This window comes from Rhea pennata, chromosome 13 (assembly GCF_028389875.1).
Source record: "Rhea pennata isolate bPtePen1 chromosome 13, bPtePen1.pri, whole genome shotgun sequence".
NCBI classification, from domain to species: Eukaryota; Metazoa; Chordata; class Aves; order Rheiformes; family Rheidae; genus Rhea; species Rhea pennata.
In genome coordinates, this window is record NC_084675.1 from 2,302,443 (window position 1) to 2,403,375 (window position 100,933).

Genomic DNA, 100,933 nt, shown 5'->3' on the forward strand with positions numbered 1-100,933 from the left:
GGCAACACCAACTCACACCTTTTCTGGTGGTCTAAAACTGTCCTGAGATCAGAGTAGAGCTTTGAATGAAACTTCCCCCTGGAGATAACCAGCACAACCCACCCAAACTCCTCAAACTTGGCATTTATTGTGTTGCTCCCCTGCACCTTTGCTGCCGCCCATGTCATCTCACCCACGGAGCAGATGAGAGACCTCCACCTACCTCCCAAATGTGTAGTGAGGCCTCTGGGTGTGTGGAAAGCCCCTTCAGCACCTGGAGCCTCTGAGAGACCAGAACTCTGCAAAGGAGTCAGTGTTTCTCCTGCCCAGCTCTCCCTCACTTTCCCTTGCTCTTAAAACCCTTCTCTCCCCTCCTCATAACCACAACCTCGTGCAACTTTGCTTCCCTCCCCACTACTCCTGATGGCCCCTAGCCAGCCCCCCAGTCAGGAAAGGCCTCGGAAGCACACATGCTGCTAATGCTCATGGAGACCTGGCTCCTGCCTTGGGCCACCAGCTCTGCTCACCACGCAACCCTGCGGTGCTGGAGTTGGGTGGCCCAGCTGAGGTGCTAGCGTGGAGCTCCCCTAGGTCTCCCTCTGGCTCTCGAGGCAGGTCTAGCCGATCCGTGCCCTTGCCATTGCCTTCTCTCCTAGCTCTTCTCCATGTGAAACTGCCGAGGACTTGTGCCAGGAACGCTCCACCTGGTCGCTCTGAGAGGTGGCCGTGTGCCGGTGCATGGGGCTGGTGCGTGGTCCGCTGACGTTCTCCAGGGCTTGGTGCCCGTCTCCTGCTGCTCCGGTGCAAAGCCCTGCCGGCGGCGATGCCGCGGTAGCTGCGAAGCTGCCGGCAGCGGCGATCCCAGCCCTCGGCGAGCCGGGCTGCTGCCGCTCGCAGACGGCCCCCTGCCTTTTGGCTCTCCAGCGGTCACGAGAAGCCCTGCGGGCGGGCTGACGTCACCTGCTAGAGCAATCTGATCCTCAGGGCTCCGTCGCCGAAAAACACAAAGCTCTTTCGCCGCCGCGGCGCGCTGCCGTTGCTGCCGGCGGAGTGGGAGGCGCGTCTCCCTTTGCACGAGTTTCCTTCCCAGGTGCGGCAGCCCGTCGGCAGCCCTGCGCCGCCAGGGGCGGACGGGGCCTCCCCGCTCCTGCCCGCGGTCTCCCAGGTGGGCTCCCCGGCGCGGCGTTCCCCACGGGGCCGCGGCGCCGTCTCCCTCCTCCCTCGCCCGGCTCGCGATCGCTGCTCAACGCCGGGGCGGCGACCTGGCGATGATTTTATCGGGGACGTGTTGAGCCCGCTGCCTGCCTGCCTCCTCCTTTTTCCACGCTTGGTTTTCTCTGCTCCCTTTCCCCCGGTGCTCGTCACCTGCTCCCGTAAGCGGGAGCACTTAGTGCATCCCAAAGGCACGGTCCCGGCTGAAGCGCCGGGCAGGATGCAGGCGATTACCCAAACAGCCTCGTTTCTCCACCAAGAGGTTGCAACTTTTCTCCGCGACTCTTTAAAACACGCGCAGCAGGTGGTTTACCACCGACTGCAAGTACCCAGAGACGGTCAGCAGCAGCGGCGCGGGGGCTTTTAGGAACTACCTTGAGCAATAAACTCTTATCAGACAGACTGGCTGCTGCTGGGCTGGTGCCAAAGGCCAAGTTCCCTGGTGAAGGACAACGCAAGGATTTCCTCCCCCCCTGTCCCCCCCCCCCACTCAGCCAGGGCCTTTGAAGCAAGGCCTTAAAGATAATCTGATAATATCAAAAAGTGCAGACGGCAATCTAAAAATAACTCTGCCAACCTCCTGATAACATTGCCTGCAGACAAAAGTCTCTTTGTTCCCCAAACAGCCGTGAGGGGACAGCCTGAAATGGCCTTTTCTCATCACAAGGATGATCTCAAGCGCAGGAAAACCCAGCAGAGACGGTAAGACATGGGGAAGACACCTGATCTGCCAGGAGGGGCCCGATCCTGCTCCCCCCAGTGCAGCCTCCGGGTGAGCAGGTCTCCGCTGGAAAAGGCAAGGAACGTGAAAACCTTTGGGAAGTGCAAGCACAAGGAGATGGGAAGCGAAAGAGAGAGCACGAGGCTTTTTCTTGCTCATTTTTTGTGTCATTTCTTCCCTGCAGGCAGATTTACAGCGTTTCCCAAAGAAGGGCAGCGAGCTGGTCACGATGACCGCAGCCGAAGGCTTGGCTGGAGGCAGCGACGCTGAGGGAACGTGCTGCAGCACGCCGGAGCCCGCACCGCGGCGGCTCCCGTCCGGAGCCGCTGGTGCCCAGCGCGCCGCGGGGCTCGGCTCCGGATGCCGCGGCGCTGCTCTCCAAAGGGAACCTCATGCATCGTCCGGCTGCGTGACCGGCCGCGTGAGCACCCAGCCCCGCCGGCGAGCTGTGGGGCGACGGGCTGCCCCGGCTTCCCGTGGGAACGGGAGCGCTGCCGGCAGCACGCGGCCAGCGGCCGCAAGCCTGCGGCAGCTTTGAGCTCGGGCCTCAGGATTTGCAATAAATTTGGGATAAGCTCGCCGGCAAAGCCCACGGAGGCACGAGAGGCCCCGCAGGAGCTTCCCGCGGCGCAGCACACAGGCGGGAGGGCTGAGACCACGGGGACACGGAGGGATGGCGTTGGGGCCGCCGGGGCCTCATCCAAGCACTGCCTGCTAGGAAACAGCACCAAGGATGGAGCCCGTTGCCCAGCGCCCGTCACCTTCGCTAGGCTCGCGGGAGGTTCTTTTCTACCCTTCCCCCAAGGAGAAAGAAAAGTCCTATTCAACCAGTTGCAAATATCTGCAAGTGTGACTATTTACTCGGGGCACTTCCTGGAAACCTCCCAACTCACTTCTCCTCCCCTCCACATCTCCTTGGAGCCTTTTCTTTTCCTTTTCTTTTTTTTTTTTTTTTTTGGTTTCATTTCATCCTGGCGGCTTCTTTTCAGCGCTCACAAAAGGCTGGTTTTGGTGGAAGCTGGCAGCGCTCTCCCGCTGCTCCGCAGCCGCTTTGTTCCCTCTGCTCTCCCAGACTTCATCGCTCCCAGCCTCGGCTCCTGTGGCGCAGGGCAGCTGGCAGGCGGGGGACCCTGCCCTGGCACCGAGCGCGGGGCTCAGATTTGCTGTCCCCCTCGTGCTGCGAAGGCCCCGGGACCCCTCTGCTCCCGGCTCTCTGCGTGGTTCAGCCCCGGAGCGAACCGGCCTGGCGGCACAGGTTGCTGCTCTTTGCCCTGCTGCTCTGTCTCCTTCATTTCCTTCAGGGGACAAGGATAATGTTCGCGGGGACACACTGTTCTGGCTCCTTTTCTATTAACTTATTTTTAAGCCTTTTTTTGCAGCCAGGCCGTGCAGCTTGCCAACCAAACAACTCCTTTCCTGCCCTGAACGCTTGCCAGGCTCCTGCGCGGTATCAACTGAACTGGAAATACCCTGGAGCTGGCCCTCGCTCTCAGCCCGTCCTTCCCTGGTCCCGGATTTCTGTGCCACCTCCTGTTACCGTTCCCCCTTGCGGCCGTCGCCCCTGCAGCCCCCTCAGGCTCAGCGGGACTGGACAGAACCGAGCCGAGCCGGGCTGGGCAGGGCCGGGCCGGGCCGAGCCGAGCCGAGCCGAGCCGAGCCGAGCCGGGCAGGTGCAAGAGCCGGGGACCGGGGACCGGGGAGGGCGGTGCCGCCGCCGCCGGCCGCGGGGCCGGAGGGTCTCGGCGGAGCCGGTGCGGCGCTGCCCGCTCGGGTCCCGCCCCGCTGAGTCACCGCCTGCCGGGGGGCGGGGGCGAAGCAGTCGGTGCCGAGCCGAGCCGAGCCGAGCCGCGTCGAGCCGTGCTGCGCCGCGCCCCGCCGCAGCGAGCCCCGTCGAGCCCCGGTCGAGCCCCGCCGCAGCGAGCCCCGTCGAGCCCCGCCGAGCCCCGCCGCGCCGCTCGGAGCCGCCCCGCTGCGGGCTCCGCTCCGCTGCGCGGCCGCAGCCCGGCGCAGGTACCCGAGGAGCGCGGAGCGGCGCGGCGGGGAAGGGCCCGGGGGGGCGGCGGAGCCGGAGCAGCTCTGGGGAGGCTGCGGAGCAGCAGCGATGGGGCACGGCGGCATCGCGAGCGGGTGGGGGCGGTGGGCAGGCCGGCGGGATGGGGCCGGCGCAGCAGGTGCCGGCGGGGCTTGGACAGCGGGGAGGGCCCCTCGCTTTCGGGGATCCGGGGTGGGGGGTCACGATGGCGGGGTGCTCTCTCCTTACTGGGAATACGGGGAGGGGGTGCTGCGGGGTCCCTGGCCCTCTACGCGCCTGGGGCGTGGGCAGGGGGCCGGTGCTGCGTGCGCAGAGAGGGCCCGCCTGCCCCTGCAGCGGCGCTGCCCGGCCGCAGGCCAGCGGGACCCCGGGAGCCCGTCACCCACTGGGACTGGGGCCACTGGGGAAGCACCTCCAGGTGACAGGTTGCCTGGTGGGCAGGTTGCCTGTCCAGCCCGCCCGGCCAGAGCTAAGCGAGGACTGATGGGAGGCTTTGGGGTGTACGGCGATGCAGGCTTGTGACGGGACGTTTGTCGCGCACACGTTTGAGCTGGGTGCGTGGCACGTCTCGACGCGGGCAGAGACAGGGCCGCTGGGCTGCGCAAGTCGAGACTGGGGCGCAACCTCTGCACTGAAGCCTCCATCCCTGTGGGCCATTCCTCTCCTTGCTAAATCGGGCTCTCCCTCGCCTGCCCCGGCACCCGTCTCCTCTGCCCCCGGAGTCAGGCTGAATTCCTGGGCTGGGAAATCGCGAATCCCCCCTGTGCCTGACCGGGGCCAGCTGCTCCCGGCTGCTCCCTCCGGCACAGCTGAGCGCTGCAAAGCGCCCCGGCGCAGCGCAGCGCGTGTGGCCGCCGCTTCCCACCCCAACCAGCCCCGGGGCAGCCGTGAGCGCGCTCAGCCATTCCTTCCACGCAGAGGGTGCAGCGTGCGCCCAGGACGACAGACTTGTCTCGACAGGGTGATTTCTCTCCCCGAAAGTGCCTGCCGGGGGATTCCTCATGAAAAATTTTGATTTGCTTCTGCTGGTTCTGGCACGTTGCCAGAGTCTGCAGGGCTCGGAGCTGGTTTAGGGCGCTCGCCATCTCCAAGCTGGCTGAACTACCCCCGTGAAGCCAGCGAGACCCAGCTGAAACCCAGAGAGACCAACCAGGGAACTGGAATTAAGTCTCCTAGAATAACCCCTTGGCAGCGAGTCTGAATCGCTGTTCGGCAGGGAACACGGCCAGAGCTCATTTCATGGTCTGAGGCCTTCGGTACCCTGCTTCAGTCTCTACCGGGAGCTGGCACCTAGACGTAGTTTTGGAGAACGAGCCCAGGAGAGAGAGGCTGGACCTTGAGCAATCCTTGAAGCGTGGTCCGGACCGGGATCCCAGGCACGACAGGTTTTGCTGTGCCGCTGCACCGTTTGCAGCTCCCCACATGAGTCAGGCCAAAGCCTAAAAAAACCCGTTGCACAGTTGATTGAGATCCAGCTCTTAATCCTGCAAGCCGGGGGCTGCTCTCTGCGCAGCAACAGGTTTGCAAACAACCGCACGCTGCTGCGGCAGGACCCCGGGGCTGGCAGCGTCCGCACCTTTCGGCAGCACCGGCGGGTGTTTGAGCAACCCGGCTCTGCAGGGCTGGGAGACAAACTCGCGCGGGCCGTGGCCCCATGGAGGGCAGACGGCCACGTCGAGCCTGTGCCAACGCGGTACCAGCTGGGCAGCAGCCTGCCAGCACCTGTTTTTCGGGAGGGCTTGGACCCGCCAACTCTTTTCCCACCAGCTCCCCGACAGCTGGGGTTTGGCAGGGACCTGGCGGGGATTTGGCCCCCAGGGCCTCCTACCTGGCTCCTCAAACCCAACGGGAGGCAAACGCGGAGCGGGGAGGGCAAGGCACGCCGAGACGCTGACCCACGCAGGAGTGAGTGTTCAGCGAGGGCACACGCTGGCCCTCTCCAGGCTGGGCTGTAATATTTAACGGAGGTATTAATCAGTGACAGACTCCCCCAGCACCCGACTAGTGAAAGGCCCTGGAGCAGGAGGAAGCTTGCAGAAGGATCAGGGAGATGGGGCACGTAAAACCCTGGCAGGGGCTGGTTACCCCACTCAGACGCTTTGCTGCTCGGGGCTGCGCAGGTTTTGCTGCTCCCCGGCGCTTTGCTTTCGCGGAGACGCTGCAGCCTCCCCGCAGATGTGCCTGCTCTTTTTGCAGCGGGAAAGCCCAGCAGGCCTGGTCTAACCCAGCCTCTGCAAACCTTGCACAGCGCCAGTTTTGCTGCCACCCTCAAAGCTTCCAGAGCCCAAAATGAAAAGCCTCGGAGCCTGATCCAGAGTCGTTTGGGCTGCTCTGCTTTGTGCTAACCTAAATCTCCCTTCACTGGCACCCACGAGACTGGGAAGCGATGCAGAGCTGCTTCGTGTGGCCGAGGAAGAGACCTGGAGGAACTGCCAGAACTTTGCCCAGACCTACAGATCCCCTGACCTGGACGCGTTCAGGCGGGATCTGGTGTAGGCAGGAATGTACACCTGGTTGCATATAAAAGACCTTTTTTTTCCAGCCCGCTGACCTGCGCCTGCACCCCAGTGAGCCAGCGCTGCTGCTGGGAGCCTGCCCCTTCTCGCGAGGTCCCAGGGATGTGGGTGTCCACCTCGGTGGCACCGCAGCGCGGCTGCAGAGCGGGCGGCAAGCACGGAGGCACCGGTGCTTCCTCCGACTCTTGCCAGTCCCACTGTGCCTGCTCTGGTGACCACTGTCACCCGATGGTCTCGGGCACGGACCTGCAGCCCCTGGTGTTAGTTCCCCCTTCCTCTGCACCACGTGCTCCCACGGGAAGCAGAGCAGCAGCATCCAATTGCACTGGAGCTTCACAGCTGTCTGGGATAGGACACAATGGAAGCTGTGAGACCAGAAGGGTTTTTTGGGTGGAGAAAAGATGCAAGCTGTCCCAAGAGGAGGAGAAGGCAGCCAAGTGATTTCTCATGATGAAGAACAGCAGCTTCAAGAACAGGCTAGCACGGAACAGACACAGGTGGCTTTGGTGGGTGCTACCCCATGACTGCGACCTGCCTTGTAAAGGCCAGGATGGTGCAGTGGGTGCTGGCAAACACCGATTTGGGATGTTCTTCCTGGACCACCTCACTGTTGTGGTCAGTGCTTGGCCAGGGGGAGGCTGAAGATGTCTAGGAGGATCTGCCCTATTTATGGGTCCAGTCTAGGCCACCACAGGACAAGGCCCTCAGCAGATCCCTTGCACTCGCAGCTGTTGTCAATTATCCGGGGTGGAGGAGGACGGAACATTTTTCTTGACCATTTTGGTGTCTGAAGGAAGGACACAGATCCGACCATCTTAGGTGCCGTGTGTTCCCCTTTCACTATGGACGAAGTGAGATCGCACTGGTTGGTTGAGTTAGCTGAGGTGTTCATGACCCTGGCGTTTTTTTAGGAAATGGAAATTTTGTAATTTTGAACATTTGAGATAAAGCCCTAAGCAAAGCCGCTGCCTCCCGAGCCTACGATAGCAGCCGTCCATCTGCGCCCTCCTCCCCCGGCGTCCTCCCCGTCAGCTATCGGGTGAGACTCCCTCGTCTTTCTGCGGAGGAGATGTTTCCTAGCAGCCCGTGAAGGACAGGAGATCTGGAAAGAACCTAGGCTGGACCCGTGGGAGTTTTTATCTTTTTTTTTTTATTATTTCTTTTTTTTATTTTATTTTTTGGTCCCGTCTGCAAAATTCAGCCCGTGCCCACCGAAGCGAAGCACTGCGTGCAGTCCCCAGCGGAGCCCCGAGCCGGCTGCAAACGGGCACGCCGAATCGCAGCCCCGCGGCCGGGCGGGGGGACACCCGGCGCTGGCTGTCATCTCGGAGACGGGAGCGCCGAGGCGCGCAGCCCCGGCGTATGTCCTCCTGAAAAAAAACCCTCGAGGCAAAAGCGAGAGGAAAAACCCCTGGGTCTCCTTGTTTCCGGTGTTTGTTTAAGATATGAGAACATCTTCCTTTCTCCTTGGAAAAGAAAAATAAATAAAAAAAAGGCGCGGGAGAAGCCTGAGCCGCTGCCAAGCGTCCAAATACCTGGCGCTAAGTGACCCGGACGGATTTCTCCGTAGTAATAAATACTGCCTTTTTTTCCAGGTTGAGCGGACCTAGGGGTTTCGTAGGATGGGAACGCTCCCGCGAGAGCGGGCGGCCTCGTCGGCGCCGCTGGGGCCGCTGGCCGGCGCGAGGCAGAGGAGGGGCTTCGCCCGAGGAAGGCTCCCGGGGAGTGCCGGGCTGCGGAAAACCGGAGGTACCGGAGCGCATCATCGTCCCGGCTTTGGGTAGGGAAGGGAACTGCTGCGGGCGCTCGCTCCGGGAGCCGGCAGGGAGCAGCCCCCGGCTCGCCACGGCCCGGGCTCTTCCGGCCGTGCCTTTTGTGGGCGCAGATAGGAACGGAGTTGTCCCGTCGAAACGCCCTTCCAGGGGATTTTATCTCGGCTATTGTTTCGGCTCCGGAAGCAGCAATAAAGCGAACATGACGTTGCATCTGGGCGAGCGTCACATCGGGGTGAGCCGGGCCGTTCGGTCCGGAGGGGAAATGCCAGCTGCCCTTCCTCGGGGGTTTTGGCTCTGGGGTGAGCTTTCGGTAATGGTTGGTGCTAAAAGGGGCCGACCCCTTTCCGCGCAGCTGGGAAGCCTGGACGGGGAGAGCGCAGCAGGATGGGCTGAAGCCCGTTCCTGCCGCTGGCCCCCGAGCTGGGATTCCCGCCTGGAGAGGCTCCGGAGGATGGGCACAGCTTGGCTGAGCCCGGGTGTCGGGGTCTCGTGCTTCGCACCCCCGGTGCGTTGGCTCCGCACTGCGTTCTGCATTCCCAGACCTGCCGCTCCCGGCTTTAACATCGGCATTGGCACTGCGTTGGCACTGCGTTGGCACTGCGCTGCGTTGGCACTGCATTGGCGTTGCATTGGCACTGCGTCGGCACTGAGCTGCATTGGCACTGCATTGGCGCTGCGTCGGCACTGCGCTGCATTGGCACTGCGCTGCATTGGCGCTGCATTGGCACTGCGCTGCATTGGCACTGCGTCGGCACTGCGCTGCATTGGCACTGCACTGCATTGGCGCTGCATTGGCACTGCGCTGCATTGGCACTGCATTGGCGTCGCATTGGCACTGCGCTGCATTGGCACTACACTGCATTGGCGCTGCATCAGCACTGCATCGGCACTGCACTGCATTGGCACTGCATTGGCGTCGCATTGGCACTGCATCGCATTGGCGGGGGGTGGCTTTCAAGCAGCCCCGGTGCTTCCCTTCGCTTCCCGTGCGGTTATCAGCCCCTCGCGCGCCTCCTCCCACGGCGTCTTTGGGATCGGCTCGGCAGCCAGCCTCGCTCCGCGGCTGGGTGCGTTTGCCTTCTGATCCTCGTGCCGTTCCCTGCCGGGCTGATTTGCTGCAAACCGCCTTTGTTTCGCCCTCCTCCTTCCGTGCTCCCCACGGCAGCCGGCTGATTTACAACCCGATGCCCCCGTTTTCCTGGGATGGCAAATTGCTACCTGGAGCAGACGGGGAGAGAAGATAAGCGACGTCTGCCTAGGGCTGGGCTGCCGCGGAGCGGCTCCGGCAGGCGATGTGCAGGCGCAGGATGTGGCCACGGAGCTGAGCTGGCCGGCGAAGCTTCCTCCTCCTCCTCTCACCATGGCAAGGCGGTGAGCAGCTGCAGTGCGCGCGCCCGGGGATGAGGACGCTGCTTTCGACGGGGCTGTAAGCCGCTTTCTAACGCTGTGGACGCGCGCAGCCGGGACGATTTTGAGAGCGATGCTGGAGCGCGCCTCGGCTTTGGGCGTCGCTGAGCACCGCGGGGTGCAGGGACAGCCCTCGTGTGATGCTTTTCTGCTCCCAGGAGGCTCCGTTGGAGGCTTTCACGGGTTGCATTAGGCTGTTTGCAGCTGATGGGGTCCTGCGGGAGTGGGTTTTTACGTGATCCGCTCCGGTTTGCAGATGTGGGCTGTTTTCAGACCGGGCTTTCCCCACCTAGAGTTTGCAGCAAAGCGCATTTCCTTGGTGCCAGCGCTGTCAAGACCAACACGAGTGAGGTTTCTCGTCAGGCAGCTCCTCCGAAGCGTTGCTCGGCGGCCGGGCTCGGGGCCAGGGGCTACTGGGGTGAGGCTGGCTCACGGGCCCTGCCCCAGTGCTGTTGCTGCGGCGTAGGAGGCTGAACCCGTGGCGAGGAAAGGGCGAGAAGTTTCCAGAGCAAGCGGCGTAGCCGAGACGGAGCTGTGGTTACTGGTGTGGCCCCGAGGCCTGGGGCGAAGCGAGATGGGAGGGCCCGAGAGCGAGAAGCGTGTGGTTAGCGAGGGCACGTGGGTCCATTAGCACCTCTGGGCTCCCACCGCCGCGTGAAGCTCCGGGCTGGTGTGACACCGCCTGCCCGGGCGGTCCCATCCCTGAGGTCCCCCATGCCCGCCCTGTCCCCCGGGGCCACCCCGCCTGCGGCGGCTCCCCCGCTCGCCCGTGCGGGGTACCGCAGGCCGTGCCGTCCCCTCCTGGTGCCCGCATCCTTCCAGGCATCCGCTTTGCACCTCTTGCAAGGGGGCGGCGGGGGACGACGTTGCCAGGCTGGTCGGAGAAAGGCGACGAGGAGCTCGCAAGGGCCGACGGACGGACGCGGTGAATTCAGAGCGGCGGCTCCGGCTCCCCGGGACGGCAGGCGGAGCAGCTCCCCGTGGACCTCGGACCCTGGCGCCGCTCCGCAGGGAGAGCACGGCTTGCTATAAGCATCCACGCAAAGGCGGCGGGTGCAGCCGAGCCGCGGGCAGCTTTTGGCAGCTGCGCTTGCTGCATTGGCACCGGCGAGGCCGCGGCAGGGCAGCATCGCGCGAACTGGCACCCAGGGCAGGGAGAGCCGGCGTCCGCGTGGCTGGAATGACTTTGGCCGTAAGAATGAACATCAGGTCCGGCCCCCCCTCCCCCCCCTCCCCGCCAGCGGCGTTGGGGGATGCTATTTAGGGAGAGCACATGTGCCTGGCCGATTTCCGCCGAGCGTTTCCCTCGTACCGCCCCGCACCCCGCATTGCTGGGCGGGCGACGGCCGCGGGTGCATCCTTTCCGCATCTGTTCATGGACCTGCTCTCCGCGAATGCGCCTGGTCCCTTTTTGACCCTCGCCTCCACCGCCTCCGGGGATTGCCGGAATTCCCTGTCTGCGTGCAGAAGTCGCTATTTTATTCAGTTTAAACCCATCTCGTAGTACTTTTGTCTTAGTTTTGCTGCGAAAGCCGCACTGCGACCCAGCGACTGCGGTTCTGGGCCGTGAGCGGGAAGTGGAGAAAGGCTGCCTTCCTCAGATGAGGGCAGAGCCCCATCCGCCCCAGGTGCTCGGGGCCGGGCGAGGAGGCACGTTGGGTGGAAGTGGCTGTCGCTCGTGGCAGCAGGCGCTGCAATAAGGCCACCAGTCCCTTCGAGCTTGGCCAGGGGCATGTTCCCATCTGCAGGACCCGTGTGGCAGCTGTAGCGTTCCCACGCTCTGCTTTCCTCTCCTGAACCGGAGCGGGTTGCACTCAGCTCTGCTGAGCGTCGCCGGTGGTGGCCCACACGCTCCGCTGTCCCTGCCGGCGTGGCCCCGTGGGGCAGACCCCCGGGCGTGTGGGACGCGTGGCCCCAGGTGGGCACTGCAGCTCTGCGATGCATAGGTTGCTTTTTATTTTCTTTCTTAAAGACTGTGAAGGGACCATTCGCTCAGGCCACCTGGTTCGTGCGAGGCAGCCACAGGGCTACCTCTTCCATAACACTTGTGTCCAGGCAGCTCCTTTCGCCTGCAGTCCCGACCAGACCTGGCAGTGACCCGCAGGCGATAATGTCTGAGGCGAACCCAGCTGGCTCGGGCCATGTTCTCAGCAGCTTTACTTCTATGATGCAGGAGAAATCTGCTGCCTTTGCAAATGGGAGACCCCGAGCGGGTTATTGCTCTGGACCTTGCTCCATCTTCATCTCCGCTGGCCTGGCTGCTCAGGATTTATCTGTCAGCGCAGCTCTGTTTGCTGGCCACAATGTGACCAGCCCTTCAGCTAATCTCTAGGAGCTGAAAGCATCAGTGAACATAAATCTAGACCTGGCGAAGTAGGAAACCGCCGTTTCCTTCTGTTCCTATCGCCCATGTTAACAAGCCAGCAAATGAACTGAGAGCTGAAGCAGCAAGAGGAACAGGAATCCCTTGCGGCGCTGAGCTGTTGGCAGTTGTGGTGCATGAAGAGCGTGATGAGGCACCATCTCCATGCTAAGGGCACAAGGACAGGGCCTCCTCACACCTGAAGTCCTTTCAGCTGTGCTGAGTGTCCTGGTACCCATGGCTCTTCCGGGTGGCGATGGCACCAGGGAGCTCTTCCTGCAGGGCCTGGCCGATAGCCCCTTCTAAGGCCTGAAAGGCGAGCAAGGAACTCCTGCTTTCCCACCCAAGCAGCAGCTCGCTTTACTCTCCATCCCCTGACCCTGCACTGTGGCTATGGGCGATACTCCTGGCATCCCAAACTAATCAATTTTCTTTGTGACCTTCTAGGTGATGCTTTCTCCTCAGAGGCACCTGAAGCGAAGAGAGCCATCCATGATGCAACTCTTCCTTCTACTTTTTCTCTTCCCACTCCCAGGTAGGCTGCCTCAAGCCATGTCCTGCCCTGGGCTGGCCAGATTTGGGCTCCTGGAAGGAATCAGCAGCCCCAAAATGGGAGGGCTAAGGGGTACCTAGAGATATTTGCAGTGTGGTTTCTAGAAATGTTTCGCGGGCTTGTATGAAAGCTTGACTTCCCCTCTTGCTTCTGGTCCATTGGGGTCTTCAGGGCAGGGATCTGGAGGTGGTCTGATACTTTCCAGAAACACTTTGGAGACGGAGAACTCCTTTGCTTTATCAGGCTCTATCAGCCCCAGGGACCTGCATCTGGGAGAGGCCGGGGCCCAGAAAGGGAGGGGAGGTCCAATGTCCTGAAGAGCCTGAGCTCACTGTTGAAACCTCCAAGCGTAACCGTAGACAAGTCACAGAGCTGGCTTAAGTCACTCACATCAGCCAAGGATGAGGTCATGCATGTTTTGGAGACAGCCTGGGCCAGGGGAGTGGCAGAGTTGAAACACACCTGACTGCTGATGTCGCAGCAGTTGGTTTGCCGGGGGTGGCTGTCCCGGACCCTGGAGCCCCTCTGGCTGAGGCGAACATTTCCCTGTGTTTGTGCAATGCAGGGTTGGGGGAGAGAAGCCGCCAAGAAGAGGACTTCCGCTTCTGCGGTGAACGAAACCAAACTGAGAACAGCTCTGTCATCTACGAGCATGGCCCTGCCATCATCTCCATTGAGAACACGGCCCAGGCGCTGATAATAAAAAGGCCCTTTTTGCCAAACCAGAGAAACTCTTATTACAAGTACAGTTTGCCTCCGACTTTGGGCAGATACCGCTTCTGTGTCTACTGGTTCAAGCCCAACAAGACTCTCAAACTTGCGTATGGAAAACAGAACTTTCTCCTGGGAAAAGACCTGTCTGGTAACATCATCTGGGGCAAAGAAAATCAGAAGACTGAAAAGAACAACAGCTCTATCTTCAATGTGTCCTATATTTTGAAGGGCCAGAAGAACACCTCCCTTGACAGTTCACCCTATTACTTCTTCCCTGGTAAAGGCAACTCAATGTTATTTTAACGAAAGAAGAGTTAATTTTATCCCCAGCCCACTCTTCAGCACAGCAACTGTGTAGCACTGATAATTTGTTGTAACACAGTGTTCTAAGGACACAGCTCAGGGTTGATAAGTAGTAGAAGTAGTTTTGCTTGAAGCAGCCTAGAGGCAGCCCCTGATACCCACGTTTCCCTAAGGTAAGCAGGTTCCTAAAGATGAAAGCAGAAGATCCCTCAGATTTTCAGAAGTGCCTCGGCCCACCAAAATCCGTGGGACTCATGTGCCTTGCAGAGATCTCCAAGGCTCCCATCTGCACTGCTAGACACCTAGCTAAGCTTAGACAGCCTGGCCTTGATATCCTCTGCTGCAGCTGAGCTCCAGCTGCTTGTTCTGGCTGCCCAAGGCAACCAGGAGAAACCCACTGGGTCCTAGTCTCTGGTTGCTCTTCCAGGTACAAATCCTGAGGGCCTCCTCTGCTTTCTGCTCCCCATGGTCTGCTAGAGCTTAGTCAAGGGGGGAGTCAGCCCACAGCCCAAGGGTGGCTCGAGGCATGGAGGAAGCTGGCTCTGGTTGCTTTTCCCACAGTGTTTCCTTTTGTGTCCCCACCAGCTTCTCCAGAAAACATGCCTGTCTGGGAGCAAGATGTGGAAAAAGAGCTAACCGACCTAGACAGCCTCATGGTGCAGTCCCCCACAGTGGCTGCGGGAGTCCCGGTGCACAGGACCTTTCGCAAGTGAGTTCCTAGCTTGAGCCATTCCCAGGCTCTCATCAGGCTCACGACTTCTTACTGGCCAGCCCAGTGCAGCCCACTGGGCCCCTCCTGGTGAAGGCCAGGCAATGACTTTATTAAAGCAGAGGATATTTATTGAGCCTGCCCACGGTGCCAGAGCATTTGCAAGTCTTTTTCTGGCTGGACGATGGAGGCTTTCAGAGCAGAGCTTGTGCCTTCTGTCTCCCACTCACTCTGCACCCTGCTTTTCCCCAACAGCAAACTGCAGGAATTTGAGAAGAAGCTGGCCAAGGTGGAGTTTGAAGGCCAGAATCGGACCTTTGGGCAGGCTGCCATGCATGCAACTGTCCTGAAGATCGAACCCAGTCAAGCTCCTCAAGACGTGGCCTTTGCTTCCCAGAGAGAGGTGAGTTCAGGCTGGGAGCTGAGCAGCAGAGCATGCAAGGATGAGGGCTGAGGAGAAGAGTCCTGTCAGCGAGAGCTCTTGCAGGCAAGGATGCGTGGCTGTGACCCTGTGGCCCAGAACAGCCATTGTGGGAGCTTTGATGGAGGCACTTGCCAGAGCCCTCCTTGTTCTTGGTCCTTTACGGAAGGTGGCGAGGGACTGCAGTGATGCTCTGACTTCCTGACTTGTAACCTCTGGGAAACACCTTGCATCACCTCCCGGGGCCTTGGTGGGAAGGAGTTAGCAGAAGAGAGAGGCAGAGAGGAGTAGGGAAGTGTCCCCTCTTCTCAAGTGCCTGTGAGGGGCTGTGACTGGGACAGGAGGAAGAGCTACAGAATCACAGAATGGGTATGGTTGGAAGGGACCTCGGGAGATCATCTAGTCCAACCTCCCTGCTCAAGCAGGATCACCTAGAGCATGTTAGACAGGGTATCATCCAGGTGGGCTTTGAACATCTCCAGAGAAGAAGGCTCCACAGCTTCTCTGGGCAACCTGTTCCAGGGCTCTGTCACTCGCACAGTGAACAAATTCCTCCTCATATTCAGGCAGAACTTCTTGTGGTTCAGTTTTTGCCCGTTGCCTCTAATCCTTTCTCATGGGACAACTGAAAAGAGTTTGTCCCCATCCCCTTGACACCCTCCCTTCAGGTACTTACACACATTGATAAGATCCCCTCAGGCTTCTCTTCTCCAGGATAAAGAGGCCCAGCTCTCACAGCCGTTCCTCACAGGGCAGGTGCTCCAGCCCTCTGATCATCCTCATAGCCCTACGCTGCACTCTCTCCAGTAGCTCCATGTCTCTCTTGTACTGGAGAACCCAGAACTGGACACAGTACTCGAGATGAGGCCTCACCAGGGCTGAGGAGAGGGGCAGGATCACCTCCCTCGACCTGCTGGCAACACTCTTCCTAATGCAGCCCAGGATCCCATTGGCCTTCCTGGCTACAAGGGCACATTGCTGGCTCATAGTCAACTTGTCCAAGACTCACAGCTCCTTCTCTGCAGAGCTGCTCTCCAGCAGGTCAGCCCCCAGCCTGTACTGGTGCATGGAATCATTCCTCCCTAAGTGCACGACTCTGCCATTTCAGAGGACAGAACTGTAGTCTGGAGATACCTTCTCCTTCACTCTGCAGCCTCTGTGTGGACTGCGCAGGGGGCCAGGAGATGCGATCAGGCACTGTCGGGCTCCCCAGCTGACATGAGGCTGCAGGAACTCCCTAGCCACGCTATATCAGCTGATGTCCCGAGCTCCTGACAATCTCAGTCCTCCAGCATCCTTAGACAACTTCCCAACTGATCTTCTCCAATGGGTTTCTTGTTGCAGGAGGATAGAGAGGTCCATGGATTTTCAGTGGAACTGCCAAGAAGCCTGTTCACGAAGGTGAAGGACACGGAGGAGAAAGTGGAGCACAGGGTGCTCCTCATGGACATCAACAGCCAGACCATGTTCCAGGTAATGGCCAGGTATGGCACGGTGAGGTGCCTTTGCTGTGCAAGGAGGGGCTGGTTGTACAGGACTGCGCAGAGCCAACTGGAGCAGGAACTTGTCTTACTAATAAGTGCCAAGCATCCACCTGGGCTCTTTGATAGCCTTGCCTGGTCACTCTTGGCAGAGCTGCACCCTGTAACATCACCTTCAATTCAACCAGGCTTTGCTTTTACCTCTGCTCCTCCTGCAGCCCTCTGTGATCCTCAGCCAGCCCCAAACAGATTAAGCCTGTGGCACCTAGGCCAATGGGCAGCTGCTCACTTGGAGAAGGTGCTGCAAAGATGCTGAGCTGAACACAACCACAGGGCACCATGGGGGCATGAGAGTTAGAACAAACTGCTCATTGGGATGTGCTTGACTGCAGCCAGTCTCTGAGTCATGGAGAAATAGTGCAGGGAAAAGAAGACATGAAGCCGGGTTCAGTTGCCAGGGTGGCATTCATCTTGCTTTGTTTTATAGTTGGCAGAAAGGACCTAGCATGTGTCGGGAGAGGGTTTGTGGTGTGTTTTAAACATTTGCCCACTGTGGTTGAGGTAGATGATCACAATGTGGAAGTGCTTTTGCCTCTACTTGAACTGGAAGGAATGAGCAGGAGTGCAGACATCTATGCTCAATAGATACTGCTGACAGGAGAACCTCAGTCCCGGTGTGTGAGCCATTGATCCAGGAAAGAGGCCTGGGCGTTGCGAGCGTGAGGTGGAGACATGACAAGGAAAGAGGCACGGGACCTCTCTCGTTGGGTTTCTGGGAACTCTCAGCACCTTTATGCCTGGCAGCTCTCTTTTCCTATGTTGTCACTGTCTCCTCTTTCTCCACAGGATAAAAACAGCAGTCGTGTCCTGGGAGACAAGGTGGTCGGCATCTCCCTGGTGGACACAGTAGTGGCCAACCTCTCCGAGCCCGTGGTCCTCACTTTCTTCCACAGCCAGCTGCCGGTAGGTGGAGGAAATAGCCTCATTAAACCTGACCCCTCCGGGAATAGAGAGGCAAGAAGGGCTCAGACCCTGCCAGCTCAGAACATAGTCACAATTCAGCAGGTCCATGTCCATGCCCTCAGCCTGCTAGTAAAATCTGCTAGGTGTTCTGAGGCTGTACTACAACCACATTTGCATCTTGTGCTCTCTCTGTGGCTCTTCCTGCTCCTGTCCAGGAGATGCTGCTTTGCAGATGCGTCAGAGAATGGTGTCTGTCTTGAGCCCACACTCATGATATGGCCCAGTTTGTCTCCTGAAAACTTCTAATCTCCTGCCCCATCTTTCCCTCTACCAACCTTGCCATCCTTGTGTCAAACCCAGAGATGTGTCCTGATCAGGGACCATGCTTTTTTTGTTTCAGAAGAATGTGACCCGTCTGTGTGTCTTCTGGCAAGAAGACATCACCAGTGAGTATTTGAGTGTGGGAGCTTCTGCATCTGGGTGTGAAGTAGAACATTGTCTTTGCTCATTCTGCTGTTTCAGGTACTAGCAAAGGGGAACCAGCAGGGCTGACCCAGCTGGCATGTAGCAGTGAGAAAAATATCCTCCTCACCTTCACACACCCCCTGTTAGCGATCTCTCTCATTTGCATCTCTCTTCCCTTCTCTAATTCCAGGGAGCTCTCTATAAAGTTGTCCCAGAGGGTTGTTTCAGGCTTTTCCCTCCATAGTGCCCCAACAGCTGTTACTTGCTCCCCAGGGGTGGGGGCTGATGCCTCTGAGGGTGGCAGTCCTACATATATGTATGTTCTTGCTGTGTGCTCTGTATGGGGCCAGCTAGGACCTCCACCTTTGTCCTCTCCCCTGCCATGGACACTTTGCTCTGAAGGTCAGAAAACTTTTCCGTTGCATTCCCACTGCTCACCAGGCTCTCTCCCTTGCAGCACACTTCGGTAACTGGAATAACTACGGTTGTACAACAGTGAAGGGGGATAACCAGACAGATTGCAGATGCAACCACCTCACCTACTTTGCTGTACTGATGGTGGGTATTGCTTTCCTGGAGCTCTCTGCATCCTTCCCCTCTGCAGAACTTCTCCCTCACTACAGTTCTTGTTCCTCCTTCTCCTCAGGTATCCTCCCCGGAGATCACCTATATACACAGGGATTACCTGAGTATCATAACATACATTGGCTGTCTTATCTCAGCTTTGGCATCCATTTGCACCATCTTCTTCCTCTACTTCAGGTACAGCCCTGGAGTCTGGGTGCAGAGATGAGTTAGCAGTCTGACAGGTCACCCCAGGCTCAGTGTGTGCATCGTTCTGTAGGTGCATCCTTTCCTTTGCTATTAGACCTACATGGGCTCAAGCTTTCCAAATGCAGTTGAGAAGCATGATGAGGGAGCCAGGTTTGCAGAAAGCACTGAACCCTTCCCTCCAGAAATCAACCCCTTTCGTCAGGTCTCCTGGAGTGCTCTCTAAAACATCTACTTTTCAGTGATTTTGGAACAACAGTTTGGTTATTATCATGGATCCAGCAAGCAGAGGCTTGCAAAGATCTTTTCAAGGGTCCAGTGGAGAACAGAAGGGTGTTCTCTCAAGTAGTGTCATTGATCCTACATGTATGACAGGCAGAAAATATGTCACTCTATTCCCCTCCGTGATCTGGATTTGCAATACAGAGCTAACTGAAGGGATCTGGATTTGTATGTATAACAGTCGTTCCCATGTGCGGGATTAGCGACTTAGCCCCCCTGACACTAACAGATTATGGTGAGTTACTCCAGCTGGAGTCTTGGGGTGTTGTGGGGCACCAAGCTGAGGGAAGTGGCCAGGTGTGGTGGTGAGACCTCTCCCTCTCACTTTTCCAGAAGCAAGCAACGAGACCAAATCACAAGCATGCACATTCACATGAACCTACTGGGCGCCATCTTTCTCCTGGATGTCAACTTCCTCATCTCAGAGCACTTGGCTTCCAGCAGTGAGGCAATCTGCAGAGCTGGGGGGCTATTTCTGCACTTCTCTCTCCTGAGCTGCCTGACGTGGATGGGCATCGAGGGTTACAATCTCTACCGGCTTGTGATTGAAGTCTTCAATGCCTACCACAATCACTTCCTCCTCAAGCTCTGCTTAGTGGGCTGGGGTGAGTTTGGGAGAGGCAGAAACATCCCCAGGGTAGAGGCAACAGGATATAGGAGACACACAGGTAGACTCAGATTCTTCTCCTAGAATTCTTTCTTACTGTATGTGGTACCTGGATGGGGATGTAGATGTAAATATGGAGGAGCAGATTCTGAGAGCAGAGGGGTCTTTCTGTCAAGGTGGAAGACAGTGATGGAGAGCAGAAGCTGGAGCCATAGCTTCAAGGGCAGTTCACCCTTGGGGTGGCACAGCAAGGGAAGCATGTGGCAGCCACTAGTTGGAGTCTTTAAGTAGCGATGGGATGTTCTCTTTCTAAAAGAAACATTCAGGACAGCCAGGAGAAATAGCTTTGGTGAAGGAAATCCCTGCCTCGCTTTGCACAGGAGGCTGCAATAGCAAGATCTTATGATCTTTTGTGGCCTAAAAGTCTATGACCCTGGGAGACCCACCAGCTGTGGGCTGTGCAGTACAGCTCACTGCCCATCCAGGGCAAATGCCAGGCATCCTTGTTGCGTGCTCTATCCTTGATTCTCCCTGAGGAGAAACTGCTGTTTCATACTGCATACAAGGAGAAAGGGACAGTGAGTCCTTCCAGTAGGTGTGAGGGCCAGGAGATTATGGCTGCTGCTTCATTCTGTTCTTGATACCCAGGTCTCCCCTTCTTTTGCGTGACGCTGATCTTCTTTGCTAACTGGACGAACTATGGCCCATTCTCCATTCCAGTGTATGAATCCACTGGTGGCAAATACACCAACGCAACCATGTAAGTCATGGGAAATGTGTTACTTGGTCCCCGATCTTAGATAAAGTCAGCTGGTTGAACCACCAATGTGTCCTATAGACTTTCCATAGCTTGCCAGGCTGTGGTTTTACTGGCTTATTTGGGATTTTGCATAAGGTGGGGGGAATCCCTCTCCGTGTTTAGCCAAGCTGGGTGCTGAATTTGTCAGGCACCTTCCTGTCTGCTTCCCCAACCTGTCCTGCTTGTGCCCTTGTAGGACAACAAAGCATAACTCTCTACTCTTTCTCCACCCTCTAGATGCTGGATCACAAGCCCTCTGATCCACAACATAGTGAACCTGGGTTTCTTCAGCCTGGTGTTCCTCTTTAACTCGGTCATGTTGGGGGCCATGCTCCGGGAGCTCCTCAGGCAGAACAAGAAAGGCCACAAGTTCAAGCATGTCCTAGCCCTCTTTGGCCTGAGCATCCTGCTGGGCATCCCATGGGCACTGGTCTTCTTTTCCTTCACCTCCGGTGTTTTCCGCCTTGTCTCCCTCTACATCTTCACCATCATCAACTCTCTCCAAGGTGAGCCTGTGGTGATGGACTCCTCTGAAAGGCACAAGCTGCCCCAGGGCATTTGTGGGGTATTGACAGTGCCAGTGGTGATGGGTACAAGAGGAGCTGGCCTTGGCAAGCTGGCCGGCTCATTCTTGCATCCTATTTTTGCTGATCCCTCCAAGGGGTTTTCACTTACCCTTTCTTGCACCTCTCCTAGGTTTCCTCATCTTCCTCTGGTACTGGACAATGGTGCTGCAGGCGAAAAAGTCCCCTGACTCCCAGAGCAGTTCTGACAGTATGAAACTGCAGCCCAACAGCAGCCAAACCCATCCTGACTGAGCCCTCGTGCTGCCAGCACCACGGAGCTCCCTCGCCAGCCCAGTTCCAGGCTGGCACCAGGTCTCCCAGCAAGGAGGATGGCTATGGGGAGGGAGCTGAACCCATCACGCTTTGCTACCATACCTGCCCCACATGGCTACTAGGAATGCAGAGAAACCTGCACGAGGGTCTGGCCGTGCGGAGCCCAGCACCATCCGTGGCTGCACTCTCCTGCCCGCTTCCCGCTGCACCCATGCACCCTGGCTGCGGCAAGCACTGCCCCTCGCCCAGCACCCACTGATGCCGCCTTGCCTGTCCTTTGCTCTGTGCCATGGCCAAGGCTCCAGGGTCCCACCAAGGCAGCAGGTGCAGCTTTGATGGGGCAGCTGCCTCCCTGTGCCACGTGGGGCAGAGCCATGGGGGGACAGGGCTGGCTCCTGGATGGAAGGATGTGTACGGCATGGGCCAGGCCATCCTCACTCGTGCTGGGAACAAGGGCTGTGATGATAAGCGGAGGACAGAACTAGGGTCTCCAGTACCGCCTGATGTCTTCTCCATTGTGCCTGGGCTCATCCTCTGCATTTGTTGTGGGGCAGTGGGTGGGAAAGGCCCCATCTTCACCCCATGCAGCAGTGGTGGTTACCAAGAGGGTCCTTCCCCAGCAAAGACTGAATAACTCTGTCCCTGCAACACCCACTAGCAGCTGGAATAATCTATTTTTGTTATTTTGTTGAATGTTCTATATTTTTATATGGTATAGAAATTTAACGTTTGCGCTCATACATCAGAATTGTGCCCATTAAAAATGTTCCTGCTCTGTTGGTGGCTGTCCCGGGTCTCTCTCCCATAGGTGCGTGTGTAAGCTATCCATGCGGGTGAGCCTCCAAGAGCTCAGCTGGAGCCTGGGCTTACAAGTCTCCTTGGAGCCACAGACCCAACCGGAGTCTCTCAATGCCGTGCAGTTTCCCTTCAACCAGCCTGGCGCCGACCGAGGCGGCGGCGGCGGCCTCAGCGGGCCCGGGAGCGTGAGCAGCATCATCCTACAGCAAGAGAAACGGAGGCATGGAGGGATGGTGGCGTGGGTCGCTCAGAGCCATGCCCATTTGAGCACTGAATCTCTCCAAGGATGGAGGTTCCCCACCTCTCCGAGCCCCTTTTCCAATGTCTTACTGCCTTCAGGGTGAACTTTTTTTTTTTTTTCTAGTATCTAATGGGAATTTCCCAAGTTCCAGCTGGTCCTTGTTGCTTCTCGGCCCTCTACCATGCCCTTGCATGGGGGTTCTTCCACCCAGAGGCAGGTTTTGGTATTCGTCTTTGCTGAACTTCATGAGGTTTCTTGCAGCCCATTTCTCCAGCCTAGCGACGTCCCCGCATGCTAATGTAACCTTAACAGCCTATGATACCTTGCTGAGGCTGAGGCAGGTAACAGCACTATCAGCAAAGCACCACGAGCACAATTTTGATAAGATACGAAGTGACGAAGGAGGCAGGAGAATTTTTTTCAAAGGGGCAGGGAGCCGTTACGATCGCCTCCAGTGGCTATTGCTAGGCAGGCAAGGGGAAGGCCAGTCGAATGATTCATTTTGCAGCGTCCCACAGGGCCGGGATCTCTCCAGCGGGTCTCTTGCTCCCTCCTGTGCTGAGCACAGCCACGATGCAGGCCTGGGCTTGCGGCCAGAGCTCAGATCTAAATGTGCAGCTTGCAAATGCAGTTTTTAATCTCCTAACCCACCGGCTTCTTTGCAAAACTCTGCTCCTGCTTGTGGGTAATCCACCTCCGTCCTGGTCTGAGCTGTTTTGCCAACAGAAGCATTGCTTGCAGCCGTGGAGGCAGACCTTCTCGGTGACGGTATTATTTCTGCTCTGGGGTAAAGCCGGGCTTTCACCTCCCTGTGCCCGCTGGTGTTGAGGAATCCTAGTGGTTGGCTAAGTGGGAGAGAGTCTGTCCGGCCACAGACTTACGTCCCACCTCCTTGCCGCCCACAAGCTTGGGGTCGTCCGGCTGCCGGGCGCAGCCACTGTGCCTGCAAGACGCTCAGGAGACCAGGGCTTGGCTGGTGGCAGAGATACCCTGACCCCCGTCACCCCCCCTCCCTTTCCGGGATGGGGGGTCATCGGCAAAGTGGGCTTTGGTGCGGCAGGTCGTCCTCGCCACGGGAGAGCGGGGTGAGGGGCTCCGGCAGGGCGGGCAGGAGAAGTGCCTCTGGCCGTTATCGGCGTTGCTGCGAGGTCAGAGGAGCGGGGTGTTTGCCAATCCACAGGAAGGAGCGCAGTATTCGCGTAAGGGAAGTGAAGACACTGCCGTTGCCTCAGGAGAAGCCACAAACCCTGGGGGAACCTCCAAAAGAGCGACGTAGAGGGTGAGGGAGCAGAGAGCCGCTGGCGAGGGTCCCGGGCTGCCTGGAGACACAGAGCAGCAGCATGAAGCGCCTGCTCCTGAGCTCGGTCCTGCTGCTCCTGCTGCTGCCCGGTGAGTGCCTCCCTTGGGGCGATGGGTTGGTTTGTAGACCACAGCGGTGCTTCAGCCCACAGGGAGCGAGATGTGGACAGGGCTGGGCTGGAGGGTCCGCTCCTGGGATGCAACAGAGAGCTGGGAAAGAAAAGAGGGGAGCAGAAGGCTTTTGCTCTAAGCCCCTCTGATCTGTGTTGCCTGGGCTGTGTACTGCACTGCTGTGAGGTCTGCACCAGCAGGGTCCTGAGCAGAGTCTGGATGGGTCCCGGTTTTAATAGCCATCCCCAGCAGCATGGGATCACTCCTGCAATGGTGGCAGGAGGCTGGACAGGCTGCTGGAGGGCAGCTCACCAGCTAGACACGGTGTTCTTGCGTTTACCAGCCCGCACGTCTGCCCACTTGTTTTTTGAAAGCTTGCACATTTTTAGTATCTAAGCCAGCCTGCAGCCAAGATGGTCCCAGCTTAACTGAACGGATGAAGAAACCTCTCCTTTTGTTTCTTGTGAACCTGGCACCTGCCAGTTTCTCCCAGTTCCCTCCATTCGTCTGCAGGAAGGCAGCGCAGAAGGATCCCTATCTCCATGCCACCTCAGGACTGACCCTGTTTTTCTTTTTCTTTTCCCCTTTTCCCACACCCTTGCCTTCCAGATGCTGCCAGAGGACGGGAGAGCTGTGATGGTGAGTGGCTTCTCTACCCCCATGCCTGAGCCCAGTGTGCTCTGAACCACCCCAGGCGGTGGCCTCGATCTTGTAGCAAGGGAGAAGGTGCCCACTCCTGCCAGGGCCGGGGGGCTCCCATGGTGGCGAAGGGCTGGAGCCCAAGCAGGCAGAGGCGGAGCTGCCTCCAGCCATGCTCTTCTCGCTTGGCTCCCTGTACATTCCCTGCATCCCAGCAAGGTGGAGGCGGCTGGGGCATCCTGCGGGAATAAGCCGGGTTCCCTCCTCTCTCAGCCCTGAAAAGGGGGGACAACAGCTACAGCTGCTGTAACACCACCGTCAACCCAGAGGAAGAAGGCAGAGTGAACGTGATGCTGTTTGCCTGGTGCAAGGAGCTGCAGCAGGCCAGGAACCTGGCATGCAGGTGTCTGAGGGAGAAGACGCACAGGTAGGTGAACCCACAACAGTGCAAGAGGGGACCGGGCTTGGGGAATGTGGAGTGCCTCAGGCCACTCTTGCTATTCTGGCAGGGCGTACGGAGTCAGCCCAATATGCCCCTGCAGGAGGAGCCCGTCTGCTGGCTCTGGAGCACGTCCTCTCTGTCCCCTCTGCCCCAGGAGCAAGGGGTCCAGCCCACAGCCCTGCCCAGCAGCGCCTGCGTGGGAGAGAGGGAGGCAGCCCTGTGCTAGCTTGGGGCTACAGTACAGCTGACCCCACTGGGAAGAGCTGATCTGCCCCGTCAAACTTGCTGGCCTCGGTCCGGTATGCTGAGGCCACTGCGTCCCTACTGCTGTCCCCTGTGATGGCCCTCTTGGCACCACAGGTTTTTGCAATCTGCAAGCTTCTCCACCAGCAAGAAGATAGCAGGGGTGAAAGCGCTGCTGGTGAACATCAGCAGAGCCATCCTCCACAATGATGTCATCTTCTCCTTCTCCCCTTCAGAGGTGAGAAATACTTGTCTTTTCCTTCCGAATGGGCATTAATGAGCCTGACAACCAGGCAGCTCATGCCAGGAAGCCAGGCCTCTGCAGGAGGCGATAGGAGGTTTGCTACCCTAGGAGGCCAGTGCTGGCCCAATGTGCTTTCCAAGCTTTCCTTGGCCCTCTCCCTTACTGCTGGAGGCAGGGCTCAGTGTACCAGAGTGTGCTTTTCTCCCAGTCATCCGCACAGTTGCTTTCTGAATCCTTTAGAAACTTCAGCATCCCATGGCAACGAGTCCTCCAGATTAACAAGGAACTGCATGAAGTGCTTTGAAGAGTCCTGTCTCTTTGGCCCTTTCTTCCCAAAGAGCTGTCCCAGGTTCCTCAGGAGGAAAGTCGGTGGTGGGTAGGAGGGTGGCCACGTGAGGACAAGGTTGAGGAAGACGAGGAGTATGTGGGACCTCGTGCCTCCTGTCAGCCCTGAGGCTCTGCATTGTCTGGGCATGTCGAGGGACTATGTCCCCATGGGACGACAGTAGGTTGGCAGAGAGGTCCTAGAGTCTACTCCCAGCTCTGCCCCAGCACCTGCTGAGTGCCTGCGGACAAGGCTTTCCCCTTCTGCCTTCAGGCCTCCTGGCAATTTAACTCAGTAAAATCCACCTGGGGAGGGCTGAATTTGAGTCTAGAGCAACACTGGCAGGTCCCAAGAAGAGAAGTGACAGGGACAAATGGGACGCTATCAGCAAATGATCCCCCACCGTTGTTCTCCGGTGCAGGGCCCCAAGAGGATTAACTCAACGGAGAGGGGGAACACAAGCAAAATCCGACTCCCCAGGGAGCTATTTCAGTCCATGAGCAGCCAGACAGCCCAAGTGGTAGTAATGGTGCTCAACACCAAGCAGCTCTCCATGTTCATGGTAAGAACTGTCATTTCCAACTTTCCTCTGGCCCTGCTCCTGCCCTTGGCTGTCCAGGACACTATCCAGGAAGGCATTTGCTGCATCGGCCAGCGGCCAGCGATGAGGGCATGGGTCTGGTGGGCACCTCCTATGAGAGGACTGTGAGAGCCATGCGGGGCCCTCAGCTGGCTCAGTAGGGGCTGGAGGACTTCTCTTGCCTGATCACACCAGGGCTGGCCTGGCCACTGCTGGGAGAGGACTGCAGACTCTTGGCAGAGCAAGGAGAGCCAAGGCAGACCCGCTCACACAACACTTCCCCACTGAACAGGAGACCAACCGGACACAGCACATCCTGGACAACACAGTGGTGGGCATCACAGTGGTAGACGTGAGGGTCACTGGACTCCGGGACCCTGTGCAGCTCACCTTCACCCATAGGCAGTTGCCAAACGTAAGCCAAGCCCTCCATCCCTCACCCCTGGTGCTGTTGCTCTCCCCTCACCAAGGTCTCCCAGCTCACTGCTGCTCTCTCCCATTGCAGAGTGTGCGCCCCCAGTGTGTCTTCTGGGATCCCAGCAAAGGTAGCAGCCTCAGCGGGACTCAAGTGGGCTCCTGAAACTGTGGTGCCAAAGCCCATTGAGGGAAGGGAGAAAGGCTACTGGGGAAAAGCCATCAAAGCATGGCACTGAAAGACTCTAATGACTGCTGAAAAGCCTCTGGCCTAGGGATGAGGATGGGTCAGCTGCTCTGCCATGGTCTCAGCCTCCATGTATTGTCAGCTCAGGAACACCAAGGGCTTTGTGTGGACAGGGGATGGCTCGCACGGCTGGAGAACTCTGTCCTGGCTCCCAGGACTGAGACCATCCAAGGCCAAGGGGTTCTTCTGGGCATCATCTGTGGGACTTTGTGTGTGCTGTGACTATGCTTTGAAATTCAGAGAGATGGGTCCAGTTTAGGGGATTTTGATGAGGAAGAGCTGCTACACAGCAATTGTCTATACAAACAGAACAAGGTGGATCCCCAAAGGTCCTTTTAACCTCTTGATATCACTTGCATGTTCAGGCACCTAAATAAGAGAGCTCTTCTCTAACTACATCGTCCTTTACTCACTGCTGGTTAGGAGGATGCCATGACATGGTCATGGCTGTTTCATGGGCAGACATGCCACTCTTCAGATGTCCCCCATGCCCTTTGCAAGCCAAGGCAAACATAGCCTCCATCCTACCATCTCCTTCCTCCCCAAGAGGCTCTGTTGTATATCCTCAGCCAGGACTTGAGGCCTCTCTGGTGGCCACGCCAGGATGTGCTCACTGAGAGGGTGTTCTGCCTCATGTTCACTGTTTTCCCCACATATCTTTTGCAGGCCAGGGAGGAGGCTGGAACACCAGTGGATGTATCACTCAGCTTGGGGACAAGGGGACAGTCTGCTCCTGCAACCATCTGACCTTCTTCACTCTTCTCCTGGTGACAACCCTGCTCTATACAGCTCCTGCTTTTACCCTGGCTGTTGCTGCCTGCTCCCCCTTGGCTGTTTGGTGCCTTAAATGTCATAGTAGCTGCACTTCCAGGGATAAGCAATTGTATCTGCTTCCCAAAAAAGCCTAGCATCGCTTCACAAGCCATCATCCTAAAATCAAACCCCAAGCCAGCCTAGTGACCTGGAGGGCAGGAGTAGGTCAGCAGAGGATGTAAAGGATGGAAATGGTCTGCACTCTACCTGTCAAAGCAGTGAGAGTTAGAGATCTGTTCTCCTAGCTGGAGGTTTAGAGACTGCTTGTGATCCATCATAACTTTAATTCATCTCTCGTTCCTCCAATCCTAGAAAGAGGTTCGCTCTTCTCAGAGCCACTGTGTTCCCTGTTCCCTCTAGAGCCCTTCTCAGGGACAGTGGTCCCATTGCTCTAACCTGAGGGAGCCATAACTCTAGTAGATGCAGATGGGCTTTCTAGGCTGGTTCTAGGCCTATCTAACTCAATGTATGTGTGTGTTTGGCAGAGTTCAACTCTGGACAGGTCCACAGCACGGGCCTTGATGGTTATTGCAAATGTTGGCTGTGGGGTAGCCGTGGCTTCCTCAGTCTTCTCCATTGTCTTCTACATCTTCTTAAGGTAGGATGTGCCCAGCTGCATCCTTGGGCTCCACAGAGATTTGTCAGCCTGAGGGACAAGAGATATGTGGGACCTGATGCGCCCAAGCCTAGTGCCTCCGCATACTTAGATCCCACATGCTCTTGGGCGTGCTGGAACCTACTTGTCCTCCAGGAAAAGGGGTGATTTTTCAGGGCAGTGGAACTGGGTGCTCAGAGAGTAACGCTGCCATGTGGCTAGTGTCCAAGGCAAGGGACTTAGAATATCCCCTCTCTCCTCCCATCAGCATTTCCTGGTGTGATTCCCCTCTTGCCATATCATATGGCGCTCACCCCTCAGCACCAAAATCCATTTTCTCTCTTTCCTGTCATGCTCACCATCTGTGTCTTCTGCCTTTTCTGCTGCCTCTGACGACTCTCAGGTGTGTGTACAAAAAGTTCAAGTCAGACAAAACCATCCGGATCAACATGGCACTGCACATGAACCTCATCAGCAGCCTGTTTCTTTTCAACCTGACCTTCCTGTTCAACAATTGGATCCCTAGTATGAGCCTGCCAGGGCTGTGCAAAGGTCTGGGGGGCTTCACTCACTACTTCCTGCTCTGCTGTTTCACCTGGATGGCTCTGGAAGGCTGTCATCTCTACCTCCTCTTTGTCAAAGTGCTTGGCACCTACATCCGCCACTACCTGGTGAAGCTGTGCGTCATCGGCTGGGGTAAGCACCATCTGTCCCGGGTCATTCAAAGTGCATGGCCAGACCTGGGTCAGACCTGTGAGGGAATATGGCAGTGTCACTGCTCAAAGTGTGCTCTCAGTTTGCACCTAGTCCCAGCTGTTGCCTTTGCTCCTGCTCCTTCCCCCAGCTCTCCTCCCCACTGCTGGGGCAGTGCTGCCTGTGAGTCTCCTTCCTCCTGGAGAGTGATGCAGCGATGCCGTTCTCGGAGGAGGGCTGGAGCAGAGCACGTGGGGGATCAGGGAGGACTCTGCAGTCCAGGAGTGCTGTTGCTCCAATCAGAGGGCAAATAGGTCGATATAGTGAGAGGGAGAGAGAAAGAGCCCCATTCCTTCTATAGCTCTGAAATGCTGTGATTGGAGCTAGGAGGTGTCTCACACGGACTCAGTGATGCAAATGACACTGCCCAGAGAGGATTTGAGATGACTCCTACAGAGGATCTTCCATCCTGCTGAGGACCAAAATTACCTACCTTATTAAGCAGAGGAACTCCCTGGAGAGTCTGCTGGGATTTTCATTATCTTCCCTCTGCCAGAAACTCATGTTCCCCAGCACCACACCTGTTCGGGAACTGCTTGGCATCAACAAAGCAAATGATCCTGCAGAAAGTTTAGTGGACAGTGCTCTCAGCTCAAATCCTCCTACCAAAAGCTGTTACATCTTCTCCACATCATGTCCAAGCACCATCTGTTGTGCCTCCTACAACCAGTGTACTCTGAAGCTCTCTCTAAACTCCATCTTCCTAAAGAACAGCACATTCAGGAGTAGCAAGGAAAAAGCAGAGAACCCAAGCTGACCATCTTACCTTTCTCATGGATTTCTGTCGCCCTTCACACCCATCTCCTTTGTTTTTCCAGGTTTCCCTGCTCTTGTGGTCATTGTAGCAGGAAGCATTGGCAGCTATGGAAAATACAGCATTCAGGATATAGATAACCAGCCCATATTCTCCTTGTGAGTGACACTGTCTTATGTAATTGTCCACAGAGATTAGATGGCTATTTGGCATGCGGAAAGGTAACTCACTGACCACAGAGCTTTGTGTCTGTATCACTCAGCTTTATGCAATGCTTCTTCTTCCCTATTTTTGATTTAAAATGAGTGGCTTTCTATAGCCACACTAACAACCATTGCTTGTTCATGCTGGACTTCCGTGGTGCACGGCTGCCTGCACAGAGTGCCAGGACACTCAGCAGGGAAGAAAACCTTATGCTAGGCAGGACCAGCCCAGTCATCACCTCAGTCAGCCTCCTCTATCATGCCACAGGCCTCTAGATCATGGAAAACAGCTAAGGTCCGGTTAGATTTCTGTTGTGCACTCCTCCACTTTAGCTGAAGAACACATGAAAAACAGATTTGCACTCCTATCTCCAATGCTTCATTCTGGCCTTGGAAAAATCTGCCATGAGGGCATTTCCTGCATCACTGTCTCAATGGGAAGACTTGCATCCCAAAACTTATCCTCCTGAGGAGATGCTGGGAGGGTTTCCATGGATGCTACTCTGATAGTCTGGAGGAGCAGAGCAACTAGAGGTGTTGATGTTGTTTCTTCTCAGGTGCTGGATCAATTCTGAGCATGTCATGGTCCACTACATCACAAATTGTGGCTACTTTGGCCTCATCTTCCTCTTCAACACAGTGATCTTTGGGGTTGTGGCCTGGAAGAACTACCACCTGCAGAGCTCCAGGCCTGCGAAAGAGAATAAGGAGGCTTGGAAAACGGGCCTGATGGCAGTAGGACTTTTCTGCTTACTGGGAGCCACCTGGGCTTTGGCATTTCTCACCTATGGCAACACTTCTGTGCCCACACGCTACCTCTTCACCATCCTGAACTCCCTTCAAGGTGAGGGGCCAGCCTGATGCTTGGGAGCATGTTGGCAGCATGGGGCTCTCAACGGTTGGGCTATGAACACAGGGAGAAGCAGGAGCAAGCCTGGCAGTGCTTAGACCAGTGGTCCTAAGGCAGAGCCCCAGCACAAAGGTGCCCTTCCCTTTAACAAGGAGTGGAGTGACCCAGTCGAACTATAGGTCCCAACAATCAGTGTTGAGCCTTGAGCTGGCTGTAAAGGTGCTTGGAGGAAGAGGTGGTTGGCAGTAATGCAGTCAGGGCTGCCAACCCACATCCAATCTCTACTTGGGAGCATTTCCTCCAAGGAATCCATTCTTTAACAGAGGAACAACATGATCCATCTGGGGTCATAATTTATCACCTTAAAGATGGGAAGTCCTTACTGAAGATGCAGGAATGAGCTGGAGGAAGTGTGGGGACAAAATCCCTCCTGGAATTTACAGCAATGAGCTCAGAGTTGTTCTCTGCAGCTCTGTACTTGCAGGGAATGAGCTAGATCAGGGTCATGTACATCCCACAGGGGCCAGCAAGCTTCCCAGAAGGATGGTTTTTACCCTCTCTTGCTGCTGCTGGTCATTGGCTTTCTCCCTTTCTCTACAGGTCTCTTCATATTCATCTGGCTGGTTGTCCTGTACTATCCAAAGGAAGAAGAAACAGCTGGCTCCTCCTCCCATATCATCAGAAATGACAAAACCACAACCGTTTCCCAGGACTAGCTGGTTAGCTGGATGTCCCTCCCTGCCATTGAGTGTACCTACTGCAAGCAAGCTTCTGTTTTAAGGGATCTAGCTTCTGTCTGGAAAGCGTGAACTGGGAAAGCAGCTGGGGACCCTGGCAGAGAAGCATGGCTCCAGAGTCCTCACAAGTGCCTCAGTTTCCCTTTCAGTGGGGGCGAGCCCCCATAGCATGGCACTTTGCTTTGATTGCTTTTTCCAAGTAGTCTGCCTTGGGCAGCGTGAAGCACCTCATGCGAGGAGCTGTGGATACATCCTTTCTGCTCAAGTCAATCCGGGTAGCAACTTTCATATGACTTCAGAAGTGGCCCTCAGCTTTCATTTCCTAGGAATGCTGCCAGGAGAGCAGAGAACCTATGAGCTGTCTGCATTCAACCTGGATGGAGCAGTCTCAGTTTTAGCTCCTTACTGCCAGCAGAACAAATTTTGGCACTGGACAAGCCTAGAGATTGGTTTTACTGCTGTACCCAGACTCTGCAAATTATTTGAGTCAGGGGGAATTTACTTGCCCAGAGCCAGGAGATTCAGGTCTGGAGATTAGCAAAAAAGCTAAACCCCATAGACTTCTCATTAACAGCTTCCAAATGAATCATGACGGATTTTTTAGAGCAAGGGCTATGCTGTACTTCCAAGTCCAAGGGCTGCTGTACTTAAAATCATAGAATCATAGAATTGGTAAGCTTGGAAGGGACCTCTGGAGATCATCTAGTCCAACCTCCCTGCTCAAGCAGGATCATCTAGAGCATGTTAGACAGGGTTGCATCTGGGCGGGCTTTGAATATCTCCAGAGAAGGAGATTCCATAACCTCTCTGGGCATCCTGTTCCAGTGCTCTGTCACTCTCACAGTGAAGAAATCCTGCAAGACATTTTCTGCAACACGTAACGATCTCAGTGAGGATACTTTATTTCAGCACTTCGAGTGTTAGGCAGCTGCAATTCCCAAGAACTCAGCCAGCTGCACTGTGGCTCCTTAGAGCTGCACTGGGTCCTTCAACGTTTGCCTGAGTGTCTGCCCATAAATACGCAATCATCTTGCCAGAGAAAACAGTTGTCTCTTCTGTATTTGTGCCTTAGTATTAAATCTCTATCAGCTGTTTAAGCAGTACGAATTTAGTCTTTGATGGTTACAAGACAATATTTATTTTCTTTATTTTAAGGATGTGCAAAAATCTTTCTAGCAACAGGACCATTTGCCATCATTCAGAAGGAAGAAACACACACACATACACACGCTCAGAGCAGCACTTTTTCTGTGCTAAAGCTACATCATCTGTGTCACAAAGAACTAAGCAAAGTCAAGTTTTGGTGGGTAAATAGCTAACATGAACCCTTCAATCTCCCTGCATTTCTGTGTGATTCTTTCCAAGGAGGAAAAAGTAGGAAGGAAGAACTTCTCCTCTGCATTCAAGGTTTCTGGAAATTTGTTCTCTACAAATGAGATTATTTTAGAAATGTCTCATTCCCCACTACTTTGAAAACTCCCAATCCTCCCAGTATAAGAAAGACCCTGGGGAAAAACAGTTACTGCATTTGCTCCCTATAATTATTAGGCAAAGCCCAGAAGCAGGGCTAACTGCAGCTAGTATCCTGCAGCGCACATCCGCATGCCCAATATCCAGACGGATGGAGGCCTACAAGGCATCATCATGCCCTGCTTTTACTCCTGGTTCTGGCCTTGTACCTCAGCTTTTCCAGATACATATTTCAAGTCTAGTCATAGTGGGTCAGGAGAGGATGAGAAGCTGCTAGGGTTACTACAAGGAACAAAAACACCCTGACGTAGTTCATCCTTTGAGCACCATTTGAAAATAGCTATTGACTGCTTCCCCCAAATCCCTGCTAAGAAGCAGGCACGGAGGGCAACTTGCTATTGACATATTTATTTGGAAACAGCGATTTTCTACATCATTCGCCTCTTCGCAGTGATGGCTATAGCAGCCACAGTGAATACGCCGAGCACACACAGCAGGACTAGGGCCCCAGGAAGCCACATATTGGGTCCTGCCAAAGAGAAGAAAGGTTGGTTACACATCTGGATCTCCTGAGCAGACTCTGGGTGGCAATACAGCATCTCCCAGCTGGTGGGAGTTTTGAGACAGGAGGCAAGTGGAGGACATCATCACTTATGATGAGTAAGAGTCCCCAGGGCTGGAGGTCTGTCATGGTCCTGTGGGCACTAATAGGCCTTCACTGCCCTGACTGGCCTCACCTGGGGCCTCTACCCATACCCTTTACCAGTGACTCCATTCTAAGCTCAGGTCTGGGCCTTCACTCCTTTTCTGAGCTATGTTGTAGGTGGGCTTGTCCCCAATCCTGTCCCTGGATTGTTGTTTAGTTTTCCTGGATTGACTTTGGCTCTCAGGAGGAGCATGGCTTGCTGGGTTGATGCTAAAGTGAAAAAGCAGCCCTCATCACCCCTAGTGCAGTACCTCTAGCCTTCTGGCTCTTGATTCCTTCAAGCCCTGCTTTCATGCCCAGCCTGTTCTATGCCTCATCTGTCAGAAGTTCATGCAGTGCTAGTCTCTCTGTGTTTGTCAGGTTTCTGGAGCATGCAGTGCATGGCAGTAATATCTGAAAGACTCCACACTCTTGTGCAGGGCAGTGACTTTTAGCAGCCCTTTTAAATAATGTGGCATTACCTAGACAGTTGCAAGGGTCTTTGAGGTGTCCCCATCCTCTCTGGCAGGACATACATACCCTCCAAATCCTTCTGGTCATTCTTGGAGTGGAGAAAGGATAAGGCACTCCTCTGCTCCTCCTCTGTTCTTGAGGAAGGAGCAGCTAGTAGATGGATGGGCCCATAGGAGACAATCTTATTGTAGTCATCTGCCAGTGCTCGCTTGCTCTTTGAGTGCCTTGGGCATTGCTGTCAACAAAGCAAAGGGAAGGAAGATGGGACAAGAGGGCAGGGGAGAAACCTGCCCAATTAGCCCGCTAGCAGGAAGATTTGTCCTGATGCTCTCCTCTTGGCAGAGTCATGTTTGTGGCTTCTGCCTGGGAAGAGCTGATATCCCAGAGCACAAGAAAGGAGCTGTTTTCTAAAGGGACCTTAGCCTGGTGCTCCCCAAGTCCCAGTGTAAGAGTCTTCTCCCACTGGTACCCAAAGGACAGAAAGGAAAGGGGGAAAGGAGCTTCACAGTGTGTTCAAGCCCTTGTAACAGGGCTGTGGGGTGGGCCCTTGTTGTTGGGCAGTGTTTATTGTGCTGAGGTACTGGAGGCCAAGCCAGACCAGAGTCCTTTCTCCAAACTGCAGCCCAAGAGAAGGGAGGTTCCCCCTCCAGGCCAGGGCACAGTAGAGACAGCAGGGGGAGCTCACCTTGGCACAGGGCTCTGGGCTGTCTGGGAGACACAGCCGGACACGGCAGTGCAGAAACACCTCTGAGTAACCAACAAACTGAAACATCTGGAAGCTGAACTTGGCCATAGTGCTCTCTCCAATGGCATTGAGGTATGTCACTGTCTCATCGTGGGGACACCTGGTGTATGATGGCTGAGTTAGCAAGGGAAAAAGAAAGAAAGCCCCCAGCCTGGGATACCCAGCGGTTCTAATTTGCACCAGAGCACACAGGAACCAGGTACAGTCCTCAGGCAGAGTTCAACAGGAGTATTTCTGTCTCAGTGTCTGTGGGCATGGGCTTCTTTGGCTCCCTGTGTTGTATCCTGCACAGGGAGCAGCTGCCACCAGCACAGCGAGCTGGTAGTGTGGCCACAGCTGCTCTGTGAGGTGGGAGTGAGCCTGGCTGGGGGATTCATGTCCTGGATACTCACATTACTAGCTTTAGCTTGGCCACAGCCACCTGTAATGTGGACTTCTTCAGACCTCTGCATACTACAGCAATACCCACCCTTCCATCCCTGACCTTTGCCTTCCCAGTAGGCCTGGAGTGATGCTGCATGTGCTGTTGAGGGAAGATAGCCCAGCTGCAAACAGAGCAAGAATAGGAGAAAGGGGCTCAATTCAGAGCAGTTAGGGGATTCATCTGCTGGGCTCTTCTACCTATTCGAACCTAGGAGACACTTGACTGACCCACTGCTCACTGCCCTCTTACAACAACATGTCCACAGTGCCCAGCAAAGGTGTGTGACTGTGCTTGCAGTGTCTGTGGCAAGGAAACTAGGAACACTAGAGAGATATCACTCACCCGTTCTTGATGAGCTCGTGCCGCACGTCCTGGTAGGGATCTGAACTTGGCGTGGCCCAGCAGTCCTCAACACTCAGGAGGAAGTACTTGAGCTGGTGCTGCCCTTCTATCTTCAGCATGACATAGAGTGTGTCCGTGATGGGGATGGCTGCAGGCAGGTGGTGATAGGGCTGGAGGTAGGAGGGTGTCTTATACAGTCTCATGGTCACATTGAAGTGCCCTTCTTTGACCACAAACTGCACAAGCCTGAGAGGAGAGGGGCAGAGACCTCATGAATAAAATGAGAATAAGGCAAGATAGGCATGGCACAAGTCAAGCCACTAGTGTAAACGAAGGTCCTGCAGGCACTAACTCTTTGCACATGGAGTTCCTCTCCTCCTTTGCCTCCCAGGTGGGGGCCCGCTGTCTTACTGAGAGCCTGACCCTGAGCTGCCTCCCAGCCTGGTACATCTGTGTAGTGTGAGGACAAAGGCAAGAACTGCCCTGCGGTCTACTCTGCTCAGATTCTGCTTTACTCAAGGATTCCCACTGAAGTGCCAGGCGGTGAGAGCTAGGAGGAGGATGACCCAAGGAGTCCCCAACCTTCACCTCCACAAGGGTCATGTGGGGTTATTTTCCACACTCCTCCTCTTTTTTTTTCATTTCCACTAGCTTGTTTCCAGCAAAGAAAGTAAGAGGAACTCAGATTGCATGTGTATATTCCCCTCCTTGGGGATGTCCCTGGCCCAAGCCTTATCTTGAAATCTAATTTGGGGCCCCTTCTGGGATGAGAGGAGGTAGGAACCCTGATGTGATACTGCTCTTAGACCCCTTACTGCCCCCCCAGGGCCTTTGCAGATCATCTCAATGAAGACATCTGTTTTTCCACAGGCCAGAAGATACTATGTCAAGGTAAAACAAGCCACTCACTTGTCGATGGCAGTGAGAGCGAAGGGCACTTTCACCACCTGCTCATAGGCATAGACACAGCTGAAATGTACCTCCAGCTGAAAACTTCGGGAGATCACATCCCCCCGTGCTTTCTGCTCTGACTCAATGACGTTGGAGTATGACACATGGGAGCTGTTTTGCTGCAATGACAAAGAAAGTGAGTCCCCAGACCACTTCTAAAACCATACACAAGGCTCCAAACTCAAGTTCAGACAGGGGTGCAACTTTGGGGGGTTCACTGGCTACATTCAGTAGGAAATAGCTGAGTACTCTCTGCTCCAGGCCTTCTGGATGTCTGCTGGGGTTTTGCTTGCTCAAGCCATATGTCCAGGGGCTATTGGAAACCTTCATTGGAGTAGTCAGGATACAGGTTCCAGGTAAGACAGCTCTCCTATGCAGCACAGAGCTAGAGCATGGGTTTCCCTGCGTCTTCCCTGGCTCTTGAGAATGTGGTAAGTGATCTAGGGAGCCCTGAACTCAACAGGAAGCTTCACAGTGATTCACTACCCTGGCAAAGGGTACTTCGAAGACTCTCCCCACTGCATGACTGGCCATGTTAAACTCATCTCCTGGTTAGTGACAGATCCCACCATGGCAGTGGACTATAGCCAGGACTATAGAGTTCAGAGGATGGTACTACAAAGCTGTTACCTGCTGTTACCACATACTAAAGAGCACACTGAGGTTTCCATGCTCTGCTGAACAGGGCAAGATGTGTTGCCAGCAACAGTTCAACAGAGGTAGAAAAACCTTCTGATAGCCCTCATGGAAACCTTCCAAGGGCTCTACAGCCCCTGAGATAAAAGGAAAAGCCACCAGCATTTCCTATTGCTGTCACTACTCAGCGTGGTTGCTTGTCTCACACACTCTAATCCAGGGCTATGCAGACAGGCTCTGTGCTGCATTCTCACCTGAATCACTGATCCACAGGCAGTGTGGTTTTCACTTGTGAGAATGGCTGCAAAGAATAGCTCGCCCTCTTCTTTACTTTCTGAGACCTTGCATGCCTGGTTCTTCAAGTGGACAAGCTCCTGGGGGATTTTCAAGAGTTCAAACGCTTCTTTCCTCACCATCATCTTCATGTGCTCTTCTTCACAAGCCAACTTCAGTACCACATCTGGGGGAAAAAGCCATCTGCAATAGCAATAAGGAAGAGGCCTGAAGGAGCCCTAGGTCAGCTATGGAATGGTACAGATCCACCAAGCTCAACAGACCTTCATTCTGGCCTTGTTAGAGGCTGCTGTTAGGGGCCTTCAGAGATACTGGACAGAAGCAATAGACAAATCTTTGGGACCCTGCAGAAGTTAATGCAGTTCTCACATTTTCTACTGGTTGCCTAACACTGGCACAGGTCCACAGCTACTGCTATGCTGAATACACACTGTTCAAGACATCAAAGGCAGATGCTGTGGGTCTGATCCCCTCTGCATGGGCTTTCTACAGAATCACTGCAATCTGCCATGAGAACCAGGCAGGGACAGCAATACTCTGCATTGGATGAACAAAACAGTTTTTGACCAGTGTCTGGAAGCAGCCTTCACCATGCTTGTGCTGGAGTCCATTTAGTTGTGGTAAGCCTACAAGGCAGCTGTGCTCTGCAACACACCTTAGTGTCCTGACACAGCTCCAGCCCTGCACAACTGCTTGATTGACCAGGTTTCCTTCATTTAGAAATTAAAACTTTTGGGGAGCAGGAGAACTGCACATGGCTGGGACTTGTGCCAGCCTGCAGTCAGGACACAGTAGGGAGGCATGCACCTGAACCAGGAGCCAGATTGTGCTCGTGGGGCCCTCAGTGGAGACATAGACCCTTATTGACTAGGAATAGTGATAATATCAGTGCATCCTCCCTTCCACCCTTCCCTTTGCAGCTTATGAACAGACTACAAAGGGCTCACTGGCATCCCCAGGCCCTACCCTACCTTGGCAGAACGCCCCCGTGAAGCCTGGTTTGCAATTGCATATTGGTCTGTCTTCCATCACCTGGCAATCCCCCTGGTGCTGGCATGGGTTTGGTAGGCAGATGTCCAGGTTTCTCTTGAGGCGGATGGCAAACTGTTCGTTTCTGCCATGTGTGCTCACCAGTGCAGCTATAGCAAAAGCAATGTGAGGAAGTTGAAATGCAGCAAGAATATTCACCCTACAAGACGCACTAGGGTAAACTCCTTGCAGTGTGACCCCCCTGCCCCGCTCACAAGGGCTGAGATCCCTGCTTCTAGCCACAACAGGGGCACATTGCCACTATGCTATCACATCTGAGGAAGAACCTCCCACCTTGGCTTGCTCAGAAGGATGTTTGCATGACTGAGAGCCTGGCAGACTTTCTAAGTACAGCTAGATTTCCTTGTTGCTGTAATCTGGAGTGGATCAGAGCTATGGAGCTTGCCCTCAGTCACCATAGAGAGTGGTGGCATGTCATAGTGACCGTGCCCATCTCCGTGGATTTTAGACCATGTATGGCTGGGACGGAGTGCCTGAGGCTTCTGCTTATTTTGCCAGCTCTGGCTTCCCAGTTCCTGCCCTCCTGAGCATCACTCCACTGATCTCCTTTAGTAGCTTCAGTGGTGTCCTGAAGGATCAACCTGAATACAGATCAGGTAAGGATTTAACCTCTTTTTCCCACACTACTTGGCTGTAACCCAACAGGGACAGTATACAGGGAGACTCACTCTTGTTGCCTTCAGAGCCAGCCAGCCAGAGGGTAGTGAGCAGCAGCAAATATGTCACAGTCCCATCCTGTAAAAAGAAGCAGGTTACTCAGTTTTTTAGCGTGCTCACTGGGGATGTTTTAATCATTCAGAAAGAGCCAACCCTCAAGCATAGATGCAATGATTTCTGCACTGTCTTCTCTGTAATAACTACAACTTCAGTAGCATAAAGCCATTTTCTACCCCCCAGACCAGCAAACCCCCTCACTCGGTCCACCAGGCTAAGATAAGGGCCAAATATTGTCCAAAATTTAGATAGTGTAGAGCTGAACCCCAAAGGGCTACTCCAGAAATAAGGAGTGAGAGAAAACAGATCTCAGGTTAGCCCATCCCTGCTGACAATGATAAAGCTGTATTTCAGTAGGAAACAGCACTTTGAGCAAAACCACACAGTGAAGGCATCAGTCCAGGCTTCCAAAAGAGGAAATGAGTTTTCCACTCTCCTCACCACAGCCGTAGCTCTCTTCTGAAGAGTTAGAATCTGCAAGAGGATAGTTGCTTTTCCAGTGACCCTTTTCAATATCCAGAACAAGGGAGACAATGGGATAAAAAAACCTCCTTGAACACAACCAAAATATATGCCACAAAGCTTTAGATAAAGCCAATGAAATCACACTCCCTGCCCAGTAAATCTCCCCTGCTAGGTCAGATAATGAGTTTCTTTAGAAAAATTAACAGTGTGGTGCTGGATGAGCCCTCGAAACTGGAGTCTCTTTATCAGAAACATGGATATGAGTCAACTTGTGCTGGTGGCTAGAGAAATGCTCCGATCCGCCTTTGCCCTGCACTTTGCATGTGCACTTAGAATAAGGCAAAGTAAAGAATAAAACCTCCATTCTGGTCTGGCAGCAAACTGTATATTCCTGTAACCTATACCAAGCTGCAAAAATCTAGGCAAGGAGGATTTATTCCCAGCTCTGCTCCTTACTCATTGCAGCAAAGCAGTAGTACTACCTGCTTTGCAAAGCTCTGGAGACTCAAAACACTGAGCAGAAGCCCTTCTCTCAGTAGGGCATTACTCCCAAAGGACAACCCCTGGAATGCTAGTGGAAGACTGACTCCCCCTGCCAGGAAGGTTATGCAGCTGGGCGTGCTCCAGTCCAGACCCACCTGAGTCTTTGCACAGGTAGAAAGAACTAGACTAACAGCCCCTTCGATGGGATAATGACCTCTTTCATCTCCAGCTCAGCCTGAGGACCCAGACAGGTTTAGGATGCTCTGCCCACTACTTTAGTGAGACAGGAGGTGCTGTCTACTTGCAAATTACTTGCTAGGAAAAGAAATATGTGGCTTCAGCAGTAGTGATCCTGAGAGATCCCACCAGCATCCTCAACAGAAACCCATTGTCATACTACTTACCATTGCCAGATCAGTCTCAGCTCATCCATCCACAACTGCCCACGGGTCCTTCTCGCTCTCCCTGCTGCGTGCCTTATATCACCTTCCAGCAGCTCATCCTGCTCCCCCACGCAAACACGCTTCCTCCGTGATTGCACAAGAGCTGCCCTAGCATCCTCCTGCAGCGGCCGGGAGGAAAGAGCTCTCCGAACATCCATCCTCATACACAACCTTTCCTGTTAGCTTAGAGCTCATGAATGCTCACCCAATTTATGGCCCTGGTGGGACACCATATAGGAGAAGTGTTTGCAATATTCTCGAGAGTCTGAGTTTTTATGCATTCAAATGTTTTTTTGGTACCTGTTGTGGACTCAACAGTAACAATAGATACTGCAGTGGCCCAGAAGAATGCCAAATAACTGTATACTGAATGCATGTGGTTCAGCAAGCACATGCACATTTGCTTTGTCTGGTTTTTAGTAATGTCTGAAATACAAGATCTGGTGAGAGACACAGATAGATACTGTGAGAGACACAGGGATAAGGGCTTCCTCCTACTGCTCTTCATGTTTATTTGGGAAGTAACAACTGGCAAGGAACAGCAACCACTCAAAGCAACAATTCTTGACTTTTTAAATGAACTAGGATACTGCTAAATATAGCAAACATATTCAAATGCAAATACTTCAAAACAGCCTAACTGCAGCTTTGCCTGTATTCTCACTATTTTTATTGCATGGCTTGCCATATTCTGTGCGTCCTTAGAGCTTTCTAAGGGGCCATAGAGATGCTACAGTCATCCCAATAGAATAGAAACTACAAAAATATAGCCAGCTAGGTGCATTTTTTTTTCTAACCACAAAACAGTGTTTAGAACTTGATCCAGCTGAGGGTCTAATGAACTAATAATTAAAAACAAAGCAAAAGCATCCTGCAAGTCCTCGTTGCCAGATTTTGGGAGAGAAAGTCTGTTTTGCATTATATGTTTTACAAAGGAATTAGCCAGCACTGATGCTTGCATGCAATAACTTAAAGATGCAAAGCTAGTGCAGCTTGCAGGATTAGAAAGCAGCAAAGAAAAAGGATGATGAATGTGTTTTGTTTTGTTTTGTTTTGTTTTGAAAAAAAAAAAGAATAAAACTCATGAGATTTTATGGGGTTTCTTAAAGGCAGCCCCATAATTTTGGAGGGCCTGATGGCAAACCTGTACTGAGTGGGCATGGTCAGATCAGGGCTGATGCTCCCTTGCTTGGGGGTACATGCGCCCTGGTGCCCATGAGCTCTGCAAGGAGCATGTCCTTTCAGCCTGTTTCTGACTCATTTTGCACAAAAATTTGCAAGCCAGATGCTGGAGGAGGAAGAGGATCAGTGTGCGGAAAGAACCCCTCGGTCTGCCCAAATAATGAGGAGGAGGATGCAAGTGAGTAGTGCTCTTGGCAGACGGGAGATGCTCAAGTGGGCTGGGGGCCCAGGGTGCCCCAGAGCTGTGGGTGGTTGGTGGCCTGGCCAAGGGTGGCTGAGCCTGGGGTGGCTAAGCCCAAGGTGCCTTGAAGAGGCCCGAGAGCCGCGTGTGGCTGGTGGCCTGGCTGAGGGTGACCAAGTCTGAGGTGCCCCAAGGAGGCCCCAGAGCCGCGGGTGGGTGGTGGCCTGGCCAGGGGTGGCCGAGCGTGGGGTGGCTGAGCCCAAGGTGCCTCGAGGAGGCCCCAGAGCTGTGGGTGGGTGGTGGCCTGGCCAGGGGTGGCCGAGCGTGGGGTGGCCGAGCCCAAGGTGCCTCGAGGAGGCCCCAGAGCCGCGGGTGGCTGGTGGCCTGGCCAGGGGTGGCCGAGCGTGGGGTGGCTGAGCCCAAGGTGCCTCGAGGAGGCCCCAGAGCTGTGGGTGGGTGGTGGCCTGGCCAGGGGTGGCCGAGCGTGGGGTGGCTGAGCCCAAGGTGCCTCGAGGAGGCCCCAGAGCCGCGGGTGGCTGGTGGCCTGGCCAGGGGTGGCCGAGCGTTGGGTGGCTGAGCCCAAGGTGCCTCGAGGAGGCCCCAGAGCCGCGGGTGGCTGGTGGCCTGGCCAGGGGTGGCTGAGCGTTGGGTGGCTGAGCCCAAGGTGCCTCGAGGAGGCCCCAGAGCCGCGGGTGGCTGGTGGCCTGGCCAGGGGTGGCCGAGCGTTGGGTGGCTGAGCCCAAGGTGCCTCGAGGAGGCCCCAGAGCCGCGGGTGGCTGGTGGCCTGGCCAGGGGTGGCCGAGCGTTGGGTGGCTGAGCCCAAGGTGCCTCGAGGAGGCCCCAGAGCCGGGGGTGGCGGGGGCCTGGCCGAGGGCGGCCTGCCCAGGGCTGGTGGCGGCCCACGGCCTGGCCCGGATGGCTGATGGCCCGGCCGGGCGCGCAGGTCCGCGGCCCGCAGTCGCCACGCCAGCACCAGCGGCAGCTCGCAGGAGCTCGCGGGCCGTTGCCACAGCAGGGCTGTTGCCATGGCGCGCCGGGAGCAGGCGGCAGCGGCGGGTGAGGCCGTGGCGGTGGCAGCGGCGGCGGGTGAGGCCGTGGTGGCGGCAGGCCCCGGCCTGCGGGGAGGTGCGGGCGGGAGGACAGGGCCCGGGGGTGTTGGGGGGATGTGGTGAGGCGGCCGCGGCACTCGGGCCCCCTGCGACAACCCCTCCGTCCTTCGGGGGGGCCCCGCGGGGCCGTCCCGCCGCCCCCTCCCTACGCCCCGGGCATACGTCCCGCCCCAGCGCGGCCTGATAAAGGCAAGGTCTGCGTCTCCATTTGCAGGCGCTATCGCCTCCGCGCTGGGGTCAGTTTGACCGCAAGGTGGGGGTTGGGGGAAGCAACCCCAGCCCCCCTCAGCCCTCAAGCTCCCTGCAATATATAACCCTGTCCTTGGAGAGAGGCTGTGGCTCTTCTGCTGCTTATTTTACTGCTTTCCCCATCCCCTAAGGCCCCGGCAGCGCACTGGGCTGCTGGCCCGGCCTAGGACAGCCCGGCAGCGAGCAGGAGCAGCCAGGACCAGGTGCCCAGCTGATTTTCAGAGCCCCTTGTCATCTGGCACCACTGCCCTGGAGCAGGGGATGCACTGAGGTCTGAGACTGCAACCTGGGGACATGTCACATCCCACCACTCAAGGCTCTCCATTTTCTCCTGGACAGGAGGCCGGGGGTGAACAAGCCTTCCTTCTCCTGTGGCCAAGGTGGCCCAGGCATATGCAGAATTATCACAATAAAGGTAAAAGAGGTCAAGCGTTTTGGAAGGCATCTGAGCCCCTCATGGGACAACTTCTCTGAAGCAGCTGGCAGTGGTCCCAGTTTGAGGCAAGGCCTGGGTGAAAGGGTCCTTAGCCTGATGAAACCACCGGATTTCCAAAGCAGCACCTCTCAGCCACCTAGTCACTGGGCCCAGTCCAAATTCCCATTCAGTGTTTGACCTCTTCTGTTGCAGGACTTGGAATCGTTCTGGCTGCCTCAGCCATGCTCACACACTAAATCATTCAGCCCAGAGTGTGGAAGTGTTTTTGTGTTGCTGTATATCTGATCCCACTCCCAAATTTACCTTGCTGTGTGCTTTTCTCTAGTGCCCAAGAGGAGGCAGGATGGAGGTCCTGAAAGAGAATGAGGAAGAGGAGCAGAGAGAGGAAGAAGAGCTGAAAGCTTTGGAGATCAGTGGTAAACAATATGATGTGGGGAGAAAGTTGTCCGTAGACCAAGCCTGCACCCCAAATGATGTACCGTAAGTTGCATGTGTTTGTCCCTTATTGTGATGAGCAGGGGATGTCCCTTTGCAGTCTGTGGAGAGGAGAACATTTTGGGGGGATTGCACATTCTGTGGTCACCATGTGCAGGGGTGTGCATGTGAATGAGTTTGTGTGCCTGGTATCCCGAATGTGTTTATCTATAAGTGGGCCCATGTGTGAGTAAGAAGATAATACAAAATTTTTTCAACTGTTCACTGCTCTGTCAAAAATCCCCCTGAGTCTCTGGGTGTATGTCAACTTGCCATCACTCCTGAGAAGCTTGGCATCTTCATACTTCAAATTGTGCCTCTTTGCCTATGATTCCCCACTTTTCCCTGGGAATCAGGGAGTCCCTGCTGCATTTTGATAGCAGGTCATCCTGCCTGAATCACGCTCTGCTCATTACCTGTGTCTCTCTGTCTCCTCCTGCCCTTGAAGCGATTTTGACTGGAGCTCCATTGACACGTCTCAATTACCGTCTTCCTATAAGACAAATTCTCCAGAGGAAAAGAAGCTGCTATGCATTGCTGACAACTTCCTTCAGCAGTATGCTCACCTGTGCCCCGACCGTGAGCCACTTCTCCTTCATCCAGTCAATGAGTGTGGTGTAGAGGTATGGGATGGTGTGGGGCTGGGCCACAGCAGAGGGGGCAGGCGACTTACATTAGGGCTGAATAGTGGGGAAGGACAGTGGCCCTATCTGCCATCACTCCTGGCCAAAAGGAATGGGAACCCACTTGCTGTGCACACAGCACTCTGAGGAGACCCACAGCACCCCAGTAGCACCCTAGCTGTCCAGATCCACCAGCCCATCTGACCACTGACACAGCAGTGGTGTACACTCGGGCTGTGTGCAGCTCACAGCCCTGCAACATGACATGTGGGAAACAAGAGAGACAACAGAAACATAAAGAAGGAAAATAAAATAAACATGTGAAGCAGATGAGTTTCTATCTAGGCTGAAGCTCAGAGGTACAGAATTTGGATCCAGACTTAGATGTATTCCAAGTTTTCCAGAATTTATTGGGACAGATTTACATGTGAAGGTTTGTGGTTTGGATTTGTTGTAGGACTGGGTCCAAGCTGCATAGCTGCTGTCTAGTTCTGAATCTGATACTACCCTGGACATGTGGAATTGCTACTTTGGTTCAATCTCCCCCAACATTTATATCAATATCATATAAGGCAAAAAATGCCAGAGAGTGTAGAAGCTAGAAAGAGCAGTAGCTATTTGTCTTGCTTGAAAACTAAGAGTAGAAATCCCTTGCATCTGTAATATGACTGAGATGACTTTGAATATTTAGCCACAAACAAACAGAAGTGTCCTTTAGCAGATGGCTTCTCAACCCTAAGCATTTTCCATCTCAGGATGCGTGAAGAATGCTAACAGTCTAGGGACGTCTTGAATGTGAGCTGAAACATCCAGGGGTGGTCTGAGGATAGCTTTGGACAAGGGACAGGAATCTGTTAGCTAACCAAAGCCTTCTTGTTGTCCTACAGAAGTTTGTGAGCACAACGGTGAGACCAACCCTTCTGCCTTATACGGAGTTGTACCACTGGGAAGGCTGTGCCAGCTTCGTCTCTGATTACCTCACCATGGAGCTCCTCAAGTCCCCTATTGCACCGGTAAGAAAGAGGCTGCAGTTCTATCAGAAACAGCCCCATGGCCAAGGGCTTATAATGGGCTTTGACTTCTCCAACATCCCCTCCATTCTTAGGCCAACCCCCAACTCTCACAGGCCCTGTGTGCTCTATTTGGACCCGTATTCCCACTATGTGCACATCATTGTCCCGGTCAAGCAGTTAAGCAGCATTTCTATAAGACTGGGTCTGACCCTGCTCTCTGTCACCCCAGATGACCAACAGGTCTGCAGTGGGTTGCAATGACAGCCAAGCTTTCCCTCCATGACCTAGAGATCTTGGAGAGAAGGAGCATATGAAACCTAAGAGATTCTAGACTTCACTGAGCAGTTTTTAGGGGTTTTACACATTTCTCTCTCAATACCTGGAATATTTTGAGGTGGCTCAAGGGAGATTTCCAGAATGGGAAGAAGGGATGATGCCAGAATAGGGGCAAGTTTTTGGCTGGTGTGAATCAGCTAAAGCAAAGGGGCCACACTTTCAGCTAGCAAGGACTGCTGATGCCTTGCCTAGTGCCCCAGGCAATCTACACTAACTCCACATGGGCCAAGTGTGTCCCAAGAGTCCCAAGAGAAATTCTGGCATTTGGGACCACAGAAAACTTTTTCCTGTTTAGCAGACAGAGAATGTCTTGATCACCTGAAGTGTAGTCTGAGACCTGGGAGTAGACTCTATACGTAGAATTTCTATATGTGCACTATGTGCATATTGATCCCATGCTTTGCCTGGTCACCAGTAAGAGCCAAAAGGTAATATATTCCCTCCTTTAAACTATAATTTGGCTTGTGGGTGTTTTGCTTTGAAACTATGCAGTCTGACTAGCTAGAGACGGAGGTAAGCTCCACCCTGGAGTTGTGGTTGGCATTAGATTCTCAGCAGTGTGTCTAGTTTGTCCTGTCCATCTCTCCCTATGGTTAAATTTGTCAATAGATTTGGGGTGAGATGGGAATTTCCCCAGATTATTTTGGGAGGAACATTCATGATCTGTGGAAGTGGTCACTTCCATAGGCTGATACAGTTTTACATAACAGATTCCCTAAGAGTACAAAGCCCAGAGAAAAGGCCAGTGTTCCCTCCCTCTCCAGCTCTCTCCCCTGGGCAGGGTTCAGCTTCACAGTACAAGCATTGAGAACATATGTCCCTCTCTTTCAAGCCCAGTTCGCTGTATTCTCCAACCACTATCCTGAAGTACCAGCGAGGGAACTGCTTTGACTTCAGTGTGCTGCTGTGCTCCATGCTGATTGGAGCTGGATATGATGCCTACTGTGTGAATGGATATGCCACCCACAATATATGCACCATGGATGAGACTCTGGAAGTGTGCCCACTGCTCAGGAAGCCACAGGAGGTGAGAATCCTAGCAACAAACAGGTAGGGAGGAGCCCAGCTTGATGGTTCTGGTTAGTTAACCAGAACACTGGTAAGAAAGAGGAAGTACCTTGGAGGCCAGGGGAGCTGGCATCTCTGCTATGTCCATGCTGAAGTAAAGATGAGCCTGAGGGCAGGCTGCAGGGCCCCAAACCCCAGCATCCCATGTACTTCCCAGTCATGATGCTCATTTTGAGAGGGCAATAGCTTGTCGGTGTTTTGGCCATGTAATGTCCACAATGTGCTTAGGAAAACAAGAGCCTGGGAGCATGGTATCTCCCCTGTTTCCTTGCTGCAGGAGGGAATGAAAGTCTTCTGTGAGTGCTTACTGGCCTTCTGGGATATCTGTTGGTTTACTAGGCCCATCCATGCTTGATCTATGCGGAGTGATCTTGGGGTACATGGGGGCAGAATGCATCCTCAGCCTGCCCATTGCTAGTGAGCTCTGGAGTTAGGCTACCTGGAACAGTTTAGATACACACTGTTTTTCAATAAGTACCAAGGAGGAACCCCACCAAAGGGATCTTTTGAGTTGTTTTCCACAGTTCCTTAAGAGGCCTCTTTGGCTTCACTGAACTCCTAGCTCATCAGGTCCAATACTTCAGACTGCTAAAGACCAGGAACCACAAGGTATCTGTAAGCCATTTGTTTTCTCCTTTCCCTTGATGCCTGCTGGGTTTCACAGCCATATTCTGCTTTTGTGGAGGCAGGTTCCAAAACAGGAAGAGAAGAAGTCCAGCAAGTATAGAGTTAAGCCCCCTCCAGACCTGCAGAGCAAGTTTGAGCTTCAGCAAGAGGCCAAAAAGGAGGCCCAAGAGAAAAAGGAAAGGAAGGAAGAGGAGAAAGCCACAGGTTCAGCCTACCCTGAAAGTCCAGGAGCAGCAGCTGAGACACAGGTAATGGCTCCAGGAAAGGAGCTCACCACCCTCCACCCTTGAGGTACAAGACAACCGTGACCTTAGTCATGTGCATTTGGTCTGTGATAGCACAGTGTGAGATGGCATACGAATAAATACTGGGTATGTGCTGCATCACTGTTTTGAGGAGTGTTAAGTGCCTGGAGATCTTTAGAAGTGGGCAGAGAAGGAGAGAATATGATTATGTTGGGGTTGGATTAAAATGGCAACAATTACTGCTCTGTCCTCTGAACTACAGGAAACAGAAAAGCCCAAGCGTGACCCTTTGTATGGCTTACGGGTGCATGCATGGGTCTTGGTTCTGTCGGGGAAGAGGGAGGTTCCAGAGACTTTCTTCATCAACCCCTTTACGGGAAACAGCCACAGCACCACGGATGAGCAATTCCTTGGTATTGAGAGTGTCTGGAACCACAGGAACTACTGGGTGAACATGCAGGACTGCTGGAACGGCTGTAAGGTAACCATCCCTTGAACATCCCTATGCTGATGTGCCATTGGGCTGACCTGATCCCTGGGAAAGTTGAGGTCCATGGCAATCTAGGCTTCCACTTTGCATCCCCTTGCCTTGGCTCAGGTCAGATCACTCTGGTTACATAGATTCTAGGTCCTGTATCTGCAGCTACTCCATCACACCCCAAACACTGAGCTAGCAGATAAGGATCACTCCTATTAAACCAAAGGCCTGTAGTGCTGCAGACCTGTTTTATGGTTGTGGATGTCTCTGACAGCTTGTGGACGTAGCTTATGGCTGTGGGGTACCCAATGCCACAACAGCGCTAAATACCAGTTGTCAGGTGTGGCTGGATACCCATTCCCTCAACAACAGTTTTTAGTGTGGAGGACGTTTTGAGTCAGTCTGGTTTGGCTTAGGGCAGGGTGGAATCTTCATGCTCTTCCCATGCCTCAGCTATTCCTCAGCTGATATAAAATCTGGGAGGCCAGTGTCTGAGTTAGAACAAACTTTAGGCTCAAGTGAATGACCTTAGTGCCATACATGCCCCAGAACAGAGGCAGCTGTGGCAGAGGCACTTTGAGGAAAGGGGCCTGCAGTCTTCCCAGCACAGGGGCAGCCTTTGGGGTCCAGCCAGCCAGCCAAGGGTCTGTCTGACAAGCTCACCTCACTGAGATCCAGGGTTTGTCTGGAGTGCTTAAACTTTCTGATACCCAGCCAGGTCCAGAGCATGTAATGTACAGAAACAGCATTCAGTTTAGTGTTAGATCCTTGGCCTTAGCCTCCAGAGTGGGAGACAACTCTGTAGCTAAGTGGATTTCTTCTGTATGGCCAAGGATCTCATCTTTGACTTGGGTGACTCTGTCCGCTGGGAATTCATGCTTTTGGAAACCGACAAGCCTCGTCTGCTGCTCCCAGATGTTGAGGAGGAAGAAGAATTATTTGACAGGGATATGGACAATGTGGTGAGTGACCTAGACCATGGATCTCTTGCAGTGGGGATGCTGTAGGGAACTGGTGCGTGTTTGGGCGCCTGTATGTGTCTGTGTGCCTGCTGCCCTCTCCAGGCTGAATCAAAATTGCTCTAGCTACGTTTTGGTTGGCACGTATTTCTTCTCAAGCTCCAATAGTTCTGGTGGTCTTTGGAGCAGGTCACCCCAGTGCTATTCACACTCTACCACTCAGTCACAGTGTGCAACACAGTGGTACTTCTGGTTTCCTAAATAGCTGTGGGGATCTGTGTAGTCTGCTGAGTTCCAAAGGCTCAGAAAAGCCTGTCTGGGATTAGCACCCAAACTCCAGTGCGCTGAACATTGGGATGAAATAGTTTTCAAAAAATAAAATCCAGTGAAACTTTCCTAGATTCTCTCTCTCTCTGCTGGTCAGCATCCTGCTCTCCTGCTAGTTGGAGAATGTAAAAATAATACATATATTCCGATACACCAAAAATACTATGTGCTAAAACTAAAAATGCTGTGTTTTCCTGGTGGGAGAACACAGTGTGATAATGCAGGCATTACACCAACACAGTATGACAGAGAAACACTGATAACTGCACATTCTCCCCTGTTATCTAATCTTCTAAGCCCATGCTCATCACCAGGGAGCAAAGTGCCTTCCATTGGCTATATAAAATAAACCGATCATTGGTTCAAATGATGATTGCCACATTCATCCCCTGTCCAGCATGACTGTCAACCATGAGAAGGTCATTTCTTTAGAGTGGGGTCGGGATGTGCTAGTGACAGTATGGGGATGCAGTAAAGCTCCTCTTTCACGTAAACTGCAGTGCACTGCTTGCCCCTGTTGCGTGTCTGGCTGACTTAACTCTCTCATAACTGTACCACTGTGTCACTCAGGACCAGCTAAGCCTTGCATGAGCTGCAGCCTAATCGCATCACAGCATTCCCTAGAACCAAAATGCCTCTTGGCACATTAAGAGAAGCTGCCAATTAATGGAAATCTCTGCTTCTGCTTCAACAGGAAAAGGAGGAGGAAGACAGGAGGTTTGATATGCCACCATCCTGGGTAGCCCCAATTCAGATATCTCCCAGAGGTACTTATTTTTCCTTTGCCTTTTGCTTAACCCTGGATAAACTTTTAATGGAAAAGGGACATTTTGCTTGTCTCACTTAAGAGTTCTTTCTTCAGGATAGACAAGATACAGCAGTGAATGCAGTGTATCAAGGCATGCAGCAACTATTAGTTTGAATGCCTTTGCTCAGTGCACTTTCTCATCCTTGGTGGGAAATCCACCCAGACACATACATACTATTCAGACCTCCAGGGGGCTGTTTTCCTGCTAGCTGAGTGATCTTACCTGGCATGGGCTTTCTGATATCATTATGCACAAGGGACTGCCACTGATGCATTACTTAATATCCATTGTACGCGAGAGTTATTAGTCACTATTATAATGTTAACGCACAACAGGCCGAGTCTGAGCAGCTTCACAAACGATTATGAAGTTGAATGCAACTGAGAAATGCATGGTTCCCCTCAGATCATGGCTTTTTCCCACCTGAATTCCCTTTCCTGGGGCTGAGCACAGGGGAATCAGTTTTTCTAACATCCTCCTTGCCCACTGCAGAATTTGAGACCCGCAGTCCCCAAGGGAGGAAGGTGATACTGTACAAGAAAGCAAAACTGGAGAAATGGGCACCGTATCTGAACAGAAATGGGCTGATCCAACGCCTTACTATCTACGCAGATTCACACTGTAAGACAGATAAGTGAACACAGTGGATGCAATGAGCAAACATAGCATGGGATGTGGGAATGGGAAGGCACAGGAGGGGATGTGGTACCAGAGCAACTCTTTCTGCCAGGGTTTCTCTTGTGCTTTCTCCTCCTCCTTTCACACCTGTGAGGAGCTTATCTACCACATCTCCAGATACAGCTGGAGATTCACTGTCCATCAAGTCCCAAAGCTTTCCAGCAACTGTAGGATTCTCTAGTAGAGTCTGAATCTGTTTCATGACCAAATGGTGATGCTGTATCACAGGTCAGCTGCTTGGATTCTCAGTCTTCAGAGAAACAGAAGGTTGATTTGAATTGATCTAACAACTGTAGCATTGTAATTCCCATCAGTGCTGACAGAAACCATGAGAAGGGTTATGTAGTTATGTAGTGTGGATAAATAAGGATATTTTTGTACTCTAAAGCTGCACCAGGAAACCATGCAGATTCCTAACTGGACATACAAACTCGTGTCTCCAGCCCTTTTGGATAGGGCAAGGCCCCTGTCTCATTCCCCTTCTCTCCTCATAATATCATGGAACTTCTGGGATAGAATTTATCTCATCTCATCTTAGACATCTGCAATGCTGCCTTTCCCCTTTGAGCTAATCACTCTAGTTCTTAATGACGGAGAGGAATAGGCCTTTTCAGATATAATTCATCTAATCAAATGTAAACTAGGATTCATCTACAAAACATCCCTGTGCACAAGGACAATTCCAGTGACTACATTGACGCTGTCTCCTCTGACTGTATCAGCAGAGACACTGACATTGCATCAGATGAATCCTACCATCTCCAGCAGGCTGATGTAAGGCCGTGAAATGATTTTTTTCCTGACAGATACCAAAGTAGTGGAGGTGAGGGAATGGTTCAAAAACCGGGAAGACAAGCTGGAGATGAGAGAAGTGAACAAACAAACACAGCTGATCACGGAGCACTTCTGCCCAGGACACCTTCTAGGTCTTAAAGGTATTCGAGCTCATCTGGACAGCCAAGGCAGCTGCAGCTGATGGGGCTTCATGTGAATCCCTCCTAGCAATGGCAGAAGCCCAGAGGGGGATACTGCAGACTTCTGAGATGAATTGCCTAGATTAATAACAATGAGGTCTCCAACAGAGAGGATAGAGTTCAGGTGGTGCTCTCCCAATCCTGGGGAGCCCTCCCCCTCCAGCATAACAGAGAGCAAAGATTTTTTTTCCACAGTAAGAGAGAAAATCCATATAATGATATAATTTACTTTTACTACTAGAGGTAACAAAAATATAAAGTTTCTCCTTAGTATTATGTTCTGTCTCTCAATGTTGTGCAGCTGGGGGGAGGGGGAGAAAGTCCTGTATCACATCTATTGCTATTTCAAACCAGGAGGCTGTACTGGTCCATGGTTTTGTTCAGTAATACCTAACTGTGTAAGGAAGGCAACAGTCCAGCAGGACTGTTCTGCCATCCTCAGGCCTTGACATATCGTCACGGAGCAGTGAGGAGATAGCATTCCCTTCTCAGACATTTATATGCACTAGATAATCACCTTTGTGATTTATTGGCTTGTCAAGAAAATCAGGCTTCCTCTTGACAAACTTGTGGTCACTAGCATTATTGTTACTAACTCTGAAAATGTATGCAATCTCTCCTATGTCCTAAGCACACATTTATACATCAACGGAGCCAGAGACTGAACGTACAATGGAGTTTTACAATGAGGCACGAGTTGACGGCCTCCAGAAACGCGTTGAAAATGCCAGTGAGATGTCTGAATACTTTGTAGGGCGGGATGACTTCCTGTACTTTCGGCACGTGGAGTTTGGCAAAAGAGTGAAGAAAATACATATGGCTGGCACCAGAACTGACGTTAACCCACGGCCTATAGTGGTATGGACAAGACATGAACAGAATAATAATCGTCACTGTGATATTTATACTTTGCAAAATGTATTGTTTAATGCTTTAGATTCATTTTCACTGGACATAGCCAAAGCAAAGCCCTAGATGAGACGTCCAGGCCTTGTTCAGCTGCTGTGTCTTGCAGTTACTTTCCTGACACAGAGAGCCACGACGTGACCAGTCCTCACAAATTGCATTGAGCAGGCTAGAATGAAACTAGGAAAATGAGACTTGGAAAATGAGTCAAAGGAAAAAAGCTTGGCTACGATTTTGCATCGAAATGTTCACAAGACTCAAAACTAGTCAAATAATTTCATATTCTGACCCCAAACTCGTAACACTTTGGGTTCCTGGTGAAATGCCCCATAACATCACCATCACTCTGATTGCAGGCAGTAAGTTGTTACAAACAGGTAATCTGCCTCTCCCTTTCGTCAGATCTGATTTGAAGAACAGGAAAACACCCACACCTGGCACCTGGTAGTGTGGCTCAGACACTGCACCTGCTAAGGCAGGGCCATGCAGTGGCATGCTTTTGGACTATTACCCAAAGTGCTCCTTCTCCTTTCCCTGTGTTGGAGAATCTGGAAAACTTTGTTGTGTTCCAAAATACAGCGCTTCCTGACAGGGATGCATCCCAAATTAACTTTAAGCTTGAAGAGCGTACTCAGCTCTACAAATAAAAATTTCCATATTGCTTTAAGCAGCTTTGATTGTGCTTTTTCTCAGCCACAGAAAAGAATAGTATGGCCATGGGCCAAGCCCTTGAGAGATGCCATCACAGTCCAGACAGAAAGGCTTAATTTTTACCTCGTTTTTTTACCCAGCTATCTATAAATCTTGCAATTTTCCTGTGTCATCTAGCTGGCAGCCATCTTTTTTTATCCCTCATTAGCAAATCAAGGAGTGCTTCCGCAGAAACCTAGAAAAGCCTGCTGATGAAGATGTAGCAGAACGTATTTTTCTGATCACAGAGGAGCGAATCAATCTGACATACCACCTCAACGATAAATACATCACTGCCTCAAAGAAGAATTTCTTCAAAGGGGTGGAGAGGGATAGGAAGGGAAATGAAATCATCATGACCCCAGAAATGTGCATCACATACCAGGTACAAACGACTGGCAGCCTGAAGTTTTTTAGATCACAGAGATACAAAGGGAGGGTTAAAAAATGCCAGTGAAAGGACTGTATGACCTATTTCATGCTCTACCTGTCCTCCATCTGCATGCCTCCTTCCGATACAGCCCTCCTGGATGACAGCATGAACACCCCTGGTGATGTGCTAATATGCTGAAGGTGACTAGGCATGCAGAACTTGGTGTAGCATGAAAAGCTGAGGTCATGTTTCCAGGCTTGGTCTTCAAGCAGTGTAGACACAGCCACTGAGATTGTGTAAGATGCTTTTGCAGCAGCTGTTGGGTTCAGTCCCACTGGTTCATTGTAAGAAAGCTGAAATTTCCTTTGCCTTTCTCTCTCCAACAAGAGATTGCTGCAGAGAAGCAGAAAATATCCTGGATTCTAATTCCAGTTCTGCTGTGGACTTCTGGTATCACATTCTTGCTTAAATCTGCTACAACTTACCCAGCAGATACAGACAAGATGCTGAGGCTTACAGCATTGCACCTTAAACAAACAAACAAAAAAATCCAAACAAGTGGAGTACTATCATGCAGAGGGATCATTCCACTAACGTCACTGACATAACTCTGTAATGAGGAATAGAAATCTACCTGTAAGGTCTGCAGTGATGCTGCACAATTGTGCTTAGGAAAATCAAAAAGATATTGCAAGTATAGTATATATATTACTTATATTGTATAGGATTTATGTATTATGCAAGTTGTTTTTAATGTTGTATGTCCCACTGGGGAGAATACACAGAATGCAATTGCTAGGGTGCTGTCTTTTCATCTCTAATGCTGTAAAACTGGTTCCAACCAAGTAACAGCAGCATCAGCAAAGAAGTGCAAAACATGCAATCTGGTTCGCATTACTGATGCAAGCTCTAGATGAAGTCCAATTAACTACTGACCATGGGTTAGATGTTTCAGTGGTGTAAATCAGTGCCACTATACTAACTCTAGCAAAATGATGCTAATTTATATTAGTGGAGTACTTGATCCCATGCATCCAGAGAGTCTTTCACTAGCCTATCTCCTTCCAGGTGGGGTCCTCTGAGGCAGACAAGAAGCTGTTCCATCTGCACAAATTGCTGCAGAAGCTAACAGAGGAAGAGAAGCAGCTGAAGAACGAAGTCTGGGAATCTGCAACGGAGGTAACAGGGAGTTCTCCACACTGCTGTCAAACTCAGTAGGGGTGGAAACAGTTTCAGTTCAGTGGCCTTCAAAGCATTCCCAGTACAAATTGTGATAAAAATAAAATTCTAGTGTCACAAAGCTGCCCTATGTGCTGAATTACAAAGCCTGCAACCAACTCATTGTTCAGTGAAGATGTATCTTTAATATCTTTATGGGGAGTCACTTTCCAAATCCTGCTCTTACTCTTCATTCTCAGGTAAGGAGACAGTTTCAGAGAGCAACTAACAACATATCGAAATGATTTTTTGTAAGAGCAACTGTAGGGAAGTAAGTCATAAAACAGAATGCTTGTACTGTTAATCACACAGTAACCTGTGTAACAAATCCATATTTTCAGCACGCTTTTTAGTTACTTCACAATAATCATATCTATTCTTGCAGATGGGGGCAAAGAAGCTATTAGATTTGAAGATTAAAAAAAAAAAAGAAGAAGATTTTGAGGAAGGGATGCTCCTGAAGGAGCTGGAGAGGGAATGCACAAAAATATTAGTGCAGAACATTATTAACATTTAAGAACTAGATTGCAAAAGTCCATTTTTTAGAGATTTGGAGGGTGTAAACTGTGACTCCACAAACTAGCTCACCCATTTTCTCAGTCTTGATGTATTAACAGACTAAAGGTTCACGTTGCTTGTACTGCACACCCTGTTAGGACAAAGAAATAAGCCAAAGCTAACAGTGCAATTTCGAAACCAGTGGCAAAATTCTGACTCCAGAACAGCTTTATTAATGAATAATATCAATAACTGTATTCAAAATGTCATATAGTGTGACACTCTTTAAAAATAAAGTCCATTATCAGATTGATCTATCAGTAGGATATGAACATATTCATATAGATCTTTACCTAAAATTTACTTGGTCATATGCTATAGTTCTTGTATATAGCACCTGTCCTGGTAGCAGGGCAAGCATGTAGAACTGTTGCTATTTTATGAGAAAACCAAGATGTCTTTTTTCCTGATTTTTTGGGAAGGTGCTAGAAATTTTGAAGATCCGTGAGGATGAAGAAGCAGACATCAAATTGACAGTTTCAATTTATGATACAGAACGTAATGAAAAGAGAAGACAAGAGTATGAAGCTATGGTAGGTAGATGTCATCGCTTTCAGTATTTATTTCTAAGGTTTTCTTTCTAAGGAATTCTCTCTGAAGAGCTTCTAGTATTGTTAAAATATAATGGACCAAATCCCTAGCAAGTATAAAGGCATTAAAGCTTCAGTTAACTTCCTGTGAAAATACAGCATGGTCATGCCATGACGTTCTGGCTTTCTGAAAAAAAAAAAAAAAAAAAACACGTCACAGAATAACATTATAAGTTTATTTTGTTTAGCTAATAGAAAAAAAAGAAAATAACAAGAATTAGTTAATTTTAATAGGGATTATGGGAAGACTGTGATAACTGAATCCAAGCTGCATCTTTATTTTATTAAATCTCTATTTTATTAAATCTTTATTTGTGTCCAAATACTGCTGCATTTTGTGCAGCCCTTCTCACATCTCCATGGATAATACAATGTAAGAGACATCTTTACAATCAAAGAAAATAGGAAAGATCTTAAAAAAGCACAGTAGAAAGTAAACTACAGAATAAAAATCGTATCAGCAAAGGGTTAGTATGATACAGCTAATGAAAAGCAGTAGTTTTTGTCAGACTAAGAAAAAGAAACATTATTTTACTTCCTTCATAGGGTAGTGTAAGTGTTTTGGCCTTTGCTCTTATTTTGCCTTATTACAGGATGTTTGGGACACAAGTGAATGGGATCACAACTCTTTTTATTCTTTTCCCTCCAGAACAATTTAATGGAAGATGACCTCCTGGGACAAGAGGAACAGGATCTAGATTACCTGGCACCTTTTCTTATTCAAATTTGCAATATAGAGAAAATGAGCAAGTGGCAGGCCTTGCGCATCAAAGAAGACTGCCTGACAGATTTTAAGCATCATCTCACTCACAAGGCCAACATCATCCAAGCTCACTTACAAAAGGTATCCCCAGCCTCACGCTGGGATGTGCATGTTACTGGAGTCTCTTTTGGTCTGGCAGGAGGGTAACACACATTTCTTCATTATAAGAGCAAGCAAGAAAAAAACCTCCTTTGGTTATGTTAAGGGAGCCATAAACATGCCTTTATATATTTTTTTGTCTTTAGAAAGTGAGATCAAATGATGGAGTAGCCCTAGGGTCAAATTCAGTCCCTGTTTCAAAAATAGGATGATTCTTATTTATGCTTTCCTTCAGCTTGGCTTTCTGAACTTTGAGTTGCACTTTTGTGTATCTTTGCTCTTCACTCTCCTCTCTATTACTCCAAATTCTTATTGCTCACTCCCTCATCAGGAGGTAGAGGAGCTGCAGAAGAAGGATCAGTGGTATCAGGAAAACCAGAATCAGCTCAGCATGGAAGATGAAGCTGACTTCTTGGCCTACTGCTCTGAAACCATGTTCCGTATCCGCGTTCTGGCTTTAAGGCTCCAGAGGTAATGGGAAAGAACGACCGAATACAATGTCTAGGGGTGGTCAGGAGTTCTACAAATTAACTCTCCCAGAAATGCAGCACTGAAAATAGTCTGTGGACTATTCTGTTCGACACCCTGCTACTGTTTTTGTCTGACATTTCCCCCTTCTTGTTTCAGGGAAAAACAAATGGCACCACAGAAATATCTTGCTCTTGAAGAGAAACTGCGCAAGGATCCTCGCCTAAATATGCACCTCAATCATCCCTGATTTCTCCTTTATTCCTGGACACCAAACACTGGAAATCAGTGATGAAGCCTGTTTTAAGTGGCCTGAAAAAATACAGAAAGGTTTTCCTACTTGCCTTGAATAAATCATTTGTTACTTAACTAATTAGATTCTGCTAAAAGCCTTTCTGTGGCTTTCTCCAAGAATGTGTTAGGATCCTCATTGCAGAGAATATTAAAGCCAAAGTACTTTTATTCTTATTTTTAGTGTTTTATTTCTAAACAAACAACCTTTGACAAAATTTTTTTGTTAGACATTTTCCTAGCGACTTTTTTCCTGCATTTGAATTAACTTGAACCACTGAACCACTACTCTCTTCCCTCTTTTAACGATCATCTGTAGTCTATAGGAAGGCAAGTTGTATTCTCAGGCAATTTTATCATAGTTGAACACTGAACTCTGAATGACACCTTAGCTTTAGGTTCTGCTTCAGAGGTTGCTACAAAGGTATGCGTTCTGTATGGAGTTTTTCTTCCTGAATCTTGCTCACTAACTGCTGATGCCAGGGACAGCATCATTGGGAATATCAGTTCTTTTCCACTCCAGTAATATTTCAATAAAATTATAATCTAATTTTATAAGTAGTACAAGCAAAGATTTTTAACCTGCCAGCTCTTAGCAAATACAAACATTTTTTGACTTCATTTAGAGCTATTAACCACAAACCCCCACAAAGGCTAGTACTTAAATTGACAAATTTTGGATTTTAACTTTAAAGACTTAGTGATTTTACACACAGTTCCAAACCACTACAGTCTCAAGGAATGACCTATAATGATGATCTTTAACAAAGCCTCCATTGATTGCAACTGGGGGGAGGAGGGTGGCAGAAACATATTTTGCTGTGATAGAGCAGAATAAGGGATGTTATACCTGATACACAGCATTAACCACAGCAGGTTAAACTTGTTTTATAGTAGCTGTTCGTTGTAAATGTTACAGAAATATTAAGGAGCTTTTACGGAGAAACCCTCTGTGATTGACTGACTTATTGCAATAGAGTCATTTTTTCATGTAGAGAGGTATTTTAAGATATAACCACAATTTTAAATTAGCTAATTAATGCCTAATCTGAATATCACAATGTATTAAAATACACCAAGGTACCACTATTCAGAGCCCATTAATTCAGGTGTTGATTGAAGGAAGCATTCTGTTTTATGGGCAGCTATCAAGAGCTGAATTCAACTCTTCCTTTGGGAGGCTGTTACAGCATGCAAGACTCTCTACAGTATGTATCAGGGTCTAAACTGTGTTTGACTACAGACCTTCTAATCTGCGGTCTTTGAGCTTCGAGATCTTGTATGACATGGCAGTATATGTCATGAGACTTTTGATAACAACTGCATACAATTTCATACCTCCACACTGTTTGTGACAGCTCTGCACCCTTTTAACTATGTTTCCAAGTCTAGCTAAGATAGAAACAGCTCACTCTCTTTCTGAAGTGTTAAAGATCATTTAAAAGATATTCAGACAGGCACCAGCTACTGAAAGCAAGCAAAAGGAATGTAAAGGATTTGCCAAATCTACTTCCAAAACAAAAGGGATTACTTTTGCGAAATCCCAAAGGACTGAGACTCAAAGGGAGAAAGAAAAACCTAAGGTCTCTATACACAGAAAGAAAAAAAATTAAAGGAGCAAGTCCATGATTACAAACTCATCAGTTTTAATTCAATACCTGAAAAGACACCAGAACAAGTTAACTTAAAAATCCTTTTACAGGCAATAGGGACATAGCAGACACTAAAAATAGCTAATATGTGTCAACTAGGAGTAGCATCAAGCTGATTTGATTTCTCTTTTGATGGAGTAATCGGACTCAATCGGCAGCAGGGGGAACCAGCAGACACGATGTAACTTGATTAAAGGGCTTTTAGAGCACCTGGCAAGCGTTATCCTGAATGAAAAGAGAAATGCGATCCCAAGCTGCGGCAGGACAGACACCTGGCAGCTGGCAAGGGCCAGCGCTGTCTGGCAAAAAGGTGCGCCCACGGAAATCCAGCCGGGTCGCCCGGGGAACCCTGCTCCCAGCGGGGCTGCACCAGGCCAGCGACACCCGAGTACGGAAGACCTCTCCCCAGGACGCACTGTGCGGAGCCCCCGGGCAGGGCCCCAGGGCAGCCGCAGCGCTCCGAGGCGGAGCGGCCCGGCAAGGACTGAGCGGCCGGCCGCTGCCCCTCGCCCAGCGCCAGCTCCTCGGCCAAAAGCCGCCGCGGTCTCCTCCGCCGCGCCAGCCACACCGAGGCCCAGGCCCCACGCCACAAAATGGCGGCACCCAAGCTTCCGCGCGCTGCTGAACCGCCCGCCTTCCTCACTGGCCGAGCTCGAACGGCTCTGCCAAGAAGCTGCCTTGTGAATGGCTAGCAGCGCCGGCGACCACCCCCTCCCTCCACTCCCCATTGGTCGAGCCGGTTCACGGCTGTCGCGCAACCGCGCCCCTCGGCGGCGTTGCGGAGCGGCGGGGCCCAGCGGCCCTTGGATTGGCCGAGGCGCGGGGGTGGGCCCGGCTGCGGGCGGCGGCCGCGATTGGGCGGCGAGCGGGCGGGGGCGGGGCGCGGGCCGAGGTCTGTTGTGCGGTGCCGGTTGTCAGGCAGCGGCGCGGGGGGGGGGGGGGATGGGCGCGGGGGCGGGGGGCGGCGGGAGCAGCGGGGCCCGCGCGGGGGAGCCGCCGCCGCCGCCGCCGCAGGTATCGCCGCGCGGGGGTGCGGGCGGCCCCGGTGGGCGGCCCAGCTTACGGGCGGGCGGAGGCCGGGCCGCGGCGCCTCTCCGCGGGCGCGTCGCGGCGCGGAGGCGCCAGGGCCCCGCGGCCGCCGCTCAAACGGTCGCCGGGCGCCACGCGTTCGTCAGCGGCCGCTGTAAACGACGGGCCGAGCGCCGCGGTGTGGCCCGGGCGGCCTGAGAAGCACTTGCCCCCCCCCCTCTCGCCCCCCCCCCCGACACCTAGGAAGCCTCCGCAGGGGCTCCCCGCTGACCCACTGTAATTACTGTCGTAGTCATTAGGGTGCTGTGGCCAGAGCTCGTTAGCTTCGCCCACACCCTGCTGTGCCGCCGGGGCTGAGGCCGCCGGCAGGATGGTCGCCCCGTCAGCGTGCCTGCCGGTGGCTCGGCGCTGGCCTTCCCGCTCAGCGGACGGGCATTGCAGGGGAGGAGGTGTTGCCGAAACCCTGATGAGTCTTTTTCTCACTTCAGGCCCATGTCATGTTGATCCAGATGAAGATTAAGTCCAGACTGAAGATCTGGTCGGTGACTGGCGGTTGTTCTGGATGCGCTAGGACACGTCTTTTGAAGGAGGAAGCTCGTCGGGCTGGATGCGTCTAAGCAGATCAAAAGGCAGCAGCTGAGGCTGGGGGGGTTGAGCCCCACGCAATCCTAGATAGTGCAGCTTTGCTGGGAGGAAGAAGGCACTTCTCCTGTGGCCGTCCGAAAAGCGTCGCGCTAAGAAATGGCAGTGTCTGTCACCACTAAGACAGCGTGGAAGCTGCGTGAGTGTCTCTCAGGCTTCTCTCCTGTCCTTTATGAAGCAGAGCAGAGGATTTTTCTCAGCTGACAAGGGGGAAGAGAGAGGCTATTTGTGATATGAATGAGCTCATCTCTTCCTTGGGTATGAGCACCCTTGCTCCCTTTCTAAGTTGCAGAGTGTTTCAAAAATTGTTTTTGAAACGGACTTGAAGCATCACAGTGGAGAAATGTGGAACCTTGTCATTACTGTTTTCAAAGGGTAACAGTCTGTATTTATTCTGTTATTTTTTGAAAGGCTATCCAAAATTTACGTAAAACCCACATCACTCTGATGTAGTACAAGAACAGCCAAGGAGGTGGTTGAAACCCATACAGGCCTCCACCTGCTGTGGAGATTTCCCTCGGTATTGTGTTAGCAGATTTGGGATTGCTCTTTGTTGCTGCTTGTTTGTTAGAGAAAGTATACCAAATTCTTTGCTGCAGGAGGGATGAGGTGATCGTTACAGGATCAGAATGTCTCAGTCTCTTGAAATTGCTTTATAAGAGACAGCAAGAATCTGCTGCTTTTACTTTCATTATCTTTCCTTAGAAAGAGCAGTAAACAGTTACTAATTGTCAATTCCTGATTGCTTCTCTGGTCACTGACTGGTAATTTTATAGGAGCTGTGAAGGAATTGTTAGAAGCAAAGGGAACTAACTAATTGATTGTTCAGAAATGTGCATTTTAGGCCAGTGATTTGAGGCCTAGCAGAAATGTAGTAACATCAACTGGCAATATATTAATGGGGCTGAGGTGGTTGACTTTGTTAACATATGGTAACTAGTCATGCGTAGTAGTGACCCTTTTTGCCAATATTGGTCATTTTGTATGTTTTTGAGCAGAAGACTAGTTTGCAATGTTCTCTTCCCATTCCCGAGACTCCCAAGTTACAGGAAAAGTTGGAATTTGATTAATCTCAAATCTCCATTCTATTTAAATGGACAGAATTTCTTGATCTTTGATTTTGGTAGGCTGTCCTGTTCTGTTGTCCTCTTCAGAGTAAGAAGCATTCTGAGTGTTAGACAATGTATTAGTGGTGTTATTTAGGAGTTTATTGCCACTGAGCTGGTGGGTGATAGCTGGTGATGATGCTTCATAAAAAACGTTTGCTGGTTTAACTAAATTGGCACTTCTCTGAAGGAGAGGGTAACGCACTGCCTGGCCAAAGCTGGCATGAATTTATAATCTTTTATAAACATAGGGTTTAGTGCCTCAGCAATGACTCTTAAACTTCTAATATATTATTAAGAACAAAATCAAGAGGAGCAAAAAGTGGGGCTGCTGACACACTCATTTTAACAGCAATGCTCAGCATATATGCTTTCAGTTTTAAATAGCCAGTTGGTCCATTAATACTAATTGTATTGTTTATTACCTTCCGTTTCATCCGTCCATTCATACTTTCCTTTAACATTGTCATACAGCAGATTGGTCTTTCAACACAGTGCAAATATATTTTCAGATTTGCCCTTCTCCTTTAATTTATAGACCAGCTGCCTTTGTAATTTGAAGGTGTTGGTCCAGCTAAAGTGAAAGTTGCGTAGTCTTGCTTTCAAAAAAGCACTCTTGACAACCTTAGAACAAAATACCTATAATTATTATTGCTGCAGTCCTAATGACCCTTTGGATTAATGTCTTGTATTAAATCATCAAATTGTTCCTCCCACCAAAACAATCTGAACAAAAGCTGAATTGATTCCTATGTAGCTTTTTTACAAACAAGTTTTATAAATACTGTGACAGCTGCGCATGCAGATCCGGTGAACTTTCAGAGAAGAGAACGGTAAGAGGAAGAAATTGATAAATACATCTGTCAAAAGTTTCTACCAAAAATTTGGGTGGATTTTGAAATCCCTTATGAAAACGAGTATCTATGCAAAGATGCTCGTTTGGCTTCTCCTTAGCCCCAAATTTGCTTCTTTATAATAAGACTTCCTCCAAGTTCTGTCATCGTGAAGCCCTTGCAATATCAGGCCTTCCCCTCAGCTCCCAGCTTTTTAACAGTCTTTTAATGTCAGTCACGTTTGTTCTTTTCTGCCCTTTAAAATATATATATTCATCCTTCCTTTGTCTCTATTTTGCACTGTCTGCACTGTTAAATTTCACCTGTGTTACATAGTGGGAATGTAGCAAAGTCCCTGCCAAAGCTCAGAGAAGGGAGCTCCACCTATCCCCGATGCTGAGTCTGACTTTTTTTCTCTGTAAGGTAACAAACTGTACTGCTGTTAATCTGCCAGTTCTTCTTTGGTTAGACAGTCTTCTGGTGCTTACCAGAACTCAGTATCGGAGGGCGTTTTTCTAGAGGTTGTGGCTGCTTCACATCATTCCATCTTCTGAAACAGCTCAACTTACTGAAACCCACCCAAGTATAGAAGGTAAAGCAGCTTCTGTAAGCAGATTGCTACAGTTAAGCAAATCTTAAACAGCTCCTGAGTTGCTGCTAATGAGAGAAGATGCTGTTGTAAGCGACATGCACACTGGAGTTGTGAAGATTTGTCAGCAAATGTCCTGAAGTGCAGCAGACAGAGCCAAGAAGGACTGTTTCAAGCAAGATAATAGTGTGAATTCTTATCTGAACTCTGCATTACTGCAGCTTGTCCAGTGGGAACTGGGAAGTTTTTCTGGAGAGAAAAAGCTTTTAGCTGTCTAGGAGGGATGGGGTGGAAAATGTTTATACCAGTCTGTACTATGTGTTTGCTCATTTTGTTTTTTGCAGAAGAGATCACAGCTCACAGCAGCAATGTGTCTTCACTAGTCCTGGGAAAAAGTTCAGGCCGGCTCCTGGCAACTGGAGGAGATGACTGTCGGGTCAACATATGGTCAGTTAACAAGCCCAACTGCATCATGGTAAGAACTGACCTATTTTCAACTTTGGGGAGATTGGAATATTAATTCTGAGATGTGGAGAGTGGGAAATGAGGGAAAAGGTATTTGGGTTGTAGCTTGTCCAACAGTTGAGTAGCGTTTGCCAACGCAAAGTGGGATGCTCTGATTCTAGCCTGAGATAGGGACAGAATTCAAATAACTGGTGAGCTGCACTGCACCAGAGACAATCCGGGATGCTCATTGCTTCAGGTAAGCCAGTATTTGCTCAGATAATAAATATTGAGCCTTCTGTTACCAGGTTACAGATAATTAAATGCAGAGTTTTGTACAAGGTCAGCTAGTTTTATAGCGTAAGCTACAGGGGCTAGTTTTGTGCCCTGGAGTTTGCCCTCTTAGAAGGAAACTTCTCAAGCAGGATGTGTTCCCACTTGTCCCGTAGTCACTTTCTGACAGTAGAGTGTTTGTCAGAATAGTTTGCTGACTTGACTGTGGGCCATGGAAGAGTAATACTGGGTGCAGCATGTTAGAAAGAGTAAGATTACCACAGTTGTTACCACCAGCTCACACTGTAAGTATATTTAACAGTTGTTTGTCCTGCGTCCTCTGTCTTTGGATGTTACCGGAAAGCGTCTTTAGCAAATGTTGCTTGTAACTTGTTTTGTTAACAATATAATTAATGTTGCATTATGAGAAGTATTTCTCTAGCCAGTGTGAACCTTGTGAAGAAAAAGTAGGGTCAAGAAAAGCTAGAAGAGAGTTTCTACTTTATTTTACTGCTTGTTTACAGAGGTCAAGATAAAGAGGTTGAAAGAGATGCAAAAAAAGGTTCCCCATCTTTGGCGGTGCTACAGTTTTTTCCTAGTGTGGTTAAGCTGTGTTTTCCAGGCCATTTCCCGTGACGTGACAGCAGCTTGAAGCCACAGTATTTCTTTCTTTGGAAAAGAAGGAAGAGCAAATATCTCCCTATCTCTTCTGTGGGAGCAGAGAACTGTAGCTCTCGTGTGCTTTCTGGGAGACCCGAGTGTCAGGTTTCTGACAACCCTTTTCTGAACGGCGAGAGTTGACTGGGACTACTGAGATCTTGTGCTATTGTTATATCGAAAGAATCTGGAATTTTCGGTCTATGTTTTGGGTTTTGTTCTCTGAAATTCATCTTTTGTATTTCAGTTGTTAGATATTTCACTTATAACTAAGTTGTTAGATACTGTTGTTCAGATATTTACGGGTGGGGAAGAGGGAACCTTTCAGGTAGCATTGTAACTTCTGGTTTAAGTTTGAGCTTTGTTTCTCCGTAAGCAGTAGCAGTCGTAATCTTAGAGCGTTGCAACTGCAGACGAAATCCATCAGGACAGGCGGCTTTGAACTGGTGTTCCCAGCCTCTTTAAAGGTGTGGGAGGCACAGAGCTGGCTTAACTGTTTAGAAGACCTGTTTAAGGGTAAAGACTAGAATATAATATTGCTTGATTGACAACTGAAAGGTCTACCATAGCAATATGTGTGTTGATTAGTTTTCTAGAGCTAGTTCTAATACTCTTGTGTTTTAATTAAAATCTGGCCTTTTCAAATACTTACGTGATTTGTAAGCTCTAAGATGCTCAAGGATGAAAGAAACTGTATACAATTGAATTATTACTCTTGCCTCAAGTGAATACTTTAGTGATGGCATAACATTGTCACTGTGACGCCCAGTGCTGGCAGCAATGTATGGCTTCTGGCTTGTGTGAAGGTTTTGAAGCAGTCCTGATTTTGCTCTTGCTTTGATTTGTAACCAGTTCATGACACTTATATGACCCATTTAGAACAAACATGGTATCATTGTGCTTGCACAGCGTAATTTTTGTAATGTAAGCATGTGTCAACCTTGTGTGGGCATCCACACCTAATGTTTAGCTACACATGTCTCTGTTGATGTATCCTTCAAAAATTAGTCAAAGTATAGTGTCCCAGAAAGTAGTGAGAACTTGGAAGATGTGTGCACAGTGCTCTATACAGTGATGGTCTTTAGGATGCCCTACCATCCTGATAGCTATTGGGGGGAAAAGGCCAGCAGCACAACCAGGTGTTCCCAAATCTTGGGTAAATATTTACTAATCAAATGTGAGCTATGCAATTGTGACCATAAACTTTAAACAGGGCCTTGTCATTAGGTGTTGATTGTGACTCTTGTTTTGTTTTTTTTTCTTGCAGAGCTTGACAGGCCATACAACACCCATTGAGAGCCTACAGATCAATACGAATGAGGAACTCATTGTTGCAGGGTCCCAGTCAGGGTCCATTCGAGTTTGGGATCTGGAAGCTGCCAAAAGTATGTTTCCAGGTGTTTGGGCTTCTGTTTATGAATGCTTTTTGGAATATCCTTATACTTAATATCTTTGACCTGGAAAGTTCCCAGCTGAGAAGGAACAGGAGCCTGGTGTTGCTTTCACCTTAATTTCCAGTACTGTTAGAGGGCTTTTGTGCCATTCCTGTTCAGACTGTACAGCTGTTCACGCACACTTGAGCAGAAATATATGTATGCATTCTGGAGACTGATTTAAAGAGCTAATTTCTAGGATTGTGACCTGAGCATGCTGAGTTCTATATTCCAGATCAGTTTGCATGTATCTGTAGGGTAACCAGGTATATAGAAATTGTATTTGGATTCTCAGCTTTAAATTTTGGGCCTTAATTAAAAGGATGCTGTAAACCTAAAATCATTTTCAAGGTTTTAGTAGTTTAGGTTCTGCTCAAGCCCAGGAATATCCCTGCCTGTGAATCTCTTAATTTTTAGGTTCCAGTTTAATTTTATTTTTTCCTCAAGTGATTTTTCTCTTCTGTTTATGCTTGGCAACAGAAATAGACAAGGGCCTAGTTTATAATAAAAGCTATAAACTCATTGAACTCAGATCCGTTAAAGGAATTCTGTTGAATCATATTTTGTTTATTACATTTTTCTCAAATCCTAAAGCAATTTTGAAAAGGTATCACAAATCATTTGAGTGCATTACAGCAGAAGTACTATAAAATGAATGAATGTTTCTTGTAGTTTGCTACTTGCTTATCATAAGAACATGCAGTCAAAACAGACTTCCACTGACTGAGCTAAGAAAGCAAAAAGCAGATGGCATAAATAATAAAAAGCACTTTTGTCATTCAAGCATTTAGAATCAGTTCAATTATAAAATAGCTTGGCTCAACCAGTGTAACTGATCTGGCTGAATTTATTACTAGACCTATGAGCCAGTGTCTCTACAAATGACCTCTCCTGGTTTGGCTCAAGAGCTAATTCCTGCCGTGGGAATAATGAGACTGTCCCAGATGACTGATGATGGAGAGAGATTGCTTCTGTCATTATATGAGCAATTTTTCTTCCTTGAAGTTGAGCTCTACATTCATCTCTGCTTTCAGAGATACAGTGTACCTGTTCTACTGGTCCATAGTGGATTCCAGAATAGCAAGAGTTGTCACTGAATTGATGACTTGCTGAAGCCCTGTGATCATTTTCTTTGCCTCCTGCTTCCTGGACAATCGTCCCCACAATCTTTGGGACACTTCTTGCAAAGGGCAATTGGAGGAGTCCAGTGTAAATATTGGAACATAAGTGGTGGAAAACCAGGCATGTGTCCATACTGTGGCAGAGAGACCTGGAAAGGGTCTGTCTGATAACTGAAGGATGAACGATGCAGACAATCATGTGTCTCTTTCACTTCTTCACCCAAAAGTGTTTTTTTTTTCCTTCACTCTGCTCACTTTGCCACAGGTGGAAGGATACACTGCCTGACAACTGTCTCAAAGTGTGACTTTTTAGTTTTATTTTTGTATTGGAGACCTTTGAGTTTTATTCATAGATTCCATACCTGAGGACAGCAATTTGATTAGGATCACTGAGCCCAGGCCCTCTATTGCTGTTTCTTTGCATTGCAAAGGTGAACTCCGAGACATTTCCGTGGACTAATATACACAGATGAATCAACTGTATCTAGCATGTCTAATGTACGTTGCATTGGCATATGTTTAATGGTGAAGATAGTATGGCTGAACGGCATTCTGTGTGGGGAAACCAACTGCTAAATATTTGCTCCCTGTTCTTTCTCTCTGTTCCACTTCTCCTTTTCCCAGTTCTTCGTACATTACTGGGTCACAAAGCAAATATCTGCAGCCTTGATTTCCATCCTTTTGGAAGCTTTGTGGCATCTGGTTCTCTGGACACAAACATTAAGGTAAAGCCCAGCTTCTCCTAGAGATTATCCTCTTCACTTGCAGCATCTTTATTATGAGGAAAGACAGAATGTGTTTTGTGCCAAGCTGTTGGTGGTTGTTGTATATCATCATTTGCATGCATGTGGGCAGGTGTATTTATGAATGCTTGTGAAATTCTTGCATGTATTTTTTACAAGTGTAACACAACGAGTGTGATTCATCTGTTACGGAATGCAGCTCATTCCACAAGGCTCTTTGAGTGTGGTGCCAGGTGAGAACCTGGCGTTAGCAAGCGTAGATGTACTGATTTCTGTGGATTGCATCCGCTTTAATCAGGCTGGTATTTGACTCTAGGAACTGAGCTTCTGTAGTATGAAATACCTTACAGAAATAGTTCTCACTTGGAAGGTTAGGTCAGGAGATACACCAAGAGGAGACACGGGTTTAGTAGCCCCTTCAGTGGTTTCATTCTACAGTGTTTATCAAGCTCTGTGACAGGGAAAGCTCTTGCTCCAACATGATTGTTGCCCCCTCTCTCCCCCCCATATATAGTTCTAAGCATATAGTTTGTTTGCTTTTCTTCCCTGTAGCTCTGGGATGTAAGAAGAAAAGGCTGTGTCTTCAGATACAAGGTAAAATACTTCACTGGCTTTTGGGAGAAGAGGGGAGAAAAGTTCCTGCCTAGGACTTTTGTGCAAGCCTCTAAGTGATTATCTGATTAACTTCCTAGTTTCCTGATATAAAAATAGCATCTGCATGATTTATGAAGTGGTCTGATAAACCTCTATATGTCTCTCTGAACTATATGGGGACAGGAAGTGGTTATCATAGTAGTTTTTATAGGCTGATTGGCTTCAGTGGGGGATGGAGAGCATCCATGAGTAAGTGTTTCTTTATACTGTGACTGACATTACAGGGCAAGTCTGCACTGCCTTGTGGTTCTATTCTTGGGGCCCTTTTCTATGCAAAGAACTTGCTGTATATTAATTTAGTTCTAGAAAACAACTTAATGGCACAGCAGTCTTTCTGAGCACTCAGAAGTCTTTTAACTTGAGATTCATATTAAGCCATATTTCTATTTACAGCTCTTATACTGATGTAAAAAAATGTCTAGATGAGAGAGTTTATGCCCATTTCATGTGGATAGCTTTTGAGTGCAGTTTCTAAGTGTTCTGTGATCTGTGGAGTCTGTGATACAATTACTTGATTTTATTTTATTATATTGTATAAAATAGAAGGATAAAAGCCAGAATACCCCTTAAAGGAAAAAAAAAAAAAAACCCACAATGCTTCTTATGTTTCTCATTTCAGGGTCACACGCAAGCTGTTAGGTGTCTCCGATTTAGTCCTGATGGGAAATGGTTAGCCTCTGCTGCTGATGATCACACCGTAAAGGTAATTTAGCTGTTAACTATTACTATGACATCCTCTGGGTTTGCTTGTGGTACATAGAACTGCAGGGACCATCTTTTTACCAGCTCTCTCATAGCCCCCTTTTGTTCATTAGGCAGCAGTGAGCCCTGTGGCCTTGCAGGGGAAGTCTGTTTTTGGGGACCTTGTCCAGTGGCCCAGAACATCCAGACATGAGTTGCATCTGATGAAATGTACTTATCCAACAGATGTCTTGGCACTATGCACAAGAAAGTTCAAGTTTCAGTGATGGGTAGAATTTTGATACCTGAACATTGGCTTCTGTCTTAGTAAGTGTTACAGGATGAGTTATCCACAGCACATTGCTTCATGATATTATGTTCAAGCTCTGCTTGGGTAATTCAATAGAGACGTGCTATACTATACATTGCTCATAGAAAAATTGTTAAAGGATTCAGAACTTCAGAGATTTTGTTAGTTTGTTTTTGAGTAAGTGGAACTCATTCACAACTTATTTTGGAATAAGTGGAACAGCTCTATTTTGTCCTAGTCTCTAAATATAAAACAGAAACTTTTGGGGGACAAACTAGCAAGGAACTAAATAGAAAATCTAAAAGAGAATGACCGAAAACAAGAAAAAATGCAGTCTTTAGTGACTGGAACATCAGTCCTTCCCTGATCATTGCTTTCCGTGACAAACTTGAGTATGTGCTTGGGAGGGGGAGAAGGATTAGATTGCCAGTAGAAGGAAACTCAAGGGTATGATTTTCTAACATTAAATCTTTGCAAGAGTGTCTCTGTTCTTTCCTTCTTCCAGCTATGGGATCTGGCTGCTGGGAAGATAATGTTTGAATTTACAGGACATACTGGCCCAGTAAACGTTGTTGAATTCCATCCCAATGAATACCTTTTGGCTTCTGGCAGCTCTGACAGGTACATGAGTGGAAAGAGAAAGCAGACAATTGTATCCGTCACAGAACCACAGAATGGTTGAGGTTGGAAGGGACCTCTGGAGATCATCTAGTCCAGCCCCACTGCTCAAGCAGGGTCTCCTACAGCTCATTTCCCGGGATTGTGTCCAGACAGCTTTTGAGCATCCCCAAGGATGGAGACTCCACAACCTCAGTGGATGACATGTTCCAGTGCTCTGTCTCCCTCACAGTAAAGAAATTTTTTTCACGTGTTCAGACAGAACTTGTTATGTTTCACTTTGTGCCCGTTGCCGCTCGTCCTATCGCTGGGCACCACTGAAAAGAGTCTGGCCCCATTCCATCTACACATTCCCTTCAAATACTTACACACACTGATAAGATCCACCCTCAGCCTTCTCTTCTCCAGGCTGAAGAGTCCCAGCTCTCCCAGCCTTTCCTCATAGGAGAGATGCTCCAGTCCCTTAATCATTTTAGTAGCCCTTTACTGGACTCTCTCCAGTAGCTCCATGTCTCTTGTACTGGGGAACCCAGTATGTCAGCTCCCTTCCTGATGCCCTTGCTTTTGGGAACACAGCACACGGTTTTGAGTTGTGTGACAATCCTGTCATTTCAAGAGACTGCTATTTAGCAAACAACATGTCACGTCTGTGGTGTGCAGAGTATGGAGATCCTACCTTCTCATCCAGAACTGATGGCACTTTCTGCTGTATGCAATAGGCCTGAGAGGCTCACTAATCCGGCTGACTTCCTCTCTGAAAAGCTTTGCTCTGCTAGCTGGGAGTCCTTAGCTCTGGGCCAGCTCTAAATACCTATACCTATTTAGAGCCTCTAAGCATCTGTGGCTGTATCCATGGATCTTAGCTAGATTAGCTTTCACTGTAGGTTCATCATATATGCACAACAGTGAAAGTAATTCTAGCTATTAGTACATTATTTTAATACAAATTCTACAGCAGATTCCAGAGAAATGATTTTTTTCTTCTGTTGTATTACAGGACTGTCCGATTCTGGGACTTGGAGAAGTTTCAAGTTGTGAGCTGTATTGAAGAGGAGGCCACTCCAGTCAGGTATATTAAGCTCTGCCACAACTAGACAGAGGCTAAAATGAGGGTGAAGGGAGGTTTTCATGAAGGATATTTTACTGTGAAGTTTAGGCAGCTGGAGATGTTGCACGAGTTTGTTGGTTCTGTAGACTCAGTGTTTAAAAACCTGGTCAGAGGTGTTCACTGAAGTCAGGGATATAGCCCTGAAGTCGTCATGGGAATGAGTAAGCTCGGAAAGATGTGTCTAAATCTCCATCTCCTGCCTTCTCCCAGGTGTGTTCTTTTCAACCCAGATGGCTGCTGCTTGTATAGTGGCTTCCAGGATTCACTACGTGTGTACGGCTGGGAGCCAGAACGCTGTTTTGATGTGGTCTTGGTGAACTGGGGAAAAGTAGCTGACTTATCTATCTGCAACAACCAGCTGGTAAGCCACTGTTCTTGAGGAATGGAGGGAGGCGGCTGCAAAACACGAGATAAGATGCTGCTGTGTGCTTGCAGCCTTCTGAACTTTAAGCCTTGTGTCCAACTGTAAGTGACCAGGGCTAGCAGTGGGGCCAGTGCTTAGACAAAGCTTGTGTGCTTTTGCATTCAGCCACCTCATGCTCCATTTCATTTCTCTTTGACTTCTGGAGGGAGGTACTGGGGCATGGCTTGACTAGTAATTAGAAACCATGCTTGGCAAAAGTTTCATCAAAATTCATAGCCTTTCACAAAACATGGGCAATTTCAAACTGAAACAGCCGAAGTGTTGAACTGAGAAATTCTCAAATACTGCTGCTCAAGGTTGCTCCGTCATGTCTAAAGCTGGCATACACCCCACTTTTCAGAGAACTACCTTGATCTTTTCCCTCTGCAGATAGGAGTTTCCTTTGCGCAAAGCACAGTCTCCTCTTTTGTTGTGGATCTCAGCAGAGTCACAAAATCGGGTTCCATTCTTCATGGGTTGATCAGGGACGACAAGCCTCTTGTTCAGCCTACCCCCGCAGGGTCCTCCCTTCGCCGCATCTATGACAGGCCATCTACTAGCTGCAGCAAACCACAAAGGTAAGGGAGTCTACTGGTTTGTCGTAATTCCGAGATTTTGAGAGAGTATGCAGGGAGCTTAGTGCTCTCACTCTAACAGGGTCTGTGTGGCTGGTCCTGCCAACGTCTCTTTTTTTTCACAGCAGGGTGAAGCACAACTCAGAGAGTGAGAGGCGCAGTCCCAGCAGTGAAGATGACCGGGATGAGAAGGAATCAAAGGCTGAAATCCAGAACCCAGAAGACTACAAAGAGATCTTCCAGCCCAAGAACTCTATCTGTTAGTACCAGAGTTCATTGTGCTTTTGAATGAGCTGTAGGCACTAAACTGAAGTAGAAGTGAACTTTGGCTTACTGCTGCAGTTAGAAAACATTTATATTCTGTGCTCTGAACCATAGATCATGTTGGTGATCTACTGGAAGGCTGCACCTTAACTAGGGTGCAGTGATGTCTGGTTGAAGTCTGGCCTGCCTGTGCTTATAGCTTTTCTGTCCTGATTACAAAGGACTATTGTGTTACAGGATCTCTTTTTTTGCTTAGGTTCTGTTATATGCAAAATCAGGATTTTTCAGCAGCCTCCATTAAAGAAGAAAAGGTGAAATATTTTGGTAGGGCAGTTATTGTTGTTTAGGGGGCACAATATAATACCCTTATCTCATTTTTCTGTAAACATGAAAAATGAGTTATACTAGCTCATAGTATAGTAACTCATAAAATAACTTATACTACTAGTTATTGTTTTGCTTTATGTATGTTAAAATTTAGTTGGAGGTCATTTTTTTTCTAATATAATTTGTCATGACAGTGCCTTTTCTTGCACTTCATCCTCCTTCAGCAATGAAATATGTGGGTTAATTTTGTTCCTCTCAGTCGTGATGGCTAAAAACCTTCGAGTAAACTCAACAATAACGCTAAGTTCCGGAGGAGATAACTCTGCTTTCTATATCACTGATTGCCTAATCTGTGGAGCTGCTGGAGATCTCCCAGCTCCAAGGCTGACCTATTGCTAATCTATAGCCTTGGATGCTCCATCAGGTTTTTTTCCTCTCTTTTTCTGTAGCTCGAACTCCTCCACGGAACAATGAGCCCTTTCCAGCCCCTCCTGAGGACGGTGAGTATAAAAATGACCCCTTGGTGTGAATGGGGTTAAGAGCTCTTAGATGGGAAAAGTTATATCTCATAACTACTTGTAGTCTAGCTGTACATACCCTTTGCTGTAAGCTTCTCTTGAAAGAAACAATCAGTTTCTGCTTTTCCACTTCTTTCCATCTTGGTAGAGCCTGTAACTGTAAAGGAAGCAGTAAAGCCCAGCCAAGCTGTGGATGTCCAGACCCCATTGCCAAAGCAGGAACATGTACGTACTGAATAACCTGTTAATAACTGTTCACACCCCTGCTGTGAAAGATATGTGAGTGCCTGAGACTTTACTGTTTGTTATCAAGCTGGTTCTTTTATTGAAGACCAGTAAAGGTGCAGCTCTGATCTGTGGCAAGCAACGTGTCTGACCAGAGCAGTAGGCTTGAAGGCCAGGCCTCCAGCAGATGTTGATTCTACCACTTTTGTTCATTTCTCATTGTTTCAGTCCAGTTGATCCTTCCACCTCAAAGCTGGGGCACTCTGAGGAGACGCAAGTGACAGATTTCTGAGGGTGCTCAAACTGAGACTACTTTATAACCATAATCTCAGTCAGCCTGCATGACAGGACACATTACACTAACTCCTTTAGAATTCTCTCTTTGCCTTTGAGTTGGCCATAGCCCGTTGCCCTAGTTTTAGATGCCATTAACAATAACAGCACTTAGCACTTTTGCTGGGGCATCTCCATGTTCTTCTGAAACCTTAATTAAGTCTCGCTGTATACCTGAGAGATGCTTTATTGCTTCTTAAGCCATGCTAGGAAATCGGAGACTGCTTCTGCGTTAGCAGGCTGCATCAGGAGGGAAGTGTGTCAGGAAAGAGGGCATCTGACTAGGGCCAGATTGCTGTTGCTATAGCTTTTATTCAACTCTCTTCTGCAGTCTGACCCAATTCAGAGGCCACCAATTGCCTCCTCAACTCCTGTTACCAGAACAGAGCCATCAGTGATTCCCGCAGCGAGGAATGAGCCCATTGGCCTGAAGGCCTCAGACTTTCTACCAGTAAGTTTCTCTGCACAAAAATGTCTAGATGGGTTCTGTGTTAGAGGGTGTCAGAAGGGGGGGTCCTCAGAGGTGTAGGAGGGTCTTTTCAGGTATTTTCTGCAGTTTATGGTCCTTGTTATTGAATGCAGCAGTCAAAGAACACATTGTATTCTGCTCTCCCGCTGCTCACTTGATTCTTCCCTTGCCAGCCTAGTCTCCTGTCTCAAACTGCCTTGACTTGCAGTTCCTGTTGAATTAGTAGCTCAAGATCGCTGCACCAGGCCCTTATTGTGCTTAGCAATAGGCTGATGCAAACACAACAGTGTTGGTCCATGCTCACTGAGAACATGTGATTAAAGCAGAGAACAAATCTGATCCGTTCTACATGCTGGACAGTGATTCATTTATAAAATTGATATCTGCCATTACATGTGTACAATTACTTCACAAGAATCTTTGCCTCTTGCATCTCAGGTGCTTCTTTGCCTCTCTTGGGAGGATATGCCCTGTTCTAATAAGGGAGAAGGACCAGAGCACCCTCAGGATCCCAAACTCTAAATATGAGCTGATGAAGTAGGGCTTCCAGCTTGACCTGGGCAGGAATCAAACTTAGCATCTACCAAATTGCAGAAGATTTATGCTTTTTAATAGAATTTGTTGATTTCAGATGAACATTTTGCATTAAAAAATAGGGCTTGCATGAAAACTTTTCTTCATCAAAATGTATTGGCTTTGAAAACTTATTTTTTTTCACTTTTTTCCTTTCTTAATTTTGAAGGTTTTTTCCAAGGCTTCAAGCTTCTGTTTGTGATTAACCTGGTAGAAAAGGCAAAAGTGAGTAGCTGAAATTGGAACAAATTGAGCATTTCCAATTCAAAGTGTTTTTAAAACAATCCGCATGGAAGTCAGTATTTCCTGGCCAAAATCAGCTCTCACCTAGGCCATGAGAAAGTTCCCACCCTTTCTGCACCGTCCTGCTCTGTTGTTGCTTCTCCATTGGTGTCTGTGTTTGCAGGCTGTGAAAAACCAAAGCCAGACTGAGCTAGTGGATGAGGAAGCCATGTCCCAGATCAGGAAAGGCCACGAGACCATGTGCGTGGTGCTCACTAGCCGCCACAAGAACCTGGACACTGTGCGGGCTGTATGGAGCACTGGTGACATTAAGGCAAGGATGTAGAAATATTTGAGGTTTAGTAGAGGAGCAGTTGAGCAGCTTTCTTGGCTGGATTAGACCTGATTCTGTCTCTGCTTTTACAACGTGGGTTTTCATCGCATCTCTCCCCAGCTGTGCACCGCAGAGTGCTGCTGCGTTCAAATTGTAGTCGAATGGCTTCAAAGAAGTGGGGAGATACTTTTTTTTCATGCAAGAACTGTCTTCTCTTCCCTGATGAACTTTCCACATTTCCTTTACCTTGTTTTTGAAAAGCAACACTTGCTAATTGAAGCTTTGCAATAAATTTCTTCTACTTCCCCCTTCTCTCTCAGACCTCTGTAGACTCTGCTGTGGCGATTAACGATCTCTCCGTTGTTGTGGACCTCTTGAATATTGTCAACCAGAAAGCGTAAGTCTTGGGGAGCTAGTGGTTGGGGTACACAAGAACCATCTGGCTGAGTGTCAGGAGTACAGCATTGTACCTCCTTCTCGGCCAGTATGCTAAGACAATGTAAAATGCATATGCTTTTAGTGAGATCTTCAAGCCTGCAGTGCCAGTAAGTGCTGGAGTTGTACAGGGCCTTTTCTATAGGCAAATGATGTCTCACAAGAAAAATCAAAGTCTTAGAGCTTCATGAGTTATTCAAGGAGTCAGTAAAAAAAATGACAGAACCTGCCACTTTCTAACACAAGGGGGAGTCAGGGAACTTGTTCAGTAAACCAGAGTGCAGCTAGTGGGCTTTTTTGTCAGAAAGCATTATCTGTGTTGAATCAGCCTTGTAAGGCTTCAGTGGCCAGTCTCAAAACATATCCTTTTCTTTACAGGTCTCTCTGGAAGTTGGATCTGTGCACTATAGTCCTTCCACAGATAGAAAAACTGCTCCAAAGTAAATACGAAAGGTAAGGCCACCTGAACATGCAGTGGTTAGGGGACAAGGAGTTGTGTAAATATTTGTAGAAGAACTTCACTGAGTATTTTGTAGATGAAAGCAAATCTTGGCAAATCACAGCAGGTACAGTATAAAACCTGGAAAAGAGCAGTGGAATTGCCAAGTGTGTGTGGGAAAAGATATGGGAAGTATGTATGGGCAAGAAGTCCTTATTAAGAGCAAGATGTTGAGATTCACTGTAGGTAGGCTGGACTGAAGGTACTTAGGCCAGCCAGATTTGGTGGGTGAAGTTAATATAGAACAAGTAGGCTTCACACACTAATAAGAATGAACTTGCTGGTGTGAACAAGGGAAAGGAAGTTCTGCAGCAGCCCTGGGGTGGCTTGGAAGATTGCTTTGAACCTCATCGTTGGTTGGGAAAGAAGTATAGCATCTCTTGAGGGGTTTTTCTGCTCTTCCTTCTTACTGGAAGAGATGGTGATGGTGAATCCTGAGTGCCCTAGGAAGGACATATCTGCTCTTTAACAAAAATATCCCACTTAGCAAGGTATATATCAGGGCCTTTCCAAAAGGCTCAACTTGTCAGTCTTGGCTTGAATGAAGACTGTGTTGGTCCCTGCAGTTGCTTTCCTTCCCTGGTTGCAAGTGATGGAGGCAGATTGTTTAACAAAATTATTCCAAGTGGCTGGGTGTGTGTGAGGGCTGTATAGTGTTTACAGCCAGATGCTGGGAGGAAAGGAATTAAGTTGAGTGAGAATTGATTCTCTCTCTCTCTCTCTTTTTCTTCTTTTTGTCCCCTCAGTTATGTACAGACTGGTTGTACCTCTTTGAAACTTATTCTCCAGCGATTCCTGCCACTGATCACGGACATCCTTGCTGCACCGCCCTCTGTTGGGGTTGACATCACCAGAGAGGAAAGGTGAGGCACTTCTTCACCTCCACTCCCTCCCTTTGAAATGAGCCTTTCCCTTGGGTGAGCTTTGCTTCTTCTCATCGAGGCTTTGATACCAGACTGGGCATGCCTTTCCTTTTTTTTTTTTTTTTTTTTTCCCCAAACGTACCACATTTCTCCCCTCTGATCTCAGAGGGAAGGATCAAGGACTGCTTTTCCCTCTGTCTCTATGTAGTGGGTCATACCTAGTCAAACAGAGTGTAAGGAATAAAACCATCCTGTGGCAGCAGTCTTTACCTCACAAGGCACTTGGGTTGTCAGCCAGGCCCCAGATTCTCAGCACTCTCTTTCACAGCAGAGTGATTCTCTCTGCTCTGAGAATTAACTCTCTAGAAGCAGCATCTCCTTTCTCCCCAGACTTCCTTGCCAAAGGGAAAAATAGGAGTGTAGGAGTCCTGTGTAGACGCTGTTCTCCCGCATCATCAGGACGTGGGTTGAGGGCATGTTGTTTCTGCACAGCCACACTCACATTCCAGTTTCTTCCAGGCCCTTGACTGGTTTCTTCTCCTGACTGAGTTGAATCCCAGGCACCTCAGAAACAAACACATCTCTGAAACAGCTGAGGATTCATGCTGTGTCTGCTATCTGTCTTTGCAGGCTCCATAAATGCAAGCTATGCTACAAGCAGCTGAAAAACATCAGCAACATTGTCAAGAACAAGTCCGGGCTCAGCGGCCGCCATGGTAGTGCCTTTCGGGAACTGCATCTCCTCATGGCTGTCCTGGAGTGACAGCCATCACCTTTTCACATGCAAACACACAGGTGGCCATATTCCCCTCTGCTCTTGGTCCGGCTGGATTTCACCTGTCTAGCTGTGTATCCATCATTTTCTCTGGCATGGCAGGGAACTGGAACCTGGCTGGCCATCTGGTTTTCCCCTGTGCCTTATGGGCTGGATTAAAAACCTGAGTGGAGATGCCTATGCTGTGTGAAGGGACCTGACTGGCTGAGGGCGTTGCAAAGTCCATGTAGGAAAGCAGCTTCATTTCAGCTCTTCATCTCGTCATCAAGCTCTTAGTTGCTCTGTCTCTGTGTGCTAGCCTTTCCCTGACACAGGAGGGCTCTGAGCCTGCTGTTGCCCTTCCTTCAGCAGTGTGTGCTGTTGGTTCTTGTTACTTGACTCTATGGCTGGGGCTGCAGTTTCTGCCCCACAAAAGCCTGCTATTGGATGGACTGCCCTTTTCCTACAGCATGGGCTTGACCTCATCTGCTCACCTCTGGAACTGGCCCCTTTGGATTACTTCAAAAAAACATGGGCCAGGACACTGTGCCACCGTACCTGATGTAGTCTCATGGACCTGTTTGGAGAGGAGGTTGTCTCATAGCTTCTCAAAATCCTGCTGGTAATCCTGGGCCACATAAGTTATCTTCAGACTGTTGCTGGGAACTGAGGGCTACCTGAATCTGTTAAAGTATGTGACTTAAACAGGACTTGTCGTGTGTGTTTGCCTTTGGGGTTTGGGAGGGTGGAGGGCAGAGGGACATAGACTAATGTCTTTCTACATCCACTGGACTCTCAGAGGTTTCTTTTTCAATAAATGGCTGTCAGAACCTTTCTGTCCCTCTTTCTTCTTTCCTGTGGGGAAGAGGTTCCTGTTGGTGCTTCCCCTGCTCCTCCCAGCCTGTCTCCCATTATACACTGGAGCCTATTCTTTGGGAAACTGTAACTTATAATGAATTTTATTAAAAAGATTTGTAACTTTTTTTTTAATTGTGTTAAATGCCTGAATCTCTTTAACTATTCTTCACCCTGGCAGGGCTCCTGGCTGGGAGCTTACAGGAAAAGTAAGGTTCCGTTTTCTGGATGTCTGAAAGGGGAGCCTGCCATGTTCTCACCTTACCTGCTGGGAAGCTGTGATGAGTAAGTGGATACATATGTCCCCTCCCAGTCCTAGACAGACCATACTACCAGGTGGCTTGCTGAAATGCCAGGTTTGAAACCCAGAGGTTTCACTCTGTTGGTTAGTTCCCAGCTTTAATAGCAGCATCATCATTTGCAGCTTGTCCTCCCTGATTTGATACAGATCTCCCTATCTATCTCCACTTTCTAGCAGATCTCAGCACAGTGGCGCATAGTTTAGGCTCTGCCTCCAGGTTTGTACTGCGCTTTGTCTGTATGTTTCACTGCGGAGCTATTAAACCAGCTGCTGATGTTTGGGGATGTAGGAGAACCTGTCTCAGGTGCATCTAGTGAAGCCAGCAAGAAACTTGAAGGCAATTCATACCTTACCAATGCTTCATCCAAACATGGTCAAGTTCTAGGAACAAAGAGGCGGCTTGTGAGTGTTTTATTCACCTTCCCCAACTGTGGTTTCCCCACTTACTTACCTGCCTGAGAGGGAACATGACCTGTTCTCCTGCTCCTGTTTGGAATTGTGTAACTTGCCACCAGGGAGGGGTGAGGATGCCACCCAAGGGCTAACCACACCTGAACAGCCTTATAGAGCAGTGGGGGGCTCACCTGATCCAGGCGCAGGCGGCTGGCCCGTATCCCACTTGCAGCCAGCGTTGTTTGCTCTCACTGAAGTGCTGACAGAAGCGGAGCCGTAACAGTTAACACGTAGGGTATTCTGCCATCATGTTGGTGGCTGCAAGCTGGTCCCCATACAGGGAAGCGCTTTGGGCTGCTCCTGCCCATACCAGTCACTGCTGCAAGCTTCCCGCACAGTTCCAGCTCACTGGTCGGATATAGCTCAGCAGGGTTATGTAGGGCGCACGTGGCTGCTGATGGTTCACGTATCAAGGGACCCTGGCAACAGGCAATCTCAAGAAATGAGTTGGGCTGAAGGTGCTGTTTGCTTAGAGCGCGTGGAGGAGCTCAGGGAGAGCATGCTGGCTGCCTGCTTCCCTTCACTCTAGCTGCTTGCTGCTTAACCCTGGGGGCTTTCTGGAGAGATTCCCATGTCTAGATCCTGACAGAGGTGTGAAAAGGCGCTGAAAGCCTCCCACCTCCAGCTCATCCACACCCGTAGAACTGGGGAAACACAAGAGGGAGCAAGAAGCTGCAATAACAAACCCAGATACACTGGGAAAGTGGTGGAGGGGTGGGCAATAAAAGCTAGCTGGAGCGGTCTCACCTGGGAACTTCATTGGCAAGTGCTGGAGCAGGGCTGGCAGAGGATTATAGCAGGAGTCTAAATCTGTAAAATGCTCGAGGCAAAAATAAATAAATAAATTCCAGCTCTGTGCACGCTGCAGGAGCAAGGCAGCTACAAAACCATAGCAGTGGTCCGGGTGCCGCGCGTCCTCTTCCTCCCCGCTCCTGCACGCCCGAGGGAGCGTGTCAGGGCAGGGCCTCGCTTCTCCCACCATCCTGCTGACCGCGGCATACGTGGCTCCTCCGGGAGCCCGAGCTAATGGGGATTTACCAGCGCCAGGGCTTAGTTATGGTTTAAAGACTAAATCGCATGCTAATTAAGGGAGCCGGATTGCTGCAATCTGGTCCCAGCATCGCTCCCCGCCGGAGCCCTGCAGCCGCGCCGCCGGCTCGGTCCCGGGGAGCCGCGTTGTTGCAGGCGGCGGCAGAGGGAGGCAGGCACGCGGCAGCCCCCGCCGACGAGGAGACCATCAGCACTACACCAGAACTGGCTTCAAACGGTTTATTTAAAATAAGAAGTTTTGTTACAAAACAGGGTTTTTATTATTAAAATACGTAGAAACATGTAATCTTACAAAAGGTTACATTTATTTTTCTTTTTTTTTTTCCCTTTGTTTTAAATAGAATACGCTGCGGCAGAGTAACCTGGGAAAGGGAGGGAGGAGGCATCAGTGCACTCGATAGCTTATTTGTCGTAGGAGGCAGCGGCACCGAGGGCCGGGGCTGCAGCAGGGCGGGCGCCCCGGGAGGGTTTTGGGGGTGCGCAGGCGCCTCCCTCCCCCCCTCCGCTGCCCTCCAGGCTTTGGGATCCCTAAACCAGGAGGAGTTGGGGCTGGCAGGTGCTTCTGCCACCCCCGACTTTTCATTCCACGGAACGGGACATAAATATTTCAAACAACGCTTTCGTCTCAACCACGCGACAACGCTTAAGCAGCGTCACAGCGGTTTCGGCGGGCCCCGAGCCCCCTGCCGCGGGGCCGCCGACCGCCCGGAGAAGCACGGCGGGGCGGCCGAGGCCGGCGGATCCCCGCGGGCGGCCGGAGCGGTGAAGCCGTCGCCTCCCTCGAGTGGCGTCCAGGCGGCGCAAGCGGGCGGCTCCCTCACACGGGCACCGGCCTCAGCTTCCCTGGAAAGGTGCAGCGGGCGGCAGAGTCACACCGAGCCCGGCCGCCTTCCGCTCCCGCCCGCCCCGGCCCCGCGCTCGCCCGCCAGGCCCGGATCAGCCCTGAGCGCCGCCGGGCGCCGCTGCCCACCTGAGCTCTGGAGCTTCCTGCGGCTGGCGGCGGCGGCGCGGCCGGCGGGCGGCCCCGGGCTGGGCGACGAGTGGCCGCGGGCGGCGGGCGGCGCGGCCCCCGGCGAGTCGCCCTGCGTGCGGACGGGAGGGGTGGGGTGGGAGGCAAGGGCCCGGCGGGCGACGCGGAGCGCGAGCGAAGGCGCCGGGGCGCCAACACCGCCGCGGGCCGGGCCGGCTGCAGGGGCCGGGCCCGCTGCAAGATGGCGTTCGACGGGGCCGGATACCCCGCATGGGGCCCGGCGCGTAGGTGCCTGCCGCTGCCCCGGGCGCGCACCCACGCCGACGCACCCACCCGCGCTAACGGCCCCCCCCTCACCCGTGGGACCACGCGCTGCGGAGAAACAGGGGCGCAACCCGGGGCCGGGAGCGGGGCGGCGGCGGCGGCTCGGTTACCTCCAGCTGCTCCAGGCTGGGCCAGGAGACCAGCTCGGCCTTGCGGGACACGGGGCCCAGCTCCACGGAGCGGACCCTCTCGGCGAACTTGAGCGAGCAGAGCGTCTCGCTGCTGTTCTTCTCGGCCGGCGAGACCTGCGGAGAGGGGGCGGCGTGGGGCGCGCGCCCATCGCCCGGCGGGGCGCTCCTCGTCCGAACCCGGCGCAGCCCTGGTAACCGGGGCGAATTCCCGGAGGGCAAAGGGGATCCGGGGGGGGGGTGGATTTTTTGTGCCGGTGCCCCGGGTGCCCGCTGCCCCTACCTGCACCATCATGAGGGTTTTGCTGTCCCCGCTGAGGGAGTCCTGGAGCAGGTAGGTGAGCTTGGAGTTGCGGAAGGGCACGTGGCCCTGCCGGGAGCGCAGGGCGTAGATCACGTCCCCCAGCGCCGACAGCGACTTGTTGATGTACTGCGCCTCGCGGAGCCGGCTCCCCTCCGCGCCCGACCTTCCCACCCGCTCCGATCCGGCCAGGTCCACCAGGTTCAGCTTCCCTAGGGAGCAGAGACCCCCAAAACTAACCCCTCCGCCCGGCCAGCCGGCTGCGAGGCTGCGCGGCCCCGGGGCGGCCCCCCCGTCCCCGGCCCCGGCCCACCTGCGGTGCGGAGCCCCGTGCTGCGGTCGAGGCCGCGGACGGTGACGACGAGGAGCGCGTGGGAGCGGGAGCTGCGCTCGTTGAGGTTGGTGCACTCCGTCGCCCGGTTCACGTGACCGAGCTCGAAGACCTGCGAGGGAGGCCGAGGCGCCGAGTCCCCGCGCGTCCCCCCGCCCCTCCTCCAGCTCCCTGCAACGCGCCCGCTGCCGCCCACCGGGGTGACGAGAGCCGCCAGGGCTCAGACCGGGCGCCACGCAGGAACCCGACGGCCGGGGCGAAGCCTGGTATCCTGCCAATCCCCCGAGAGCCACCCAGGCCCCCAACCTTCTTATTTTTAAACCCTGAGGGGGGGGCTCGCACCCAGAGTCGGTGCCTTCCAAGCTCCTCGGGCGGCACGGTGCTTGTCACGCTGCACCCAGGGCCCTATTTTGGTCGCTGCTGCTCCCCAGCGCAAAGGCTCCCAACGCCGCAAGCACCGGCGACTCCCGTTTCTCGCTCCCGGCAGACCCGCCATCTGCCCCCGTTATTTTCGCAAATCGGCACGGAGCAATCACCCATGCACGGAGAAATGCAGCCCGGGACCCGCCGGTCGGTCTCACCTTGTTGATGTCCTCCACGCTCTGCACCCTGAACTCGGTCAGCCCGGGCACGTAGAGCTGCCCGCTGCCGTCCGGACACAGCTTGATCTCCAGCTTCTCCTGAGGTTCCTTCCCCAGCAAGTCCCTGCGGCGAGGGCACCCGTGAGCCTCCCGGGCAGCGGTGCCACCTCTCTTTGCCCCCAAAAGGCCTGCTGCGTCCCCGGCGGCTGCTCCCGCAGGCGCTCGGCCGGCTCGGGGGGGGGGGGGGGCAGCGAGCCCAGGCGGGACCCGGTCGCAGGAGGAGCCGTTTCCTCCCGGGCTCTTCCCTAAGCTATTTATAGCACTTGGCTCTCGGATCCCGCCGGGCCGCGCTAACGCGGAGCGGACGCGCGGCGCCTGCTCCCGCCCGAGCCAGGCTGCGCTCGCCTCTCCTTATTCCGTTACTACGATCCCAACGGGACGCTGCCCCTCCACCCTCCCCACCCCGGGGCCGGCAGCTGCGTTAGCTCCGCGGGGCTCTGCCGCCGGCGCTTCTCCGCTCGGGATCGCCGCCCCCCTCCCGCCACCGTCCGGGCGGAGGGGCGGGCAGCGAAGGCGAATGGTTCTCATTCCCCGAGCTCCTCGTTTACCATTTCTAAATATAACGGCCAGAGGGCCCGCGGCAGAGCAGAAAGGCGGACCCCTTCCGTGCGGCGGCTTCAAAGCCGCTCGAGGGGAAAGAAGGGGGCAGGAGCCGGGGCGGCGGCGGGAGAGGGAGCAACCGCAGCTGCCCTTCGAACGGCCTTGGCACGGCCAAGGAGCCGTGCGAGCCGAAGGAAGCCGAGGAAGAGGCGGGGAGCGGGAGCAATCCCAGCCGAGCGCTTGCAAAGGACGGACGGCTGGCGGTGGGAAAAGGAGGGGGGGAAAAAAAAAAATCACAGGGCCAAACGCGCGGCCCAGAGCGCCGGGGACAAAGCGTACAGCCAAGGGAGCGCTGTGCGGCAGGGCCTCCGCGGCGCCGGCGCTGCCCGCCGCCGAGGCGGAGGGGCGGCGAGCGCTCCCGCGCCCAAGCTCACGCTCGCCGGGCGCTACCTGAGCGCCTCGTTGTAGATCTCGGCCGCGCTGACGGTGATGGCGTAGTCCCAGTCGGCCGCCTTGCTCCGCACCTCGGCGAAGAGCAGCTGCAGGGCCCGCTGGTTGATGCCTGGGTTCGCAGACGTTCCCTAACGGGTCGGAGAGGAAAGGAGGTGAAATCGAGAAAGCCCCGTTACCATTTGTTTGGGCTTGGGACTGCCGCTTAGCCACGTAGGGCCCGGGCCACCACCTGGGCCAGGACCCCCTGTCTAGAGGAGCGCTGGCGCCGAGACGTGGGACGCAGCGGGCGGTGCAGGACGGGAAACCGAGGAAGGAGAAAGGAGGCAAAGCCAGGCAACCTTACCTCCATCGTGTACGTTTTGCCTGCCCCCGTCTGCCCGTAGGCAAATATGCAGACGTTGTAGCCGTCGATGCAGGAGGTGACCAGGGCCTGAACCTCTTGAAATACCTGTTGGGGACAGGGCAGTGTCACGAAGGCTTTGCCCACATCTTCCGCGCTGCAGCCCCGGGTGCTGCGGTGCCAACCAGCTCCTTCACCAGGCCACAGCGGCGCGGCGGGAGCAGACGCGGCCGGACTTACGTCCTCCTGGGTTGCTCGCGGGGGAAAGACCTTGTCCAGCTCAAAGGACACCTGCTTCCCTTTGTGCATTAGGTGCAGCACAGCGTCGTCGTCAGGGTCGAACGTCACCGCATTGGCTGCCTCCGCGCCTTCCCCGTCCTCCCTCATTATGGGACGGACTCGCCCAAACACACGGATATTGCCTGTAGGAGCAAAGCAGAGACCTACTCAGGTCCATGGTCCATCCTCTCACCCCTGGGTAATCCCACTGTCTTCACAAGCGCTGTCAAACACGTGGGCCGAACACAACCTGCTTGACCATCTTGCCCCAGCACAGCCCCAGACCCCCAGAGGCGGACAGCTGGCCCAGAGATGACCAAGGAGGTGCTGCCAGCATCTCCCACACACCTTTGAGCCGCACCAGCTCGTTGTGACACTTCTTGCGGAGCTGCAGCTCCCTGCGGTACTTCCTCAGGAGCTCCCGGTTGGTGCTGTTTACCTCCTCGATGGCTTGTCCGATCTGAGCAAGACAGGAGGTGGACAAAACCCTTGGCATGGCCATCTCAGCCCTCCCAGCTCCGGACCGCTCCGTCCTCCCGTGGAATTGGAAAGGGCAGAGGATGTTGCCTCCAGCTCCTCCGCGCTGCCCGTGGGGCATCTGCAGGGGGCCTCACCTCCGACCTGGCGCTCCGCAGGGTCTCCTGGAGGAGCAGGGGGAAGTCGCGGACCTGCCGCTTCAAGCTGTTGTAGTCGTTGGTGAGGGTGCGGAGCGCCGGCTGCAGCGTGAGCAGGTTGGTCCGAACCCCTGTGAACACAAGGCGCGTGTCCCCCCCGGCGCTGGGCGGAGGCCGGAGAGATCCCAGCCTCCGAGCCGGGGCGCTTCCCAGGGGACGCGGAGCCGGCTGCAAGCGCACGGACCTGCTGCCTCCCTCACCTGCCAAGTTCTCGTGCACCGCCTTCATCTCCACTTGAGCGCGGGAAAACGCCTCTTCGATAGCTCGGTTCTTCTCATCCTCCATGGCCTGCATTTCCTCCAGCATCTGCCCGTGCGCCCGCTCCAGCTCGGCCTCGTACATCGTGATCTGGCGAGGGGAGCAGGCGGGCGGTGAGGCTGCGCCGGGCGCCCGGCTCTAACCGGCGCGGCTGCGTTCAGGCATCCGGGCGGCGGAGGCAAACGCGCGGCAAGCACAGCTCCAGCGGGGAAGAGCGTCAGCAACGCATTGCCGGCGCGCGCTTGCCGCGAGCTGGGGGGCTGCGCAGCTCCCGCGACGCCCCACGTACCTGCGCACGGAGCTGCACGGCTGTCTTCTGCGAGCTCTGCAGCTGCTGCTCCATCTCCTTCAGCACCTGCCTCTGCATCCCCACCTGCTCCTGCAGGTACTGGTTTCGGGACTGGCTCTCGCACAGCGCCTGCTTCGCCTTGGACGACTCCACCTCCACCGTTTTGATGATGTACTGGGTGGAAACAGCCCAGACATGAAACGCTGGGGTGCGGAGCGGCCAACGGCGCCCGGCAGGGACCCGGAGGAGTGAATTCACAAAGATTTTGGCGATGTTCTTGGGGCCAAGCGTATCAGCCAGCTGGCAGCATCACGAGCCCCAGCTCCCTCGCACGCCCCTGATGGCCAGGAGAGGACATCCCTTCCGTTTGGGCCAGAGTGACACCCCCGGGAGGTGGGGCACCAAGCACGCCGCCCCACGGAGCTCACCTTGACCTGCTGGGGCTGCGACTTGAGGCTGGCGATGGTCTCCTGGCTGTCGCGCAGGCGCCGGCTGAGCCGCTCCTCCTCCTGGGCTTTCTCGGCGAGCGAGTCCTTCAGCCGCAGCTCCACCTCGGCCAGCCGGTTCGTCTTCTGCTGCACCTCGAGGTCCAGCTCGGAGAGCTTGGCCCGCGCCTCCTCCATCTCCCGTTGCAGCTGCGCCAGCCGCTCCTGCAGCCTGCCGTTCTCCTGCCAGGCCAAAAAAAAAAAATAAAAAAAAAAATTAAAAAAAAAAAAATCCGTGGAGCCGAGGCCGCCGTCGCCCGGCGCGGCTCCGGGCACCGCCGCCGGCTCACCCACCTGGACGTGCTCGCAGGCCCGGCACGGCGCCTGCTGCTGCCGCAGCGCCCGCAGCTCGCCCTCGCAGGCCTTCATCTCCTGCCGCAAACGCTCGTTCTCCGCCGCCAGCAGGTTGCGGTGCTTCTCCAGGTCCGTGCCGCCCTGCGAGCGCGAAGGATGGCGACGGGGACGGGGGAAGACAAAAAAAAAAAAAAAAAAAAAAAAAAAAAAAATAGCCTGGTGACCACGCTGCCCTGTCCTGCAAAAATCCCTCTGCTCGCGCATCGAACGGCCCAGACCACGACAAAAACCTCCCGCGGGGGAAAGGCTCGGCCTCCAAGAGCTCACCAGCTCCGAGCGGAGTCTGCTGATTTCCTCGGCTTGATCCAGGAGATTCGCCTTCAAATTTTCAACCTGTCAACGCAGGCGGGGTTAGCCAGCGGGCTCGCGAGGAGACTCGCACCACGGAAAAGATCCCAAGGGAAAAGAGGAGACCATCCCGTTCCCTTACCGCGGAGCGGCAGGGAATCGTTCCCGGCAGTGCTTTATTCCCTCCCCGTGCAGGTCTCCGCGGAGCCCCCGACCGCACCGCGGGAACTCCTCACCCCAACATCCCAGCGCTCGACCTTTCCCTGCCCTGCTTCCCCCGCCTCCAACCCTGCTCCGAGAAACGTTTCTCCTCCAGAAGCGCTGGATCGCGCCTTCGCTGCACCTTAATGTTCTGCGAGAGCCTGATTCACGCGAGCTGATTAAAACGAGCGTTAATGAAAGGCTTGTTTCTCAGTTATCCCGCAGGTATAATTTATCCACCTCGAGTATTAGCAGCAACCGTTCCTAAAGAAGTAACATCTGCTCCGGAGGAAAAAATAAAATAAAATAAAATAATAATAAAAAAAAACCTATCCACAGTTGTGTTTAAAGAGCCCAAAGCTCCTCATTGCCCTTGCAACAGGGCTCTGCTTTGCCTGCTCTTTTGTTGTTGCTTTTTTCTCTCTAGGAAAGTTGCCTTGGATAAAGGAGGGTGAGCAGAAGTCGAAGTGTCACGGGAGGATGCTCCCAGCCAAACCACCCCTCTGCACGAGACATCTGCCCACCGCCTGGACGGGGCTGCCCTCCTTGCAAAACCAGGTGGATTTTAGCAATCCTGGGGGGATTTTTTTTTTTTTCACGAGCTACCTTTGGTTTGCATCTCTGCTCCTTCCCCGCCTGCTGCAGACGGCAGGGAGGCTGCGGAGAAAAAGACGACTGCAGCTATTCCAATTAACTGCTGCGGCTGCCGCGACAGCTGTGGCGCGGGAACCGCTGGGTTTTCCGTCGCAGCGGTCGCCCGCGGGCTCGCCGCCTCGCCGAAGGCGCCGGCCTCGTCCCAGGCCCCTTCCGCGGGAAAGCCCCGCGCTTCCCTCCCGGTTAAATCCCCGCTCGCGCCGTGGGACTCGGGCGCTTCCCCTCTCCCGGCGCGCGGAGGAGGAGAAGGGCGGCGCGGGCGACTCCATCCGCCCCCTCCCGAAACCAGGAGCAGGGTATCGCCCCATCTGCGTAGCCGGGCTTTCACAAACGACCAGGCTTCAGCGGTCCCTAATTTAGGAACTGCTGATTTATAACAAATGCAAACGCGCTCGCATCGTGCTGCAATTAATTAGCAGTGGTAATTAAGCCACTCCTTGGCGGAGCTGCCGGCGCGGCGGGCGGCCCCGGCACGGCGCGCAAGACGAGCTTCCCGCGCTCAGGGCTACGAGCCCGGCTGGAAAACAGAGCCGTTCCCTCGCCGAGCGTCACGAAAGCGCCGTCCGGGATGCCGCTCCCGGCCCTACCTGCGCCTCGCTGGGCCCCTCTGGCCCGATCCCGCTCTCCGGAGGGGAAAGGGGCTCTCCGGCGGCTCCGGCGGGCGCGAGGTGCCACCCCGCCAGGCTCTGCAGCCCCGGCTCGGGTCTCGTTCCCGGCCGAGGCCGGTCCCGGCGCCGGGCAGTCCCCAGCTAGCTGCCGCCGGCTCCCGGAGGGCCGGATCCTGCCTGCGCTCCGGGTTGTGTCACGCAGACTGTATCGACCGAATCCAGGACAACTACAGCCACCTTTTTGCCACCAGTGGAACAAGCAAAACCTGACTATAACAGCTCCCACAACATCCACATGCAAATCCTTTTACCAGCAGCCTGTACTTCAGCCTCCCTGCAAGCGAAAAGGTCCTTGCACCGAGAGATGCGTCCGCAGAGTTACAGTAAACGCTCTGGGGTTTCGCTTGTAGGGGTTGAAAAAGGGGGGTTGTCCTCCAAGGCAAGGCAAGGTTTGCGGACCAGCTCAAGCATCTGTTAGCCTCCACTCGGCGCAATCCACTCCCTCCACCGCTTCCTCCTTAAGCGGCGACACTCTGCAACATTCGCGTTTTACTTCCCGACTTTTGAAAGTCGCTAAGACTAATTTATTTTACGAGCTTATTCTGACAGATCTCTCTTGCACGGGGGGCGGGGGGGAGGACCGACATTTGCCCCGGAGCTCTGCTTCCAGCTCTGCCGAGCCCGCGATGCCCAGTCCTTCCAGGCCACCTCACCTCGAGGGGCCTGGCAGCGTTTTGCCAGCGTTGCTGCAGCGTCACAGTAACGTCAGTTTGGCGATTACAGCCGTCGCAGGGAAGGCGCGAGGCTGCTCGGCCCAGCGGGCAGCCCCGAGAGGGGCTCCCAACGCTCCGGCTCCCGGCTCCCTGCTCTCGCTACCAGGCGTCCGAGCCGACCACAGCAGGCCGGCGGAGCAGACGCTCCTCCGCGCTGCTCGCCCAGGTCCTAAGCGCCTTTTGGAGGCGGCCCTCGCTAGCAGCGTTGCCTCAGGCGTTGCAGGCAAGCGCATTCAAAACGCAGCGAGCACTCAAACCGAGCCTCAATTTTCACCTGGAAACCTCGACCGTGCCTTTCTTCTTCCCCCCTCTGCCCTGCCCATGCCATACCTGGCCTTGCAGCTGGACAGACACAGCAATTTCTTCGTTTTCCCGGGCAGAGAGCTTCTCCTGCAGAGTCAGCAGCTCCTGCTGCAGCCGCAGCTTCTCCTTCTGCAGGTGAGCCATCGACTCGACCATCTTCTGGATCACCGGGAACTGGCGCGCTCCCGGCAGGCTAGCGCGTTTCCCATCGCAAAGCCTCCCACCTGCAACGGGAAGGGCAAAGGCAGAGCGGGTCAGGGAAGCCGGTATTGCGCGCTGGGGGGGCTACCCACCACCCCTGCAGAAGTATCGCAGCTCAGCCCCGGGGGGGCTTTGCCTCTTGCCAGGTCCAAGCCACCCCGAAGCGCGCGGGAGGGCCGGCTCAGAGCCTTGCATCCCGCGACAGGTCTTCTTTGCGGTTGCATCTAACTTGCCCACACGCGATGGCTCGGGAGGAACTATCGGGGACCAGCCCAGCATCCCGTATCGGTCCTCCACCCTCAAAACAGCTCAACGCGCGCTAACGCTACGTCCCATTCCTTCCCTGGACGGGTTCTGGAGGCAACAACCACCCGGCTAACATTTGCAGCTTCAGCAGATGCCGCAGCAGATCTGCAGACGCCAGCAGAGACGCTGGGTATCTCACGCCATAAAGCAGAGTATCTGCTGGGGCGGGTTTTTTTTTTTGTGTTGCACATTTTGAAATTGTAGGAAGCAACATCACACCAAGATGTCTAAGAACATGGCTAGGAAGCCAAGCTTTCAGCAGATGGGGAGGCTGGCCGTGCACGTATGTGTTATGACACAGCCCAATTACGTGACGAGATGCTCTGTTTTCCACGGCGCTGCCGCCTCGCTCACACAACTGCTTTTACTACATCACTCTGATTCATCCCCAGAGCCCAATATCCTTTTTTCTGAATGAGCAGGTGCTTGGGGAAAGATGGTATGTGACCATGTTATTAAAGGCTGCATCATAGCACACAAATAGAATGGAAGCCAAATTAAAATTATCTGGGTACCCTGAACAGCAATATTGCCTCATCTTCTACGCTCGGCTTTACAACTTGCCTAATAGCATCTTAAACATGTTTTTTTTGTGTGTGCTTTATAGTCGCTGGGGCTCACGGAGGCCTACCTGGCCATACATCAGAGCCTACAGAATTAATCCTTAAATTATTCAGTAGTTCCCCAATCCCAGAAAAAAAAAAGAAAGAAAAAGAAAAGGAAAAAAAAAACCCAAGCTGGTCCTGACTCATTCGCACGGCGGTGGGAAGAGCCCCTCGGCGCCCCCGGAGCCGGCCCCTTCTCCCGCCCTGCCCTGAGTCCACGGCCAGCGGCAGCGTCCCGAGGTCCCGGACGGCGAAAGGTGACGCCGGGAATTATTTGGCTGCCTGCCACAGCCGCTGCTGCCCGCTTTCTGCAAAGACGTCCGTAACGCCAGGAGCCGCAAATAGCCGTGCCTTCGGTTTTAAAACACGCGGGCACGAAGCAGACGTGCTCTCCCCGCGCTTAAAACGGTCCAGGAGCCAGCAGAGAGGGCAAAAAAAAAAAAAATAAATACCAAACTAGGGTCAGCTCTGCACTTCTGCTCGCGCTTCGTCACAGCTCGCGCTCCTGGGCACGAGCACGGACCACGCGGCAGGATTTTCAGAAGCGCCCGCTGATTTTTTTCGTCGTCGCCGTTGTTTTTTGCCGCCCTGCCTCCGGCCGGGGACCCCGCGCGCGTCGGCTCTGCCGAGCGCCCCCGCACAACCCCCTTCCCGGCCACCACCCCCCGTCCAGCTCCCGCCGGTACCTGGTTTCTCAACGCTCATCGCGGGGGCTGCCGGCGGCCGGGCGTCCTCGCGGCGCGGCCGGGCGTCCTCGCCCGTCGCCTCCTGCACGGGACGAGAAGAGCAGCAGCGTGGGACGTCGTGCCGGGCACGCGGGGGGATCGGCGGGTGCGCGCTCCCTCCGCGCACCCGGCGTCTCCCGGAGCGTTTCGGAAGGGACGGACCAGGGAGGGAGGTGGCAGAGGAGAGGAAAAAAAAAAAAAAAAAAAAAAAAAACACCACACCCGAGGCTTAATATAAAAAGAGGAAAAGACCAAAAAAAAAATGATGTGGTCACGGTGCCGGGCAGTGACCCAGTCCTCACGCGCTGGGTGGTTTTGTCACTGCAGTCAGGAGGGTCGGAGCAAGGCTGCTGAGAAAGGGGAAGAAAAACGAGCGTAGCCAGAATTAAATCGGACAGAGCAAATCAGAGCCAAGGAGGGAGCGTTAAAATCACGGCGCTCCTCTACCCCACCACAGAGTTATTCCTCCCTGCAGGTTTCACGTTGCTTGTCCCACTTAGCTGCCAAGGACCCAGACGCTGGCTCTCTGCAACCCTTCAAGGACCATTGCACCTTGTTCCAGGAGATCTTAGCGTAAGTCGGGAAGAAGGGAGAGGAATACAGGGAAGGTCAAAAATGCACACATCTGTTCTGTAATTCTATGCTTGCACAGGGGAAAAAAAAAAACAATCTGTTTTTTCCTACAGCAGAAAAGCGCCAGCGGCATGCTCTCCAAAACGTAAGCCGCTCATTAGCTCAGGCTCCATGATCCCTCCCTACCCCGGTCAAAAGGGCCTTTTCTTACTTGTATCTTATCTAGGAGCACGTGGCATCGTTGCACTGGCGAGCAATGGCAAAGAAACAGGTCTCAGGCGAGCTGGCGAATACCCATCACAAGCAAAACGTCTCTGAACGCAGTTTGGGGGGAGGAGGAGGAGGAGGAGGAGGAGGCAGCACAAGCCACAGGGAGCAGCCGAAGACCGGAGAAGCTGCGTTTCTCAGGTGCCTTTCGTTTGAAATGCTAGAAGGCTTTTGCTGATGGGAATTCATTAAGGCTAGCACTAGCTAACGAGGTGTTTTCCTTCCTTTCCAAGGAGCAGAGTTTAAACGATTTGCCTGCAGCAGCGATGTAACCGGCACCCAGGTGTCCCGCCACTGTCCCCTGCCGTAACCTGTCCCGCCTGGCGTGCCCACCCGCGGCCCCGGCCCCGAGGCAGCGCGTTTGCGCATCGCCCTCCTGCTCCTTGCAGGAGTCAAGAAAAGCCGCAGCGAACGGCCCTGCAGCTTGGGTACCCTTAAAACCTGAGACACTGCAAGGGGCAGAGCGGGGAACAGAAGGAATCACGCCATTAGAGGAGGGGGGGAAACCGCTCAAAAAAACAAAACCGCGGCGCTAAAACCTGGCAATCAGCTGATCCAGGTCCAAGCAGCCGAGGCACAACAGCAGGAATGCGCATGCCAACGCGCCCCGCACCCTGGCCAGGTATAAAATTCAGGTGACACAGCTGGAGGGCTCCTCGGGCGCAAGCCTGGGTGCTCGCGGCCAGTCCCCACCGGGTATCGACGGAGAGAGCAGCACGGTTTTGGTTCCCCAGCAACATCGCTGCTGGATCAAGCGCTTCTTACCTGGAGGGTCAGGCAGAGACTGTGCGGACCTGCAGCCTCCGGCCAGCTCACGCCGAGGATTTTAGGCTGGAGTAGCACGGGAACCGGAGCAGAGGAGTCCTCCCCACTCCCACTGATGAAGGGATCCTGCCCACGGCCTGAGACAGAGCAAAAACCGCCGCTGCACCGCCCAGGTCGCCGCCGCCGAGTCCGTGCACCCTCGACGCCGTCTCAACCACGGATATTTCTGCCCGCGCCCCGAGGCCACGGAGAGGAGCAGAGCGAGAAACCCAGCTGTGGTCCAGCCCCGGAGCCGAGGCAGCTGAGACCTGCCAAGCTCAGCTCACAACGCTTATTAAAAGCATTTGCGATGCGAATTAGAGAGCTGAGCCCTTCCGGAGTGGCCCTTCTCACACCCTTTGGGCCGAACGGAAGGCGACCAGCATCTCGAGGAGCTTTCTCCCTGGCTGCGGGCTCAGGGCGAACCACCGTGCCTGGGACACCGGCCACCGGGATCCCGTCCCCACGGCGATCCCGTCCCCGCCGCGCTCGCCCTGGCACCAGCCCCAATTTGAAGATTTGACGGGCCAAAAGTCTTGTAGAGCAAGCGACTTCCGCGGGAGGTTTCCACTGCCAGCTGCCCGGGCCCACCAGGGATATGCACGCACGGTGCCAAAACCGGACTGCGGGTGTCACCCCGTCCGCGTCGCGGAAAGCTCAGCGTTTCAGCAGCGCGCGCAGAGCCTGGCGGGCGAGCTGAGCCGAGCCGAGCCGAGCACGGGCCATTTCTTCAGCTCCCTCTCCCCTCTGGGTATCGAGAGGGGAGGAAACCGCAGTGGCCGCCATCCCCGGGCTCGTCGCCGGCCACCTAACGAGGAAGGAATGCGCCCGGGCCACGGGGCGGAGGGCGAGCAGCGAGGAAACCCCGTTTTCGGCATCGCCGCCGCCGACCAGTCCTGCCGCCTCGCCAAGGCCCGGCCGCGGTGGCTGCCAGCCGGAGCAGCCTCCCAGCGCCAGGGAGGAAGCAGCCCGCGGAGAAGCTGCTGCTGCCAGCGCTCAGGAATGCAAAACGTCAAAGCCAACAGCCACAGAGCCCAAACCGCCCAGGCGTTTTTAACCTGTTTTTTTTTTCCCCTTTTTCTTTTTTTTTTTTTTTCAAAAAAAAAAGAAATCCAGCATGCAGCACCCTCCCTCCCCACATTATCCCGCCGGTGACCCTGGCGCCGCCGGGAAGCGCCCGGCGGTGACGGAGGTGGTAACGGCTGCCGCCTCCCGAGCAGGTTTCGACAAGCAGCCCGGCTGCAAAACACGGCGGCAGCGAGCGTTCGGCCGAGCTCACCCACGCGGCGTGGCGTGGCGTGGCGTGGCGAACCCTCCCGGGGGGGGCCGGCACGAAGGACCAGCGAGGCCAGCACACCTCCCTCTGCTTTCCTCCGTGCGTGTTCAATTTTAACCTTCCCCCCCCGCCCCTCCCCGGGGCTGCTGCCCCAAAAGGGGGCTGCTGCCCCAAAAGGGGGCTGCCAGCCAGCGCGACGCTGCGGCCGGGGCACAGCGGAGGCGCCCGCGGGTGCTCAGCCCCCCCCGGTTACCTACGCGCCGGCTCCCGAATCCGTTTCTCGCCGCTTCAGCTCTGACATCTGGAAAGCAATGCGAAAAATGCGGGCTTGCTGGTTCTCCTCGGCAGCGCGACCGAGGGGCGGGAGCAAAGGAGGCCGAGCCTGCCCGGGCGGGCCGGGCCGAGCCGCGCCGAGCCGAGCCGCGCCGCGCCGCGCCGCCCCGCCGCACTCACCCGCCGCCGCGGCCCCTTCGCGGCCCGCGGCCGGCCGCAGCTCGCAGGTCCCGCGGGGCGCGCTCACGGCGCGGGGGGGCCAAGCGCGGCGGCCGCTCGGCGCCTGCGGACGAAGCGCAAAGACGGGCGTTGCCGGCTGCCTCGCGGTCGAGCCGCGGGTATTTGAAAGCCCGGGCGACCGTCTCGTAGCCACCCGGGACGGCAGGAGCGTCCCCGGCTCGCTCCCTAATCCCACGTAAAGTTGCATCGTTTTTAGGATAAGACAAAAAAAAAAAAAAAAAAAAAAAAAAAGAAAGAAAGAAAGAAAATACTAAGCTTGCTAAACGCACCCGGCGGACGTTATATAAACCGTGCCTGCAATTAATTTACTCGGCTCTGCAGCCTTTCTAGACTCCTCCAAAGGCTGGACGTGATTTATTATTATTATTTTTTTCTCCCAAAACTTTAGGGCTGGGCCCTCCCCCGGGCAGCTCCGGCCTCTGCTCCCGGCAGCTCGCCCCGCGCTGCCGGTGCCGGCCCTGACCTCCGCCCGCCCCAGGGGCTCCGCGCCCGGTGCAGCCGCGGCGGCGGCGGCTCCCCCCGCCCCGGGCGGCTTCGGCAACGGAAATGAGCCGCTCCGCCCCGCCGGTGCTCGTTGCCATGGAAACCCCCAACCCCCCCCCCTCGTCCCCCCAATCCCCTCCCCTTCCCCCCGTCCGGGTGGTTTGCCGAGAGCCCCGGGCTCCGGAGGTGGCTCTGAGACGCGGAGCTGCCAGGGAAAACTATTTCTACCCCGGGGATGTGAAGAAAGCAGGAAAAGATGGCTGGAGACCGCTCGGGAGGCTTTCTGGAAGCAAATGGAAAGGCTCCTGTATTCCTGAGTTAAAGGTCCTGTTTTAGATGAATTTATATACATTTCCTGTGCCGGATTTATATCTAGCTGTCTATAGCACACATCTAATTATTATGTTAAGCTCTGATTTGGGAGACGCACGTTACTCATGCTTTGTTAATGGTAATTAACTGGCAATACCGGATATTTGCCGCAACAAAATGTAAATCGGCATCTGCGGCTGCAGCAGGCACCCACGTGCCGACAGCTCGCTCCCATCTGCCCGCGGCTGGCACCGTGCTGCCCGCCCGCCGACACGGGGCCGGGGCTCGCCACCGAGGCGGGCGCCCAGACCCGCCGCGGAAGCGGGCCTCAGCCTCCCTCGCTCAGCTCCGGCTCCATCCCGGCGCTTCCCGGCGCTCAGAGCGGCTCGAAGAGCAAAAACGAGCCCCCGGAGCTGGCTCGGCTCCCCTGCATCGCCGGCTCCGTGGGCCGGCGGGGCCGGAAGAGAAGCGACCGCGGGAAGGGAAAACTGCGGCCGAGCCTTTGCCGCGCTCGCCGCTGCCGGCCCGTTTTCTGCCGCGGCTCCAGCCCTTCGCCCTAACCGGGCTGCTCCCCCGCGGCCGAGCGCGGGCGCCCTCCGCTAGCCCCTCTGCGCGCCGCCGGCGCTCGCGGCCCCGACGCCTCTCCCTGCGTTACCTTTCGCAGAACCCTTTCCTTGGGCAAGGGAGACTCGAGCGGCGTCTCATCCCAAAGCCGTACGTGGAAACGCGAGCGACAGCCGCGGGGCTTCCCGTGCCTTGCCGAGCGCCGGCAGCCACGTGGGCTGGAAAAAGCTTCCCCATACCCCTCGCTATATATAACCACGCCATTCCTCTGCTTAAAATTATACCAGAGCTTGAGGCTGGGCTAAAGCATAATAAATCTGCTGCCAGCAGCAGGGGGGAGCAACTCATATGCACCTTATGCAGCACACACAGCTCTGGTGCCGCTACCGAGTCTGCAGAGACATGAAATGTTCAGTCACGTCCGATTTGCATAAATATCCTCTCTTCCCCACGCCGCTCACTCGGCTGCGTTCCCGACAGCGCGGGTACGTGACGGGTTACCTTGCGGACTCCAGCAGCACCCGCAATCCTGCATGGTCGTTGGCTTAATTTATGAGCTGCAGGGGGGGGAAGGGTGTGGAATAAATAAATAAGTAACCGTGCTGGCGGGATGGAAGCGCCAGGCACGATAACCCGCTCAGCACTGCTGCACCGGCAGCAACGCCCGCAGGAATTTCTCTTTTCTTTTTTATCTTTTCTTTTTTTTTTTTCTTTTTTTTTTTTTTTTTTTTGCTATCGGAATGGATGCATCCGCAGAGTCCGCGTGCTGGTTCCCCGGGCGAAACGCTCCCCGGCCCTCCATCCATCGCCAGGGTATTTAGCTCGAGGCGCCGCTGGAAATCCTGGCCGCCCCTTGCTCCTCCTTTCCTGGTGGCTTAAGGGAAATGTCAGCAATGGGCTAGCCAGCCGCTCTGCCCCAGCGAGTATTTAACCTCCACCTGTACAACCCCTTAGAGGGAAAGGGGGGGAGGTAAAGAGGCCTGGCAAAAATGTGCCCCCCTCTCCTGCCCTTAGCACTTCCCGACCCCCTGCCGCTCGTTGGCTCCTCCAAGGCCGGGTCTGCCGGTGTCTTGGAGCCCTTTGCTCCTCCTGGCTGCGAGACGCAAGCATCAGGGTGCTGGAGAAGAGCCTTAAGGCTACTCCTGCAGCAGCAGCAATCACCTTAAAAAAAAAAATACGCACCGAGGTTGGCAGAGCCTTTAGCGGCGACGGGGAACCCTTCCCGCGGCCCCAAACCAACGCGGTGCCTGCCACCGGCTCCTCACCTCTACATTTTCGCGTGCCCCCTCCGGGGCGATTTTGCAACCGTCGCCTGTTTGCGCTCCTTTTCCTCCCCCGGCTAAGCAGTGGCGCACGTCGCAGCAGGATACAGCGTTTGGCAGTTTTTTTTTTTTTTTTTTTTTTAAGCCCCGAAGCTCACGGGCAGGACGGAAACGTTATCCTCCCGTGCATTATTTACGCCGCCTATCCATAATGGATGCGGCTGCGGCCCGCAGCCGGCGCTTCGCCGCCGGCGCTCGGGACGGTTTTACGAGGCTGCTCTGCAGAGCCTTGCGGACCTGGCCGGATCGATCGCTTTTTAGAGCAATTTATTGAACCCGTTAAAAAATGAGGAAAGGAAAACACGGGGAAAACACGTTCCCAGTGCGTGCACGGTGAATACGAAGCCACGGCGCGTCTCACGGCTCTACCGCTGGCTCGGAGCACCGTACTCAGCATCGCCTGCAAAGATGTAGCTGGCGTTTGCAAGCAGGAGTGCGCCCGCACCCTTATTTTTGGGGCATATCTCCGAGATCAGCGCGAGGGGAGCAGGATGAGAAAAGTGAATTGAAGTCCCCTGCACCAGGCGTTTCCCATCGGCGGTCACTCAAAACAGGGACCTGCAAAGGAAAATCCCTCTCTGCCGGCTGCTGCGGCATCGCCGCTCTGCTCCCTGCGGGCGGCCGCTTTCGTGGCAGCGACCTGGCTACAGTTTGCAAATATTGCAATGCAAGCTCGAAGCGGGAGCTTCCGGGACTAAAAATGTTTAATTTAGATATCTCCTTCCAGCGACTTGCTCCTGAAGCAATGCCGCCGGAGCAAAGGCACCGCTTAATTAGCCTCGCTGGAAAGCGGCGCGTTAAGATTAACCCAGCACGGAGCTGGCGCACAAAACCGTGCCATCCGGAGGCGGCTTTCGGGTTCGCTCGGCGTGCGAACGGCTCTGCCACGGCGCCCACTCCGTCCCTCACCTGCGGGCCCTGGCGGACCCTCCCGAACCGGCGGTCCCCTTCCTCCCTCCGCTTCAGGTTTCCTCGGAGCCAGGCGTGCACGGAGAGCCCGATCAGGGCGCTTAGCGTGTACATGGCCGCGACCGAACGCCGGCGAGCACTTTCCCGCGCCGCACTGCACCTCCACTCCCATCTGGCCGTGTATTAAGCAAATCAAAGCAGCTTAAAGTCCATCCCCACCTGAGCACGCTGGTCCCCTGCAAATTGCTGACGCCGGCTCTTTATTAGCGTCGGCGGGCGCCTGTGTTTTCCACCTGCCTCGGGTAACCCGCTGCAGAAGGGATCGGGGTTTTTAGGGTGGGCAGCTCTGAATATCGGCTATAGTCCGAGGACGAGTTGTTACTGCAAACGGGGTAACCTATCAGCCGCGGTTTTTCCCTCCGCCGGCTTAAAAAAAGAAATCAGCTCCCCGCGAAAAATCAGCTCGGGAGCGGCCAGCAGCTCTCCCGTTCGCGCCCGGAGGAAGCCCGCCAGGCTCCGCTTCCCTCCGGCTAACTCAATATCCAAATCCAATCTCCGATTGGAGCCAGCCCGGACCGGCGAAACCCAAGCGGCTCGGCAAAGCAAACAGCGATCAGCTGCAAAGGCTCCGCTTGCTGCGCCGCGGGGCGTTTGCCAAGACACACAGATCGTATCGGGCTAATTTACAAAAGAGAAAAACCAACGTAATTAACGCGCGGGAAAACACTCGAATAAAAGGCGCATTAAGTGCAAAAGGCGATAGCGCTAAGAGGTCGAGTCGTTTCGAAATGCCGGAAAACCAGGAATGTTACCTGTGGGGTTTCACGCAGCCGGCGCGCAACGCAGAGGGGATCAAACTTGGGAAGATTCACCCCAAAACGGGAACAAGTCAGTGAGGGGCAGGTGGGAAAAGGGCAAGCGGCATCCCGCCGTCACCAGCGCTGGCACCTATAGCCGTGCATCTGGCCTTCTCTTGGCACATTAATTCCAGTGGGAATATTCCTACTGCTCTTAAAATGAGATTTAGGCTTCTGTGTGTCGCTAGGTCAAAGGCAGAGAAAACAAGGACTCGCACTGGCTCCGTTTTATAGCAAGGTAAAGACGGATTCAGGGGAATTTAATTGCAACCACGTCTCAAAGTGGATACACACAAAGCAAAAAAAAACATCTGTAGGGAGAGAAAGTGGTTTGCAGTCTGTCTGCAGACTTAGGAGCGTGTCCTGCTGGTTGCAACCTCCACGTTTCGAGGCTGAAGTGTTTAATTTTGTTTCAAGCTTTGTAATTAAACTCCGTGGACCCGGACTTTCCGTTTAGCCTGCAATTTCTTTACAGGCCCAAGACTAATCCACAAACCTGCTTATTCGTTTTTACTTTCGTTATAACCTTATCGGCGATTAACCTGCAGTTGCTCTTAATCTTTTTAAAAGATTGCTC

The 100,933-nt window shown here is 52.7% G+C and overlaps 6 protein-coding genes across 13 annotated transcripts; 4 read left to right on the top strand and 2 right to left on the bottom strand.

The window, feature by feature from the left end:
• Positions 1 to 3,744: 3,744 nt before the first annotated feature.
• LOC134146461 (adhesion G-protein coupled receptor G1-like) lies at positions 3,745 to 21,690 on the top strand. The gene is made up of 14 exons (XM_062586906.1): positions 3,745 to 3,922; positions 12,452 to 12,539; positions 13,123 to 13,548; positions 14,160 to 14,283; positions 14,539 to 14,686; positions 16,049 to 16,177; positions 17,032 to 17,148; positions 17,549 to 17,594; positions 18,071 to 18,171; positions 18,260 to 18,375; positions 19,000 to 19,271; positions 19,922 to 20,033; positions 20,310 to 20,578; positions 20,769 to 21,690. The coding sequence occupies exons 2-14, from the start codon at positions 12,455 to 12,457 to the stop codon at positions 20,888 to 20,890; spliced, it is 2,067 nt and encodes a 688-aa protein (XP_062442890.1). The 5' UTR covers positions 3,745 to 3,922; positions 12,452 to 12,454; the 3' UTR covers positions 20,891 to 21,690.
• A 96-nt stretch (positions 21,691 to 21,786) lies between these two features.
• Positions 21,787 to 32,296, top strand: ADGRG3 (adhesion G protein-coupled receptor G3). The gene is made up of 13 exons (XM_062586907.1): positions 21,787 to 23,339; positions 23,970 to 23,999; positions 24,273 to 24,426; positions 24,802 to 24,922; positions 25,675 to 25,815; positions 26,126 to 26,248; positions 26,339 to 26,378; positions 27,161 to 27,261; positions 27,793 to 27,905; positions 28,306 to 28,598; positions 29,474 to 29,567; positions 30,170 to 30,456; positions 31,063 to 32,296. Exons 1-13 carry the CDS (start codon positions 23,291 to 23,293, stop codon positions 31,176 to 31,178), a joined length of 1,662 nt encoding a protein of 553 aa, XP_062442891.1. The 5' UTR covers positions 21,787 to 23,290; the 3' UTR covers positions 31,179 to 32,296.
• Positions 32,297 to 33,097: 801 nt separating this feature from the next.
• On the bottom strand, positions 33,098 to 42,765 carry LOC134146421 (pancreatic secretory granule membrane major glycoprotein GP2-like). Its single transcript, XM_062586842.1, has 9 exons — positions 42,487 to 42,765; positions 38,939 to 39,005; positions 38,192 to 38,359; positions 37,181 to 37,386; positions 36,249 to 36,409; positions 35,340 to 35,585; positions 34,514 to 34,673; positions 33,895 to 34,063; positions 33,098 to 33,198 (listed from the first exon to the last, which is right to left on the bottom strand). Exons 1-9 carry the CDS (start codon positions 42,763 to 42,765, stop codon positions 33,098 to 33,100), a joined length of 1,557 nt encoding a protein of 518 aa, XP_062442826.1.
• A 1,110-nt stretch (positions 42,766 to 43,875) lies between these two features.
• On the top strand, positions 43,876 to 58,126 carry DRC7 (dynein regulatory complex subunit 7). The gene is made up of 17 exons (XM_062586566.1): positions 43,876 to 44,012; positions 44,455 to 44,629; positions 45,517 to 45,642; positions 46,811 to 47,005; positions 47,736 to 47,870; positions 48,181 to 48,399; positions 49,230 to 49,358; positions 50,377 to 50,449; positions 50,984 to 51,112; positions 51,976 to 52,104; positions 52,775 to 53,001; positions 53,909 to 54,124; positions 55,181 to 55,291; positions 56,311 to 56,421; positions 57,128 to 57,322; positions 57,672 to 57,811; positions 57,968 to 58,126. The coding sequence occupies exons 1-17, from the start codon at positions 43,876 to 43,878 to the stop codon at positions 58,056 to 58,058; spliced, it is 2,538 nt and encodes an 845-aa protein (XP_062442550.1). The 3' UTR covers positions 58,059 to 58,126.
• A 2,494-nt stretch (positions 58,127 to 60,620) lies between these two features.
• Positions 60,621 to 79,776, top strand: KATNB1 (katanin regulatory subunit B1). 5 transcript variants are annotated; one of them, XM_062586662.1, is made up of 20 exons: positions 60,621 to 60,643; positions 61,269 to 61,561; positions 64,295 to 64,425; positions 66,592 to 66,709; positions 68,503 to 68,603; positions 69,174 to 69,215; positions 69,895 to 69,978; positions 70,772 to 70,887; positions 71,882 to 71,953; positions 72,203 to 72,353; positions 72,786 to 72,973; positions 73,096 to 73,229; positions 74,011 to 74,061; positions 74,228 to 74,304; positions 74,969 to 75,088; positions 76,086 to 76,235; positions 76,556 to 76,632; positions 77,049 to 77,123; positions 77,916 to 78,032; positions 78,663 to 79,776. In XM_062586662.1, the coding sequence occupies exons 2-20, from the start codon at positions 61,522 to 61,524 to the stop codon at positions 78,793 to 78,795; spliced, it is 1,977 nt and encodes a 658-aa protein (XP_062442646.1). In that variant the 5' UTR covers positions 60,621 to 60,643; positions 61,269 to 61,521; the 3' UTR covers positions 78,796 to 79,776. The 5 variants fall into 5 exon arrangements, with proteins under 5 accessions (XP_062442646.1, XP_062442645.1, XP_062442648.1 ...); XM_062586661.1 differs by lacking the exon at positions 60,621 to 60,643 and adding an exon at positions 60,710 to 60,765; XM_062586660.1 differs by lacking the exon at positions 60,621 to 60,643 and having other exon boundaries at positions 61,044 to 61,561.
• Positions 79,777 to 82,163: 2,387 nt separating this feature from the next.
• On the bottom strand, positions 82,164 to 97,405 carry KIFC3 (kinesin family member C3). 4 transcript variants are annotated; one of them, XM_062586254.1, is made up of 22 exons: positions 97,360 to 97,405; positions 95,850 to 95,952; positions 95,650 to 95,697; positions 94,082 to 94,218; positions 92,438 to 92,519; positions 90,667 to 90,863; positions 88,080 to 88,145; positions 87,753 to 87,893; positions 87,402 to 87,641; positions 86,974 to 87,147; positions 86,627 to 86,774; positions 86,367 to 86,497; positions 86,101 to 86,212; positions 85,714 to 85,895; positions 85,477 to 85,581; positions 85,131 to 85,261; positions 84,081 to 84,204; positions 83,482 to 83,611; positions 83,151 to 83,380; positions 82,850 to 82,984; positions 82,416 to 82,527; positions 82,164 to 82,288 (listed from the first exon to the last, which is right to left on the bottom strand). In XM_062586254.1, exons 5-22 carry the CDS (start codon positions 92,454 to 92,456, stop codon positions 82,263 to 82,265), a joined length of 2,403 nt encoding a protein of 800 aa, XP_062442238.1. In that variant the 5' UTR covers positions 92,457 to 92,519; positions 94,082 to 94,218; positions 95,650 to 95,697; positions 95,850 to 95,952; positions 97,360 to 97,405; the 3' UTR covers positions 82,164 to 82,262. The 4 variants fall into 4 exon arrangements, with proteins under 4 accessions (XP_062442238.1, XP_062442235.1, XP_062442236.1 ...); XM_062586251.1 differs by lacking the exon at positions 97,360 to 97,405 and having other exon boundaries at positions 95,654 to 95,697; positions 95,850 to 95,901; XM_062586252.1 differs by lacking the exons at positions 95,650 to 95,697; positions 95,850 to 95,952; positions 97,360 to 97,405 and adding an exon at positions 95,400 to 95,475.
• Between the last annotated feature and the right edge of the window lie 3,528 nt (positions 97,406 to 100,933).

Bases quoted from the DNA above. Each gene is read 5' to 3' on its own strand.
- LOC134146461 (XM_062586906.1), top strand. From the start codon at position 12,455: ATGCTTTCTCCTCAGAGGCACCTGAAGCGAAGAGAGCCATCCATGATG. The intron at 13,549-14,159 runs GTAAAGGCAACT...TGTCCCCACCAG, and splicing joins ACCCTATTACTTCTTCCCTG to CTTCTCCAGAAAACATGCCT. The intron at 17,595-18,070 runs GTGAGTATTTGA...TCTCCCTTGCAG, and splicing joins CTGGCAAGAAGACATCACCA to CACACTTCGGTAACTGGAAT.
- ADGRG3 (XM_062586907.1), top strand. From the start codon at position 23,291: ATGAAGCGCCTGCTCCTGAGCTCGGTCCTGCTGCTCCTGCTGCTGCCC. The intron at 24,000-24,272 runs GTGAGTGGCTTC...CTCCTCTCTCAG, and splicing joins AGGACGGGAGAGCTGTGATG to CCCTGAAAAGGGGGGACAAC. The intron at 26,249-26,338 runs GTAAGCCAAGCC...CTCCCATTGCAG, and splicing joins CCCATAGGCAGTTGCCAAAC to AGTGTGCGCCCCCAGTGTGT.
- LOC134146421 (XM_062586842.1), bottom strand. From the start codon at position 42,765: ATGGCAACAGCCCTGCTGTGGCAACGGCCCGCGAGCTCCTGCGAGCTG. The intron at 36,410-37,180 runs GTGAGAATGCAG...TTGTCATTGCAG, and splicing joins CCTGTGGATCAGTGATTCAG to CAAAACAGCTCCCATGTGTC. The intron at 33,199-33,894 runs GTATGTATGTCC...TCTCTTTGGCAG, and splicing joins TGACCAGAAGGATTTGGAGG to GACCCAATATGTGGCTTCCT.
- DRC7 (XM_062586566.1), top strand. From the start codon at position 43,876: ATGGAGGTCCTGAAAGAGAATGAGGAAGAGGAGCAGAGAGAGGAAGAA. The intron at 47,006-47,735 runs GTGAGAATCCTA...TTGTGGAGGCAG, and splicing joins TGCTCAGGAAGCCACAGGAG to GTTCCAAAACAGGAAGAGAA. The intron at 55,292-56,310 runs GTAACAGGGAGT...TTTTTTGGGAAG, and splicing joins TCTGGGAATCTGCAACGGAG to GTGCTAGAAATTTTGAAGAT.
- KATNB1 (XM_062586662.1), top strand. From the start codon at position 61,522: ATGGCAGTGTCTGTCACCACTAAGACAGCGTGGAAGCTGC. The intron at 74,305-74,968 runs GTACGTACTGAA...TCTCTTCTGCAG, and splicing joins CATTGCCAAAGCAGGAACAT to TCTGACCCAATTCAGAGGCC. The intron at 76,633-77,048 runs GTAAGTCTTGGG...TTTTCTTTACAG, and splicing joins AATATTGTCAACCAGAAAGC to GTCTCTCTGGAAGTTGGATC.
- KIFC3 (XM_062586254.1), bottom strand. The intron at 87,148-87,401 runs GTGAGCTCCGTG...GTTTCCACCCAG, and splicing joins CGCAGCCCCAGCAGGTCAAG to TACATCATCAAAACGGTGGA. The intron at 83,381-83,481 runs GTGGGCCGGGGC...TCTGCTCCCTAG, and splicing joins CACGGGGCTCCGCACCGCAG to GGAAGCTGAACCTGGTGGAC.